The 144179-nt window shown below is 38.5% G+C and overlaps 1 pseudogene; it reads left to right on the forward strand.

Annotated features, from left to right (window-relative positions):
* Positions 1-774: 774 nt before the first annotated feature.
* Positions 775-51001, forward strand: LOC107179814 (annotated as a pseudogene).
* The last annotated feature ends 93178 nt before the right edge of the window (positions 51002-144179 follow it).

Genomic DNA, 144179 nt, shown 5'->3' on the forward strand with positions numbered 1-144179 from the left:
GATGGAGGGGAGAGCTCCACTGGCTGAGTAGACTCAAACCAACTTTTCTCACAAATTATCTAATACTAATATTTTAGATAGAATTTTTTAATCTCAATTATTTGAAATTATTTGAAATTGAGCTTAGCTTCTCCTCAGGCACCAGTAGGAGACCCAGCAATCCGCAAACTACAATGGAGATCTCTCAACATTAAGAATGGGTCTGAAAAGGGTCACCTGGGTGGCTCAGTCGATTGAGCATCCAACTTTGGCTCAGGTCATGATCTCGTGGTTCATGAGTTTGAGCCCCACATTGGTTTCACTGCTGTCAGCCTGTCAGCCTGTCAGTGCAGACCCCGCTTCAGATTCTCTGTCCGCCCCCCCCCCACCGCCTCTCCCCAACTTGTGTGTGCTCTCTCTCTCTCTCTCAAAACAAAACAAAACAAAACAAAAATAAAACATTAAAAGAAAAAATAATGGGTCTGAAAAGACAGAATTTCTTTCCTAGATTGCTAATCAAACCAAGAGACTCCAGGAATAATCTAGAAGCTGGGTCTCTGCTGTGGCTTTAGTCTGTTATTGTTGGCATTCCACCACCTTACCTTAATATGCAACACTGAAGTTCACAGAGCTTTTTGAGATACATTGTCTGAGTTTGAATCTCACCACAAGGCTGTGGAGAAGGCAGAGAAGATACTATTTTCCTCTTTCATATATGAAGCAATTCTGACCTACAGATGTCAAATGCCCCCAATCTCCCAGACAATAATAGCAGAGTTAGAACTCAAACTCAAGATGATCCAAATCAAATTTAATGCTTGTTTCCACTGCCACATTGTGTTACCCAACTTCTCTAAGGTACCTGCAGCCTTGTCAAGGCCTCTAGAAGCCACAGGTAAAGTAACTAACAGCCTCTCCTTCTACCATTAACTTGGCTGATGATTGCTAGCTACCATTGAAACAGTAACATAATGTGGTGGTTATAAGGCTCTAGAGCAAAACTGTAAAGTCGGGATCCTGGATCTTTCGTGCATTAACTATGTGATTTGGGACATGATAATCGTTCTGTGCCTCAGTTTTCTCTTTTGTAGTACTGGAATAAAAATTGTATCAATCTCATGGGTTTTGTAAGAAGTCAAATTAGCACACAAAAACCAATTAGAATATTTCCTGTTACAAAATAAGTGCTTAATACATGTTAGATATCATTTTTCTCCAATTCTTAAATTGAGAGGCAGATGGAGCCAGGTTCGATTAGGAATAGTGGGCTCTGGGTACCTCTATCTGCCCAGAATCCCTTTCCCTACAGAGTGTCTCTCCTAGGACCCTCCTACCCACCTCCCCATAATTAGTCACTTATCCTAACCATATTTTATTTTCTTGCCCCTAAAATTCTCACCGTTGGGTTCAATGGGTCAGAGCCCACAGGAAAGATGGTAAGCTCATAATTGAACTAGTATCTATGGAATAACAGGTGTTTATTATCTTACCTTTGCCAGATACCATATTCGCATTTTGACAACAGTCTTCTGAAGGCACAACTGCACACCTCGTAGCTCACACACCTCCCACAGAAAATGAATCATCTGAGCCTACCCCGAACCTGAAGCAGAATTTCCTTGGGCAGAGTCTGGTTTTTGTTGTTGTTGTTGTTTTTAATAGTGTTTAATAATGTTGAGATCTAATTCACATACCTCTCTATTTACCCTCTTAAAGTACACTATTCCAGTGAATTGTGTAATCATCACAATAATCTAATTTCAGAACATTTCATCACCCCCGGAGGAAACTCCATATCCATCAGTAGTTGTCTCCTCCTCTCACTGATCTACTTTTTGCCTTTATAGATGTATCTAATTCTCAACCTTTCCTGCAAGTGGATACATCTAATATGTGGCTTTTTGTGACTAGCCTCTTTCGCTTACTGTAATGCTCTAAAGATTCAACCATGTTATCTCATGTATCAATAGTTTATTCCTTTTTATTGCTTAACAATATTCCATTATAAGGATGTACACGACCTTTTGTTTATCAATCAGTAGATGAACATTTGGGGTTAGTTGTCTCTCCTTTTTCTAGGTTCTTGAGGTGGAGTGTTAAATTATTGATTTGAGATCTTTATTCTTTTTTAATACAGGCATTTGCAGCTACAAATGTGCTCTAAGTACTGCTATAACTGCATCCAATAAATTTTGCTATGTGTGTTTTCATTTTCATTCATCATAAAGTACTTTTTAATTACCATTATGATTTTTTTTCTTTGACCCATTGACTATTTTGGAATTGTTGTTCAAATTCCATACACTTGTAAATTTTCCAAATTACCTTCTGTTACCGATTTCTAATTTTATTCCATTGTGTTTGGAAAACTTTTTTTTTTTTTTTTTTTTTTTTTTTTTATGATTTCAATGGCTTAAGGTCTGGAGGGAAGTAAACATGATTTTTCCTGGCAATGTAACACCTACAAATGATAAATTTTTTCATGTTTATTTATTCATTTTGAGAGAGAGGGAGAGAGCACAAGAACAAGGAAGGGGCAGAGAGAGAGAGAGGGAGAGAGGATCCCAAGCCAGCTCTCCGCTGTCAGCTCAGAGCCCAATGTGGGGTTAGATCTCATGAATGGTGAGATCATGACCTGAGCCAAAATCAAGAGTCAGATGTTTGACTGAGCCACCAGGCACCCCAACAGATAGTCATTTTTAAATGAACAAAATGTATTGAAATTTTTGGCAAAGGTGAATAAATATGATGGGCTTATTCATGAAGCAAAGAGGGTTGTGGATCTTTTACTGTAAATTGTTACATAGATGATATACAAAGAGACCCAAACTAGAATTTGTGCTTTCTTTCTGTCAAAACTGTAGGTTTTTTTGTACTCAGAGAACAAAGGTTCTTTTTATTATTAAAATATTTTGCTATGCTCTGTGCTTTTGACATATTCTTGCATAATTTTTATAAAATTTCCTACTAATCTTTGTAACTTATTTTTTAAAAGGTATTTCCTAGACCTATTTCTTATCTTCAGATCCTTGTTACTTGTGGTCATCCCTGGTTGCCTCTAAAAATTCTTACTGATTTTGCCACTATCTAATTCAGACCCCAAATTAAAATTAAAGCAAAAAGTAAAGATTTTTTTAATACACAAAATATCTTTCATTTTCCTAAATGGCTGTTATTAACCAAAACGTTTTCATCTTCATTTTATAAAAAGAACACAAAAGGAATAATTAGGTTTGCTTGATCTGTCCAAATTTTGCTTATTTCAAACACTATTGTGAGTCTTCTTTTATTTATGAAATTTAGGATTAAAATTAATCTGGGGGCTCCTGGGGAGCTTGGTTGAGTGTCTGACTCTTGATTTTGGCTCAGGTCATGATCTCGCAGTTAGACTCTGTGTTAGGCTCCACACTGACTGTGCGGAGCCTCCTTGGGATTCTCTCTCTCCCTGTCTCTCTGCCTTTCCTTTGATCGTGCTCTCTCTCAAAAATAAATAAATAAACTTTATTAAAAAATACTAATCTGAAAAATTAAAAGGGTTCAGCCTTCCTAGCTTAGCCATAAATAAAATGTGTTAATAAAATATGTTCCAATGATTGTGTACTTTTCAGATTTAAAAAAAATCATACTCATACTCAAGAATGATGAAATATCTGTCTATAAACAGATTTGTTTTCCAGTATAATACTCTTATCAATCAATCAATCAATCAAGGACAACCAGAATATACCTAACATAAAACAGTTAAAAGTCCAAAAGTTTTATTAATGCTCTTAGTTTTCATAACATCCTCTTATTCTCACAAAAGTCATTAATTGATAACAAATTAATTATATGCTATAACTCAGCAAAGGATCTCACTCTCCTCTGCTCTCATAATTATGATTGTTATAATAAATTAGCCAGTGCTTATCTGGTATTATCCATACAGGCAAACTGCCATCCCAAGAAACCATCTAATTAGTTTCTACATGATTTTTGACCAAAAGATTGGGTATCTTGAAAACAGCATGGGAGAAAGACTGCATATGTTTGTTGGACAAGATCTAGCAAGGGATTGACCCTTGGAATCATGCTTCTCAGGAAAAACATTATCTTTTTCCCAACTCTAAAAACGAGGAAGATGGCACTATTCAAAGCCATAAGCTGAAATTCTCAGAGAATCTCTAGAAGCAGAGGCCACAGAATTTAAGACTTAGTAAACGGCTAGCTCTAAATTTCTAATACCGGGGGAAAACTACTTCTGCCCAAGACCACTGAAATAAGACGCCCCCTGCTGAATGGTGGGAGCCATTTACTATGATGCACTTTGCATTTTTTAAATCTTCTTACCCATTTCTTCCCACTTCGTTGGTTTAAATTCTAACTTCTTAGTAGACAACTCTGCCCTGTAATCATGGTACTGTAATCATGGTACTGCTAATGCCATACATCTGATAATCACAAAATATAGGATTAAGGCATAAGCACTGTGGTTCAATAGGTCAAGATTATGTATGTTACCAGAAATGTTCATCGATACTTCAGTTTAGGCTGATTTATAGTGTTATTCGAGTCTTCTATATCTGATTTTCCATCCACTTGCTCTGTCAGCTACTGATAAACAAGTATTAATATTTCTAATGATATTTGTGCATTTGTCTATTTCTCCCTTCAATTTTTTGCCTCACATATGTTGATGTTTTGTTTTAGGTACAAATGCACTTGCGATTATTCTGTCTTCTTGACAAAGTGTCATTATAAAATGTCCTTTATCCCTGGAAATATTTACATTTACTATTCTAATGTTGACTTTATCTGATATTACTATTGTCACTTGCACTCTCTTATAAAAAGTATTTGTATGGCATACCTTTTTTCATCCTTTTACTTTTAGACTGTTTCTTTATATTTAAAGTGTGTCTTATAAATACCATTTAGTTGGGTTGTGCTTTTTTTTTTATCCAATCTGACAGTTTTCCTTTTTACTTGAGGTATTTAGCCAATTTAAATTTTATGTAATGATCACTTTGTTTGGGTATAAATGTGTCTGGGATAACTAATGTATGTGTCGCCTTGGCTTGACCACGATATCCAGATAACTAGTCTAGTCATCAGTCTAGTATATGTACTGACAACACAAGCACTAGACCTCAGTCTAGGTGTCTCCGTAGAGGTATTTTTTTAATGAGATTAGCATTTAAGTCAGTAAATTTTGAATAAAGCAGATTACTTTCTATAATGAGAATGGGCCTCATCCAATCAATTGAAGGCCTTAGGAGAAAAAAACAAAACAAAACAAAACAAAAACTGAGGTCTCCTGAAGAAGAGGGAACTGTGCCCCAGACTGCCTTTGGATTCAAGCTGCCATAGCAACTCCTCTGAGTCTCTAGACTGCCAGCCAGCTGTGCAGACTTTGGACATCCCAGGCCCTATAGTCATGTGAGCCACTTTCTTAGAACAAACCTCTCTCTTTCTCTCCCACCCCCCTCTTTTTTCTCTCCCTCTTTCTCTCCATATATGTGCATACTCTATTTCATCTCTTCTTTGTGCCTTCTTTACTCTTTTTTTGTATTTTTAAAATTAATTGCATATTTTTTCCTATACCATTTTTTGAATATTTATTTACTTATTTATTTTGAATGAGAGAGAAAGAGAGCGGGCAAGGGACAGAGAGAAGGAGATAGAGAATCCGAAGCAGGCAGTGTGGAGCCCAACGTGGGGCTCCATCGAACTCATGAACCCTGAGATCATGACCTGAGCCAAAACCAAGGGTCAGTTGCTTAACTGACCGAGCCACCCAGGCACCCCTTTCCTACCATTTTATTACAATTTTCAACTTATGTGCTCTCCCTCTTTTTTTTTCTATTTAAATTCTTGGTGTAGGGTTACAATACAAAGACTTAACTTATCATAGACTACCATTAAATAATCTTAAAGTTGGGGTGCCTGGATGGATCAGTCGGTTAAGTGTCTGACTTCAGCTCAGGTCATGATCTCGTAGTCTGTGAGTTCGAGCCCCACGTCAAGCTCTGTGCTGACAGCTCAGAGCCTGGAGACTGCTTCAGATTCTGTGTCTCCCTTTCTCTCTTAACCCTCCCCCACTCACACTCTCTCTCTCAAAAATAAATAAACATTAAGAAATTAAAAAATAATAATAATAATTTTAAACTAATAATGTGTAATGCCTTTACAGTCATATACTTTCATTTCCCTCATCCACTATTATAGCCATATATTTTATTTGTATACATGTATGCTTGTTATGAACTCCACAGTAAAATGTTATTTTTGCACTAATTATTTCTTTAAAAATATTTTAAGCTATTAATTTTTAAATTAATTTTTTAATGTTTAAAAATACATCTTTGCTTCTGGGGTGCTTGGGTGACTCAGTTGGTTGAGTGTTGGACTTTGGATCAGGTTATGATCTCAGTCCGTGGGTTCGAGCCCTGCATCGGGTTCTGCACTGACAGCCCAGAGCCTGCTTGGGATTCTCGCTCTCCTCTTATCTATCCCTGTCCTGCTCTCACCCCCTCTTTCTTTCTCAAAATAAATAAATGAATAAACTTTAAAAGTAGGTATTATTTTATGATGAAGAAACTGAAGTTGAGACTGCTTAAGAGGCCTGACCACAGTAACACAGCCCATGAAACCAGGATTCAAATGCTGGTCTTCTCATTTAGTTAAGAGTCTATGCCTTTTTTCTTTTCTTTTCGTTCTTCTTTTCTCTTCTCTTCTCTTCTCTTTTCTTTTTCTTTTTCTTTTTCTTTTTTTTTTTAACCCTAGTGTTTAAAAGCATGAACTTCTGGAGCCAGACTACATAGGTTCAAATCCTAGCACCAAGCCTTATTGGTTAGCCTTGAGCAAGTTACTCCAGGCCTCTGTGACTCTGTTTTCCTATCTATAAAATGAGAGAACAGATTCTACCTGTAAGATTATCATGCGAACTAAGTGAAAAAATAAATATAAATGTTTAGGACAGTGCCTGGCAAATAACAAGTGCTCTGTGTTTACTATAGTTATTTTTAATATTATTGTTACTACATCAGATTATCTTATCTTTGTGAGATGCTTTACCATACATAATCTAATGTTCTCTTTTCAACAGTCAACTAGAATGGGGAAGACAGACATTTTTATTGCCATTAGTATACAAATGCAAGCCAAAGGGGATACATTTTGCAGAAGGGCTCAGAATTCAAATATAAATCACTGTTGCTGGGTTCTGTCGCTCTCCATTGCATTTGGGGGGTAACAAATTTGCAGAGCATAGCAACATAATGATCTTACTTAATCCTGTTGTCCTGTCATCTTGACTTTTGAATGATAGTTTTGATTAATAAAATTTTTAGATAGGTCTTTTTATTTCTTTTTAACATTTCAAAGGATTAATTTCATTGTCTTCTGATATGTAATTTCCTATGACAATTCTGCAGTTATTTGTATTCTGTAACTTTTCAATTTTCTCTTTCTTCCTCTGGCTGGTTTTAAGATGTTCTCTTTATTATTCATTTTAAACAATGTGATTGCAATGCACTTTTTTGTGATTCTTCTTTGCTTTACCTACTTGAGGTTCATTGGGATTCTTTGAATTTTGTTCTTGTGTTATAGTTTTCATCAAATTTGAAAAATTGAGGCCATTATGTTTTCAAATATATTTTTCCTGCTCTTCAGACTTCTTGATATTTTCCCACAGATCACTGAAGCTGTATTTTTTTTTTAATTTTTACATCTTTTTTTCTCCATCCTTCATTGTTGATACATCATATTGCTTTTGTTACAATACAAAATGTATAATGTTTTGTACATTATATTTCTTTTTATTGTTTTCAAGTATGTAGTCTTTTCTGTTACAACCTCTAAATCTGTGATTAAGCCATCTAAAAATTTTCATTTTAGATAGGGCATTTTTTTATCTCTAGAGCTATATTTGAAATTTTTTATATATCTTTCATATCTCCTTTCATCATATTATTTTCCTTTAAATTCTTAAGTACATAGAACATATTTATAATTGCTGTTTGGAAGTCTTTGCTAATTCCATCATCTTTGTCACTTAAATACCATACCTATTGAAAGATTTTTTTTCATTTTTTACTGATCATATTTTCTTAGTTCTTTGCATATCTAGAAATTTTTGTTAGTATTGTAGACACTGTATTTTTTTTACATTGTTGAATGCTTGATAAAATCATATTTCCTTAAAAAGTGTTGGGCATTGTTCTAGAAGGTGGTTATTTAAATATCGTTTTGGTCTTTTGAAGCTTGCTATTAATCACATTTTAGAATTCAGGTTAGCCCATGACTAAGGTAAGACCATCTGGAGTTTACTGAATTCCTTTTATATTCAATCAGGTTTCTCTATTCTGCAGAATAGAAATTTAATTTCCAATTATGTATAAACTCTGGAAATAGATTAACTCACATTTCCTCAGTAATTATTCTTTTTTTAGAAGCTTTGCTTTACCTGGTTTCATGCCCTATGCATGTGCAAAATGGTATCAATCCAAAGATTCAATGAGATGTCTTCGTACATTTCTGGAGCTATTTCTCTGCATAGTTTGTTCCTTTACAGCACTCATCCCTGAAAATTCTAGCTGCCTCAAAGTCCTTTAATTCCTATACTTGTCTATTTAACTCAGCAAGACTATTGGTTTCCTCTTTGTGCTACTTCCAAGAAGAAATCTGGGAAAATAAAACGATAAGGTTAACCTTTTTTTCCCCTTTTCTGAGAGCACAGTCTTGAACTGGCATTTGTCTCCTGTCTTAAAAGAGTTGTTACTTAGTCAATACTACCCAAAGCAATCTACATCTTCAAAGCAATCCCTATCAAAATAACACAGTATTCTTCACAGAGCTAGAAAACAATCCTAATTTGCATGGAACCCCGGCAATTGCACTACTAGGTATTTATCCAAGGGATATAGGTGTGTTGTTTTGAAGGGGCACATGCACTATGATGTTTATAGCAATGCTATGGACAATAGCCAAAATACAGAAAAAGCTCCAATGTCCATCGACAGATGAATGGATAAAGATGTGGTGTATGTATACAATGGAGTATTACTTGGCAATCAAAAAAAATGAAATCTTGCCATTTGCAACTAAGTGGATAGGACTAGAGGATATTATGCTAAGCAAAATTAGTCAGAGAAAGATAAATATCTTTTTTTTTTTAATTTTTTTTTTAACGTTTATTTTACTTTTGAGACAGAGACAGAGCATGAACGGGGGAGGGTCAGAGAGAGGGAGACACAGAATTGGAAGCAGGCTCCAGGCTCTGAGCCATCAGCCCAGAGCCCGACGCGGGGCTTGAACTCACGGACCGTGAGATCGTGACCTGGGCTGAAGTCGGACGCTTAACTGACTGAGACACCCAGGCGCCCCGAAAGATAAATATCTTAAGACCTTACTCATGTGGAATTTAAGATATGAAATAGATGAGCATAAGGGAAGGGAAGCAAAAATAATATAAAAACAAGGAGGGGAACAAAACATAAGAGACTCTTAAATACAGAGAACAAACTGAGGGTTGCTGGAGGGGTCGTGGTGGGGAGATGGGCTAAATGGGTAAGGGGCATTAAGGAGGAAACTGGTTGGGATGAGCACTGGGTGTTATACATAGGGGATGAATCACTGGAATCTACTCTTAAAATCATTATTGCACTGTATGCTAATTTGGATATAAATAAGTAAGTTATTACTTATAGTGCCCAGTTTTTTAGTCATTTTTGATAAAAGTACAAACCCTTATACTCCATAATAACAAGAAGTAAAATTCCAAATAACTTTTTTTTTAATATTTATTTATTTTTGAGACAGAGACAGCATGAACAGGGGAGGGTCAGAAAGAGAGGGAGACACAGAATCTGAAACAGGCTCCAGGCCCTGAGCTGTCAGCACAGAGCCTGACGCGGGGCTCAAACTCACAGACTGCGAGATCATGACCTGAGCCAAAGTCGGATGCTTAACCGACTGAGCCACCCAGGTGCCCCTCCAAATAACTTTTAAGACAGGATTCACACAGCCATGTATGTATTTCAAAACCTCAGGCTTTTTCCTCATCTCAAGGAAGACAACAATATTTTCTGAGTCAGCACATCAGTGATGACTCAAGATTTACTTCAACATATGATACTTTAGGTCTGAATTTAAACACCATATGTGTTAATTCCATAATGGCATAGGAAAAAAAAAAATCTTTTCACTTCTTGCAACATCCACCACTAAATCCTGGCCTGGCAGTTTTACATGCTAATCTTCACTCCTTTGAAGGATTTTAATACCAAATCAAAAAGAGTGGTAGTGAGTGGCTTTCTCCATGCATATCAATTCTAAACAATGTCAGCTTCTCTAAAATTGCATGGAACCTAGGATCTCTGAAGAAGTCTTTTATATTTCACTGCAGGTGACACCTCTCTGGTTTTATGTAAGTTTTCTTTGCTCAGTAATTTCTTTTTGCAGAATCAAAAATGGGCAACTATCAAATCAATACAGCAAAATATTCAAGAACCAAGATGGATGCAAGGTAATGTAATCTTTTTACATTCAGTACAGCTGCTGAAAAATGCTGAGTGATGTGGCATTTCATGCTCTGTGAATCTAACTCATAGTGCCTTTTATATCCCACCACTCTGCCAGCCTGTGATGAACCTGACTGTCCTCCAGAATTTGACTGCTCTTCACTAGGACGAGAAAGAGGATATCTGGAAATATAGAAATGTCAGGTAAGTCCACTATGCGTACTTTAAGAAGGTAAACAGCCAGGGTGAAGATCTTGTACAGAATTCTCAAGGGAGGATGAAAAATCCAGAAAGAAAAAAAAAAGGAACAGCACTAATAATTAATAGCAATACTAAAGTAAGTAGGAATATCAAAACCGTTATGAAGAACCAAAGGGAAAACATGAAAGGAAGCTCTCTATCTATATATTTACAATATGTTAATAGATGAGAGCTCAATATTAAAAGCTGTCAATTTTTACCATATTAGTTTGCAAATTCCATTCATTCATAATTTAAATACAAACAATGTGTTTATTAACTTGAAACTAGGATTTAAAACTTCATATGGCATAATAATGGTTTAAGAATATCCAAAATAAACCTAAAATAAGTGAACAAAGGCAGAAGATTTGCGCTAACAGATAATATTTATTATAATTATGTAGGAATTAAAGCAATGTGGTATTAATGCAGGAATAAACAAATAGATCAATAGAATAAAAAAAGACAAGGGAAAAGAATGTATATAGAATTGATATGTAAAGTGCTAGTATTACATATCAATGGGCCTTTCCATCTTTTGACTAATTTTTCAACAAATACCTTGGGAACACTACGTGTTCTGTATGGAATAAAATATTAGATCCTTATAACACGTCACACAAAAATAAATGCTAAATGAAGATCTTCTTGTAGGTCAGTTTCCCCAGGAAACAACTCCAAAATTTATATGCCAATGGGTCACTGGGGAGTGTTCATGGGAGTGAGCAAAACAGAATCAGACAAAAGGAGAAGTTAAACTTTATAATTCAGTTGCAACAGGTTTCAGCTGACCGCATAGGGAGCTTTGGACATAGGAAGGCTCTTCAGAGACATCCTGAACTGAAAAGCAGTCTGCCCCCAGGAAGAGGAGGAAACTTCTGAGGCGCAGCACCCTTTGGCCTATGGAAGGATCCAGCTATGAAACCTCATCAGGCAAAACTCCCAGTAGCTTGAGAAATAAGTGTCATGTTTTTTAAGGCGAGATCTGAGAAGTAAAGTGTAGCATTCACTATAGTCTAGTCCTTGCACTGCTCAGTTCTAATTGCTTTGTACACACTCACCCAGTTGGGAAGAACTCCTTTAGGATTCTTGTTGGTCTCTTTTTTGGGGGACACTGCTAAGACAGCCCTCCTAGCTGTAACTAGTGTAATTGCCAAACAGTTATCTCCCTCTTCTGTTGCTGAGTGAGTTGAGAAGACCCTGGACCCTGGTGCCTTTACCCAGCCTATACCAAAGGAGTCATCAAACCATCTTGGTCTTGTCATGAGAAAGAATTTAAGGAAAGACAGGCAACACAGGGGACAAGCAACATAAGCATGAAAGTTTATTAAGGCAAAAATACACTCTTGAGATGCGAGAGCAGGTGAGCTCAAGAGAGAAAAAGAGCTACAACCCTGGGGTTTGGGTTTTTATCTTTTGTCCATAATTTTTAAGTAGGGGATAGAATATTCACTACTTGGGGTGGGGAAACAGGGTTTTGTGCCTTCCTTATTTGGTTAGGGGTTTCCTGCCATGGCACCTGCCATCTTGGGTCTGTCTGCTTTGATCTGGCTTTTTGTGGAATGCTGCCCAGATAGGTCTCTGACTTCCCTAATAGTTGGCCATGACCTCCTCCTTGCTGGCTTCCAGGTATCCTTTTTGAACCTAGCTAATTGCCTACTCTAATTCTAGTACTCATTCTTTATTCCCTTCACTCTCAGCTAGCATCACCTGGTGGAGTAATCTAGACCTTCATTTCCCAGGGTTCTGTGCCAAGGGCAATCATGCCCTCTTCAGACTGTGGCTTTTGCATGCTTACTCTGATAGTTAGGGTCAATCAAACTCTGTCAGAATGATGACTCTTTTCTTTGTCTACTAATCTTGTGGCATAAGGAGCCCAAAATGATTAGGTGATAGCCATAGCCATAGCTTAATGTTTAATGTTCTTTTGCTGTATCCTCTGGTGGAAGTATTATCCTTTTGGAAAATAAGATCTTTAGCATGAAGAGTCTAAAACTTCAGGAACCAAAAATCCAAATTTTCCAAGTGGGCCTAGTGGAAGAAAGGCATTGGGACCATGCGTACTTCCACTCCTTAATTCCTAGACCGCGTATTTTTCCCTATTAAATATATAGTACCAGGGGCACCTGGGTGGCTCCATCAGTTAAGCATCTGACTTCAGGTCAGGTCATGATCTCACAATTCGTGAGTTTGCACCCCGCGTCGGGCTCTGTGCTGGCTGCTGCCTGGAGCCTGCTTCAGCTTCTGTGTCTCCCTCTCTCTCTCTGCCCCTCCCCCACTCACGCTGTCCCTCTCTCTCAAAAATAAATAAACATCAAAAAGATTTTTTTAAGTATATAGCACCATATTCTATTCACTGATTTAGTTAATATACTATGTCCTGGAGGATCATGCCCATTCTTAAATGATAACATCTTTACGCTGGCTTATCTGTTATACTTTCTAAAAGCTATATTATCCCTTCATCTGGCTGTAAGCTTCTGGGTAGTATAGTATGTGATAGGACCACTGGATCTTATGGTTACATGCCTACTGCTGTACCTCCTTTGCTATAAAATTAGTCCCTTAGTTTGAAGCAATTGTAATCCCTGGCAGTGGTTGAAACAGTCTGTAAGTCTTTCAGTAATGGTGCTTGAAGTCCTATAAGCAAGAAAGGCAAAACAACTCAATTCCCTTTAAAAGGAACCACTACGCCTTCAGGATGGAAAAGGTCTAATATAATCAACCTATTACAAAATCTGCTTGGTTTCCTAGAAAGATGGTACCACATTGAGAGCTCATCTTTTGTTGATTTCCACTATTGACAAGTTGGACACTTGAAAGCAATCATAGTTAAATCAACCTGGGTAGGTGAGAGTCCATATTTTTGGGCGTATGGTTATTATCTACCCCTATGATAATGATAACTCCAGTTTTGTATCCATTGTGCTAGCTCTCAGGTATGGCCTAACAACAACAAAAAAAAGGTTAATTTCAACTGACTACATCTTTCCACTTGGTTGTCTAGTGACTATTACATGAGGGACATTCTTTGGTGGTCATAATGATACGATACAAATATTATAACACTCTCATTCGTTATACAATTGTTTCCATCTTTCTTCCAAGGCTTGAGCACCTGACCTGTAATTATTTTAGGATCATATCATCTTCTTTGCTATCAAGGAGCCCAATCTTACCATCAGCCGTGGTCTAGAAAGGACAGTTTCCATTGGGCTTCTCAATATTACTTTGGCCCCTCCTATAAGTTCATTCTTTATTGCTTTAATAAAGGAGTATACACTGGACCCTACTATAGAACATAGTTGCTGATAGGTTTCCAGCTATATGCATTATTTTTCCAACCTTGTATAGTACATTCTCTCTAGCACACTCACTTCTCTTTCTTTTAATCTGGTCTTCCACTCTCCGCAACGGCTCTGGCATTTCTGCTTCACATGATGTGATACCTCACGTTTTCCAAGTTTTTAAGTCATCCTAGTATCTGAAACTGTGTTCCCTTCTTGGTGGGTGCTGAGCCAAAATACACAACCAAGCCAAAGAACAGGAAAAGGAAGGGTTTTACTTGCAACAAATAAAGGGGAACAGCAGGTATCTTTCCCAAAGGAGCATCTCCCCAAACAACAAAATTGGGCAAGTTTTAAGCTAAGGGCTGATGCATATTCATGAAGAAGTTTGTGCATAAGGGAATATAGTAGGGAATTGGGACATAAGTCATGTTACGGTGGCTGAGTCCAGGTCAGAGTCATGAGGGCTGGCAAAAGTCACCATCCTCAATTCTCTGGCTCCAGTTGGTAGGGTATCTGAGTTCTCAAAATGATTTAGATTCTGCAAAGATAATTCATGAATATGCATCAGGTCAATCTTCACTTTTAAATATGATTAGGTTATTTCCTGGACTGATAGTAGCTGTTTGCTCTTATATTCTTTCATAAGATGACTGGGAGCCCAAAATGACTTTCCCTATGTTAAGAAAGCTATGCCTGTCTTCTTTTTTGGGGGGTCCCTAACTCTTTCTGCTTTTAACCTAAACAGCCTGTTAGTACTGACTCCTGAGGCCCTTGTCAGAGTGTTAAAGTTTTATCGTGGATAACTGGTCCCATATCACTAAAGACTCCCTTATCCAACTTTGTATTCCAACTCCTTTAATCTAGAACTCTCAGGATATTATAGTCCAAAACACACTCCCCATCTCCTGTAAGAATATATTTGGTTTGAGGCTGCCTGGGTGGCTCCGTCAGTTAAGTGTGCAAGTCTTGGTTTCACCTCAGGCCATGATCTCACGGTTTGTGGGGTCGAGCCCCATGTTGGGCTCTGTGCTGTCAGCTCTGTGCAGAGCCTGCTTAGGATTATCTCTCCTCTTTCTCTTCCCCTCCCCTGCTCACACTCTCTGTCTCTTTCAAAAGAAAGAAAAAGAAAGAAAGAAAGAAAGAAAGAAAGAAAGAAAGAAAGAAAGAAAGAAAACGAATAAATTGGGTAGATCCTGTAGCTCTTCTGAGGTGTAGCCCTGTTCTCCCCTTAGCAGGCTCAGTACTTCCCTTGACTAGGTTCTCCTACAACTTAACCCTAGTAACTGATAAGATGTTCAAAGGGTGGGGAACCAGAGAGATTTTAAGGAGGGCAACTGTTCTCACACAGTGAAGAGGACTCTGCATAATCTTAATATAAACAAGGAGCACTAGACTCTCAGCAAGGAGTGGGTCACTTATTCAGGCTTAGAACATTTAGGAGAATATGGGAATTCAAGATTTTTGAATGCATTAACTCAAATCTTGGAATCTTACTCTTCAAATGCTACCCTGAACTTGGTGTAGTAGACTTCCCAGCACTGAGAATTCAGTTTCTTTGGAATTCCACTATCATGAAACCAGCAGCATAAGACCAGCATTTTCTGCCCTCCAGCTGCAAAAGCTGAATGTCTTATATGCTGCCAAGGACATCCTTTGGTTATCACAAAGCCTGAACTGATGATTAAAAGTCTTCAGCTTTTCTTTTCTTTTTCTAATTTATCAATAGTCCTCAGCAACAGCCATCTATCGTGATTTTTTTAAAATTAACATTTGATAAGCAGAGCCTGGAGGGTATGTGTGATGTTGAGCAACCCTTCAACAAAAGACTACAAAGAAAAATGAAATAGAGAAGTTTATTATTCACAGGTCCTAGAGGAGGTATTCAGCATAGGGGAGGTCAAGACAGGGGGCAGGCAGAAAGACCCTGGTGGCAGAATCTGGGCACATGGCTTTCTTAGGGCCTGCTAGTGGAGTGCTTTGGGGTTCCTGGGCTAAAGGTAGATTCACTAATTCAAACCAAAAAGAGCAGGAGTTTGGTAAGCTTCATAGGGGTCTTATCTAAGGGCCACAAAGGGGAAAAGCCCTAGGCAGGAGGAAAGAATGCTTATCACAAAGGACAGCTGTGTAGCCAAATCACAAATTTACATTATGTGTGACTCTGGCTATTATCTAGAGCATGAGTTCACAGCAGGTGCTGGTGTCAGTTCAAGTTCAAAGCCCCTGCAGGCTGCTTGGCTAACACAAAACAGATGCCAGAGCAGCAACATTATGGAGCAGTTTAGCTAAACTCAACACCATCCAAGTTCAATATCCTTATAAATCCATACTGCTTCTCCTGAACCTCTCAATCACTTGAGATGTTGTACTCACCAGTGTATTTTCTTCCAGCCTCAGTGAAAGTTTTAAAAGTCACTGAGCTACCCCATGCCAGGGTTTATCATTATTTCATCTATGGCCTAATTTGCCATAGCCAGCCAGGTGGTAGATGATTCAGCTCCAAAACCCATTTTTGAATGTTTTGTAGCACTGTTTCTTGGGCCAATTGTCCCAGGTTGTCTCTAGAAAACAGACTCTGAGAGGGAGATGGGCATGAAGCTGCTTTATTGGTAAGTAATTTGGGTAAAGGAGGAAAGGAAGCAAACTTGGGCAGAGAGAGAAGCTAAATGGTAACGCATTGCAACAGAGACCTTAATCAATCCCATGGAGAGACTGCAAGTTGGACTATCCCTTCAGAGAAGTCCCAAACTGAATCCAGGAGCCCAGCTTTTGTCCTTCCGCAGGAACTTGTAATTGAACACAGGGCTATCTCTGAAGAGGGAGCTGAATCTTGAACAAAACAGGTCTCTTTGTCTAATTTGAGCGACACACTATGTTGCCAGCTTTCAGAAGACAATGCTTGAAATAGACTCTGGGCCACGCACCAGAGCACCCACTACAGCCCTAAACCTGTGAATCTAATAAAATTTTCCCTGCTGCTCATTTTGTGTCCACCTTTTATTCTTTAAAGTGGTGAGACAACAAATCTCGGATATTGAGGTAAAAATTCCAGCAACATTTCTACATAAAAAATAGTTAAAAGACTTTAAAATGGACTGGAAGAACATATTATAAATTCCTGAAAATTATTATCTTTGAGAGTAAAATGATTATAATGGGTCTGGGAAGGAAAACAGGACTTCAGCTTTATCTCTGGGTATTTTTTTATGTAAAAAGTCAAAAGTAACATTGCAAAATTTTTCTTTTAAAATTCTGTGTTACTTCTCTGTATATTTAAGTTAAAATAAAAGGAGCCTAAGTGAGAAAGCTATCCTGAGTCATCATTTACATATGGTGGGCTTTACTACTCCAAATTTCAGAAGCTGCAGGTGGTATATAATGGTTCTCAGTGTAATTTCACCAGGACAGAACTTCCAACTGGCATCGCTGTCAGTTTAACAACCAAGTGTCTAATATTTTGATTAGTTTTATGTAACCCAAGACACAGTATTCTTTACTTCAATCAACTAAAATAAAATGTAAGCTTGACTGTATGTCAGAGGCACCTTTGATAACCTCTGGCTGTGGCTACAGTCTGAGGGTTAGGAATTGGCCACACAAAGCACTGGGCAGGTTTCTCAGAACAATGCCCATGGGAGTGGGGAAGTGCGTGTGTGTGTGTGTGTGTGTGTGTGTGTGTGTGCAGAGGCTGGGCTCAGCTGGGAGAGGCCTGCAGTGGTTGTAGGAGCTCCAGATAAGAGAAGACAAGCTGCCTTAGAGCCATCACACTGGCTCCGAAATGCTTCTCAACATTTCCCACTAAGTTTTGCTCTTCAATCCTTTCAGGGTATGCAGACGTGATGATGCTATACCCTGGTTTGCTTCCTCTTGACAGGCCAAGTTCAAAGTCCAGCCTGAAATACAATCAGCTCTCTGCAGCTAACCCTCAATAAATTGAATCTGCCCAGAACTCTGTGGCCCTTTCGATTGGTCAGATATCAAAAACAATTCATATCATTCAACACTATAGCAAATGTATCTCAAAGATTCAACAACTACTCATGAAGGATGAAGGACTCCTTTAAATAAATTTCTGCATATGGACCCTATTTCTTCATGTGGACCCTGCATATGTGAAATATATGCCCATCAAATACATTTCAAGAAAAAATCATTTTGCAATTTTTGTTGACCAAAGAATAAAATAAAAATACATAAAAGTACATGAAATGAACAAGAGATCACCAATGCTACATTAGCCCAAAGCTCAGAATCCTGGCACATTTTTTAGAACCCTGATATTTTAGTTATATTACGAACCTTAATGAGAATAAATGATTCTCATCAGGATTTTTAAGACTCAGAGCACAGTCCCAGGACGCCATCAAGAATGCTACTGACCTAAAGTTTATTGATCTGGACTTTATTTTCAGATTGAGGCTAAAATTGAATCTGGGGAGGGAAAGTTTAAGCAAACTATCTTTTATTTCATTTATTTCCTTCCAATGTTGAACTCTTAAAGTCATGGAAATCAATTGTTCCCTTACTTCTTAGTGCATTATAGCTTCACACTATGAAGTCATCTTAAAGGGACCTGAGAAAATCACGTACCTTGAATAGTACGTCAAAAGAATCACATAGCTCTGCAGAGGGGATGGAATGGTGAGAAACCATTATCAAGACTTCTATTGATTCAGTGTTCTTGTTCTTCTGGTGCATGTGATTACCCTTAGACAGACAGCCCAGCATTATGATTTCCCTGCACACAGACATACTCTGGGAATAGAAAACAAAACAATAATGAGAGGTCAAACTGTCAAACTACTTTGAACCACATAAAACCAAACTTAATAAATGTTGCTCAGAAGATGCACATGAATAATCATTAGAGCTGTTTCATGTCTGCCCTTCTCTGACAACTCAGGCCTCTGTCAAGATCCTTCTTTATCAAGAATTGTTCCACTGAATGCTTCTAAAACTATTTCACAAATAATCTAAGCATTATACTCTGACTTGATAATCAAGCTACTATCAGCATCAGAGAGTAGATATCATAAACTAGGTGAATAATCCTACCAGAAGTCTTTCTACTCAAAGAAAGACCAATCACATATTTATATATTCAACAAACAACAATCAGACAAGCCTGAAAAATGTTAAGTGTTCTTCTCCCTCATTACACAGGTAGCCGAAGTGTAATTTTTTTTAAATGGCATAGCCTTAGGTAAGTGATCGCCAGCAATATAATTAATATAATTAATCAAAATGAAATATATAAGAATTGACAGTCTTTTTTGCTAGACTCAGAAGTAATAATAAATAATTTGAGTAAGCTGAGGGCTCATGACTACTTTCTTGTGCCCCCAGCTTACAAAAGAAACTAAGCAGATTATTGTTTTATGAAATTTGTAATGCTGTGAAAACCTGAATTTCATAGAAATGACATTGACCAAAATAATACAGTGACCTTCGAACAGTAATATACTCTTTTCAAATCATGTCATAGTCATGGTTGTAAATTTTTATCGATCTTCAGAAGCATTTCCACTCAACTGCACTTCTGAACAGTGTTACATGCTTGCAGGATGGCTCAGTGAGGCAGAGGATGGAGAATATAATAAAGAACAATTTGGTTCATCATGGGATGAGACATTTTACATGCGTCTACATCAGACAAAGTGACTATAAGCCTATGGAGGTCATTGGGAAAATCACAGAAAAACTAACAGAGTTTTCAATCCATCTAAACAAAGTTTTACCCTTTTGTTTTTATAAATTTGCAAGGAATGACAAAGATTAATTTACTTGAATAGAAATTCATTTAATTCAGCTTCTTATATCATCCTATGCAGCAACATCCACCTAGGCATTAGCAGAAAGAGGCATAGCACAGGATCAAGCCTATAGAGAAGCCATGATCTGAAAGAACTGTAGCAATTAATGAGTGGTATAGCCAATATTTTTTGTTGGACTAGAGCAGACATGATCCTACCCCCCAAAGTATTTACCATATTTTTTTCTTGATACAAGCAGACATTAATCAAATAATCACATTATGAATATATGTAAAAAACTGTGATGAGGACTATGTAGGAAATGTACATGGAGCTATGAGAGCTTTAGCAAGATGATCTGGCTTAGTCAGCAATGTCAGAGAGAGACTTCCTTAGGAAATGACCTTTGATCTGAGATCTGAAGAATTTCTCAGAATTGGCTAGGGGCAAAATAAAGAGGTAAAATGTCATGTGCAAAGGCCCAGAGGCAGGTAGGAGTACAGTGTATTTGAGGACGTAGGAAAGATCCCGAGTTCAGTTTTGAATATATGAAATGGAAATGCCTATAAAACAAGAAGGTGGTTAGATATACACATAGGTCATGATCCTGAAACTGTATTTATGTACAACACCTGTGGAATGCCACACTAACATAAATAACACCAACTTGCCCCTAGATGGTTGTGAATACACAGAGACCCAGAAGATAGTGCAAAACATTTTTTAAGCTTTTATATCTGTGGTCCTCTCTCTAGGCATAGAGTGTTCTCTAATGGGTACCCAGGAAGATTTGATCTTTTAGGCGTCCCTCTTTTTCACCTCCATTGGATCCCAGCTCCACTCTGAAGAGACAGTAAGTATTCTACTTTCAAAGCATCCACTTAGGAAGGTGACAGGACCTTACTGAGCAGAGCTAGAACTTCCTAGTAATGGGGCTTTAGGAGGGTGCCTCAGAGTAGGAGATCTGTAAGATAAACAAATGTCTCTATTTCAATATTGACTAATTTTCATAGTAGGACTTCAACATACATTTCTGCTAACAAAATATCTAAGCAAATAGAATTTAACATGAGGACACTGTAAATTTTATTTATACTAAACTGTAGAGGCCACTTTTAGGCAGAAGGCTTGAGCAATGGAAACCAGATTAAGGTAAAAGGGCCTAGAGTGACCACCAGGCCAAATGCAAACAGGCTTATGAAGCCACCAGCCTCAAAATAGCCACAGACCCTAGCTGACCAATGGGCGACTTCCAACTGGGCACAGGGACCAAAAAAGGAAAATTCCATGCATTCCCCTACCTCCTCACTCCCCACCTTAACTATAGCCCCCCACCTACCACCTCCTGGTAGACAGTCTCTCCTCTACTGTCCTGCCCATTGCTCCCTTGTAGTGTATTCAAGCTTCTATCTCCTGTGTTCTTAGGCGAGCCCTTTCACTGCTTGCACCCCTGGTCTCCACCAAGTCAGGTCGCCCCCACATAACCACCCTTGAGGAACTTCTGAAGATTTTGCCTGCAGTCCAGGTAAGGTTAAACTCCTCCGGTGGGCTTTGCTGAGCTGGCGTTAAAGATAGCTCTTCTCAGAACATGAGGACGTGCCAACACCAGGCTTGTACAAGTGCTTACAGAAGGTGCTTTCTCTTCCTTAATTCTAAAAAGACTGTTCTTAGGAGGTAGAATTTTAGACCTGTCCAGTGATTAAGTGGAAATAAAAGGAAAGAGGAAAAATCCCTGATAAAGGGCTAAGGTCAGTGCTCTTATCATTGCTGGTACTCATATGTGATGATACCTCTGAGCTTTACAAAGTCAGTGAAGATCCTAGTGGTGACTGCGTGTCAAACGGGCAAACAACTGTCTCCTCCACTATAAGGTAGCTTCTCTGAGGAAGTAAAGACTGGAGGTGTCTTGGCCTAAAACAGAACAAAGTTGGGCATGCCAACACCTACAAGCTTCTCAGAATAATACAAAATCAGAGCACAACTACCAGCCATCACCAGAAACCAGCAGAAATCTTGGCCACTGGACTCTGGAAGGAGGGTGCCAATTTCACATGATGGGAGAAGGGGGCTCCTGCAGAGCCTGCTAACCTGCCAAAGTTAAAAGGATGTTTTCCATGAATATTCCAGGGGCTCCACAAATGTATTTCAAATCTGAGGGCCTCATATCTCAGCTAATTGTTCCCAAACAGACTTCTCAGAAACCTCTGAGGAATCAAGTCTTTCCCTTTAGTCCAAGAGCAGAGTAACATGGCTTCCCATCCTCCCAGCTGCCCCTGTGTTCCCAGGCTTCCAGCCTCCTGTGCCAGGCGGCCTTGGCTTCTCCTCATTCACCTCTGGTAGAAACCAGGAAGTTTCCTCGTGGAAGTCAGTACATCCATGGGTGAAGGCAGAGTTACCATAGCAATTTGGTCACTGGAGTGACTTCAGACTCCTGTCAGTTCAAATGCTGCTTCCCTACTCTCTATAGGTTTCCCTCCAAACCCATTCAACATGTTGTTTTTATCAGCTAGATTGTGTGCTTCCTGAGGGTTGAAACCAAATTATTTGTTTTCATAGCTTCTGGCAACTTGTAAGAGGTTTAAAAAATAATTTTCTAGTTCAATCTTACTTCAGCATTTTTCTGGAAGGATATATAAAGAGTGGTTAACATGTGCTTTAAAGAGAGGTTCCAGAAGTCAGTATGTGAAAGGACAGCGAAGAGAGAATTTCACTTTTCATTCTACAGTTCCAATACTGTTAGAATTGTTCTTTGCCATTAAGGATATATAAATGTTTTTAGAATAATATGCTCACTTTTAGTTTCTATTTATTTGGTGCATTCTACCTATGTTGTAAGATGCAAGGGAAAAATAATGGGTTTTGAGAGTTTCAGTAAAGTTAGTGACTAGTCTTTGGCATGAGAGAAAAATGCTTTTCCAGAGGATCAAGATGCCTCTCCCTCTTTCAAGGCAGATACTTCTGATTAATCATGACATCCTTTCCTGTTCCCAACCCAGCATACCTGGCAGTTCTTACGAATTGACTGGAGGTAACTTGGGATACGAAACATATACACCCTCTGAATGGATAATTTAATGCACTGACAGTTCTCTTTGAATGGCAACTTAACACTAACGTATCTAAGTTAAAAGCTGGAGAAATAGGACCCAACGAGGACAGAAGGCAAAAAAGGGAGGCACAAAACATAGTGAAATATGATGGCATCAAACTATAAGGCTATAATCAGATAAAAACTATCCATATAAAAAGAAAACGTTTTTCCAAAGATGATGACTTTAGCTTTTCTGGATGGATGCCTCCATGCTTTGGGGCATTCCTGTGGGGGGTTGACCAAACACTTGTCACCACAGCAGATAGCTGCCTACCATGTCAGATCCTCCCACTGCTTTCTGTAAAAAGACTCTGTCCAAAAGGGCAGCATTTCATATTTCCCATTGTCATTTATCAAACTATGTGTGGTAGTCTCAACAGAGACATCACAGGGTGTGAATAAAAAATAATCTTTTCACTGTGTTCTGTTAATCCCATGATGACTGAGGGCAGATAAATGCTTTGGAAGAAAAATGGCTGCTCCTGGGGGCTTCGGCTCTCTTTGGGAGTGGAGCAATTCATCCACTCACTGAAATAAGGCACTCCAAAGTCCGCTGGAAATAGTAGAGGAAAATCACATTGCAATCCAATTCCAGTTCGAAGGAAAATAGAGAATTTGTTTGAGAGGTCATAAATGCACGACCTGCTCCAGCCAACTGATGTAACCAGGACAACCAAGGTAAGGTTCTTATATGCTCTTCAGCCTCTGATCACCTGCTATGTGACCCAAACAGTTCTTGTTATTGAGGGAGAAAAATATCCAATAGATTCAAGCTCATAAATTCAAATATTCATCTATTATGCACCTACTATGTGCCAGACACTGTGCTGAATGTTAGTCATGGCCCTTGCACCCAAAGTGTTTGCACCCTCAGAGCCAAGATATTTACACACTCAGTAAATAGAGAACAGTGAAAAAGAGCAGAGGGCTAAGTGTCAGAGCAAAGGAAAGACTACATAGGAAGCCAGAGTCAGAAGAGATTATTGTGAAACAAGCAGTTAAAGAATCTTCATGGACAAGGTAAATCTTAAAGATACTGTATTAATCAGGGTTCTCTAAGGAAGCAGAACCAGTGGGGTATTTTATATACTTTATATAAAATTTTTATTTATTTATTTATTTATTTATTTATTAACAAATAGAGAGAGAGGTTATGAGCGATTGGCTCACATAATTATGGAGGCTGAGAAGTCCCATGATCTTCTGTCTGCAAGCCAGAGACCCAGGAAAACCAGTGGTATAAGTCAGTCAGAACCCGAAAGCCCTGAGAACCAGAGGAGCTGATGGTTTAAATCCCAGCCTGAGAGTCAGACAAGATGAGATGAGATGTCCCAGCTCAAGCAATGAGATCAGAGAAAAGGGGCTAATACCTCCTTCTTCTGCCATTTATTCTATTCAGGCCTTCAGTGGACTGGATGATGCCCACCCACAATGGGCAGAGCAATCTATTTTGCCAAATTCACTGATTCAATTGGTAATCTCATCCAGAAACACCCTCACAGACCTGCCCAGAAATAACGTCTACTCTGGGCCTCAGTGGCCAGTCACGTTAGTGCATAAAATGAACTATCACACATAATGAGTGAGTAGGTGTAGAAGAGAAGGAATGCATTACAGCTAGAGAAGTAGCTTGAGCAGGGCATGGAAGTAAACACAAACAAGCATTGTGGGTCTAAGGAAGGAATGAGCCTGGTCAGACAAAGCTTCAGAAGGGGAATTTAGGGACTAAGATGGCAGAGGAAGAATGAAGTTGTATTATTTTATTTATTTATTTTAAGGGAGAGAGAGAGAGAGCAGGGGAGGGGCAGAGAGAGAGAGAGAGAGAGGGAGGGAGAAAGAGAATCCCAAGCAGGCTCCACGTTGTCAGTACAGAGCCTGATGTGGGCTCGAACTCAAGAACAGTGAGATCATGACTTAAGCTGAAATCAAGATCTGGATGCTTAACCGACAGCCACCCAGGTGCCCCTGGAGCTGTATTATTAAATCACTTGATAATGAAGCAACATCAGTGAAAATGGTGACATTGGAAACTAACACAACTTAAGATGAGAATGATTTAGCAACTTTTTGCTCCAGCTAGTCTGTGTTGAATATCAGCTGCCGGCCTGGGTCAATCAATCTACCATGCCATGTAATCCTTACAGGAAGTCACTGAAGTTGGTTCCATATTTTCAAATTAAAAACATGTGGCTCAAGGAGATTAAATAATTTTACCAAAGTTACACAATTAATGGGCATGTCTATGTGATATTGAAGCCCATGTCTTTTGCACCCTGAATCTTCTAGGTGCTATAGAGCTAATCTAAAAAAGCTCATGCAGACAGCATTAAGGGATTCATGCTCATCTATTACGCCCACTGTGGAAACCAACATGTTGTCCATAAATACTTGATACCTGGTTTGAGATTGTCTCCTTAACAATACCTACCCTGTTCATTCATTCCACAGATAAGAGGTTCTTGTCATGTGCCAGGCACTACTGTATGCTCTGGGACAGAGCCATGACCAATGCAGTGCTCTCTCACTCTCTTCATACACCTTCTTGTGGGGAATAAATGAATACTGGGGCAAAATCCAGAAAGAATTTCTTGACATGGAATTTAATGAATGGGGTGCAAATACTTACGTTGAAATTTTGTCATGTTACCCATGCTAACAGAAGCATAAATAAATATAGACAACCATAAATAAAATATGGTTATCGATATATGAAGTAATAAATAATAATTTAAATTTCTAAGATATTATTAAAATGTAGCCTTTAGTTAATAGAAATGCCATTGTCCTTTTCTTCTCTGGGCTTCTTGTGCTTTGTATCCTTTAACAATGTACTTTTCAGGGGCACCTGGATGGCTCAGTCGGTTTAACATCTGATTTGGGCTCAGGACATGATCTCGTGGTTCACGAGTTCGAGCCCCATGTCGGGCTCTGTGCTGACAGCTCAGAGCTTGAAGCCTGCTTCAGATTGTGTGTCTCCCTCTCTCTCTTCCTCTCCACTGCTTGTGCTCAGTCTCTCTCTCTCTCTGTCTCTCTCTGTCTCTCCCTCAAAAATAAATGAAAACATTTTAAAATTTTTGAAAAAAAAAACATAAAAAACAATGTACTTTTCAGTGTGTAGAATCAGACCCTTCCTTTGGGTTAGGAGAGAAATCCAAATCTCAAAGACCTTGCAGGCTCAGACTACACCTTCATAAGGTAGAGACTTTACCACAACAACCTTTCACTGAATTCAGCTCTTTGTTCCAGCAACCGCCCAGGTGACTGCAGTGTGAGGTTCAAGGTGAGGCAGCTCCTTCACCCTTCACTGTGTGTCCTCCCAAGTGCCTGGTGGCAGTTTTCTTCTCAAATGCTTTCTCCTCTCTACCTCAGTGTTGTGGGCAACAGGGGAACAGGGCCTTTTACTTTCACTGTGCCTTTTAAGAAGAAAAGAATGTTTTTTGACTGACTGTTCCTCAAATAGCTTTCTCCATTACCTTAGAAAGCTATAATTCTATTTGTTTTCCCCCAAACCCTGTCATCTCTCCCTCCCCACACCCCCGCTCCCACATCATCTATGAAATAGGATTCTGGCTTTTTGGAAATGCTGACACTTCAAATGACTATAGTCAGCAATCTATTTGATTCATCCAACTAAAGTCAAAAGAACTACTGGGATAAGTCATGGTCAATAGTGATTTTTGCCTATTTTTTCCATAAATTAATTTCTTATAATTCTGTAGCTTAAAAATATACACCAGGCACTTTTCAAATAAAAGCTTGGAAATAATTTCAAATGCTTAGAAGGTAAGTTTTTAAAAACGAAAAGTGAACTAAATGATTTTTAACAAGAACTGATCTTAATTCATATTGCAAATCATTTTTTTTTACCATATGGATTAGCAACAAATATTTTGTTTATTCAGCACTGTGCAAACCAGAATGTGAAAATTTCCTCATAAAATATGAAATTCTTACATTCTCACCTTATGTCTATCTTGCCTATGGCTTGTGCTGAGTTAATATTTAAAATATATAGCATTTACTATTAATAAGTAATTTTATAATAATAGTTTATAATTCAATAATAGTTATTATCTGTAATATAATATTCAAAAATATATTTCTGCCCAGGGCAGAAATAGTAGAAAAGTTCTATGGGACACTTAGAAATAGACAAAATTAAAACTCAGAACCCAGGGACACCTGGGTGGCTCAGTCAGTTAAGCATCTGACTCTCCATTTCAGCTCAGGTCATGATGTCACAGTCATAGGATCAAGCCCTGTGTCAGGCTTAGCACAGGGTCTGCTTGAGATTTCTCTCTCTCTCCTTCTTTCTCTGCCCCCTCCTCGTTCATGCTAGCACTCTCTCTCTCATTCTCTTCCAAAACAAATAAATAAACTAAAAAAACAAACAACAAAAACTCAGAACCCAAAGTTGTTTCCTCCCATGGTAACTCTCCCACCATTATGGTCTTTCTAAGAAGGAAGAGATAAGAAATACCCCTGGGATAGAAAAAGTAGCACAGATTTTGGAGTAACAGTTGACACCTGCATGCATGTCAAGATCAGAAGACTTTGTTAGCTTAAGTGCAGGCCTTAATTTCCTCCAGGTATAAAATTGCCTTGTTATGCTTCAAAATTTCAGCCATCAGTAACTACCTTATAAGTTGAGAGGGTTAAGTTGGAAGGATGCATTTGAAAATATTACTTATTAAAGCTCTTTTTTTTTAACTCCTGCAAATTCCATTTCCATTTAAATGGAACCAGAAGCAGACAAATTGCTTTCATGATGCTCTTCCTATTTGTGTTTCTATGGAAATGGATTCTTGATTAGGAAGGGGAAAGCTAAAATCAAAAGTTGTAAGCAGGCAGAGCATAACCAGGGTGTTTTATGGAGCAGTTCACCAGATTTCATCCAGTCCAAGGTAATATCATATTAAAGTAGCCCAAACTTACAGAAATAAACACTCACGTCCTCACCTTACCTCGCCCAGAGCTATTTCACCTCTCATATTTTCCTGACCACATCTTAACAACATCAAACCCCACAGCCTTGATTTACAGGTCCTCAATATCTGGCACAGTGCCCTTTGTTGGGTCTTGCTTTTAAATATATCTCTCTTAACTAGCTCTCAAATATGATGCTTGCCCTAAAGTATATGTCCAAGGGCCATGGACATTTTGGGATATTATTGAGAGAATTCAGTCTAAAAAGAAAAAATTAAGTAAGTAAAAAATGAAGCTAAATTTCAAAGCATAAATAATAATTAAGTATCACTTTCACCTTTCTATCCCAACCATTTCTTAATAACTCACATTTAAATTAAAAATAAGTTAGATTTATACTGTCTCTATTCTGTGAAGAACTGTCATTAAAAAAACAAAACTTGGGGCGCCTGGGTGGCTCAGTCGGTTGGGCATCCGGCTTCGGCTCAGGTCATGATCTCACGGTCCATGAGTTCAAGCCCCGCGTTGGGCTCTGTGCTGACAGCTCAGAGCCTGGAGCCTGTTTCAGATTCTGTGTCTCCCTCTCTCTCTGCCCCTCCCCTGTTCATGCTCTGTCTCTCTCTGTCTCAAAAATAAATAAACGTTAAAAAAAAAAAACTTATTTGTAAAAACTTCCATTACATAAACCATGCCTGTCAGCTGCTATCAATTTCCACACCCTTTTGACTTCTAAATGGCTAAGATTTTGGCAAAAGTGCTAATATAGTCTCTTTTATGACAGGAATTTTGCAACTGTGGCAGCACAGGAACAAATTACACACTTATTTTCTGCAAATGTTCAATGCTAAGAAAAGGTACCTGATACATATTCATGAAACAAAACTAGAAAAGTCTTAGTCTAAAATAAGTTCACATAATTACATAAAATATTAAACAATAATTAAACCAAAACGAAATAATTTATATCAAAATCTATTGTGAAACTTGATTGCAATGTTGGTATTATTCTCTTAACTTTGTTGTTTGACATGAAAGATATGTTACCTCCAAACTTCTGGATCAGCATAAGAATGAGTTTATACGTTAGTGTAGATTACCTAAAATCTCCAAAATCTCTCTGATTTCCTCAGTTCCAAACACATTACTAGTATTCCATGCCAGAAATTAAAAGGCTAACAATTAGGAAGAATTGAGTAATTGGTTACACAGAACTGAGAATTGCTTTTAAGTGTATCATGACTATAAAGTAATAATATTACAATGTTGCTCAGTGTGATAGTCAAGTCCAAAGAAAAAAAAGAGAAACAAAAGAGAAAGAAGGGGAGAGGGAGGGCAGGAGGGAGGGAGAAGAGGAGAAGGAAAGAAAGGATATCAAGGAGAAGAAAGGCATGCAAAACCTGAAGAAAGAAGGAAAGAAAGGAAAGAAAGAAGGTAAGAAATTTGGAGACCATTGAGCCAATAATTATTTTGGAATGGAAAAAAATGAAAGTAACAGAAGTCAACACTGATCAATTCTCTTCTCATGTATTGGCCATAAGAATAATGTTATTTAACATTACCAGAGAGCCAGATGCAAATAAGCCCGAAGGTACAGACAAGAAAAGGTTGAGAGAGAGGGAGAGGAGAAAAACTCCAACAACACATCAGTGTCTCTTCAAGATATACTGGTCACTTGTGTTTCTGCAGATAGGCAAACAAAAGGCCTATACACCAGGTCTGTTGAGATAAAGTCTTCTTGAATAATGGGCATAGAATAAGATGAATGCTATGGACAAAAAAAATAAGAAGAAAAGCCAATATATGCCACAAAAACATAACCACATTAACATTTGGGACTACTCATCCAACTATAAATTTTGAGTTATTTGTTAAAACAAAATTGCAATTGAACCTTGAACAATGAGGGGGTTAGGGACACTGACACCCCCCTCACACACACACAGTCAAGGATCTACATTTAAGTGTATAACTTTTAACTCCCCCAAAACTAATAGCCTACTTCTGACTGAAAGTTTTACTGGTAACATAAACAGTCACATTAACACATATCTCATATGTTATGCATATATACACTGTACTCTTACAAGAAAGTAAGCCAAAGAAAAGCAAATGTCATTAAGAAAATCATAAGGAACACACACAAAAGAAAATCATAAGGAATAGAAAAAACATTTACAGTACTATACTGTATTCATCAAAAAAAAAATCTGTGTATAAGTAGATCCACGCAGTTCAAACCTGTGTTATTCAAGGGTCAACTGTATAACAAATACATGTAATGCCCATTCATTTTGCATCTCAGCCATTGGGGGAAATGAATACTCAGCAGACCAAAAGAGCAATAGTTAACTCGCAAAAACTCTTCTGAAATCCACTATACAACTTTCCTGGAAGGGCAACAATTTCTTAATCTTATGATTTTTTAAGTTTCTCAATATGAGTAAGATGATATGGTCATTATAAGTTGCTGACCAGATATGTCAGATAAACAAATGGCTGGCTGCCAAAAACAAAAAAACAAAAAAAACAAAACAAAAAAAAAAACCAAGGGAACAATGAAAATCTGAACTTTTGGAGAATAATAGACCATTGCAAGCTAGAGAAAAGATGCCATTATACAAAACCAGAGACCATTTCCATTTGGAAACATACAATACAACCAACCCCTTTCAATCCAATCTCAGAGTGGAATGATGGTAAAACTAGCTTCCTATGAAGTGTTCCTATCTGTATCTTCCCTGGACTGTTTCCCACACAATCCCATGTTCCCTTCTTGATTCCTTCCTAAACTGGTCTACCAGGACGCTCTGGTGTCTTGTGGAAAAAAGAAAACTTTTTTATTCAATGTATCCTATTATTTTATTTTCTTTTTCTAAGAGATTTAGAGGATGTGGTGGCAACCACAATGGGCAAAGAGAGAATGATGTGTGAGTGTGTTGTGGTGCAGTTAGGTATAACACAAGCGTGCAGATGACCGGTGGGTTCAGGCAAAGACTGTGGATGATGCTTCTACTATAGATTTTGAAGGGATAGAAGAAACAAAGGGATCCAAATTAGAGTTCTTTGAGGAAAAAGGCAGCTAAAAATGGTAAGGAGTGCCCTGGGAAGTGTTTTCTTTACCTTAACTAAGTATCACTTTGAATATAGAGAAAAGAAAACACACGGCGATTGTTCTCTAGTTGGAAATGTGCCAAAAGGATGATTGCGATCAAATGATTAAGTTCAATGAAATAATTTCTGTCAAGCAAGAACTAAAATTTCTGTTCATTGACCCTAACAAGCTAATTATTTGAAGACCTGTTCTTCATTTTGTATCAAAATGAAGTATTCAGTGATTATATATTCATCAGAAATATGGCAGATAAAAGGGTAGAGCTCACCAGGGGGAGGTGATAATCGCACCCTTTCCTTAATTTAATAGTGGCCTCAGCTCTAATCAACACATGGGAAAATGCATCTCAATTAATCCCTTCACTAGTAAATGGGAAATGACTCAGACTCGGCATTTGTTTTACTCAGCCACACTAATCAGTATAGAAGGAAACTCATGTAGACCAAAGAGAGAAGGGGAAATGCAGGAGATAGAGCTGGGGGAGCAGGGTTGCCCTAGAAAAGGGATGAGAGGAAAAGAGACCTCATCATGCATTGCTATAGACTTAAAAAAGGATGAACTCTACAGATGTCTGTAGATTCAAATGAACTCGATTTTGTGAGTTTGTCTTAAAAGGTTGAAATTGGAATACTGATTTCAGATAATACAGAGGTTTTCAAATTTTCTTGGTTCACAGTGCCCTTAGTATCCCAGTAATTTCTTATACCCTCCCTACCCAGGCCAAAAAATATATATATGAGTTACTTAGATCCAAACAGCTTAATAAGATTTTGCGTCCTAAAGCTTAGCAGCTGTGTAAAATATAATATGTACAATTTGAAAGGGGAAAGTAGTTTTTTTGTTTCAGTCTCAGCCATCATTACCTATTAGGAGATTAGTGAGCCTGATGGGTGCTGTGCAACTTCTCAACACTTGGAATAGCAATAGACACTAACATTCACGTTTTTTGTTCCACCTTAAATTTCACATGGTATTTGCTTTTTATCACAGAAACCACTAAATCATGGCTCCACAAAGACATGGTGTCACTGAAAGGAATGTAGCACAATGTAACGTGGAACTATGGACTACCTTACGCTAGTAGTTCATGTGGCATCTACCGATGCTGCTGTATTTCCGTCAAAAATTTAAAATATCCTTGGGCGCCTGGGTGGCTCAGTCAGTTGAGCGTCCGACTTTGGCTCAGGTCATGATCTCATCATCTGTGGGGTTGAGCTCTGTTTTGGGCTCTGTGCTAACAGGTGGGAACCTGGAGCCTGCTTCGGATTCTGTGTCTCCCTCTCGCTCTACCCCTCCCCCACTCATGCTTGCTCTCTCTCACTCTCTCTCACTCTCTCTCTCTCAAAAGTGAATAAAATTAATTTTTTTTTAATTTAAGTATCCTGCAGTGCTCCCTGTGAATAATCTATGGTGTCTCGAGGTACTTTGGTGCACAGTTTGAGAATCATGGGCAAAAAATTATTCTTAGAAATACGTGACAGAAATCAATTGAAGAAACAGTATTTTATACCTAAGAAGTAGCATACATAGAAATTTAGGTTAAAAATGCATGTGATGTTTGAAGAATAGAAAGTAACTAACAAAAAGAACAAAGATGTATATGATACCTACTATGTGCCAGATGCTGTTTAGCAATGGGGACACTAAGGTGAACAGGGTTGACATTATCACTGTCTTCATGGAATAAAAGAAGATACAAGCAAACAATCAATTGTGGAATAAAGGTAAACCTGGAAGAAAAAAAGCAGAAAAGGATTTATGAATAAGTGATGTTGAAAAGTACACCTTAAAGATTCATAGTAGTAAACCAGGTGAAGGAGGGTCTGAGGAGGATATTTCAGACATATGGAATAAAACAGAGAGAGCTCCAAAGTTCCATTCAATTATTCATTCATTCAATAAATATTTATTGTTTTATTTTATTTTATTTTATTTTATTTTATTTTAGAGAGAAAGAGAGCATAAAGTCAGGGAGAGGGGCAGAGGGAGAGAGAGAGAATCTCTAGCAGGCCCCACACTCAGCACAGAGCCAAATGTGGGACTCCATCCCATAAACCTGGGATCACAACCTGAGCCAAAATCAAGAGTCAGATGCTCAACCAACTGAGCCACCCAGGCACCCCTCGTTCAATAAATATTAACTGGGCATTGTTATTTATCAGATGCTGTTCTATGTTCTGAATATACAGCAGTAAATAAAACAAAGTCACTGATCTCTTGGAGCCGCCTTATAGTTAAGGAAGACAAACTATATATATACACATACATAGACACAATATGTGCAATATATATATATATATATATATATATATATGTATATATGTATATATTCAATATCAGAGGTTGATAAATGTCATAAAGGCAATTTAGACCAAAAAAGAAAGAAAGAAAAGGAAAGAAAATTTAGCCAGAATGAAGGGATAGAGGGTATTAGAGAAGTTCTGTGACAGTAAGCTTTGAAGGGCTCAGTATGCTAAAAGTCACTCTGCATAACTGGAAGCCAGAGTGGAAGTGCAGGGATAGGTGGTTGGGAGTGACGATAGAAGCTGAGGCTGAAGAAGCTCCGTGGCCTTGGGAAATAACTGTGCAGACGGACTTTTCTACTTTAAGAGTTACTGAAAAAGGATCAAAATAACAGTATGAAGAGGTGCACCTGGGTGGCTCAGTCGGTTAAGTGGCCGACTTTGGCTCAGGTCATGATCTCGCAGTCAGTGAGTTCAAGCCCCGCGGCCAGCTCTGTGCTGACAGCTCAGAGCCTGGAGCCTGTTTCGGATTCTGTGTCTCCCTCTCTCTGACCCTCCCCCGTTCATGCTCTGTCTCTGTCTCAAAAATAAATAAACGTTAAAGAAAATAATAATAATTTAAAAAAATAGTATGAAGAAAGAATTTTTTACCAAAAAAAAAAAAAATCATGCCAGAAAATAAAAGACTGCAAGTAAATTAAAGGTATAATTAGATTCTTGTTTTATAAGAGGAAAAAGGATGAATTTTTGGTTAATTATTTTTTGATATTGTTACTCTCTCTCTCTTTTTTTTTTTTTTTTTGGTAACTCTTTTTTTTTTTTTTTAGTTTATTTATTTATTTTTAGAGAGTGAGAGAGAGAGAGAGAGAGAGAGAGAGAATCCCAAGCAGACTCAGCACTGTCAACACGAAGACCAATGCAGGGCTCAAACTCACACACCATGATATCATGACCTGAGCCGAGGTTGGACGCTTAACCAACTGAGCCACCCAGGCACCCCGGGTAACTCTTAAGGTAGAAAAATTAGGTCATGAAACAAGTCTTAACAAACTTAAGAACACTGATATTATACTAACTATATTTTCTGATCACAAGAATGAAACTAGTAGGGTGCCTGGATGGCTCAGTCGGTTGAGCGTCTGACTTTGGTTCAGGTCATGATCTCACATTTTGTTAGTTCGAGACCTGAGTCAGGCTCTGTGCTGACAGCTCAGAGCCTAGAGCCTACTTCAGATCTTGTGTCTCCCTCTCTCTGCCCCTCCCCCACTTGTACTCTGTCTCTCTCTTTCTCTCTCGCGCGCAAAAATAAACATTAAAAAATATTTTTCACAAGAATGAAACTAGAAATCAACAACAGAAAGAAAACTGGTAATTTCATAAATATGTGGAAATTAAAGGACATAAATTTGAATCAACATTGGGTTAAAAGAAATCAAAATAAAAATTAAAAAATATCTCAAGAAAAATAATAGCACAACTTACCAAAACTTATGGAATGTAGCAAAAGCTGTAGAAAGTAAGAAGTTCATAGCAATAAAAATGTACATTCAAAAAAGAAGAAAGATCTCAAGTAAATAACACAACTTCACACTTCAAGGAACTAGAAAAAATAGCAAATTAAAGCCAGACTAAGAAAAAGAAAAGACTAAGAAAAAGAGAAGACACAAGTAAATAAATCAGAAATGAAATAAATATAATTATAATTGATTACACATAAAAAAAAGGATCATAAAAGACTATAAAAACAATTTTACGCTAACAAACTGTAAGAAATAGGTAAATATGTAGAAGTATGTAATATATTAATTTATATCTGAGGAAACAGAAATATAGATCTGAGCAGATCTATAACCAGCGTGGAGATTGACTCAGTACTGAAAATCCTCCCAAGAAAGAAAAGCTTGGGACTAGAACACTTCACTGGCAAATTCTACCAAAGTTTAAAGAAAAATTAATGCTAATCACTCAAACTCTTCCAAAATATTGGAGAGAAGGAATAGTTCCAAACTTATTTGATGTGACCATCATTATCCTATACCAAAGCCATACATAGACATCACAAAAATAAGGGAACTACAGTCCAATATCCCTAATGAACACATATGCTAAAACCCTCAACAAAATATTAGCAAACTGAATTTAACAGTACATTAAAAGGTCAGACACCATGACCAAGTCTGATTCATCCCTGGAATGCAAGGATGATTCAATATACAAAAATCAATTAATATAACACATTACATTAACAGAATGAAGGATAAAATCTATGTGATTATCTCAATAGATTCAGAAAAAGAATTTGGCAAAATTCAACACCCTTTCATGGTAAAAATGCTCAACAAACTAGATATAAAAGGAGTGTACTCAAACATAATTAAGGCCATATATGACAAACCCACAGATAACATCATGTCAATGGAGAAAAATTGAAAGCTTTTCCTCTAAGATCAGGAACAAGACAACGGTGCCCATTCGCAGCTGTACAGGAAGTCCTAGCCAGAGCAAATAGGCAGGCAGGCAGGCAGGGAGGGAGGGAAGGAAGGAAGAATGGAAGGAAGGAAGAAATGCATAAACTGAAAAGGAAGTAAAATTGTCCCTGTCTACAGATGACACGATCTCATATATAGAAAACTCTCAAGTCTCCATTTAAAAAAAAAATGTTAGAATAAATTAATTCAGTAAAGGTGCATGATACAAAATCAACATTAAAAAATCCAGCTGAGTTTCTAAACACTAACACCAAACTAACTAAAAAATAAAAAAATAAAAATTAGGAACACAATCTTATTCACAATAGCAGTAAAAAGGAATAAAATATGTAGGAATAAACTTAAAGAGATGAAAGGCTTGTATACTGAAAACTACAAAACATTAATGAAAGAAATTAAACAAGTCATAAATAAATGAAAAGACATTCCATGTTCAAGGACTGGAAGATGTAATATTGTTAAAATGCCCATACTACTTAAGCAATCCACAGATACAGTACAATCCTTATCAAAATCCCAATGATATGTTTTTACAAAAGAGAAAAAAACAATCCTAAAATTTGTATCGAACCACACACACACAAAAAAAAACATAAATAATTACTATTCAGCATTTAAAAAGAAAGTTCTGGGGCGCCTGGGTGGCTCAGTCAGTTAAGCGGCCGACTTCGGCTCAGGTCATGATTTCACGGTCCGTGAGTTCGAGCCCCGAGTCGGGCTCTGTGCTGACAGCTCAGAGCCTGGAGCCTGTTTCCGATTCTGTGTCTCCCTCTCTCTCTGCCCCTCCCCCGTTCATGCTCTGTCTCTCTCTGTCTCAAAAATAAATAAATGTTAAAAAAAATTTTTAAAAAAAAAGAAAGTTCTATGATATATGATAACATGGATAAATCTTGAGGATATTATGCTAAGTGAAATAAGTCCATCACGGAAAGACAAACACTGCATGATCCATTTACATGAGATATTTAAAATAGTCAAATTCATAAATTCAAAGAGCAGAATGGTAGTTGGCAGGAACTGGGGGGAAGGGGACGTGGAGAGTTACTAATCAGTGGGCATAAAGTTTCAATCTTGCCCTAGAGATCTGCTGTACAACTTTGTACTTACAGTCAACAAAAACCTACTGTGCAATTAAAAATTTGTTAAGAAGGTAAATGTCATGTTAAATATTCTCTCCACAATAACATACAATTTTTAAAGAAGTAAAATAAAATGTTTCATATAAACTGATATATTTATATGAGAAACATGATCTTACTTTTAAAATCCCTATTCTTAATAGTCACCACTCACACCACCAGAAGCTTCTCACCAACTTTCTCCAAAGATAAAAGTTTTGCTGTGTTCCTTGGCTTTCCTATCTTCTCCGATATACACTATTTCCAAATTCCTTCCACTTTGTATGCAGAGAAGTTTAGTTCTTTTCTGTTTCATGGTCTTGTGAATCATTCCCTTGAAGAACAATCTTCCCCAGACACGAGGAAGCCTATCATTACATTAACATAAACAGAAACAGTTTCAGTCCTAAGATAAATTCTGGGGTCAGCTATTGAAATTACATCATTTAACCTACCTTGATGTGTGTGCATGAGTTTGAATAGGTGTGTACATGTATGTGCATGTGTGTGTATCATAGAAAAAGAAAGAGAGGGAGAGAGAGAAAGACATGGGGGAGAGAGAGAGGAGAGACTAATTCTAGTTGAACTACAGAACATAAAAAGCCAAGAGTAGTCTTGAGAAGGGAGCTAGTTTAATTCTAGATACATTTTTTAGTCTAATGTGTCTGTAGACTTTGGAGGTAGAAATGAACAACAGATGGCTGGAAATTTAAGACCTGGAATTTATTAAAAATGCATTGTTAAATTAGTGTTAAATGTCATATATGAGAGAATTTTATTTTATTTTATTAAAGTTTATTTATATATTTTGAGAGAGAGAACAGGGAAGTGGCAGAGAGAGATTCCAAACAGAGATCTGTCAGTGCAGAGCCCAGCATAGGGTTCGTTCTCATGAACTGTGAGATCGTGACCTGAGCCAAAATCCAAATTCCAATGCTTAACCACCTGAGAGACGCAGGCACCCCCATATATGAGAGATTTTTAGCTAGTAGGATTTTTTGTCAGTATGAAAATAGTGATTCGTGTTCTCTAATTTTTATAATTTTACCCTCATCTTCCCAAGGAAAAGAATGTGAAATGTAAATTCTAAAATTCCTTGTCTTACCATTTTGAAGTGTCTGAAATTTGAAAACCATCCAGTAACAGTCATGACCAGCTGAATGATACAATCCTCCACTGCTTACAGAGGCCAGCATCCTGATTGCCCGAGTTTCTCTGGGCAACACATGACCCTAGAGCAACCTGAGAGCCCCTTGCCACTCTTGAGGGTTCTTCCCGGCCACCGTTTACATACCATCAGTTCACCAAAGTGCTATTTCAGTTGGTCAGATACTGAAATTGATCAAAATGCTTCAAAATGTCTCCTGTTTGTAGAGGGAATATTCCTGCCTGGACTCACAAGGAGGAAACTGCCGACCAAACCTCCACGTCCTGGCGAAGGTACTGCAGAGGGGACATCCGCTTATCTCTCCACCCTGTCATTTACTCTGAGATGAGTTATACTATGCAGAGCCGATTTAGAAAAATAGACTACTACCGGTAAAATATTAAAGTATGACTTTTTCAGGACTCATTTATTTTTCTTTATGAACCATAGCTATTCCTTATTCTCAATTTTGGCATTTCCGGCTGGAATACACATCTTAGGAAAGAAAAAAGGCCATTTTCTTGTGCACACTATCTGTTCATCCCTACACTGTGACAGGTTGTTGCATGAATGATGAGAATGCATGAGCTCAGCCTGCTCACTATCAACAGCCTAATGGCTCACGTGGTGCCAAGATGCATCAGTTAGTACCAGGGTGAACAGCCCAGCTGTCATCGGTCACAGAACGTTTGGAAGGCTGTTCCTTGTATGATTCCTAGGCTGTGGGACAATTAGCCCAGTTCTAACACTAACCCATTTCATTTTCTCAGTTCAAAAAATTTTCATATTTTCCTCTATCCTTTCAAATGTTTCATATTTTAGGAGAGTAAAAGCAGATAAATGCTCTGTCCAACCAAATCCTGCCTATTCCCCTGGGCCTCTTCCTTTCAGTGCTATTTCCCCAGATACTGCTCTGCTTTTCAGTCTATTTATTGCTTCTCCACTCTGAGCGGCGTCTACTAGCTACATGACCCCACTGGCAGTTGAGCACAGCAATAACAATGACTTCTTCCGTGACCAGTTTAATTGAGGAATCTCACCACATTGGGGTATATGTTTAAGATGTTATTTTTCAAACAACTGACAGCAACTGTGCTCTGCCTACCCCTCGACTTCTGCCAAATACCAAACTCTATTTATGAGATCCCAGCCGGCCTCTATAACTTTTCTTTAATGTTTATTTATTCTTTGAGAGAGAGGAAGACAGAGCATGAGTGGGGGAGGGGCAGAGAGAGACGGAGACACAGAATCTGAAGCAGGCTCCAGGCTCTGAGCTGTCAGCACAGAACCTAATGGGGGGGAGGAAGGGTCCTTCCCTCAGGAAGGAACTGAACCGTGAGATCATGACCTAAACTGAAGTTGGACACTTAACCAACTGAGCCACACAGGCGCCCCTGCTTCTACAACTTTTCACTTTCTGTTTAGTACTGGCTATTGCATTTTAGTTCCTAAGACTCAGTACTGATCATTTTTAAGCTTTAATCCCATATCTAAGTCAATCTGACTGCAAATCCCCTCCTCCTTCACCTCACCTATGGAGGATCGAATTTGGAGTAGAGTGAGAAGGAGTATAAAATGATCTACTTTTTCATACTCCTTTCTTTCTCACGTGTATTACTCTGGTTTTGGGGAGGGGAGTGGGAAAAGCCTTTTCCTTTCATGGTCATTTGATTCTTGGATTGACTATGCTTCTCTTTATGGGTCATAAACAACTTTATGTCAGTGGTTGTTAGGGGTTCTCATTCTGTTGATAATCACCACTGACCTGGCTTATTATCTCCAGACTTATGTGGATCAGTGGAAGCCCAACAAAACCTTGCTGACATGGTATGCAATCCCATAGAATCAATGGGTCCTTGCAAGAATCAGCTACATTTTCAAGCCATCCCTACCAGCACCCCCATGCCACATTCCTCTAGCATTTGAACTACATTGCCTCACATGTGTTGGTTCCAGTGAACCTACAGTTTGGTCTCATTCATTCCTTATTACCCCAAATCTGGAGCTGCTGGAGCAGGTAGGCTCTGTAATCTGCATTGTTTGAGAACTAGGAATTTGAAAGGGTAATCTCTGCCTGACCATGCTGCCCTTTCTGCAATTCTGGGACCACATGAACAAGTAGACAAGACTGGTAGCTAAGAGAACATCCACTTCATAGTATAATTTTGTTGTAGAGAGAATAATGCATCCCCAAAGGATGTTCACATCTTTACCTTCAGAATCTGTGAATATGTCAGTCTTCACGGCAAAAGGGACTTAGTAGATGTGATTAAGTTAAAGATTTTAAGATGAGAAGTTTATCCTGAATTATCGGAGTAGATACAGTGAATCACAAGGACTCCTATAAGATGGAGGCAAGAGGGTCAAAGCTGTGAGATGAAGTATGACAATGAAAGCAGGGGCTGGAGTTACACACTCTGAGGATGAAAGAAAGAGCAGAACTCAAGGCAGGTAGACAGTTTCTACATTCTGGAGAGGTAAGGAATGGTAAGGAGAAAGGTAAGGAAATGAATTCTCCTCTAAATTCTCAAGAAGGAATATAGTTCTGTTGAACTCTTGATTTTAGTCTCAAAGATCCATTTGGACTTCTGACCTCCAAAACCGTAAGATGATAAATTTGTATTGCTTTAAGACACAGAGTTTGTGTCTTAATTTGTAACAGCAGCAATAGGAAATTAGTACAGACAGCAACAGCACCTTCTTTCTACACGCACAAAATTTGCAAGTCCACCAAAGGTGTCTATTGACCAAGTATCTTCTTGCCCCAGAGAGTGGTAAGAGGGACAGATAGCTTTTCTTTAAGAGCTCTTCTCTTCTCACAAAAGGTGCTCTCCCCTAATTCCCAGGCACCCTCCTGGGTCAGAGCCTCTTTAACACCTCATGCAGAGCTGGCATCTCAGTCAAAATCTGGTTCTTTTCCAAGCTGATTTTGAAAGTTTATAATTTTATTCTCAACAGGGCCTTAATTTAGCTGTTTTCCGCATACCCTATACTGTATACCGAGGTACCTCACAGCATCCTGTTACACTATTTCCAATTATCCCACAACTAAGGCATTTTTTAAGGAGGTTAAGACACAATATGGTACTTAATTGTCACTAAACTAGTGGTGGGCTGGCCATTGTCTAACAACTAGAGAGGAAAGGGGGCCGATTTGTAACATTTGTATCTTTGTATAAATAGCCCACCCTGGCTAATTTCAAGCTGTGATATCAGTGAACATGGAGCTGGGAAGAGATGTACAGAAGCACATAATTATATAGGATTTTCATTGCATTAATATGGTAATAAATGTAAATATAATAAATAGTAAAATATAATAGATATAATAAAATAACCAGAAAGTGATGAGTTTTGAATATTTATTACCTTTTATAATTTTATATACATTTTATAATCATATCATTTATTTGATTTAAGTTTATATACACACATATCATATATATTACTTTTAATTATGTCTATGTTGAGTAACTAGGTAAAAAATTCTTGAAAACTTTTGAGCCAGCTCCAATGCACCACTGAAAAAATAAAACCAAAAATAGCTTTATTCTTTTACTAAATCCCAGCAATAATGTTTTTCAAATTCAGAAAGCTAGAAAGCAGAAAAGCCAGTATTTCAATAGAGGTCTTCTAAATCCAAATTCTATGTTATCTTCTCTGCATTTTGCTTCTGTAGCCTGAGTTGTGACATTTATCAACGTACATTTTCCACCAAGATGTTCTCTGACCAAAGGTTTCTAAGATACAAAAGTCTGGGATACAACATTCCCTCTCTCCTTCTTGGAAATTCATGATTAACATTAGCATGTTATATGTTATGAAAATCCTTGATGTAAGCATCTAGTTAATTTTAACTTAATCAGTGCAGTGTTTCCAAAAATATCTGACCAGGAGCCTCTTCCTTATCTTTTTATGGTACAGGTATACCTTGTTTGCTTGTGCTTCATTTTACTGCATTTCACAGAAACCGGGTTTTGTGTGTTTGTTTGTTTTGTTAGTTTTGTTTTTACTAATTGAAGGTTTGTGGCAACCCTCTGTCAAGCAAGACTATCAGAGCCATTTTTCCAACAGCATTTGCTCACTTCGCGTCTCTGTGTCACATTTTGGTAATTCTCACAATATTTCAAACTTTTTCATCATTATTATCTGTGTTATGGTGATCTGTGATCAGTGATCTTTGATGTTACTGTTGTAATTGTTTTGGGAATGCCAGGGACCACACCCATATAAAACAGTGAACTTAACTGATAAATGTTGTATGTGTTCCGACTGCTCTGCCAACTGCCTGTTCCCCCATCTCTCTCTCTCTCTCTCTCTCTCTCTCTCTCTCTCTCTCTCTCTCTCTCTCTTCGAACCACCCTATTCCCCAAGAGACAACAATATTGAAGTTAGGCCAATTAGTAACTCTTTAAAGCCTTCTCAGTGTTCAAGTAAAAGAAGGAGTTGTATACCTCTCACTTTAAAGCAAAAGCTAAAAATAATTAAGCTTGGCAAGGAAAACATGTCAAAAGCCAAGATAGGTGGAAAGCTTTTGTACCAGTTAGTCAGGTTTTCAGTGCAAAGGAAAAGTTCTTGAAAGAAATTAAAGGGGCTGTGCCAGTGGGCACATGAATGCTAAGAAAGCAAATCAGCCTTATCGCTGATATGGAGAAAGTTTGAGTGGTTTGAATAGAAGATCAAACCAGCCACAACATTCCCTTAAACAAAAGCCTAATCCAGAGCATGGCCCTAATTCTCTCCATTTCTATGAAGGCTGAGACAAGAAGCTGCAGAAGAAAAGTGTGAAGCTAGGAAAGGTTGGTTCATGAGGTTTAAGGAAAGAAGCCGTCTCCATCACATCAAAGTTCAAGATGAAGCAGCAAGTGCTGATGGAGAAGCTACAGCAAGTTCTCCAGAAGGTCCAGCTGAGATAATTCATGAAGGTGGCTACACCAACCAACAGATTTCCAGTGTAGATGAAACAGCCTTCTACTGGAAGGAAAGGTCATCTAGGAGTGTCGTAGCTACAGAGGAGAAGTCAATGCCTGACTTCAAAGATTCAAAGGACAGGTTGACTCTCTTGTTAGGGGCAAATAAGAGCTGGTGACTTTAAGCTGAAGCCTCTGCTTATTGGCCGTTCTAGGAATCCTAGGGGCTTGAGAATTATGCTAAAATCTATTCTGCCTGTGCTCTATAAATGGAACAACAAAGTCCAGATGGCAGTCCATCTGTTTACAACATGGTTTATTGTATATTCTAAGCTGTTGAGACTTACTACTCAGAAAAAAAGATTCCTTTCAAAATATTCCTGCTCATTGACAATGCACCTGGTCACCCAAGAGCTCTGGTGGAAATGGATGAGATTCATGTTGTTTTCATACCTGCTAACACAACCTCCATTCTGCAGCACATGGATCAAGATTTTGCAGTGCCTGGGTGGCTCAGTCAGTTAAGCATCTGACTCCTGGTTTCAGCTCAGGTCATGATCTCACGGTCTGTGAGTTCAAGCCCCGCATTGGGCTCTGTGCTGATTGCAGGAAGCCTGCCTGGGATTCTGTCTCCCTCTCTCTCTGCCCCTCCCCCACTCATTCTCTATCTCTCTCTCTCTCAAAAAAAAAATAAATAAATAAAAAATAAAAGAAGTAATTTCAACTTTCAGGTCTTATTATTTAAGAAATTCATTCCATAAGTCTATAGCTGCCAAAGACAGTGACTCTTTTGATGGATCTAGGCAAAATAAATTGAAAACCTTCAGGAAAGAATTCATCATTCTATATCACATTAAGAACATTTATGATTCATGGGAAGAGGTCAAAATATCAATATTAACAGGTGTTTGGAAAAAGTTTATTCCAACCTTCATGGATAACGTTGAGGGGTTGAAGACTTCAGTGGAGGAAATAACTGCCAATGTGGTGAAAATAGCAAGAAAATTAAAACCAGGAGTGGAACCTGGAGATGTGATTGAATTGCTACAATTTCAGGATAAAATTTTAACAGATGAGGAGTTGCTTCTTACAGATGAGCAAAGAAAGTGATTTCTTGAAATGGAATCTATTCCTGGTGAAGATACTGCTAATATTATTGAAATGACAACAAAGGATATAGAATATTATATAAGCTTGGTTGATAAAGCAGCAGCAGGGTGTGAGAGGATTGAATCCAATTTTGAAAGTTCTCCTGTGGGTGAAATGCTATCAAACAGTGTCACATGCTACAGAGAAATTGTTCATGAAAAGATGAGTCAATTGATATGGAAAACTTTATCATTGTCTTATTTTAAGAAATTGCCACCCCAGATTTCAGCCACCACCACCCTAATCAGTCAGCAGCCATCAACATCAACGTTAGATCATTCACCAGCAAAAAGATTAGGGCTCCTTGAAAGCTCAGATGATGGTTGGCATTTTTTAGCAATAAATTATTTTTTTAAATTAAGGTAAGTACATTATTACCTTTTAGATATAATGCTATTGTACACTTAATACACTATGGTATAGCGTAAACAACTTTTATATGCCCTGGAAAACCAAAAAGTTCATTTTACTTGCTTTATTGTGATATTCAATTTATTGCAGTTGCCTGGAACCAAACCCACAATACCTCTGAGGTACGCCTGTACCAGCTAAATTCCAATAGTACACTTGTTCCAGGAGACCCATTGTATGGCATATATGTTCATTTCTCATGTGTGCACTTGTCTCCCACAAATTGTTGGAAACTTATTGGCCACAGGAATTATACCTCAACTATTCTTATACCCTCCTTAGTATGTGAGGGCTTAGTAGAGTAGAGACTCTGTACACATTTTTTAACTGAATGAAATTCAAATAAATGCCAGTCAGGAGCAATGAAAATACAATGACATTTCCTTGAGGTGATAGTCTCTCTCTTGCAAGATACAAACACACATTACTGATATATTTTAATTTAAGCTCATAATTTTTCTTTGCTTTCATTATTATCTCCACTTTACGGATATCGAGCCTAGAAAGAAATTAAATCTTGCCTAATAAAGGGTTGTTTTTGTATTGTATATTCCTCACATATCACTTAAATCAGTCAAGCAATAGAGAAAATATTAGAACTCTCAAATGGAGAGTACATGAATTTAGCTTTATTATCACAGCACTTAGGGGCCACTTTCCTATTAAGATAAGATTTTGAGCTTTGTCATGTGCTTTAACATTCCCAGTTAGATGCCAATCTGACCTCCAGTGTTTCTCAGTGTTAAATCAGATGGCTTCCTCCTCAGCCATAAAAAAGAATGAGATCTTGTCATTTGCAACAGCATAGATGAACCTAGAGGGCATCATGATAAGTGAAATAAGTCAGACAGAGAAAGACAAATGCCATATGATTCCACTTATATGTGGAATCTAATAGAAACAAAACAGATGAACAAACAAAACACAACAGAAACAGACTCAGAGACACAGGAAGCAAACTGGGGGCTGCCAGAGGGTAGAGGGGCTGGGGACATAAGTGAATGGGGCTAAGAGCGATAAACCTCTACTTATAAAACATAGTGGACCTTTGAACAATGTGGGAGTAAGGAGCTCTGACCCCTCCATGCAATCAGAAATCTGCTTGTAACTTTTGAGTCCCCCAAAACTTAACTACTCACAGCCTACTGCTAACCAGAAGGCTTACTGATAACATAAACAGTTGATTAACACATATTTTGTAGGGGTGCCTGGGTGGCTCCGTCGGTTAAGTGTCCGAGCCCGGAGCCTGCTTCGGATTCTGTGTCTCTGTCTCTCTCTGTCCCTCCCCCACTCGCTCTCTCTCTCTCTCTCTCTCAAAAGTAAGCATTAAAAAACACATATTTTTGTATGTGTTACATGTATTATATACTCTATCATTTGTTTTAATGTTTATTTATTTATTTTGAGAGAGAGAGCGAGCAAGGGAGAGACAGAAGGAGACAGAATCCTAAGCAAACTCTGTTCCATCAGCACAGAGCCCAAAGCAGGGCTCAGCCTCATGAACCACAAGATCATGACCTGAGCCGAAATCAAGAGTCAGCCGTTTAATCAACTGAGCCACCTAAGTGCCCCTATATATTCTATTCTTACAATAAAGTAAGCTAAAGAAAAGAAAACCTTATTAAGAAAATCATAAGGAACAGAAAATACATTTAGAGTTCCATGCTGTGTTTATTTATTTATTTATTTTTAATTTTTTTTTTTAACATTTATTCATTTTTGAGACAGAGAGAGACAGAGCATGAACGGGGGAAGGTCAGAGAGAGGGAGACACAGAATCCGAAACAGGCTCCAGGCTCTGAGCTGTCCGCACAGAGCCCGACGCGGGGCTCGAACTCACAGACCGCGAGATCATGACCTGAGCCGAAGTCGGATGTTCAACGACTGAGCCACCCAGGCGCCCCCTGTGTTTATTTTTAAATCCATGTAAACATGGACTTCTGTAGTTCATACCTGTGTTTTTCAAGGGTCAACTGTAAATAAATCTTAGGTATGTAATGTACAGCATAGGGAATATAGTAAAAAATATTAAAATAATTTCATATAGCAATAGATCATGACGACTAAATATGGGGATCATTTTGTAATGTATAAAAATATTGACTCACTGTGATGTACACCTGAATCTAATCAGATTTTTATGTCTATTTATACTTCAATAAAATAAATAAATAAGTGAGTAGGTTCAGATCCCCTCAGATATTTTCAGCTATTAACTCCTTTTAGTTATCCACTTAAAAGTCCTTAATAAGTAGTTACAATTGTAAAAAAAAAAAAAATCCTACGGTATCCAAATAAAGAGCAATAGACATGAGCTGCTATCCAAGTATTTATCAGAAGCTTAGTTGAAAGAAACATTTACAGAGGGTTTCCTGAAGATATTTAATAGAGTCCAACCCACTCCTTACTGATACCACCTTTTTCATTGTAGTAAGATCTTAGGAAGTTTAGAGAAATAGATGAAAAAGAATATATTTTATCATATTGTATAATATGCTATTACATGATACTTTATGGCATAAATAAAAAAGTTTTATTTTGTTTTGCTTGTCTAATAATAGAAGAGCTGCTACCGATGTTAACAGATGAATTCTAGAGGGTTTTCTGCAAGTAAACCACAAAAGCTACTCTTGCAATGGAACTGAATTATCAAACTTTCATAGAACCAAATAAGAGACGCTTGGTGGGAATAAAAAGTCGAATCTGCCCGTCAGCAACACCCACCATAAGCAGTCACTTGCAGAAGTATCACTATGGACTAAGTAAATCTACAAGAAGAGGCTCTTTGAGCCTTTTTCACTTGTAAATAGGGAATTTCTCTTTCATTCCTTGATGCATTGTATAAAATTATTTCCAGATATCTCATCATTCCTGTTGCCTGTCTCATGTTATTTGCTGCAAAGTTAAGTATGATTGCAAAAAAAATGTATGCACAAAGAGAATTGATACTTTAAAAAAAATTTTTTTTAATGTTTATTGATTTTTGAAGGAGAGACAGAGCTTGAGCAGGGAGGGGCAGAGAGAGAGGGAGACACAGAAATGGAAGCAGGGTCCAGGCTCTGAGCTCTCAGCACACAGCCCGATGTGGGGCTCAAACTCACAGACCATGAGATCATGACATGAGCCAAAGTCGGACACTTAACTGACTGAGCCACCCAGGCATCCCAAGAATTGATACTTTTTAAATACTTAACTAGGAAACATTTTTATGTTGATAAAAACAATTAATGGGGCTCCTGGGTGGCTCAGTCAGTTAAGCGTCTGACTTCGGCTCAGGTCATGATCTCACAGCTCATGAGTTCGAGCCCCACGTCAGGCTCTGTGCTGACAGCTCAGAGCCTGGAGCCTGCTTCAGATTCTGTCTCCCTCTCTCTCTGACCCTCTCCTGCCTATGCTCTGCCTGCCTCTCTCTTTCAAAAATAAATAAACATCAAAAAAAATTTTTTTTAATTAAAAAAGAGTTTCTATAACAATGTTTGAAATAATGTATTTGCAGAGTTGACTGGAGGAGGATTTTAAGAGAAATGTCCATTGGTTCAAGAGAACTGTCCATTGGTTCATTGATTCCACGCCTATGCAATGACACATATAATGTGTCAAATACCAGGACCCCAATTCCTACAGAAGAGTTTTGCTTTTTGCAGATTTTGTTGCCTTCTATTATACATCTTTGTCTTTTGTTTTTGTTTTATAACTCTTTATCTTGTTTAAAGACTCATTTTTAATCTAATGGCTTGCTTACTTTTTTGTTATTTTTAACTTTTTATTGAAGGATAATGTACATATGGAAACATGTACAATTCAGAAGGGTACATATTTATGAATTTTCAAAAAGTGAATACATCCATGATCCCAGCACCCAAATCAAGCAATAAAATCTCACAAACACCTCCAGGGCCCACCTCATGCCCCTTTCATTCACCACCCTTTCTCTCTCCTGGCCGCTACAAGCGTAGATTAGTTTGGCCAATTTTTGTAGTTTATTTATAAATGGATCACACCATATATACTGTTTTGCTTCATTTGCTCAACACTCTATTTGAGAAATTCATCCAGCAGTGTGCTGGAGAAGTTATAACAACTGACTGATTTCAAGCTCCCAGCATGCAGTCACTGATCACAGAGTCGGGAAGGGAGCTGGTACAAGCCAACTGCAGCACAACACTGAATTAATTTATCCACATTGTTGTGGGTTCATTCTCCTGATTATAGTGCCCCAAAGTTATGTGCTAATGTATATTATCCTTAAAAAGACTTAGATCTAAGAAATCCACACAGGATGTGATTAGTTAGTTGTCTTTTTTACACCATGATATTGTTGTATTTTTCTAGCTGTCTTATATATAAATGAAAGCAGATTCAAGAACATTTGGGAGGTTTATTTTCCAGGGATTTATCAGCCAAATCCAACTGTTTAATGATCATAGATCCTACTTCTCAGTGAGTCTTTTAAATGCACTCTCATGTAAAACAATTAATTAAAAATTCAGTTTTTAAGGGAGCCTGGGTGGCTCAGTCAGTTAAGCATCTAACTTCAGCTCAGGTCATGATCTCACAGTTCACGAGTTCAAACCCCATGTTGGGCTCTCTGCTGTCAGCACAAAGCCCACTTCGGATCTTCTGTCCCCCTCTGTCTCTGCCCCTCCCCTGGCCCCTCCTTTCCCTCTGTCTCTCTCAAAATAAAGAAAAAAATAAACTTTAAAAAATCCATTTTTTAAAAAGTGCTCATCGAAGACGAATCTGAATTGTGAGCTCCGACTCTCATTAATTTCTTCATACTGGTGAGTTCTTTATACTTGAACCCATCTTTGCTGGGTCTAGAATTAAGCCTATTCCATTTTTGAAGGAAAACATTCTATTTCTTACAACTGATATGATTATTAGACACTATAAGTCTAAATAGGAGCAAATTTATTTCTACTGAAAACATTGTTTTTGAAACATCTGTTCATGATATTGCACAATGTTCTTTTTAAGGACTATTGAAGTAGTCTCTTTCTGGATCATACTAATTGTGTCTCCTTCTTTGTGCACTGACTGCCAAAATCTTTAGGACAAATCAGTGGATCACCACTAGCAACGTATCAGGGTATATGCTGTACCAGACCAACCTGGTTCAATGTGAGACAGAAGCACGGAAGGGTATGAATATCAGGAGGTGAGATGAGTGGGGGCTGTCTTAGAAGCTGGCTACTACAACCTCCAAATATTCTCTGAAACAATGTAAATATATGGTAATATTCCCATGGGAATATATGTTGTATGGGGGATGGGGAAAGAAGAGTTTTGAATAGCTTTATTGCAAGTGGAATTTATGTCCATTATGATTTATCTTATGGAATAAAGATCCTTAAGACAACACAGACACCATGCTACAGTGGAGTGGGAAGAGGGGGTAATGAGAAGAAGAAAGAACAAGGATTTGTGGCTTTAACTGGTCTAAGCAAGCTGACGAAGTTTTTAGAAACAAAAATTATACCAGTGAAGTAGTTTTATTATTTTATACCAGAAGAATTTTACTCTAAGTATGTGTTAACTCGGATGCTTTTGCTTTCAAGTGACAGAAACCTCAACCCAAATTGTCTTCGGGAAAAAACTGTGATGACCTATGTATACCGACCCATACAACTGAATGGTTTTGGAGAGGGATGGGGGTAAGACTGGCTTCAAGTACAACTGGACATGGGCTTCTCCCCCACCCCACCTCTCCCTCTCAGATTCCCACCTTAGTTCAAGGAAGGCTGGGAAAGTGGGTTTCTGGTATTTTCATCTGCAGTAGTGAAGACAGAACTTACCTCCCCTAATTTGAGGAATTCCCCAACAACAAGTTGGCAAAGCTCCTGTACAGGGACCACCCTAAATAACAACTTTGGAATGCCTCTTTCTTGTGTGATTTGCAGCACTGGTGGTTAGGTGATCAAACAGCCATTTCCAGCCCTTTTCTCTTGTGCTCCTCTCTGCCATCAAGGCCGGAAAACCTCATCTCTTTCCTACTCTCCTGTGCCGGTAGGAGTGGCCAAAGATGTGGCCAGTGAAGTATAGCTTCAGATTTCTAGGCAAGAGAAGAGGGTGCTGAGGGCTTTCAGCTCTTCCTCCACCCCACGCACATATATCACTGGTACCATGTGTGGAGCTGTAGATCCCATTTGGCATCATGAGACCAAAAATATGAGAATGAAAGGTAGCAGAAGTAAGAAGGGCAGAGCTAGGACCCCGGTGATGCTGATGAGCAGCTGAACCAATGCTACCGGGCAACAACCTCAGACTTCTTGTCATGGGAGACAGATGAACCTCTGTCTGACTACGCCATCTTCAAGACAGAGTTAATGTAACTTACACCTAATATATATTTGGACTAAAACAGGTGGAGTCCCAGGATAGAAACTAAAAAGCCATCAAACTGACCCAAGGCAGCAGCATGGAGGCCAGGCATCTGGGAGGTAGTTTCTCTAAGACGTGAACTGTTCCACTACCTCTATCTCAGGGTTCGCCAGAAGCTGCTTTGCCAAAAGTTTGGCTATCCAGATAACATGGAGCAAAGCGAGCATGCCTTAGCAAAGCAGTACAATTATAACAATTCCAAAACTAAAATCTGCACGGGACAAGTGGCTACCAAAGTGTCACTTAAGACCCTGATATGACTTTGCATCAAACAGAGCCTTCACGAGCACTGAGTAGTAGTAGGGCCTGATTTTAAAGAAAGATATGAAGATTTGGGGAAAGACACAAGAAAAATAATAAAGATGACAAGCTTTGGAAAATAATTAATTTTTGAAAGAATAAAACAATTGTTCTTATTGTGGCCAGAAAATAGAAGGAGGCCATTTTATGATTTTAATAATCATCACCAAGCTTATGATGTGCTGTGACAACTAAATCAGAATGCTATTAAATAAATAAATAAATAAATAAATAAATAGATAGATAGATAGATAAATCGGAATGCTATTCAGTTCCGCTCATTTTCCTTGGGAGTCAAAATATAAAAGCCCTATTTGGGGGAGGTATCTGTTGTCATTTTGCTTCTCCGGGAAAATTATTCTCTCCTTCCTTGAGAAGGAGTGACTCACCAACACTTAATGAAAGCTGTTCTTCTCACCTACTGGAGAGTTTCTAAGAAATTAGTCCTGTGTTTCTAAGAAGCAGTCCTGCTCTACTGTAGACAGAGGGTCGCCATGTCTTGTGTGCTTTGCATGATTGAGGATAAAAGTCCAGAGGGGAATGGTGTGAAAACACCAAGGGGGCTGGAGGGAAAGAGTAGGAGGTGGGAGCATGTCCTGACACCCTCCCTGACTGATCTCATAGCAGATGCCAGGGCTGGAACACATGACCCTGAAAGGGAAACCCGCCAAGATCCAAAAGTCCTATGGAGCTCACTCTAGTACTGTGGTGGCCTGGTGACACCTCAACAGAGGCCCACTGGCCTCAAACTGCCTACCCGCCCAAATGTCAGGACCCCTCCTGGCCAGCTGCCAAGCATCTGGTGAGCAGAACTCCTGGTCCTCAGGTATGAGTCCACACACACACACACACACACACACACACACACACACACCAATCACTGAACCTTCTCTTGAAGGCTTGTGCCTACCACACCCAGGGCCTAGGCCCCCAGGGACCTACCAGATGGGGTGGGTGCATCTCCCATGCACGACTTTGAGGTTGGAAGGGACAACTAAGAGCTGAAGCAAGAAGGAGCAAACACCCCTAAGGTGAGTAAAAGAGAAACTCTTATTAAAATGTAACCTATGGTGGCGCCTGGGTATCTCAGTCTATTGAGCATCTGACTCTTGATTGCAGTTCAGGTCATGATCCCAAGGTTTGTGGGTTCAAGCCCTACATCAGGTTCTGTGCTGACAGGCTGGAGCCTGCTTGGGATTCTCTCTCTCACTCTCTCTGCCCCTCCCCCACTTGCACTCCCTCTCTCTCTCTCTCTCTCTCTCTCTCTCTCTCTCTCTCAATAAATAAATTTTAAAAACTTAAAAAAATGTAACCTATGAATTTAGGTTAAACATAAAGGAATTCCTGACATTGAGCCATGGCAAATATGAAAATGGATCACAAAGATCACAAGTTACTTCTCTCAGAAAGTCTTTAAAAACAGACTGTAGGGGTTAGTTTAATCCTACCTCATAACAGGTAAATATCCTAGATGGCTTCTCTGAGGGGTTTTCACCCCTCATAATTTCTTATGTAAGCCAAAGAAAAAACTATTATTATATTTTATTTCCTTCAAAAAAAGATTCGAGATGACTTATAGGCATGTATATAATACTACAAAAATAAGAATACGTAGCAATTATAGTGAAAGAAATGTTCAAGCAAGTGCATGGAAAAAAAATTTTTTTTTAAAGTAAGGAAATAGGTTGGCTTGGCTTTGCTAGGAGGGCAGATCATGCCAGCAGATGGAGCTGATCAATTTGCGGTGCTGAGTTCATTGCAGTGGAGTGTCCCTGAGACATTAGTAAATGAGGGCAAACTATCAGCAGCTCTCTGGAGAGTGCTGTCTCACACCCCACCTATCGCTGATTAAATCCTCAGAACTACAGTGCCCCGAAAGAACATGACTTATCAAAGCCCTGAGACATAATTCTCCTGTTTGGTCTAAGAACTAATGAGTAAACTGAGAGGCTCGCATCGCCCAACGTGACCCCAGGTCCCCAGCTCAGTCAGCCCTGGGCATAGCAGCCACCCCATCGCTCACAAGGGCACATCTTTTGTCTCACCTTTTTTCCTCTTTGTCTGTGTTACCTGCTTTCAGAGAAAGGGCCTGATCAACAGCCTGCCTTAGCAGGCGGGTGCATTGAACCAGACAGCATTCTAGAATTTCTCTATTTTTCGTTAATAAAGGAAACGAAGTAACAACGAACCAGTAAGAAGGAACTGAATTATACTTGTTAATTACTGAACTAATCCATCATAAAGGGCATGGTTAGACCAGGGAGCTGGCTCCCCTGGGCTGGCGCTCATTTCAGTGTTGCCTCAGATCCTACTCATCCCTCATTCTCTTTCTCCACATCACATCTCCATCAGCATCATGACCATCGATGCTTCCCGAAGCCTGCTCCGGGAACCCTGGTCACAACACTCCTCCTATATGCTTCTCTCCTCCTTTCTAATCCTCTCACCCCTGCCACCTTCTTCAAGACATATCCTTTCCACAATCTCTCCTTCTTGCCCAAACCCACTGTGCTTCATTGTTTTTACTGAATTCCAGCAGCATTTGTCACTTCCTCACAATTTAATACTTACTCAGCTATTGCCTGGAACTTTTCTTGAGTCATTTCACTTATTTAAGTCTTCTTTTCTTGAAAGCATTGCACACTCATCAGGATTAGACCCCCATAGCCAGATGCTGCCTGAGTGTTTGGATGGGGCTCATTTGACCACTGGATAAGAATATGAACAAGAATCTCTTTAGAGGAAATGCGGTTTGGAAATACACAGCGAAATGTGAAGTCATCTTCCTTGTTCCTGCCCACCCCTCCCCTTCTCTTTACCGTTAATATTGCATCCGTCATCTTTTTTAATCTACTGCAAAGTGGCTCAAATGGCAGCAGATACATCAGTACTGAAATGCGGTTTTACTCCATGGTCCTGAACGTGCCGAGAATGATGACAGTGACTGAGGCTTTCATGCCGTTAATTTGCAAGTACATCGCCAGTCTTGCCTGTGCGCCTTCGGCCTCTGGGCCCTACATCACTGAGAAAAATGCTTTCCTACGAATGACTCATCCCCTTTTGGTCAGTGCCCCAGTCCTTTTGCTGTGGCTTCTAACAATTTCAGAGGAGCGGATCTTTTGTATCTCAATCTTAGGCGTGGGTTCTACAGTAGAAGAAGTGCAGTAGTTAGCTGCCTAGAAAATATCAGTAGTATTCTTAGTATTATAATTATATTATATTATATAATATATTATATATATATTATATATATAAGTATTATATATATATATAAGTATTATAAGTATTATACTTAGTATTCTAAGTATTCTTAGAATGCGTGGCTTTAGAAAAAAAATTAATAAAGGGTTGTGAAAGGTTAAGTTTTCCTTCAATGAGTGTTAGGTACTATTTAAAACAAAACCTGCTGGTTATTACTATTGGGTGTATCATTTTGTCTCCTTCAGAAAATGTACATTGTTGATCCTGAAAGTTTAGTTTCAAAGTGTTATGTCCTACAAGGCTTTTCAACCTTTGATTTTTTTTTTCCCTTTGATTCACTTATACTAGTCCTCCTCACCTCCCCCAGGAAATATAGACAGCTAAGGGATAATTTAGGGGAAAAAAAGGACAATTGGGGAGCCTGAGTGGCTCAGTCAGTTAAGCATCAATTTCAGTTCAGGTCATGATCTCCCAGTCTGTGAGCTCGAACCCCACGTCGGGCTCTGTGCTAACAGCTCAGAGCCTGGAGCCTGCTTCAGATTCTGTGTCTCTCTCTCTCTCTGTCCCTCCCCTGCTCACTCTCTTGTCTGTCTCTCTCTTTCTCAAAATAAATAAAAATATTTTAAAAATAAAAAGAAAGAAAAAACGGACAATTGATAAAATTTCTGCTCATAAAGTCATACAAATATGAACTCTGCTTGTTTCATAGCTGCAGAAACCAGTGACACTGATTATTCTTAGGCACCAAAAAGACATTTGACTCCTCCTGAGTCTTAAGATGGGAACCCCTTCAACTTTCTATAATTGTGGCTACAAATTTATCTGCATCTATAGCCAAGCTTCTTTCTTCCCTTCTGCTTAAAATAAAACAATAATAATAATAAAATAAATAATTTTTTTAAAGCGCCCTTTGGCCAATCAAGGGGCCAACACTTCTTCTTCGACCTCTCCCTCACTACTGCTTCCCATCACTATGCTAACATGATAAACTTACACTATTTAAAGGAAAAAACTTTTTTTTTTTTCTACTTAGCCTGGGTGGCTCAGTTGGCTAAGTGTCCAACTCTGGCTCAGGTCATGATCTCACGGTTCATGGGTTTGAGCCCTGCATCAGGCTCTGTGCTGACAGCTCAGATTCTGGGTCTCCCTCTCTCTCTACCCCTCCCCTGCTCGTGCTCTGTCTCTGTCTCTCTGTCTCTCTCTCTGTCTCTCTCTCTCTCTCAAAAATAAATAAACATTAAAAAAATTTAATAAATAAAATAAAACCAGCAATAAAAGGAACTACTTTCTCCCTTCACTTTCTTCTATTCTTCTCTCTGGACAATCTTGTCTACCGAGTTTCAAACCCTACAACTGCAACATTACATCTCCAGCACAGCCTCTCTTCCTGCACCAGCTCTCCTATTGTTACCTCTATCTGCACATCCCAAGAGACATCTCACACTTGTCCAAAACCATATGGTGACCTTTGTCCCACTACAATTCCTCCCACAGTCGCCATCTCAGGAAATGATGCCACATTCAAGCTAGGGGCCTGAAAAGCTTGTTTGTTTCGTGGGGTTTTTTGTTTGTTTTTGTTTGTTTGTTTGTTTGTTTGTTTGCCACAGCCCTCTCTTTAAGACTTCCACACTCAAATTCTCACCTTGTCCTGTGAACTTAGTTCAAACCAGTGCAGTCTCTCCATCTCTACTGCAAAAAAAGGAGCCCCAGCTAACAATACTTCTTGATCAATATTTCTTCAATAGCCTCTGGAACAGATGTTGTGTGGAGGGGTTTCATCATTGCCTTATCACTACAAACGGGGGCCCAAAGATGAAACCTTGAGGGTGTAAAGTACTCCTATGATAGAAGGAGCCACAAATAATTGAGGGCCAGACAGCCCCTCCAGTTATTTAGTGACATCTGAACTGATTCTGCCACACCCAAACATTATCCTTATCCTTGTAAGCAAAAGACTAGGGAAGAGGAAGAGAAGAGAGCCCTTCATAGAGAGCAACCTTTGGGGAAGTAGTGTGGCTTTTTCCTCCTCCTTACCAGAGGAGAAAAAAGGATTCTTCTTGCCCTACTCCAAAATAAGGTGACGCGTCCAAGAAAATAAAATCACTCAAAGACATGAGGGATGTCAGCAAGAAGAGAAGTATATAAGTCTGAGTTCAACCACAACAGAAGAGTAGGAAACAATCTAATCAGTTTAATGAAGGAAAATGGTTGCAGGGAATTAACAGTTTGTGGAATCACTTCTAGGACTGGTGGGAGGACTGCAGGGTATGTCCATGAGACCTCACTGCTTCTGGGAGCCACACCACCAAGACAGTTGCTGCTCCTACAACAGCCAAGAAGCTGTATGAATTGGAAGCTATGCTACAACTGCCAATTCCACTAACACACTGCTTCTTCTACGACCCCCTAAGCAAGAATGACGTTTGGAAGTCTACCTCTCTTTTCCACTTGACCCCATCCCCATAGTAGTTGAATAATAAACATAGCATAAGCATGTTTATGTTTTTGTAAGAATACATGTGCATATGTAAATTTAAGGACAAAGTTCTATAAAAGGTTATAGCTAATGACTATATACTTTGAGAATGATGTCAACAAGATGGCTGAATAGGAAGTCCCTCGCTCATATTCCCCCATGGCCTCCATGGATAAAAGTGAATTTATGGGAGCCTTGGTTTCCAGACAGGAGGTTACAAAACTCCACAGGAGCACACAACCAAGGAGGACAATTTTGAGAAGGCAGATCCATGTCTAGGTGGCAGGCTCACCAACTGCGATCCCAATTTCAGACTCAGAAACAGTCCCAACCCCCTGTAGACTGGGCAATAGACCTGTTTGGGCTTCATCCCGTCAGTAGTACCATCTGTCTGTTTCAGACCCTGAAACAGTCCTTTGATTCAGTTCTAGTTCCTCACAGCTGCAGTCTGAGGTTAGTCCGACCTGCCCAGGGACCCTCCCAGTGGCCCGGCAGGAACTCTCCCAGGGATCTGGCAGGAGTCCCATTATCCACACACCTGGTAGCAGACCTGCTATGTGCAGATCCAACTGTGAGCCCTCAATGGGGCCCTTGTCCCAGCACCAGCCCTACTGACAAGGGTCCTGGAGGCAGTGTTGTCAGCCCAGGGATCAGATAGAATCTACACACACCTGAGTACCTGGTAACAGGCTCGCCATGGACGGGTGAATGGACACTGAAGCTGTGGTAAACACACACACACACACACACACACGCACGCACACATGCACACACAATAGTATAGCAATTAGCCATAGAAAAAGGAAATCTTGACATTTGTGACAATGTAGGTAAATCTGGAGGATATTTTGCTAAGTGCAATAAACCTTATACAGACAGACAAACACTAGGTGATCTCACTTATATATGGAATCTAAAAAAGTTGAACCTATAGAAGTAGACAGTAAAATGGTAGTTGCCAGGGGCTAGGTGCTTAGGAATTTGGAGAGATGTTGTTCAAAGTGTTCAAACATTTTAATTTTTTTAATGTTTATTTTTGAGAGAGAGAGAGAGCACGAGTGGAGGAGCGGCAGAGAGAGAGAGAGAGGAAGACACAGAATCCGAAACAGGCTCCAGGCTCCGAGCTGGCAGGCCCAGAGCCTGACGCGGGGCTCCAACTTGCAAACTGTGACATCATGACCTGAGCCGAAGTCAGATTCTCAACTGACTGAGTCACCCAGGGTCCCCAAAGTGTTTGAACATGTTAGTTATAAGATGAATAAGTTCTAGGGATCTAATGTACAGCATGATGACTATAGTTAATGACACCAAATTATAGACTTGAAATTTCCTAAGAGAGTAAATCTTAACTGTTCTCACCACACACAAAGAATAATTATGTGATAGACGTGTTAATTTTATTGTGGTATTTATTTCACTGTGTATGCATATATCAAGTCATCTCGTTATATACCTTAATACAATACTTTATATACACCTTATATATACCACAATACAATATATACCTTAATACAAATACAATTTTTATTTGTCAATTATACCTCAATAAAGCTGGAAAAAAATAAATAAATCTACAATCCACCTTAAAAATGATTGTGGATTTCAAAATTCTTCTGAAAACAATAAATGTCAGAGGATATACAAATATAAATGTAGTTATATTTGCAAGCAGCCATAAGTAATTTTTTCATTTTTGTTTGTTTTAAACATTTTCAGAAATCTTTTTATTACTAGTTTTTAAAATTAAACATGAAATATAAGATGTTCTTAATAAAAATCCAAGAACGTTGCCAAAGGAAAGTACTTCTTCATTCCTTAGGGAAACTTTCAACTACTTAAAATCTTTTTTTTTTTTAATTTTATTTAATTTGAGAGAGAGAGAGAGAGCATGAGTGGGTAAGGGGCAGAGAGAGAGGGAGAGAATCCCAAGCAGTCCCCATGCTTTCAGTGCAGAGCCTAACATAGGGCTCGATCCCATGAACTGTGAGATCATGACCTGAGTGGAAATCAAGAGTCAGGTGCTTATCTGACTGAGCCACCCAGGTGCCCCTTAAAATCTTAATAAGCATATGAGGTGGACTTAAGCCCTCACACTCTTTCAGTACAGTTTCTCTGGAACTTACTAGTCATGGTATTTTAATGTGGTGCTGTGTTTCCTACTGTTGGGAGGTGCAGTTTTCTGCTCCTCGCTAGACTACATGAGAATAGTCCTTGGGCCTGGAATGTTTCCTTGCCAAGAGATAAAGAGCTCTCACAGCTTCTTCTGCATGTATCACCTTGTGAGAAAATATCTTTCCCTGTTTCTCTTTGTTCTGGAAAAAGGAATTTAGCCACAATAGGTTCCTGGCCTAGGAAGCCTCTTTGTATTCATGAAGCTAAATATCCTCTCCTCCACCCAGTGACACTGAGTGCCCAGTCTAAAGAAACTCCTTTCACCCCCTCAGGCAGCACTCACAGGGACCTGTAGGAGTCACTGCATCACCAGACAAAGACAAGAACAATGCCACTGTGAAAATTAAACTGTCATTGGAATGACAGTCCACAATAGTAGTCCAGAACTTGAGTGAAGACCTAAATAGGGTTGACTGACAAAAAATAAAGGACTGAAATAGAAACCAGGTCTCCTGACATAATGAACAAAGTGTCCAGGATGCAACTGGAAATCACCCATTATACCAAGAACCAGGAAAAACAGAACTTAAATGAGAAGATACAATCACTTAACGTCAGCACCAACATGAATCAGATGTTGGAATTATCTGACAAGGACTGTAAAGGAGCAGTCATAAAAACACTTCAACAAGCAATTCTCTTGAGAAAATTGAAAAAGCTGGAATATCTCAAAAAAAAATAGAAGTTATTTTTAAAGAATTTTTAAAAATGTAGATACAAAAGATAAATAATAGAAATAAAAGCTTGCTTGGGGCACCTGGGTGGCTCAGTCGGTTAAGCATCCTACTTCGGCTCAGGTCATAATGTGGTTCGAGCCCCACATTGGACTTTGTGCTGAGAGTGCAGAGTCTGCTTGGGATTCTCTCTCTCTCTCTCTCTCTCTCTCTCTCTCTGCCCCTCTCCCACTCATGTTCATGCTCTCTCTTTCTCTCAAAAATAAATAAATTACCTTTAAAAAATTTAAAAAGTAGAATGGAGATGACAGAAGATGGAATTAGTGAACTTGAGGACAGATCAGTAGACCACTCAATCTCAACAACAAAGGGCAAACACGCTGAGAAAAAGAAACTGAGCGTCAGGTATCTGTGTAACAATAACAAGAATTCCTAACATTTGCATCATTGCAATCCCAGTAAAAGAGAAGAAGACTGAAAGAGTATTCTAAGAAATAGTGGCTGAAAACTTACCAAATTTGGTGAAAGACAGAAACCTACTGATTCAAGAAGTTGAACAATCTATTAACAGGGTAAATCCAAAGACATCCATGCCAGGAAAGACATAATTAAATTTCTAGAAACTAGAAACAAAACAAAGCATTAAAAGCATCCAGAGAGAAACTATACATTGCTTATAAAAATAAAAAATTGGGGAAAAAAAATGATAGCAGATTTCTCATTTGAAACCATGGAGGCCAGAGTGGTATATTATCTTTCCAAATACTGAAGGAAAAGATCTGGTAACTGCCAATTCTATACAGGGAAAGCATCCTTTAAAAATGAAGAGAAAATTGGGGCACCTGGGTGGCTCAGTCAGTTGAGCGTCCAACTTCGGCTAAGGTCATGATCTCGCGGTTTATGGGTTCAAGCCCTGCGGCAGGCTCTGTGCTGACAGCTTGGGGCCTGGAGCTTGCTTCAGATTCTGTCTGTCTTTCTCTCTCTCTCTCTCTCTCTCTCTCTCTCTCTCTGCTCCTCCCCTGCTCACACTCTGTCTCTCTCTCAAAAATAAAGTTTAAAAATGAAGAGAAAATAAAGACATTCTCAAATGAGAAAATCTAAAATAATCTGTCACTAGCAGACAAACCCTTAAAGATTAAGTGAAGGAACTTCTTCAAATAGAGAAAAGATTAAAGACAAAGTCTCAGAGTATCAGGAAGGAAGAGAGGGCCAGCATTGGTAAGTACCACAGAGGCACCAACAACCAGTTACCTACAGCACTGATTACATTAGAGACATTTACACTTCCCTCACTAGTCTCCCCTCTTCATCTTTGACTCTGGAGGACCAACAAAGGGAATAAAGAGAGGGACAGGGGGAGAAAGAGACAGATGAGAGAACTTGAGAAGTCCCCTCTCCAAATAGAAGTCCTCATACCACAGGTTAGAAATGAGCTTAGGGATGGGGGAAGAAGTTCGAATTTACTTTTTTTTTTTCACCAAAATTATACTGTTCATAGAGCTTATGGATCCTGAAAAGCTACCAAATATTTCCAAAAAACTGTATTTTTCCTATTCCCAGAAAACCTCTCAAATTCAGATTTTCTCTGTCTAAAACTCAAATCCAGACAAGATTCTCACTCAGAACAGCTTATTTTTGTCCAGATTTTGTGTAGGCATAATGGTATCCTTGTCCTTTCATATTTTTGGCATTCAAGATTATACTAGTGTTGATCTAGAAATAGCTCTTATACAATGTACTTATAACCCACACTGGGCCCTTGGAGTATGTAAGGAAAATAAGGAAGAATCTCTGCCGTCAATAAGTTTGAATTAAAAAAGAAAATAAAATAGATAATGATAAAACAGAAATATTATAAATAAGAAAGGACTTTGAAGAAAGGGGTCAGTTAAAAGGTTGAGTTGATAAGTTAAATGATGCAGTTCTCGGGGAACTTTAAACTTTAAAATTTTAAATTTGGGGTTTAAAAAATACATAAGTATTTTTAACAAAAAAAAATACATTCACATGTTTAGAAACTCCAATGGTACAGAAAGGCTTTTACCAAAAGAAGCAGTCCCCAATCATATTCTTTGTACCCCTTCTCATTCCTCCAGGAAAACAATTTTTAGCTCATTTAATCTTTCTGTCCTTAGTTCTGCTAGTGATTACTTCCAAATGTCTAATATTATACATACGTATTTTTCTCAATTTTTTTTTCTGGTTTTCTGTGTAAAGTACTCTCATAGCCCTCTGTTAGATTGATTCCTACATATTGGATATTTGTGATACACTTGTTACATATATAAAAAAAACATATATATATAACAAGTGTTAGGGTTGATGGGAGGTGGGAGGGAGGGGAGGGTGGGTGATGGGTATTGAGGAGGGCACCTTTTGGGATGAGCACTGGGTGTTGTATGGAAACCAATTTGACAATAAACTTCATATATTGAAAATAAATAAATAAATAAAAATAAAAAATAAAAAAAAACAAGTGTTGTAAACACATAAAAAATGCTAAATTTTTAATTTTTAACGTCAACAAAATTTATTATATAATTTGTTACTATTTATTCTTATATAATTTTATATAGTCAATGTTAATTTCAATTTATCTACACATTTATACTTTCACAGCTTTTCATTTTTCCCCATATCTCTAAATTATCTACCCATTTCACAAGAAACACTCTTTAGATTTTTCTTTGATAATGATCCATTGATGACATAGTTTCTGTTTTGTTCTTGTTTAAATGTCTTCACTTCACCTTAAAGTAGGTAATGCTAGATTGGCGGTTACTTTATTTCTGCACTACAAAAATGTTACTGCATTTCCTTATGGCATTCATTGTTTCTGATTTTGAGAAGTAAGCTATCAGTTACATTGTCACTTTTGTGGAAGAAATATGAATCCCCTCCTCAGCTCCCCAGTCCCTGGCTGCTTTTGATATTTTCCTTTCCTCTGCTGCCAGCTCTTCTATTTTCATGTGCTAAATGTAGAATTGCTTTAATTACCTGGTTGGTGTTTTGGAGGGCCTCATGATCTGCAATTTCAGGCATTCATCCTTTTTAGAAGATTCCCAGCTCTTATCTCTTCAAATATCGCTTCCACCTCGTTTTGTGCTGCCTTCCCCTTTTTGGATATTTTCACTATATCCTCTACATTTTTTACTCTTTATGCATTTTCCATCTTTTTGTCTATTAGTGTTTCATTCTGATTCTTTTCTTCTGATGTATTTTCTGGTTCATTATGTCTCATCCCTGCTGAGAATACAATCCAGTGGGTTTATAGCTTTAGTTACTATGTTTTGAAATTCTAGACATTTTATTGGTTTTGTTTTCATATTTTTGTGGTTCTTTATACTTTCTAGTATCTGCCAAATTTCTCAAGATTGTCTTTATTTCCTCATAATAAACATGCTAATTTTAGAACTTGTGTCTTAATTTCCATATCTGGAGTCCCTATGAATCTGTTTCTATTGTCTGTTATTTCCCTGTTGTTCTCCTTCATATTATTCTCACATTATCTGAAATTTTTATAGTTTGCTAGACACTTAATTTGAAAAAAACAGCTACCACAAATGTATTGCTGAAAACCATATTAACAGCATAGAATAAAGAATTACGATAATCCTAATGAATTATAAAAATGCAGTTAAAGAAAATGTGCATATTAAGATCAGGCAAAATGATCAAACATAAGCAAACATGAGAGCCTTGAAGAAAAGAATCCCCAAAAGAGAAAAACAAGTTAAACAAATAACACAGAAAATCAAGGAAGATCTGAATCTACAGATCAAAAGAGTAAACTATGTTTAATGAAACTATGATACAGAACAACCAACTCTCCAGAAAAAAAAAGTCCTAGTGATTAAACTTTTAGAATGAAGAATACTGCAGAGAGAGAAAACAAACTATCTGTAAGGGGAGTAAATGCCAGAGAGTCTCAGGCTTCTCCATTGCAAAATGCGATGGTATTTATATTTATATTTGAAGGAAAGTGAAAATCATAATTATAAACAAAAATGAGAGTTTTAAATTGAAAGGAATCAAAGAATATAGAACCAATAGCCCTCTTTAAAAATAAAAAACAAAAACAAAAACAAAAACTACTCAATTATAAGCCCAACCAACTAAGATATTAATCATTACAAATATCCCAGGAATGCTATTTATTTAACAAATCTGCTGTGCTAGAACAATCCTTGGGAGTTGAAAATTTAGTGGTAAACAATATATACACTATGGAACTTTGGTCATAAGTGATGAAGAAACTATGGAAAAGGGGAACTAATTGTAAACAACCGTAGATATTGTGTTGCACATTAGAAGTGTAAATACTCTTAGGGTGCCTGGGTGGCTCGGTTGTTTAAGCCTCTGACTTCGGTTCAGGTCATGATCTCACAGTTTGTGGGTTCCAGCCCCAAGTCAGGCTCTGCGCTGACAGCTCAGAGCCTGGAGCCTCCTTCAGATTCTGTGTCTCCCTCTCTCTCTGCCCTTCCTCTGCTTATGCTCTCTCTCTCTCAAATATAAATAAACATAAAAAAATTTTTAATAAACATAAAAAATTTTTAAAAATAAAATAAATGTAAATATTCTAAACTAACAATGTAAAACTGTAAGTAAAAATTATCAGCGGGTTGTGGCAAGGAAGTGGGAGAAATTTTTTAACTATTAATCCTTCATATTCCATATCAAGAAGTCATCAGTTCTTACTCTGTAAAACTGGAATATGATGACTCCAGGTTCTTAATGATTTTCATATTAAATTTTCTGAATTTTTGAGTCCAATATACCTCTGAAGTTCAACAATTTCTTTATTATATTTAAATATGTTTTTCTTCTGTTAATTCAAGCAAAATTAAATGTAATAATTTTAATATTAAAAACATGATGTATAGCAGAATCCCAGTCTCTTAAAAATGTCTATTTATCTGCATAACTCTTTTATCAGTTTATATAAACAGAGACATATTTGGCTTATTTTTAGGAAATATTAATACTAGTTATTTCTAAATATGAGATTTTTTTCTTTATATGTTGCTTTCAAATTTTCTACATTTCTTGATTTTTTTTACAATGAGCATGTGCCATTTCTATAAAATGTGTAGAATTCATAGTTTAAAATTTTTAACATTTAAAAAAATTTACATCTGGAAATCCATTTAACTTTATTCCTCTCCTGTTTGTTCAACATCTCTGATATATACCCCCCATCATTACCTGCATATGCTAATAAGCAGTAAAATGGTATAGTAAGATACCTGAGGTTAGAGTGGAAATAGAGCATGATTAACTTATAAAATGAATACACTTTTCTTTTTTGAGTAATTAATAGTTCAGATTACTTGCACCTAGTACAATAAATTCTATGATTCTCAAAAGTACCATGCTCTTTCCCACATAGGGTGAACAAAAAACCTGGTTATTAGTAACAAGTACCATAAACACCTAAACAGCTAATTTTTTTAAAGATTATAATCCCAGTCTTATAGTAAAACGATGATACTGGGGACACTTAGCATCTCTGGTCAAAGATTATTTCTGAGGATTCATTTTACCTGGGAGAAGAGAAAGGATTATTTCTTCCTAGAGCAATGACTTGGTTCCCAAATTTGTTAATACAGTACCATCACCTGGGTAGTTTAAAGACTACTGAAGACGAAGCACCAGTTTTACAGAGTCCTCTATAACTGGTCTTGCACTTTAGGATTTGTATCAGCTCCTGGGTGATTCTAATGTACAGCCGAGATAGAGAACCACTGTCCTAGAGGAAGCAGATGTTTAATGGCCTGCCTCAGGACCAACTACATCTGAAAAGCAATTTAAAGCTTGATCACTTTCCTGGATCAATGTAGGCTTCATGCAGAAGGATTTTGCTTTTAAGAGTCAATCCATCTTCAAGGCAACAACTTGTGTTAGCCAAATAACTATCTGATGGAGAATAGCCATAAAACTGATGGAACTTGGTGGCATTCCAGTTCTACTGGAAATTACTGATGATGATAATATGGATAAGTATAGTTACACTTTCTTTTTAAAAATTCATTTAAATATGCCAAAGTAATGAATAAGAACAACTTTAAGTTCCAGACTATCTTGGCAGTGCAAGGTAAGCTATCACAAATCCTTGATCAAGTATCATTTTTAAATATCTGAGAGATTGGGTGTCATCCCCAGAATTTCATTTCTTTAGTTAAGTACCTACCAAAACTGTCAATAAACATCCCCTGATCCATGCTCTATAAATAGATTTTTCATCCAATAATGTGATTATGGTCACGAAAAGTTATCATTGGGATATTTTTGAAAGACAGAAGACCATATGTGTGATGTAAGGGGAAGCTTAGAAACACAGGAAATCTGAAACAATCCAGTCATGAACTCAGGACTTTGTTGAATAAAGTTGTTTGTATCATGGCCATTCCATATCATTTTACAATTTTGAAAACATCAGTGCCATCCATTGTTTTTTGTTTGTTTGTTTATTTATTTATTTATTTATTTATTTGAGAGAGAGAGAACAGGGCAGAGGGAGAGGGAGACAGAGAATCCCAAGCAGGCTTTGCACTGTCAGTGCAGAGCCCAACATGGGGTTTGAACTCACGAACGATGAGATCAGGACCTGATCTGAAACCAAGAGTCGGACGCTTAATCAACCGAGTCCCCCAGGTGCCCCCAGTGCCATCCATTGTGATGAATGGCGGATTTTAATTTTAACTTTAATGTGCTGATAATTTAATCAATCATGCTGACCCTTCAAAGTGAGGAAGGTATTTCCTCGACAGGGCTGACACTGAACTAGGACACACTGCTCTTACTGCACCAGTAATTCATGGTGGCATTTGCTCTGAAGCCCTAGGTCACACCAGGTAACCATTTTTATTGAACACAGGACCGGTGGTATGCAGGTAAAGCAGCAGTTCAGTGGGAGAAGAGACTGTTTTGCACCTGTAGTGGCTACATGGTGGGCCCCCAAAGTCCATGTCCTAATCCCCAGAACCTGTATTATTACCTTATGTTGCAAAACAATGAATGTTACTATATGTGGCAAACGAAGTAATTAAGAATCTTAATGGGGCACTGACTTGGTGGGTCAGTGGGTTGCGCATCTGACTGTTGATTTAGGTTTAGGTCATGATTCCATGGTCTCAGGTCATGATCAAGCCCTGTGCCGGGCTCTGAGCTAGGTGTAGAGCCTCCTAAAGATTCTCTTTCTCCCTCTCTCTCTGCTTCTCCCCTGCTTGAGCACACATGCATGTGATATCTCTCTCTCTTTCTCTCCCTCTCTCTCTCTCTCTCTCTCTCTCATTCTCTCTCTCTCAAAAAAAAAGAGAATCTTAAGAGGAGGAGCTTGTCCTGGATATACCTTGGGTTAGCTGGGTTGTCCCTAAACATAGTCCCATGTGCCCTTATAAGAGAGAGGCAGTGGGAGGTAATGGGACCACAGAGGCAGAGAGTAGAATGCTGTGGCCACAGGTCAAGGAACACCTGGAGCCACCAGAAGCTGGAAGAGGCAAGCAACAGATTCTCCCCTAGAGCCTTCAGAGGGAGCACGACCCTACCAACACCTTGACTACAGAACCCTGTCACAGCAGCCACAAGAAATAAATACAGCAGCATTTGGTGACTTCTCTGGTGTAAATAATCTCACCATGGCTGATTCTCAGCTACCAATCTACAGTCACTGACCAGTGTTAGAAAGAGATGCACGCAGCTGATAGCTCTGAGCCACTACGAGCTCAGTTCCAGCCCACTGACCCTAAACATAGGTTCATCCTTTCGATTCCCTTCTAATTTCTTACTGGGCTCTCATTTCATTTCTTTCTGCCAGAGACAATGAAATAAGTTATCCTGCGCATGCTTTCAAGTGGAAGCCGCCCCGAAAAACACAACAAAAATGGCTAAAAATTCACTCAAGTTAGTAAACTAGAAGATAAACTGAAACCAATGCATTCTATTGATAAATTTAAATGTTTAAATGTCATTATAACACAAAAGGTATAAGCTACAAACCCATATGCTCTACAGTTCTGCCTCCATTGAGTAACTGGTGGCCATCAGCTAACCACTGAGTTCATTTTCTCACCTGCGTGCAAGATATTTCTATACTGGTACAAGTGCTCGAAAAAAAGTCAGAATTGTTTCACTATCATCTTCATCACTGGTAAGGGTAAAGAGGGGAGTAATAGCAAAGATTAGTGATAATGGTAATAATAGCAATAGCAGTTGTGTTAAAGTGTGGAAAGATCATTTTATTCATTTGCTGGGATAAAGAAGAACAGTCAAGTCAAGAGCAGAGACCAGTTACTAATGAGCTATGCAAAAGTAATTGCCATGTGCAGGGGATCTGAATTTTGGAAGGAAGAGCAAGAAGAGGTGAGAGAAAGGGCAGTATGGCAATGAAGGTCCACAGAGGAAAAGAAGAGAGCTTTCAGCAGTTACCCTGGGGGACTGTGTGGAGGGAGATGTGTAAAGAGAACTGGTGGAGGCTGAGCCATGTGGTTTGCTGTGCTGCTCCCACAGTGGAGGGGAAGGTACAGAGACGGGTTCCCCCGTCACTAAACTAACCAAACTAATGTTTGGGAGATGAGCTGACAGATGGAAACAGATTTCAAGATAGTCAAGAATTATTTGGGTTATATACCGCCCCTTTTATTATTAGCTAGGCTGATAGAAGACTTGAGCAATTATTTGGGGATCTTATCAATGAAAACAACTCATTAGTCTTTTTCACTCCATAAAAGAGCCATTAACTAACTTCCCCAAACATCTCAGCTTAGACACCTTTTTCAACATGTAGTAAAAGGGAGGATGAAGGTAAATTTTCCCTAAATCTCTTCAATTTTCATAACCCCAAACTTTCAATGTGCTCTGTTTGCCTGCCCAATGACAACAAAGAAAATAAAGCGGCCTGTTCACATTGAGTCTGGTTTGGCTGTTTGAACCCTCTACCTTCCCCCTTGGCCAGAAGGCAAGCAGGTAGAAACAACATTCTCAGAGCAGTAACTATTGCTGGTGGATAACGGAGGGCCTCAACTGAAATAGAGCATGTTCCAAAAAAGCATACCTCTCACTGCTCACTCAGATTTGTAATTTCTTCTGCAAAGTGCATCAAGCCAATAAAATAATGTAAATTTGAGACCAAAATTGCAGAAAATTAAATAGGTAATGCTATATCTAACATTTGTCCTCACTTCCCACCTTTCAGTCCCCCGTACAAGGGACTTCCCTCAGATATGGCTGTACAGGCTAATTGAACAAAGTCAAATTGAACAAAGATCATGATCAGACTTTTCTCTGCAAAAGAATAGTAATAGGAAACATCTTTGGCATCTTTTTTGTGCATAATTCTCATGTAGTACTTATCTCCATTCTAATTTCCATTCCCAAAATCTGTTGTTAATACCACCAGACAAGGAGGTGCCTGGGTGGGCTCAGTCAGTTAAGCATCCGATGGTGGCTCAGGTCATGATATCACTCGTGGTTCACAAGTTCGAGCCCCACATCAGGCTCTGTGCTGACAGCTCAGAGCCTGGAGTGTGCTTTGGATTCTGTGTCTCCCTCTCTCTCTGCACCTCCCTTACTCACACTCTGTCTCTTTCTCCTTCAAAAATAAATAAACATTAAAATAAATCAATAGAACGGAGCCAAGATGGCAGAACAGCATAGAAGTCTTTTGAGTGTCTCCCGTCCATGAAATACAGCCAGACCAACACTAAACCATTCTACACACCTAGAAAACTGATAGGAGGATTAACACAACAATCTGCACAACTGAACCACAGAATTCAGCAGGTACATGGCGCAGAGAGGAGAACTTGGAGAGTGGGAAGGGAGGTGCTTTTGTGAGCAGAGAGAGAATGGAGACTGGGGAGGGGGGAGAATACGGGAAAAGCACCCCTCCCCAAAAGCAGCTGGAGAGAAAGTGGAAAATTGGAAACAGCTGCAGGGACTAAACTAAAAAGGGAGAAAGGAGAAAGGACAGGGTTTAAATTCTATTAAGACTGTAAACAAGGGGAGTGCAGTCTGCAACTCCATAGCTCGATACCTGGCAGTGCTCTGGTGGGAAGGGCGAATCCCCAGGAACAGAGTGGGGTCCGGGGGGTCCTCAGGCCACACGAGGAAAAGCAGTTCCACTGCTGGAAGGACATTTGGTAGAGACTGTTGAAGCCACCTGGTTCCAGCAGACCCCAGAAGGCAGCCACATTCGCTGGTGCTGGGGCAAGGTTGTTGAAGGTGAAGCCTGGTGCCAGATGTGTGTTGCGATTTTCCATAATCCCTGAAACGCTGCTGCTACACTATCTCGCAAACTTTTTCTGGGGCGGCTGGCACCTGGCCACAGTCTCGGGGCAGCAGCAGGGTCCAGCAAGTGTTCCTGGGTATGGCCGACATTCAGCCATTGCTCAGTGAGACCCTCCTACAGAGGGGCTGAATGGGTCAAAGTTGCAGTCCTTCAGAAGTAAGGGGCCGGAGAAAACAGCCGCATCTGAGACAAAACTCGGGAGAGAAGTACTGCCTGGGGCCTGGTCACGGGCAGTGAAAAACCGGGTAGTGGATGAAAGCTGAAGATGGAGGATGGGTGTGCATTTGCTGATCGGGGAGAACAGTGTTCTGATACTAGAGACTGGGTAGCTGGCTGGCGCCATTTTCACTGCTCCCGCGCATGCCCATACGCACCTATGAGTGCTTCAACACTCCACCCCAGGAGGCTAGCAGCGCCATCTAGTGGATAATGGAGCCATTACACTAAGACCCTCCCAACTGGGCCAACCTCGCTCTTCAAGAACACAACTCTCACCACCTGCTTAGTTTATGGACTATAAAGTGCTTCATACTCAGACTTCTAGGGGAAAACGAAGTAATTTCAGTCCTATTTCAATCTGTTAGCAGGTCCATCTATTCAATTTTCATTTTTTTTCTCTTTTACACTACTTCTCTTTTTCTTGAATACAGGAAGAGAAAAAATTCACTTTTATTTTCAATTTTTATTAAAAATATTCTTTAATTTTTTTACTATATTTTTTCTTTTTGTGAAAATTTTTTCAAATTCTATCTTACTTCCATCATTTTATTTTAGTCTACTACAGTGTATTCACCTTTTCAAATTTTCAAATGATTTCTTTTTTCTTTTTTGTTTTTATTTTTTCTCTTTTTTGTTTCTTTTCCTTTTCTTGAACGCAGAAAGAGAAAAACTTCATTTTTACTTTAAATTTCTATTAAAAATATTTTTCTTTAATTTTTTTACTACATTTTTTGCTTTTACGTAAATTTTTTCAAATTCTATTTTACTTTCATCATTTTATCTTAGTCTACTACAGTGTATTCACTTTTTCAAATTTTCAAATGATTTCTTTTTTTCTCTTTTTTCTCTTTTTTGTTTTTTTTTCTTGAATACAGAAAGAGAAAAATTCATTTTTATTTTTCATTTTTATTAAAAATATTTTTCTTCAATTTTTTCTACTATATCCTTTACTTTTCTGTAAATTTTTTCAAATTCTATTTTACTCCCATCATCTCATTTTAGTCTACCTCAGTGTATTTATTTTTTCGAATTCTCAAAAGATTTCCTTCCCCCCGCTTTTTTTTCTCTAATCTGTCAAACCACTTTCAACACCCAGACCAAAACACACCTAGGATCTAGAATCATTTATAAGATTTGTGTGTGTGTGTGTGTGTGTGTGTGTCTGTGTTTAATTTTTTAATTTAATATTTTTTATTTTAATTTTTTTAATTTTAATTCTTCTACCTCATTAATTCCTTTTCTCCCTTCAAAATGACAAAACAAAGGAATTCATCCCAAAAGAAAGAGCACAGAGAAACGACAGCCAGGGATTTAACCAACACAAATACAAGCAAGATGTCTGAACAAGAATTTAGAATCAGGATAAGAATACTAGCTGGAGTTGAAAATAGATTAGAATGCCTTTCTGCAGAGATAACAGAAGTAAAAACTAGTCAGAATGAAATTTAAAATGCTATAATTGAGCTGCAATCATGGATGGATGCAGCAGCGGCAAGGACGGATGAGGCAGAACAGAGAATCAGCGATATAGAGGATAAACTTATAGAGAATAATGAACCAGAAAAAAAAGAGGGAGATTAAGGCAAAAGAGCAAAATTTAAGAATTAGAGAAATCAGTGACTCATTAAAAAGGAACAGCATCAGAATCTTAGGGGTCCCAGAAGAGGAAGAGAGAGAAATAGGGTAGCAGGGTTATGTGAGAAAATCATAGGAAACTTCCCTAACCTGAGGAAAGATACAGACATCAAAATCCAGGAAGTACAAAGGACTCCCATTAGATTCAACAAAAACCGACCATCAACAAGGCATATCATGGTCAAATTCACAAAATTCTCAGGCAAGGAGAGAATCACAAAAGCAGCAAGGGAAAAAAAGTCCCTAACCTACAGGGAAGACAGATCAAGTTTGCACCAGACCTATCCACTTAGCAGGCCAGAAAGGAGTGACAGGATATATTCAATGTGCTGAATCAGAAAAATATGCAGCCAAGAATTCTTTATCCAGAAAGGCTGTCATTAAACATAGAAGGAGAGATAAAAAAAAAGTTACCCAAACAAAAATTAAAGGAGTTTGTGACCACTAACCCTACCCTGCAAGAAATTTTAAGGGGGACTCTCTGAGGGGAGAAAAGATGAAGATATAGATATAGATATAGATATAGATATAGATATAGATATAGATATACCAAAAGCAACAAAGATTAGAAAGGACCAGAGAACACCACCAGAAACTCCAACTCTAAAGGCATCATAATGGCAATAAATTCATATTTTTCAGTACTCACTCTAAATGTCAATGGACTCAATGCTCCAATCAAAAGACATAGGGTAACAGAATGGATAAGAAAACAAGATCCATCTATATGCTGTTTACAAGAGACCCACTTTACAGCTAAAGACACCTTCAAATTGAAAATAAGGGGTTGAAGAACCCTCTATCATGCTAATTGTCAACAAAAGAGATCTGGAGTAGCCATACTTATATCAGCCAATCTAGACGTTACAATAAAGACTGTATCAAGAGATGCAGAAGGGCATTATATCATAATCAAGGGGTCTCTCCACCAAGAAGACCTAACAATTATAAACATTTATGTGCCAAATGTGAAAGCACACAAATATATAAATCAATTAATCACAAACATAAAGAAACTCATTGATAGTAATACCATAATAGTAGGAGACTTCAACACCCCACTCACAGAAATGGACAGATCATCTAATCAAAAAATCAATAAGGAAACAATGGCTTTGAATGACACACTGGACCAGATGGACTTAACAGATATATTCAGAACATTTCACTCTAAAGTCGCAGAATATACATTCTTCTCCAGTGCACATGGAACGTTCTCCAAAATAGACCATATACTGGGACACAAATCAGCCCTAAGTAAGTACAAAAAGATCGAGATCATACTGTGCATATTTTCAGACCACAACTCTATGAAACTCGAAATCAACCACAAGAAAAAAATTGGAAAGGTAACAAATACTTGGAGACTGAAGAACATCCTACTAAAGAATGAGTGGGCTAACCAAGAAGTTAAAGAGGAAATTAAAAAGTATATGGAAGCCAATGAAAATGATCACACCACAACCCAAAACCTCTGGGATACAACAAAGGAGGTCATAAGAGAAAAGTATATAGCAATCCAGGCCTTCCTAAAGAAGAAAGAAAGATCTCAGATACAAAACCTAACCTTATGCCTTAAAGAGCTGGAAAAAGAACAGCGAATAAAACCCAAAACGAGCAGAAGACAGGAAATAATAAAGATTAGAGCAGAAATTAATGCTATTGAAACCAAAAAACTACAGAACAGATCAATGAAACCAAAAGATGGTTCTTTGAAAGAATTAACAAAATTGATAAATCACTAGCCAATTTGATCAAAAAGAAAAAGGAAAGGACCCAAATACATAAAATCAAGAATGAAAGAGGAGAGATCACAACCAACACAGCAGAAGTAAAAACAATAATAAGAGAATATTATGAGCAATTATATGCCAATAAAATGGGCAATCTGGAAGAAATGGACAAATTCCTAGAAACATAAACTATCAAAACTGAACAGGAAGAAATAGAAAATTTGAACAGGCCCATAAACAGTAAAGAAATCGAATTAGTAATAAAAAGTTTCCCAAAAAACAAGAGTCCAGAGCCAGATGGCTTTCCAGGGGAATTCTACCAAACATTTAAGGAAGAGTTAACACCTATTCTCTTCACTTGATCTTAGCCAAAAGGCCGAGAAGCGATTAACACCTATTCTCTTGAAGCTGTTCCAAAAAATAGAAATGGAAGGAAATCTTCCAAAGCCTTTCTATGAATCCAGCATTACCTTGATTACAAAACCAGACAGAGACCCCACTAAAAAGCAGAACTATAGACCAATTTCCCTGATAAACATGGATGCAAAAATCCTCAACAAGATATTAGCCAACCAGATCCAAAAATACATTTAAAAAATTTATTCACCACAACCAAGCGGGATTTATACCTGGGATGCAGGGCTGGTTCAATATCCGCAAAAACAATTAACGTGATTCATCACATCCATAAAAGAAAGGACAAGAACCATATGATCCTCTCAATAGATGCAGAGAAAGCATTTGACAAAATACAGCATCCTTTCTTGATAAAAACCCTCAAGAAAGTAGGGATAGAAGGAACATACCTCAAGATCACAAATGCCATATATGAACGACCCAATGCTAATATCACCCTTAATGGGGAAAAACTGACAGCTTTCCCCCTAAGGTCAGGAATAAGACAGGGATATCCACTCTCATCACTGTTATTCAACATAGTATTGGAAGTTTTAGCCTCTGCAATAAGAGAACACAAAGAAATAAAAGGCATCCGAATCGGCCAGGGGGAGGTCAAACTTTCACTCTTCGCAGTTGACATGATATTCTATATGGAAAACCCAAAAGATTCCACAAAAAAAAAACTGCTAGAATTGATTCATGAATTCAGCAAAGTTGCGGGATATAAAATCAACACACAGAAATCTGTTGCATTCCTATACACGAACAATGAAGCAACAGAAAGAGAAATCAAGGAATTGACCCCATTTACAGTTGCACAAAAAACCATAAAATACCTAGGAATAAATCTAACCAAAGAGGTGAAAAATCTATACACTGAAAACTGTAGAAAGCTTATGAAATAAATTGAAGAAGACACAAAAAAAAGGAAAAAGATTCCATGCTCCTGGATAGGAAGAATAAATATTGTTAAAATGTCGATACTACCCAAGGCAATCTACATAGTCAATGCAATCCCTATTAAAGTAACACCAGCATTCTTCACAGAGCTAGAGCAAATAATCCTAAAATTTGTATGGAACCAGAAAAGATCCTGAATAGCCAAATCAATCTTGAAAAAGAAAACCAAAGCAGGAGACATCACAATCCCAGACTTCAAGCTGTACTACGAAGCTGTAATCATCAAGACAGTATGGTACTGGCACAATGGAACAGAATAGAGAACCCAGAAACGGACCACAAACGTATAGCCAACTAACCTTTGACAAAGCAGGAAAGAATATCCAATGGAATAAAGACAGTCTCTTCAGCAAGTGGTGCTGGAAAAACCGGACAGCAACATGCAGAAGAATGAACCTGGACCACTTTCTTACACCATACACAAAAATAAACTCAAAATGGATGAAAGATCTCAGTGTAAGACAGGAAGCCATCAAAATCCTCGAGGAGAAAGCAGGCAAAAACCTCTTTGATCTTAGCTGCAGCAACTTCTTACTCAACACGTCTCCAGAGGCAAGGGAAACAAAAACAAAAATAAACTACTGGGACCTCATCAAAATAAAAAGGTTCTGCACAGTGGAGAAAACCATCTGCAAAACTAAAAGGCAACCAAAAGAATGGGAGAAGATATTTGCAAATGATATATCAGATAAAGGGATAGTGTCCAAAATCTATAAAGAACTTCTCAAACTCAACACCCAAAAAACAAACAATCCAGTGAAGAAATGGGCAAAAAACATGAATAGACACTTCTCCAAAGAAGACATCCAGATGGCCAACGGACACATGAAAAAATGCTCAACATCATTCATCATCAGGGAAATATAAATCAAAACCACAATGAGATACCACCTTACACCTGTCAGAATGGCTAATATTAACAACTCAGGCAACAACAGATGTTGGTGAGGATGCGGAGAAAGAGGATCTCTTTTGCATTTTGGTGGGAAAGCAAGCTGGTGCAGCCACTCTGGAAAACAGTATGGAGGTTCCTCAAAAAACTAAAAATAGAACTACCCTACGACCCAGCAATTGCACTACTAGGTATTTATCCACGGGATACAGGTGTGTTTCAAAGGGACACACGCACCCCATGTTTATAGCAGCACTATCAACAATAGCCAAAGTATGGAGAGAGCCCAAATGCCCATTGATGGATGAATGGATAAAGAAGATGTGGTATATATATACAATGGAACATTACTTGGCAATCAAAAGGAATGAAATCTTGCCATTTGTAACTATGTGGATGGGACTGAAGGTATTATGCTAAGTGAAATTAGTCAGAAAGACAAAAATCATATGACTTCACTCATATGAGAACTTTAAGAGACAAAACAGATGAACATAAGGGAAGGGAAACAAAAATAATATAAAAACAGGGAGGGGGACAAAACAGAAGAGACCCATAAATATGGAGAACAAACTGAGGGTTGCGGGAGGCATTGTGGGAGGGGGGATGGGCTAAATGGGTAAGGAGCACTAAGGAATCTACTCCTGAAATCATTGTTGCACTATATGCTAACTAATTTGGATGTAAATTTTAAAAAAATAATAAAAAACAAAACAAGTTAAATAAACAAACAAACAAATAAATAAATAAAACCACCAGACAAGGATTTTTAAACAGGATTCGCGATCAACATTTTAGAAATAGAGATTCCTATGTTTATCCCCGATCTAATAACCCAATCTCAGGGAACAGTTTATAAAGTTTCCCAGGTGATTCTGATCCTTACACAGACTTGGGAACCACTGCAGTGGCATGTTAACTCTGGTGCCTTGGAAATTCATATGGCAAGCTTCCCTCCTGGAGTACTTTCTAAGGGCCCACACCATAATGGAGGACTGTAGAGAAATTCCAGATCTTATGTAAAGAGAACTTAAGTTCTCCAGATTACTCTTCTTCATTCTTCTTCAACCTGTCTGTACCTTTTTGTTTAGGGCTGTCTGAGCCTTTTCTATAATGATCTTACAACTACCTTAAACAGATTGCAAGAAGGAGGAGGAGGAAAGAAAGAAAACGTACACCCATGAGAAGTATCAAAAAAAAAAAAAAAACCAAACCCAAAAAGTAGAAACTTTTTTATTATGTGGATCAGACACTTAGAAAATTTATTCTATGTAATCCTCACAACAATAAAGAGGAGGTCTATTATCATCAACCTGATGTTAGCTCTGGGATGAGAAATATTCAGTACGTCACAGGGCGATATAGCTATTTGAGTTGTAAAAGTAGGAAATGGACCCAGGCAGCCTGAATTCAATAACCACTTTGGTGAATGCTTAACCACCAAGCCATGGGACCATGGATTAGGGCAGAGTGGCCAAACAAAGCCCTGTCACTGTTTGGTGTAATCCTGAGGAACAAAAGAAACCACACCATATTTTTCCCCTGAAGTGGACAGAAAGACTGAGGTCAGAGCATCTTCAAGAATCATGGAAAGGACACGTGAGAGGAAATATTAGGCCCCCTAATCAGCCACTTCTTCCAAATCTCAGGTCTGGAAAACAGGGTACAGCTTTGCTCCCATTTGTCAAAGGACCTTTATTTAAAAAAAAAAAAAAACTAGTATTATGGAACCACTTCAGGTACCCTTCGAAGACTAATGTATAACACGACACATCAGGTGGCTCTGTTTCCAGGGAATCACTGCAGGGGGGTAAAGCTAAGTAGCAATGAGTACCAGTCAACAATCACAGATGTTATTTCAGAGTCTTCTCTGTGGAGACACTGTGTGCCCATGTGGAGTGCTCAGTACTTCTCCTCTCTGGAGCCCTCTCACAGCAGAATGGACAGTAAATAACATAATGATTCATTAAAACCAGACACACGAAGAAGATACTCAAAATAATTCTTAGGTGCAGTAGGAGGGAATGGACTTATCTAGGAGGGTAATGGATTACATTTGAAAATGTATGTGAGACCAGTCCTAATTCTAGGAATAGGTAAAAATTTCAACTGAGCAAAAGGCTTGTTAAAATATGACTTTGAAAGTGTGAGGTTATTAACTTGAAATGTGCTACACAGGTGACCCTTAAACAACATGGGTTGGAACTGCACGAGTCCACTAATATGCAGATTTTTTTTTAGAAATACTGTAGAGTACTGTAAATGTATATTCTCTTCCTGATGATTTTCTTCATAACATTTTCTTTTCTCTAGATTATTTTATTGTAGTACAGTATATAATACATATAACATACAAAATGTGTGTTACTCATCTGTTTATGTTATTAGTAAGGCTATCAAGAGTAGGCTATTAGTAGTTAAGTTTTGGGGGAGACAAAAGTTATACATGGATTTTCAACTACATAGGAGTCAGCATACCTAACCCCCACACTGTTCAAGGACTGACTGCCTTTGTACCTGCATTTTGTGTGCTGCAAAGCATTTCTTTTCATGTTTAAACACTATTATTAAAACATATCTTAATTTCCGTAGCCATCGTGCCAGAAATAGTCATGACACAAAAGACATGAATTTTTCATGAACATCACAATTCTTTTTATTACCATTTCTGTTTCCAACTGCAGAAAAATTCCCCCATTAGATATCCCAGGACACAGATACCCATTCCTTAGAATGCAAAATACAATGTGGTAGAGGTGGGAAGGGAAGGGAAGGGAAGGGAAGGGAAGAGAAGGGAAGGGAAGGGAAGGGAAGGGAAGGGAAGGGAAGGGAAGGGAAGGGAAGGGAAGGGAAGGGAAGGGAAGGGAAGGGAAGGGAAGGGAAGGGAAGAATATTCTTTAACGTTTCCCTAACGAACTGCAACATCTGAACATGGTGGACGGGTACAATGCATTATCAGATGAAAACAGTAGCTAACCATGAACATGAGGGGTGCAAAATACTATTTTTTACTGTTTTTACAGGGTCACATTCCAGTCCACAAGGAACCATGTTCCAAAGTCTCAGTCAGCGAAGAAAAAAGCTCCTTTTACTGATACTGTCATCCATAATCACCTCAATACATAATTATACTTAGTGTCCCCTTTCGATCAACCATGAGGAAGAGAAGACACAAAAAGGTGAAAGGGGATAAATTACTTCATCTTTCCACACAACCCAGAAAAGCAGAAGTAACACCAAGTCCCTCAACTTTCCATAGCCCCTTCGTGCCCTTCAATTAGTAATACCAATTTCCCTTGATGAGGAATTTTCTTTAAATCTCTATGCTCTCCACTCAAGTCCCTCTCCACCAAAAAGTTTGTTGCACTGCCCTCTGCTGGAAGATCAACTCACCACTTAGCTTGGCAGGGCTAGGGTCTAGCCATTAAGAATCTCTCCCTCCGCCTTTTCAGCGTCTACTTCCCTTGTATGTTTACATTTTGCCACATACACACAGCTTGACACAATGATGTTCCACGTGCTCCTATGTCTTGTACATAACTGTACCCCCATAATATCTTACATATACTAAAATCTGAAAATTTTTTAGTCAAATTAGATTCACCACCTATATATATAAAAAGGAAAACAGTAAGTTCCCTACTCTCAAAAAGTGAAGCTGAAATTTAAATAGTCTAAGAATAAAATGTTAAACTTAAATCAAGAAAATTACTATTTGAACAGTCTTGCTTAGATGATAAATCTCATATTCCTCTAATTATTAAAAACATACTTTTGTACTATTTCTGTTAAAGGCTCATTTCTTTCCCATTTTGCTATCACACTATAATCCTGACTTTCTCTATGTCAATAAATTCTGTCTGCCTCCATGTAAAGCGTAATTTACGTATCTTGATTTTTACAAACATCTCTTCATATAAATATGCCTCATAAACAAAAATTACAAAAATCATTGAGTTGCACATTAATACTAATATTTTGCCAAAGTTAGAATATACGTTCAGTGAAAAAAAAATGTGTGTTCTTTTATTTATCATTCTTTTCCCAAACTACATTATCTGTCAGTGTTAAATTCCCTAATATCAGTAGTTTTACCTAATGAATATAGCCAATGAATACACAGCAAATAATCCATACTGTGAAAAAAGAGAAGTGTGTTGTCCTAATTGATTTAGCACAGCCTTGTCTAACACAATGATGATCTACGTTTCTGCCAATCCAGTTTTATATCTTTTAGAGAAGCTACAACAAGAGTTTCAAAATCTTTTGCACATTGCACTCTAGCAAAAACCAGTTCACACTGAATGTCGTCTCACAGTCTGGAGCTTCCACATGTGGTCTGTGCCACTCCTGCTACCAACTTCTCCACTGCCATTAGCCTTTAGTTACTTTGCATTCTTTCTTTCTGGTTTGCGTTACATATGTCATTATATATTAAATACTGAACAATTTTGATCTGCAATGCCCCCCAGGTTCAGTGTTCCCCAGCCATCATCACCCTGGTACAAAGCTTCCTCATTTATAATATATATTCTGAAAGTAGTATCTTAACAACTCTTCTTACCTCCAGTTTTTATACAGCAAACCTTGCTTCCCACAGCTATGTTATTAGTTTAAATATGCCTGAAGAATATATAATACCTAACTTCATATATCATCAAAGTCTATTAGTCAAGCCAGTAAGGGGACATAGGACAGTGACATCCAGAAAAGATCTTAGAATTGAAGGACTTCAGGAAAGATCTTAGAATTGAAGGACTTCTGCCCAGATGGACATTTAGGTCTCCATTTGGATATCAACACGAAAACCATTCTTCTCTTTACAGAAAAGATGTCAAAACAGGTTCTAGACTTTTCCCTGCACAGATATTTGAGGCTTCAGGAAAAGAAAAAGAAAAGGGCTACAATTCTTTAAGTAGAAGGATGGATTTCTAGGTGTCTCAATTTAGATTCCTCTGGAAGCCAAGCCTGAGGCAAAGACTTGGATGCAGGTATTTACTTGAGGAGGAGTCTGAGGAAGCAGCGCTGAGGGGGTGCAAAGAGCGGCACAGTTAAGGAGGAAGAGCCAGTACAAGGCTGCGTTATCAAGGTGCTGCCGTGGGCAATGGGGTCTGTTTCTACAAAACCTCAGAGAAGCATAAGAATGTTTTCAACATTGTTCACCTAGGGCAGGAGTCTGGACCTTGGTGCCTTGGCTACCACTCCGATTGGTCAAAGGCCCTGAGGAATTCAACTCCCCTGCACTTCCTGCCCCGTTTGCAGATGAGAAATGATCCATTTCTCTTAGCTTGGAGAAAGCTCTGAGGCAGAGAACCAGAGTATCTTATCTAACGTGATCATATCGGACGTGTTATACCCATATCCCACATGAAATGTAATTATGTGCCTTAAAATGTGAAAAGATGTTTATAATTTTGTTTTCTCAATTACTATCAATTTTGATACTGCAGTTCTTGTTTCCTATTTTTAAAATGATTTTCTTAGTGTCTTAAATATTTTTCAAGGTTTGAAATCTTTTAGCCAAATGGACAAAAAAAACTCTTACACTCTTCAAAAACTGTTCCATAGGAACAAGTGGTTGCAATGACTCTAAACCCTACCCTTTAAACAGTTGCAGATAGGTACTGAGAATTCAAATTCTCTGAAATTGGTACGACAAGCTCTAACACCAGGCAGCAAACATTCCCAGTGCTAACAGGCATGGAACCAGAGCACCACAGGCAAAGAAGAAAATTATCAGAAAAGCAGAAGAGCCAAAGCAGACTAGAACAGAGAGAGACCAGGAAAGAGAGATTCTATCAATTTCACCTGGTAAAGACTCAACCATTCTCTACCAAAATGAAATTGGTAATGAATGTCAGAAACATAGAACATTGATGCAACCATCATAATGCATTTAGCTGTTTCATTAACTGTTCCAAATTCTGATTCTAAAATGTAGGTTCCTATTTTCTAGTTAACCTTTGGGTTTTCTTTATAAAAATCCAAGTCAGAAGCCTTTCCAAGCATCGATAAAGAAAACTGACAATTGTGAAGGTGTTTTTTCCAAAGTGAATGAAGAAGGCAAGCTACCTTCTACAAAACACTGTCTTAGCAAGGTTTTTCTTATCTCCTTCTATTTCTTAATACACTCAGACTGAGGACCTTGTACTAACTATCTTTCCTCCATCCTCCGGTTCACAGACGTCTCTGACAGTGGCTCAGACTCTCCACCATCACCAGCAGAGCCTGAGAGAATCATTCACCACCTTAAGCAAGTCAATCAGTCCCCAGTGGTGCACAAGTAGGACCCAATGATCCAGAGTGGCCCATGTGAAAGGAACTCGGTTGTACAAACATGTCTGGGACTCAGAAACCTGCCAGCCTTGTGATTCTCATTAAAGTTCCTATTTGAAACCTCTTTTTATTTCATCTGTCTTGGACCCTTAACCATTACAGAGATAGCCTTTTATGTAACATAAAAGTCTGTTAAAGCAGAAAATGATTTTTAAACATGACTATATATACAAACCCTAAAGATACAAATGTATACTCATTCACTGCTCTTTTGACATTAGGTCAAGTTTCTTCTTGTTTTCACACCAATAACATCTAGTCTACCATGTCAAGCTTCATTTTTCTTCAAATACTAGTGAGAACTTAAAAGATGGAGATGAAACAATCTGAGAATCCTTTTTTATTATTATTCTGCTCCCAAATATGTTGTAGCTTGCTCACAGATACCTTTTTGACAGCAAGAGACATCAGAGTCCGAAAATTTTGGCGAGGCCCTGTTCTCTTTTATTTCTGCCAATTCATTACAATCTACTTTCTCCACATCCAGTTTAAAACTCACTTCCTCAAGTGTTTTCATAGACCTCTCCCAGACTATTTCTTGCCCCCTTTTGCTCCAAATTTCACCAGCCTGTTGCTTTCTGTATGTTTTTACCTTATACAGGTATGTTTTGTTGTCTAACCATCAGGTTCCGCAGGATAGCAAGGGATGCCTACCACCAGGGCAGCATTTTTCAAGCTGCAGGTCATGATGCCCATTGTAAGGGATGATACCAATTTAAACAAGACTGTTTAAAGGAAATTAAATAAAATAGGAAGTATCAGAGTGCAAAATCGGTAGTAAGTATATGAGTTATTTCATGGAAATTTTTATTTTTTATGTTTTGTATTGAGATATAATTGACATAGAACATTGCATTAGTTTCAAGCGTATAACATAATGATTCCATGTCTGTAGATATTGCAAAGTTATTGCTACAATAAGTCTAGTTAACATCCATCACTATACAGAGTACATTTTGATTTTGATTTCTCCTGATAAGAACGTTTTAGAACAGCTTTCTCAATAACTTCTAAATATACGATACAGTACTATTAACTATAGCCTTAAATAGAACTTAAAAAATTTTTATTTGTGTGTCCATGATTGTGTGAACTTGCATGTGCATGATTATACAACATACAAAGTAATTCTTCCTGTGAGTTACAGTTAGAAGAGTTTAAAAGCTACTGATGTAAGCCAGTGCTGCTCAAATAGTTATTAGCCAACAAATACCCCCCTGCTGGTAGCCTTAAAGAAAAATCATTACTCAATATAAAAATTTAATCCCTTCATTAGCACTGTCTATAAAACATTAACATATACAAAAATATTTATCAATACTTAGTTGTGTTAAACCATAGCAGATATAATAGAGAAAAAAAGTTTCTTTCTTAAAGGTGCTTAAAGAGTAGTGGAGAAAACAGACACGTAGAGCAGAAATTTTAATTCAATATAATAGGACATAAAATCAGAACGCATGAAGGCACTAAGAAAGTGTTCCTAATTGTCTCCCAGGAATTGGTTTTTAATTGCCCTAAATCTTTAGAAAAGCCTGATCTCCAAAGGATCAAATGTTTAGCCAAGAACCTCCCTAGCTATTAAACCAACGATTAGCATCATGTTAGGTTACACAATGGAAACTCATTTGGACCAACTAGACTTTTAATCAGGCTTTTAATTCTATTTTTTCTTTTTTTGTAAAAAAAAACTGTATATTTAAAGTGTAAACTTGATGTTTTGGTCTATTTATACATTATAAAATAATCATCACAATTAAGCGAATTAACATATTTATCACCTCTCAAAATTACCATTTTCTTTCTTTTTGTGTGTGTGGTGAGAACACTAAGGATCTACTCTCTTAGCAAATTTCAAATATACAATATAGTATTGTTAACTACAGTCATGTTGCTATACATTAAATCTCCAGAACTTACCACCTTGTACAACCAAAACTTGGTACACTTTGACTAGCTTCTCTCCATTTTCCCCTCCCTCCAGCCCCTGAAAATCACCATTCTACTCTCTGCTTCTATGAGTTTGATTATTTTAGATGTCACATATAAGTGACATCATGCAGTATTTGCCTTTCTGTGTCTGACTTATTTTACTTAGCATAATATCCTCCAGATTCATCCAAGTTGTCACAAGTGGCAGGATTCCCTTGTTTTTAAGGCTGAATAATATTCCAGTGTGTGTGTGTGTGTGTGTGTGTGTGTGTGTGTGTGTGTGTGTGTTGTGTGTGTGTATCCCACATTTTCTTTATCCACTCATCCATTGACAGACAGGTTGTTTCCATGTCTTGGATACTGTGAATAATGCTACAATGAACATGGGAGTGCAGCTATCTCTCCAAGATCCTGATTTCATTTCCTTTGGATATATACTCAGAAGTAGAATTGCTGGATCCTTTGGTTTTTAATTTTTTGAAGGATCTCCTTACTTTTTTTCTATAATAGGTGGACCAATTTACATTCCCACCAATGATGCACCATTGTTCCTTTTTCTCCATAGCCTTGCCAATACTTGTAATCTCTTGATTTTAGGATAAAAGCCATGCTAACAGTATGAGGTGATATCTTGTTATGGTTTTAATTTACACTTCCCTGATGGTAAGTGATGCTGAGCACCTTTTCCTGTACTTGTTGGTCATTTGTATGTATTCTTCGGAAAAATGTCCATTCAGGTCCTTTGCTCATTTTTCAATTAGTTTATTTGTTTTATGTTTTTGCTTTGTGTTTTTGTTTTTGTTTTTGCTACTGAGCTATAGGAGGTCCTTATTTAACTTGGATATTAACCTCTTATCATATATATGGTTTGCAAATATTTTCTCTTATCACATCAGTTGCTTTTTCACTCTGTTGATTGTTGATTGCTTTCTTTGCTGTGCAGAAGCTTATTAGTTTGATGCAATCCCATTTGCTTATTTTTAATTTATGGCCTGTTTATTTGTTGTCATATCCAAAAAATCATGGCCCAGATCAATGCCAAGAAACTTATTTTCTCCAGGGGAGATAAACAAGAAGCAATGAATATAATAAACCAGAAAACTGTACCACATATAGAAGATAAAAATGGAAAGTAAAAGGAAAGCTAAATGAGAGTGACCAGGAAGGCAGAAGCAGAGTACATGTAACTTTAAATAGCATGGCCAGAGTAATCCTCATTGAAGATAGAGACATTTGAGGAAAGACTTGAAAAAGGCAAGAGAACTTTTTCATTTTCCAAAAAAAAAAAAAAAAAAAAAATGCAATCATCTCAAAAAAACAAAAGAGATAGTATCAGATACATAATTTAGAAAAAGTTATAAACTACCCTTTTGAGTAGGGTTCATTGACATTTGAGTCCACCATAAGGGAAATATATTTAAGAAGAAAATAAATAATATACACTGATACTGATTATTCAAGATAATTTCAATTGCAAAAAAAAATTTCTATGGGTTTCTTTTTATCTTTAAATATTTGAACAGATAGATAAAGGATCAAATTCCAGAGTCCCAGCTGGTGAGAACCCTGAAATATACAAAATATAGAAAGGGGTTTTAAGGTTGTGTGGTTGAAATAGGAACTTTACGTTTTTAAAATGTAAATTAAAATGTTATTGATCCTGATGGCTCAACTCAAGCCCCAGTGTCCTAGAAGATATGTTGTTTAAAAAATTTGTTTAATGTTTTATTTTATTTTTGAGAGAGAGAGAGAGAGAGTGAGTGGAGGAGGAACAGAGAAAGAGGGAGACCCAGAATCCAAAGCAGACTCCATGCTCTGAGCTGTCAGCACAAAGCCCAATGTGGGGCTCTAACCCATGAACCGTGATATCATGACCTAAGCCCAAGTCAGATACTTAACCAACTGAGCCACCCAAATGCCACAAAGATATGTTCTTTATAATATCATTTTAATTTGTTGAGTCTGTATAGATGCTGCTATGTTTGGGATGCTCTGGGATTAGTAAATTTTTCATAGCATAAACCATAACTTTTAATGCTTGGTATTACATTCCCTATAGTTCTTTGACATAATAGGCCCTCAAAAAATATTTGTTGATGGATATTTACACAGAGAGAGAGAAGCAAACGTGCACACCTTGTTTGCTTGTTTGTTTCATTTGGGAAGTTGATGCAGTTGGGTAGGTCTATTTAGATAAAGTTAATCATTACAATAGTCTTTATATTGAACCAAAATCTCCCTGTAAATTCAATCTGTTGACCTAATTCTGCCTTTTATTGTGAACAAAAGCAATAAATGAAACTATTTCATCTTTTATGAGCGGTTGTCTATGTTCTAAAAGAAGGCTTTACATACATTATTTCATTTAAACACATCTCCTAATGATTCCCCTTTACAAAGGGGGAAGTTGAGCATTGAAAAGGAAGTGTGCCAGCATCACACTGCCACTTGGTGTTGGCTATGAACTCCAGTAAATCAGATGCAAACGTTGGTGCCTGTGCTCCTCACTCTATGGTGGGCCTCCTCTTCTTCATTAAAGCCCAACCAATGGTTCCAACTGTGACCCTCCTCGCCTCATTGTCCTCTAATCTTTTTCCCTTCACGGCTACCCTGCCCTCTCTTTCTCACACACACAGGGATCATCTCTTCTCTCCAGTGTAGTCATTCTCGCTTCAATACCTGATGCTCCGTCAACGTCTGCTGGCTCCAATGCCCACTGTCAGGGCTTGTGGATTGTGTACAATTAACATACTAAATAAAGTCAAATAGTGAACCTGTTTATTGGTTAGGCCCCCAACTTGCAAGTGGTTAGTCTTCAGAATTCTTTTTACTGGGTAGTGACATAAAAGTTTTGTGGAAGGCCCCAGTCGCCACCGTTTACTTTTCATCTCCAGCTTTCTCCCTGATGACAGAATCATCTGACAAAGCTGAACAAGAGCCCAGATCATCTCCTGTGCATCTGACAGATCCACTCAAACTCTTCTGTGCCTCATACTTTAGGTAAACCTATGGGATATTATATATATATTTTTTTTTTTAATACACATATACATTTAAAATACAATAGGGGCGCCTGGGTGGCTCAGTTGGTTAAACTTCCCACTTCAGCTCAAGTCATGATCTCGTGGTTCACGAGTTTACGCCCGCAGGGAGCTCTGTGCTGACAGCTTAGAGCCTGGAGCCTGTTTCAGATTCTGTGTCTTTCTCTCTCTCTGCCCCTCCCTCGCTCATGCTCTGCCTCTCTGTCTCTCTCAAAAATAAACAAAAAATTAAGAAATAATAATAAAATAAAATGCAATGTATGCAATATATTTAAAATACAATTTTAATTTATAAATTCTAAACATAACATTAGAATCCAGTCTTTGAAATCCCTTTCCTTCCCTTCTTTTACTAGCTAATGCAACAGGAACAGCATCTTTTGTGCATCCTTTGATGACTGAAGAACCACTTGCCCCCTTCCTGAGTGGAGTTTGGGAATATGGCTACAAGCGCATGGTCTCCTCCAGACACCGTGTGCCAGTTAGTCATTACCTGCTTGAAAGCACATTAGCACCATGGGGACAAGGCATTCTTTCTGCCTTTCTCATCTTTATTCAATGTGTCAAGTGTACCAAATCCAAAAAGTAATTTCAAATGAAGCTAATATAAGAGGGAGTGGGGAGCACGCAATGACAAAAGTCCTTTTCAAATAAGTTACAACTTCCTCTTAAGTAATTGTTACTAACTTGACTCTGGTACACCCAATCCTTATAATTTGGTCTTAAAATTAAAACAAAGTTTTCTTCATAAAAAGTCCCAGACAGAACATTTTGCAGTATATAAAAATATCAAATCATTACCTTATACAACTGAAAATTAATATGTTATGTCAATATAAAAAAAGAAAGTCCCAGACAGAACACTGTAATTATTTAAATACTGCAGTGTCTCATTTCGTCCTACTAGCCTTTACATTTGAATAGTTCTTTATGATTATAATATAAAGTACTTTAGGTACACCTTGGAGACTCCGAGAGCTGGAAAGGCATCTTAAAAATTACTTAAACCAATCTCATAACCTCCTTTGATTCTTACAACAATCCTATGTAGTTTTCATATAAGTATGATTTCCATATTGTAGTTGAGAAGGGGAGCACGGAGATGTTTACGCACTTTGTAGATAGAGTTGAAAAGTGAGAGACTTAGAACCAATACCAGGTTTCTGAAATCTGGTCTGGTCCCATGCTTGTTCTAAACTCACCATGCTGCCACTCCACTCATTGGTACCTCCTAGCAAATTTGATATTTCCTTTAGAATTTTCTTAAAAATCAGAATTTTCTAGAAAATTTTATTCCTCTAAACTGTGAATATCATTATTCTTTCTTAAAACATTACACTTTTGTATGCCCACAGAAAACAAATTTGTGTTCTCTTTTAAAGGAAGTTCTTTGTTCTTCTATCTTGCTCCAAAATCCAATAGCAAATGATTATAGGAATGCGGCAAGAAAGTGTGGCGAAAAATGTTCAGACCGAAAAGGAAAAGTTTTATTTTGGCATTAAACACATTTAGATTAAGGACTCTTGTTTAGGTGAAACGAGTCAAAGGGTACACATTTCCAGTTATAAAGTAAATGTCGTGGGGATGGAACATACAGCATGGTGACTAGAATTAATAATACCGTAGTGCACATTTGAAGGTTGCTAAGAGAGTAGATTTTAAAAGACCTCATCACAAGGAAGACTACTGTATAACCCTGTGTGGTGATAAATGTTGACTAGACTTACTGTGGTGATCATTCTGTGATGTAGATAGACATCGAATGATTACGTTGTGCATCAGGAACTGGTATGTTAGGTGTCAGTTATACCTCAATAAAATTTTTTTGAAATAATAATAACATAAGTACTAAAAAAAGACTCTCTTTTGGAATTATGACATTAAAAAAGTGACACTGCAAGTCTATACTGTGTTGAAAACCCCACTATGTGTTTCACTGAATGTTACCCTGCAGGAAAGCACTGTAGGAGGAAGGTAACTTGTGCAAGACAAGGCAGCTGACCAAGATGGAATGCTTGGTCTTCAGGAGCCTAGAGATCCAGGTGTGAATCCCAGTTAAGACCAGTGAGCCTATCATGTGATCTTTACCTCTCTGTGCCTCAGTTTCCTAATCTGTAAATTGGCAATAATACCCACTTCACACAGTGTCTGACATAATCTCCTTTTGTCCCAATTCATTCTCTGTACTTCTGCACATTCTCTCCTGACTTGTGAGAACTGTATCACCCAGGCTTGTAAGCCTATATTCTGTCTGGTCCCAGACAATGGGAGGTAGTCAGGAGACAGGAAGAAAGAAGTGAAATTTTGGAGAAGTTATTTCTCCTATTCTCTCCCCTTGCAGGGACCTTCCCTGACTACAGCTCACGTTCAATACCCTCTCATAACATCTCCAGATCTGAATTTGCCAGGAATCTGCCATTATCAGAGGGCTGATAATGAGTTTCTATTGTGCTGGTTCTGGGATCCTCCCGTATTTATTTCTTGATGGCTGCATTTACTCTGCCCACATTGCTGTAAATAGTTCTTAAATAAGAAAATGCCTTCAAAAATCCTAGCTAAATGTGCTGTTTCTTGCCAGGACTCATGTTGATGAAACTGCTCAGTAAATATTGGGTACCATTACCATGAGTCTTAAACTATCAGCCCTTTTATACCCAAACATCGTCATTAATAAAAGGCAGAGAAGTCATGGAAGGTTCTTATAGAAAACAAGCACTGGCAATATAAAGGCTATCTAGTTGCGACTGCTGTCGCCCAATTCATTGTCAGGGTTGAGGTGGCTAATCGAGGTGGCTAGGCTGGTATCCTCTTCTTCATTGTTACTGAAGCTGCATCCTTGGTGGAAGAAGACAACCATCCTGATAGAGGAGGAACCTCTTTGATCAAGGGTATACGAATAGCTGTGCCACTTGTAGAACTTCCATACAGACTCAACAAAACAGGCATTGAGCTGGACCCTGAAGTAGAAACATGACTAGATGGAGGGCAGGCATGCACACGAGTGCAGAAATGGTCGTGCCCACTGATTATACTTTTTTTTTAAGATGGCATATGTGTGCTTGTGTATTTTCTTTAAATCAGAGGAAGCAACATGGAAACCACCAAACTAGTAAAGAAGATAGTCAAAGATGGCTCCTTTTGTATGTACTTCCTCTTCTCCATCCACTCCACCTACCATCCACAATTCCCCACCTGAGAATGCAACTAGGCATTCCGATGAAGGGCATTCCAAGGAAGGGAAGCAATAGAGTAGAGAAATGTAATTGAACATGACATTTGCAGGGTAGTAACAGAGTAGAGGATTTCATACAGTTAGAGAATCCTGTCCCTCTTACTAGACATCCTGTCTATTTCAGTGTCGGGGGGCAGCACTCCTGTCTCTCACTGTCATGGTGTCTGTCTCTCATTGATTCTCCTCCCCATTCCTTGACCTCCTTTCTCCTTGTTGCTGAATCTTGTCTGCTGTGAGTTATATAGGTAGGTGCACCCAGTTCTACCTGGAGCAAACAACATTTTGGTCAGGCAAATGACTTTCCCAGAGTCATAGGATATAAAGCTATTACATAAAATCACATAAATCTACTTTGTTTTTCTACATAATAAGCTTTTTCATACTTAAAAAAGGGGTCCTAAGGGGCCGCTATGCATCAGGCACTGTGCTAGGATACAAAGGATACAAAGACCATAAGGACCAAGGGACTGTTCTCAAAGTCCTCAGAGTTTAGTGAGAGAATGAGCTAGTCAGACCACAAAGGTGACCCAGATGCCAAACTTGGCAAAACTGACACAAGGATGAGGTTTAGGATAGCTTTCACTTTGGAACCACTTGGTCAATAAACATGCAGTGCAAAAGCCAGGAGCTATCAAGGACACGCGTGAAAGACTGTAGCTCCCAGAAGACTCCCATGTTTCTCAGGGAGATGCTCCTGACATTTGGTTGTCATGGAGAAACCTCTAGATGAGAGGACAAAGCACTCACTGGTTAGCTGACTGCACTGGTTTTTACCTGTGTTTGGTCCTCAGCCGCAACCCCCTCCCCCTCCTGCTCTATAACGTGGGGTTTGGGTTTGCCACCCACATTTCTTAGACTCCCTTGGAAGTTGGTTTTATTGGGAAGGATTAGGAAGAAACTTGCTTCCTTTGTTCTGGTTCCTGGTAGCTTCACTTCAGCAATAAAATCCAGACCCTAGCATGTTTTCACATCCTCAGCATCTGGCATCGGGCACCTGAGGGCCCTCCTTGGAAGTCTGAGTACCTTCTGTGCATCTCTGTCGCCTTATAGTTTTGTTACAGCAAATATTCGGTACCCAGGAAGAGACAAGTGACACACACTCGGGGAATCAGCAAAGACTGTTTATTTCACATCGGTGCCAGCCCAGCGGAGTCCCCTCCAAGGCCTGAGCCCTGAGCCCTGGTGTGGGCCTTCTTTTACCTGGTTAGCTTAGGTACTTGGAAACATTCTATTGGCTGCACGGGGGAGGGGGGCACTATCAGTTATGTTACACAGGCAGTTGGCTGATGCAAGAGGCAAACAAGATTACAGAAGCCAAAAACATGCAAGGGGAGTATCTGGCCTCGGACATCTGGCTGGCCATTTTTTATCTGCTCCTGCCTGCTTTCCTTCTCAGTTTCTGTTAACTTTTGTGTCTCCCCCCCCACCCCCCCACCCCAGATACAAGGATTGTAGCCACTTTTTTTTTTTTTTTTTTGCCATTCTAATTTCTAGGTTACCTCAATCCTAGGACTGGTAGCTGCTTCCTAGGGTCTTTTTTTTTTTTTCTCTTTCAGCCTTTCAACATCTGTATAATCCATTCTCTGCTGGAACCCCCTGTATTTGGGATACCCAGAATGTTTTGTATTTTTTCTGACTGGACTCTGAGAAGCACAGTGGCCTTTATGCCATTATACTGGAGGGGATACTAGTCATCATTCAAGGGTGTACCCACTTCTGTGGGAGGTTACTCTTGCTATGTCAGTCAGACGACTCTGCATTTCATTTCTCACTTTGTCTTTGGGCACAAAATCAAGTCTCATCATGGCTCATTATACAGAAATTGACATATAAGAGATAATTACAAGGTTGTAAATGTAATGGGGAATGTGTTCCTAAAGCAAAAAGTGTGAAAAAAAAAAAGAGGTGATCTATGAGGCTTAAATGGTTTTTTCAAATGTGAAGGAGCCACATATATCAGAATCACTGGAGGATCTTGATAAAATTACAGACTCTTAGGTCCTGATCTAGCCCCATCACATTAGGATCTGGGGGATTGGTAATGAGAGTCTGTATTTTAACAAGCTCCAAGTAGTGTTTATTATGCACATAAAATCTTGAGAACCATTGGACCAGACAGGGTGGAGATGTAAGATAATGGAAACCTTTTATGAAACATGACAGAGTTTGAGTTTTATAATGTAAGTGAGGGAAAATCACCATTTTATGTATCAGTCTGGCAGAGGAGAGATGGGGGAGGCAAAACCAATGAGATAATTTCCTCATTGGGCCAGGGAAAAAATGATAAGGGCACCAACAAAGACATATTCAAAGAAGACATATCCAAAATAATGTAGGAGGTAAAATCAGCAAGCCTTGATGAAAAGTTGAGGGAGACAAACAGGTCAGAGATTCTGCCAGTATTTATCCCTTGAAAGAATAATGAGGACTTGTTTTCAGTTTAGAATATATTTACTATGAGAAGCCTGTGGGATTTCCAGGTGTAAGTGACCAGCAGGTAGTTGAGTTTCAAATTGGAGCATCATGAAGGTATCCTCCAGAATTTGGTCATTGGTCCATGCTATGAACTTGAATTGCATCCCCCCAAAATTCACATGTTGAAGCCCTATGTGACTTTATTTGGAGACAGGACCTATAAGGAGTTAGTTAAATGAGGCCATCATGGCAGGGACCTGATATGATTAGATTAGTGTCCTTATAAGAAAAGACCTGGGGGCACCCAAATGGCTCAGTCAGTTGAGCATCAGACTCTTGATTTCAGCTCAGGTCATGATCTCACATTTCATGAGTTTGAACCCTGCATTGGGGTCTGTGCTGACAGTGCAGATCCTGCTTTGAATTTTCTTTCTCCCTTTCTCTCTGCCCCTACCCCATTTGCTCTCACTCTCTCTGTGTCTCAAAAATAAATAAACATTAAACAAAAAATTAAAAATAAAAAAGAAGAGACACCAAAAGTTTTGCTCTCTCTCTTTGCAATGCAAGGACACCAAGAAGTTGGCCATCTGCAACCAGGAAGAGAGCTTTCACCAGGAACTGAATTGGCCAGTGCTTTGACTTTGGACTACCCAGCCTCCAAACTGTGAGAAGATAAATTTCTGCTTCTTAAGCCATCAAGTCTATGGTATTTTATTATGGCAGCCCAAGCTGACTAACACAGCCCACCTCTCACTCCAGCTTTGTACCATGGGACATCTCATCTATAGGCTATATGCCACCTATTCCTAAAGTAATAGGTAGCTAAGGAAAAGGGTACCTAAAGGTGTAGGTAGCATACAAAATAGCTATTCCAGGGAGGATAGGTGGAATGAGAAGAGAAATGGGCCAGGGATAAAATCCCTAAGAGCACCAACAATGAGGGATGGATGGAAGGAGACAGTTGAACAACAAAGCCATGGAAATAGTAAGTGGATAGTAAGAGCCAGGCTACAAAGACTGTTCTACCTTGGCAATTGAGTAGACCATTTAGCGAGGTCCAGTTGTAGAAATTGTCCTCCGCAGAACTCAAAGTGTTGTAAATCACCTCCAAATTATGTAGAACTAAACCTATACATGATGATGTATGATCCCAAGGCAGTCAATCATGACATTAAGAAAATAGTTTCAGCTGAGAGGCAGGAGCAGTAGTCAAGGAGCTTTGAGTTGAAAAGTAAGTGAAAATTTTGAGTATAGAATAAACTTTTAAGAACTGTGAAACAGAAAGAAAGGATACTGGGTGGTAGGTAGGTAGAAAAAGAGAGCCAGGAGGGCTCATTAAAAATGGGAGAACTCAAGATCACAAAAGTCAGACAACATATCAGAGAGAACTTTAAGAAGAAACACTATTGATAATATGCTCAACGTAGGCTTAAATATCATGCTAAGAATAATTCTTAAAAACTAGTCCACCCAGGGGCACCTGGGTGACTCAGTCGATTAAGTGTCTGACTCTTGGTTTCAGCCCAGGCCATGATCTCATGGTTCATGAGTTCTAGCCCTGCATTGGGCTTCATGGTGACAGTGTGGAGCCTGTTTGGGATGTTCTCTCTTGCTCTTTCTCTGCCCCTCCCCTGCTTCCTCTCTCTGTCTCCCTCTCAAAGTAAATAAATTTAAAAAAAATTAAACAAACAAACAAACAAACAAACAAAAATGTAGTCCACCCAGTAGGAATAGCCATCTCTTCAAGACTGATTTACCATCAGAGAAACGGACCTTACTTCAGTGAGTTCTATCATATGCTGCGTTAGTGACAAAAGACATAAGTACTGTGCTTTTGCTCTGTTATACAACATTTGCACAGTGGTTATTTTATACATGTAACTTTCATAAAATTGCAGCCAATGAGTCTTCCCCTATTCCATCTTTCTCAGAACAACAACAAAAAAAGATATATGACAATGAGACAGGCTCCTATGAGATTTAGTTATAACACTAACTAGCAGTTCTGACCAATGTTAATCTACATAGTCAGGAATCCAGAAACTTTGATCTCTGTAATGCTATATAAATTAAAATTCAGACTGTCAATGCTGAGAATTCCAAGATCATCAGAGGTATTTATTCTAAGAAAATAATTGGGATTGCATTTAAAGAGTTATCCACAAGGATGTTTATCAGAAGATTACTGATAATACCAAAAATATCAGGAGCCAACTAGGTATCTAGCAAGAATATTACTTAAATAAATAACTGTTTACCCACACAGTGGGATATCATACAGTCACCAAAAATGGTGTTATAGAAGTAGATAAAAAATATTCACAATACAGGACATGTTGAGTGTGAATAGGATAGTCTATAAAGCAGTATGCAAAAAATTATTTTTATAGATAGAAGTATGTGTATGTACAGTAAAAAAAAAACAGTTAATCTCAACTAGTTTACAAATCCAGTAAGATTTGATTTTGCCTTTAGTACTTATCTGTAGTAAAAGTTTTCTTTAATAACCAGGAATTTTTAGAAATATAAATATATATTAATTTAAAAGATGTAGAAATAACAAATAATAAGTTCTTTTTAAGATATATTAAATAACATTTTATCCAAAGGATTTTTTGTTTACAGAGAGCATAATTGTATCCGTTTCTATTATTATAGTTATAAGTCGGACTGAGGCCATCTATGTAAGAAATGAAAGGATAAACAGAGAACCCTTAGAGGAGGAGAAGGTTTATTACCTACAGGACCACTACCATCTGGATACTGACTTTGTCCAGTAAAGACCTGAAGAGTAAACCCACAGCACTCTTCTGCTATGGAAAAAATATCCGATAGTTCCCTCAGGACTTCAACTAGTAAATAATAAAATAAAATATGATGATATGATGTAATAAAAAATATAGTAAAATATGATGATAAAAATGAAGCTAGTTGCTTCCAGACCCTGCCCTGATCTTGTGAAAATATAAAAAATGTCAGAGTCAAAACAGTGACATAGTAAGAATTCTGGCATCTCCCAGTCGCTTGTAAGAAATCCCAAAGCATGGAAAGAAAACAACCTGCAAAATCAAAAGTCCAATATTATTTTAAATAGCCAATAAGTCTGAAATGGACCCCTCCAGATAATCACCCTAGGGTTTCTAAATTATCTGGGCATATTACCACACAAATCTCTAGCTACATCTGCAAAGGGCAATGCTGTCTTCTGGGAAGACTTTCATCCCCTGGTCCAGAAACCCTGGATTTATACCAGAGGGACAAAGTTCATTAAGTAATTAAACCAAAGGTCATTAAGGCTTGTTGAATTAAGTGTGGAAAACATGTCCTTACTGAAAGAAGAGTCCGTCTCCACTATCTCTGCAGGATTCATTTGTAAATAATGTAGAGGTGAACACTAAGAAACAAGCCATTGACCTCTTTGATGTACAGCAGCATTCAGATTAGTGATGGTGATGAGGTCACTAATGTGGGATCTGGGTTGTATCTCTATATAAAGAGAAGAGAAAATATACCAGAAAATAAACCCAAAATAAGCACTTAAAATACATTTCCCCAAGATACTTGATCTGGTAACAAAAGAACAGACCTTTAAAAACTATCCTACAGATGGCTTGGAGAATCTCAGCAGAGTTTCGGCAAATTCCATGTGTGAAACTACACAGGGGGCTATAAAAAGTATTCATGCCTGGGTCCCATCCTCAGAGATTGTGATTTAATTGGAATGAGTTACAGTCTGGCCATTAGGATTTTTAAAAAGCTTCTTGGACAATTCTAATGTGCAACAAGGTTTAAACGTCATTGGCAATCACTATATTGGATCATTCAGGTTTTCTTTTTTCTGTTCAATGAACATAGCATTTATTGACCTATTCTATAATTTTATTTTCATTTAGAGCAAAAATTAAAAATTACTTAATGAAATATAGTGGAGTAGGAAGGTAGACGTAGATGTGGTCCCAGCTCTAATGGTAGATTTATATAGGCTCTTCCGGGCTCAGGCTTCCTCAGGTGTAATACAAAAGGAAAAAAAAATCAGATTTACTGACCAACAGGTATTTCCTCCCCACACCGTGAAGTCTCCTTTAATCCACACTCAATATAGTGACTATTTACCCCATGGATATGTATGAGAAGACTGGAACTCAGAATATTGAAACTATCCAAGGGCACATAACTACTAAGTATGAAAATGAGGGCTTGAAGCTAGTTTAACTGTCCCTCAAAGCTAAGCTTATTCCAAGAACATATTAATGCTTTCCAGAGTCCCTGGAGCCTTAAATTCTGTAGGAACATCAGCTACAAATGTGATCAAACTACCATTTGTTCAAGGAGTGTTTCATACTGGAGTAAAGGATGGAAATCAGTTGGCACATTTATCCTTTTTTGAAAAGGGTCAAGTGAGGAGGTGTTTGGGTGGCCCAGCTGGTTGAGTGTCCAACTTTGGATTTTGGCTCAGGTCGTGATCCCAGGGTTGTGGGATTGAGCCCTGCATTGGGCTCCACACTTAGTATGGATCCTGCTTAAGATTCTCTCTCTCTCTCTCTCTCTCTCTCTCTCTCTCTCTCTCTTCCCAGTCTCTCTCTCTCTCTCTCTGAAAAAAAAAAAAAAGAAAGAAAAAGGAAGGGTCAATGATAGTCACTACCAAAAAAAAAAAATCCTTCTATTTAATAAAATATAGTATCTCCTTATACTCAGTGGCTTAACAAATGCATGAGGCCCAACTGCAGAATGTGACTCAAGCAGGAAAGATACCAAACAAATAACAAAATCACAGCAAAGGAAATAAGACTTAGCAGCCCTAGGAAGATGCTCAAGATAAACATCTAGCGATATACACTAATGTGCAGCATGTATCTTCAATGAGAATTTTGTAGTTCTGTTTTTTTTCTGAAATATTAACATAACACTAGTTAATATGAAAGAAAACCCATTATATTAGAAGAATGACTAGAAAAAGGAGACCATGGGAATTATGCAAACATCATAATAAACAGGTATAATATGTCCATTAGATATATTTGATAGATCATTCCTCTCAAAGGAAATAAAAACTGAAACATTTGGTCTAAGCCTTGAGTATAAATGATTTTTAACAAAGCAAAGTAAAAATTTGATTTTTTTTTATACTGAACCTCATTTCAGTATCTCTCATCATTGGACATTTCTGCTTAATAATAAATCATCAATCCCCTCGTAAATGTTCTAGGAAACGTGTGAAATTTTAAGAGAAAAGAGAAAAATAAAAGTACACAAGGGAAATAATTGTCACATAAATGCATGATTTCCTTTATGTCTAATCTGTCTCACAGAAACTACTCAAACCTCTCCATGGCAATTCATTATCCATTCATTCAGCTGACAAAAAATTTATGGAGTGCTTAAAAAGCGATTCTTCTAAGCACTGTTTAAGGGCAAACAAAAATAGTGTTTGACTCTATACTCATGCAGCTCTCAGTCTGTCGGGAAAAAGGAACGTTAATCACCAGAGGAGGTGAGCACATAATTACACACTGAGTTGCACTGAAAGACAGTAAATGTCCTGGAGAGCATGTAACAAAGGGTTCTCATGTAATCAGCTGGGTCAGGAAAAGGTACCTAAGAAATGATAATAGATCTCTTCCAAGAGAAAAACAGGTTTACCATACAATCAAAGTAACCAGGAAATGCAAAGGCCCTGAGGCATGGCCTCCCAAGAGGGAGTATGGCATGTTCTAGGAACTGAGAGAGGCCCAGTGACTAAGTGCAGAGAGCTAGGGTGAAGGTAGGAGAGGAGACCTAAAAGGTAGGCAGGGGCCAGATCAGATGTGGGCTTTGGGATCAGGCACTGAGACTTTTAAAAATTCTCTGGGTGATTCTCAAGTACATCAGGTTTCTAGAACCAGTAGAAGCACTGTTATACCATACTTTTTTTTTTCCTTTCAACCAAGTTAGAATTTACCAACTTAAACTATAACTTTATTTTTACAAACAGCAAAAATACAAATCACATATCCAGAAAATTTAATGGAATGATTGCTCATTGGAACTTGAACCCTAAAGCCTGGGCCCGCAGGTGCAAAGGGGGTGGTGGTAGGAGCAGAACAGACCTGCATTTTGCAAAAATCACTGGCTTCAGTGTGGATAATGACTGAAGGTGCAGAGAACCTGGTTAGGAATAGACAGGAGTAATCTAGGAAGGAGATGGTGGAAATCATGGTTTCCTTGCACCTTGGCTTTCTTATCTGTAAAACACAGGGGTCTGGACTGGATAACTCCTTTGAGTTTAACACAATCAAAGAGAGATATTTTGGTTGAAGAAAGAGGTATTACAGCCAGTGTACATGCCCAAAACAGTGAGATAAAACCTTAGGGTGCTAAAGAGGTAGATTTTCTCTCTATTATTCTCAATAGTGTCAAATATGCTATCAGAGCTGACCCATTGTTTTAAGTGCCTTGACCCTATATCTTCCTCTAGTTACTGACACTTTTTCTCTGCTCCCCATTATAGCAAAAGTGTTTGAAATAGAACCCTTACCAGCATTACAGGCTAACAGGACCAGATGAACTCTGGAGTTTATGAAAATCGTATGCTTGCCTAGAAAAGAAAATCCCCTTATTTTTTTCTAGTTTAAAGACTTAGTAAGGGCAAAATGAAAGTTTTAAGACTGTTTGGGATTCTGAACTTTTGCTGCTATCCAAAATTATACACATAGACATTTTTACTCAAAATTAATTCCTTATTTTTTCCTTCTTCAGGTAAAATTCTTAACAGGGGTTTTTAGATAAGTGTAAAAAAGAGATGTGTTACATGAGTGAATGAACAGAGGATCCTTTATAGACTTTTTTCCCTTGGAGTGCCTTTTCCTGATGAAAACAGCATTGATTTTTTTTAAAGGATTTTCTTACTCCATGGCCTGATCAGCAGCTGATCAATGTATAATTACTGCCATGAGAGATGATTCAGAACGTAGCTCTAATACCCCTTCAGTTTAGAGCACCTATCGTGCAGACACAATTCTAGACTCTGAGGACACAGAAGTGAAGACAGATTCAGTCTGACTTCATGGAGTTTACATCTTAGTGAGGCAGACAGACGAAAATAAATAAATACAGAATTATATTAAATAACGTCGGGAAGAAATAAGACCTATGGAAAAAAGTAAAACCCTATGTGGTTTTGGGGTTAACATTACTCACTTCTGTATAATATTCATTTTATTTTTTAGAGAGAGAGAGACTGGAGGAGGGGCAGAGAGAGAGAGGGAGACAAGGAGAGAGGGAGAATCCCAAGCAGGCTCTGCGTTGTCAACGCTAACTAAGCCTGATGCAGGGCTGGAGCTCCTGAACTGCGAGATCACGATCTGAGCGGAAACCAAGTCAGAACTAACTTAAATGACTGAACCACCCAGGTGACCCTATGTAACATTCACTTTGACATTCACTTTGAAAGGCACTTCAGATCTGTCAGTTCCATGAGAGCCAGAGAGTTCCCTAAGGAAAGGCATGCAAGGATGGGAAGGTTGGAATCAAGACGAGGAAGGTAAAAAGCCATCATCATGGAATACTACTTTAGATGGGGTGGTCCCTGGGGTGATACACAGGGAAAGCCATGTGGGTATCTGGGAAGAGAATTCAAGGCCCCAGCAATAGCAGATACAAAAGTTCTGAGACAGTGAGTGTTTGCACTTTCAAGGAGTAGCAAGAAAGCCTACAGGGATGGAGAACTTGAGAAAACTGAGGGGCAAGTGGGGATCAGGTTATATAAGGACATACCCAGAGCAAAAGCTTTTAATTTTATCTCAGAATATTGAAAAGAAGATAAACAGATGCAGCACTGCATTTTCTTTAGATTACAGTGGCTACTATTTGCAAAATAGCCTTTAGAGAGAAACAAGAGGGGGAGAAAGGAGACCATTAAAGGCTATTACAGTCTCCAGGCAAGAGATGATGGTGACACACTTTTCTCATAGCAATGTATATATCACTTCATGCAGGACATATTATGGAAGTAGAGCCAATGTCTTCTTGGGATGTTGAGTGTGACAGAGATAGAGGATTCAAGAATAATTCCGATATTTATGGAGGGGAAGTCATATCATGCACAGGGGTGGGGATTCTGAAGTAGGTATAGGTATATAGGTGCAATGTTTGGTTAATTTTATGTGTCAACTTGGCTGGGCCATGGTACCCAGCTACTTGATCACACACTTGCCCAAATGTCCCAGAGAAGGTATTTTTTAGATGAAGTTTGACATTTAAAGCAATAGACTTTCAGTAAAGCAGATAACTAAGATAGATAGATGATAGGTAGGTAGATAGATAGATGATAGATAGATGATTGATAGATAGATAGATAGATAGATAGATAGATAAATAAATAGATAATAGATATGTAAAGCACAAGTTAAAAAAAAGTGACTTGGGGCAGCTGGGTGGCTCAGTCAGTTAAGCATCCAACTTCGGCTCAGGTCATGATCACACAGTCCATGGGTTCAGACCCCATGTGGGGCTCTGTGCTGACAGCTCAGATCCCGGAGCCTGCTTTGGATACTGTGTCTCCCTCTCTCTCTGCTCCTCCCTTGCTCATGCTCTATCTCTCTCTGTCGCTCAAAAATAAATAAATGTTAAAAAAAATTAAAAATAAATAAATAAAGTGAAAATACTGAAAATACTTGGAGAGTGTGGCAGAAGAAAAACAAGAACAGTATGCTCCACATAAAGAGTTTCTAGAATGAAGAATACCAACACCATAAAGAGCTCAAGGGAGATGAAGACTATAGATTAATCATTGGGTCTGCCAATGTGAAGATCATTTATCTTAACTAGAGCAATTTCACTGGGGTGAGGAGGAAAATAAGTTTTCTTTCCAAGTATCACCCTCACCTTTGCTCTGGTTACAATTCCAAACTCTGTAGAGAAGTCTAATATTTAGTATGATATATTCTAAACTACATATTGTAATGTTTATTTGGGAGACAAACAAAATTTAAATTCTACAGGACAAGCTTTGATCGCAGGCAGTAACCAGTTTCAAACTGTCAGAGTTCTGTAGTAATTCTTCTCTTGATGCTAAAGTTTCAGACAGCATAGCCAAACTTAATTTTTCTATTGAGCCCTAATTTATTTTCAAAAAACATTATTTCAACCGTAAGAATGAAAAATCAATACTTAAACTGCATAATAATTTTTTCCACAAGACTTGTCAGAATGACAAATTTTAAAAGTATGTGAAGCAATTCAGTTAAGATTTTTACCTATTTTAAGAAAACATTAGAAAACAAGTTATATAATTTAAAATATGACAAATATCTTTCCATTTATGATTACTTGTATCTTATAAGGGAACTCTCTGTGATTATCACAAAGCTAGAACACTACAAGGGCAATTTGTATGCTTTTAACATAATTGAGTTCTATGTCATAAATTTATAGTATAGTCTTGAATAACGCATAATGATCTCAACACCCCTTCACAATTTTTCTGTTTTTATTAGAATGATGTATGAAATAAAATGTTCATGCTGTCAGTAATCACAGGAATACTTTTTTTGAGGACACAATAGTAAAAATCAATAATCTTTTTCTTAAGGATAAATAGGATATTATTAGAAAATCTTTATTTTTTGTTTTTTTAATTCATAGTTGAAAATACACAAAAAATAGAATAATAAAGCATGGTATGAATATATAATCTGTCATTTAAAGTGCAATAATGAATACCAAAGGCAAAATCCATGAAAGAATAATAGTTAATAATTTTAACTTCATTACAATTAAACACTTTTGCTCTGCAGGAGAAAATATCAAGAAAATTAGAAGGCTGGGCAAAAATATTTGCAAAAGACACATCTGGAAAAGGACTATTATCCAAAATATACAAAAAACTCTTAAGACTCAACAGTAGGCCAAACATAAGAACAGACACATAGACCAATGGAATAGATAGAGAACCCAGAATTGGACTCACAAATGTATGGCCAACTAATCTTGGACAAAACAGGAAAGAGTAGTCAATGGAAAAAAGAGAGTCTTTTTAGCAAACGGTACTGGGAGAACTGGACAGCAATATGTAGAAGAATGAGTCTGAACCACTTTCTTACACCATACACAAAAATAAACTCAAAATGGAGAAAGACCTAAATGTGAGACAGGAAACCATTAAAATCCTAGAGGAGAAAACAGGCAACAACCTCTTTGACCTCGGCCGCAGCAATTTCTTGCTCAACACATCTCAGAAGACAAGGGAACAAAAGCAAAAATGAACTGTTGGGATCTCATCAAGATAAAAATCTTCTGCACTGCGAAGGAAACAATCAACATAACTAAAAGGCAACCAACAGAATGGGAGAAGATATTTGCAAATGACATCAGATAAAGGGATAGTATCCAAAATCTATAAAGAACTTACCAAGCTCAATACCCAAAAAACAAATAACCCAGTGAAGAAATGGGCAGTAGATATGAATAGACACTTTTCCAAAGAAGACATCCAGATGGCCAACAGGCACATGAAAAGATGCTCAATGTCGCTCCTCATCAGGGAAACGCAAATCAAAACCACATTGAGATATCACCTCACACAGGTCAGAGTGGCTAAAATTAACAACTCAGGAAACAACACATGTTGTCAAGGATGTGGAGAAACGGGAACCTTCCCGCACTGTTGGTGGGAATGCAAACTGGTGCAGCTGCTCTGGAAAACAGTGTGGAGGTTGCTCAAAAAATTAAACATAGTTACCCTATGATCCAGCAATAGAACTACTAGGAATTTATCCAAAGGACACAGAAGTGCTGATTCATAGGAGCACATGTACCCCCAATGTTTATAGCAGCATTTTCAATAACAGCCAAATTATGGGAAAAGCCCAAATGCCCATCAATTGCTGAATGGATAAAGAAGATGTGGTTTATATATACAATGGAACACTACTGTGCAATGAGAAAGAATGAAATCCTGCCATTTACAACATGGATGGAACTGGAGGCTTTTATGCTAAGTGAAATAAGTCAATTAGAGAAAGACAGATATCATATGTTTTCACTCATGTGTGGAACCTGAGAAACTTAACAAGACCATAGAGAAAGTGTAGGGAAAAAAAATTTTCAAACAGAGAGGGGGGTAAACCATAAGAGACTCTTAAATACAGAGAACAAACTGAGGGTTAATGGGGGGGCAGGAAGAGGGGAAATGGGTGATGGGCATTGAGGAAGGCACTTGTTGGGATGAGTACTGGGTGTTGTAAGTGATGAATCACAGGAATCCACCCCCAAACCAAGAGCACACTGTATACACTGTATGTTAGTTAACTTGACATAAAAAAAATTAAAAGATAAAAAATAGGCCAGAGACCTTAGCATACACCTCACCAAAGAAGATACACAGATAGCAAGTAAGCATTTGAAAATATACTCCACATCATAAGTCATCAGGGAAAATGCAAATAAAATTGTTGTTTATACCCCCTGATACATACGGATTTATTTTTTTTACAGTCATGTTTTTAAATCATGAAAATTATAACTGTGCAGTCACACTGAGGCAGCTTTATTTTTTTTTAATTGAGATATAATTGACATATAACATTGTATTGGCTTTAGGTATACAAAAAATGATTTGATGTATGCATATATTGTGAAATGGTTGCCACAACAAGTTTAGCTAACATCCATTACCACACAGTTTCACATTTTTTTCTTGTGATGAGAACTTTTAAGATATACCGTCTTAGCAACTTTCAAATATACAATACAGTATTATTAACTATGGCCACAATGCTGTGCACTACATCCCAGGACATATTTATCTTATAACCGAAAATCTGTACCTTTTGACCACTTCCATCCATTTCACCCAGTCCCCTAACCACCACTCTGGCAGGCACCAGTCTGTTCTGTTTAAGTTTATATTGTTTTGTTTTTAAAGTTTACCTAAGTGTAATCATACAGTATTTGTCTTTCTCTGACTTGTTTCACTCGACACAATGCCTCCAAGCTCCATCCATGTTGCACAAACAGCAGGATTTTCTCCTTTTGTACGCTGTATAATATTCCATTGTGTGTGCATACATGTATATAATACATATTATGTTTTTCACCCACTCATATATCAATGGACACTTTAGGTTGTTTCCATGTCTTGGCTTTTTTAATAACGCTGCAATGAACATGGGGGTGCATATATCTCTTTGAGATAGGGATTTCATTTGGAACGTATACCTAGTGGTGGAATTGCTAGATCATATAGTAGAACCAGCTTTCATTTTTTGAGGAATCTCCACACTGTTTCCTATAGTGACTGCACCAATTTACAATCCCACCAATAGAAGACAAGAGCCCCCCTTTCTCCACATCCCCACCAATAGTGGTTACCTCATGCCTTTTTCATGATAGCCATTCTAACAGCTATGAGGTGATATCTTATTATGGTTTTAGTTTGAAATTCCTTGATCATTACTGATATTAAGCACTTTCCACATACCTGTTGGTCATCTGTATGTATGTTTTCTTTTTTTTTTTTTTTAATTTTTTTTTTCAAAAAAAAAATTGAAAGAGAGCATGAGACAGAGCATGAACGGGGGAGGGTCAGAGAGAGAGGGAGACACAGAATCGGAAACAGGCTCCAGGCTCCGAGCCATCAGCCCAGAGCCCGACGCGGGGCTCGAACTCACGGACCGCGAGATCGCGACCTGGCTGAAGTCGGACGCTTAACCGACTGTGCCACCCAGGCGCCCCAGTATGTATGTTTTCTTTAGAAAAATGTCTATACAGATCTTCTGCCCATTTTTTTTAATCAGCTTATTTAGATTTTTTTTCTATTGAGTTGTATGAGTTCTTTTTTTTTCTTTTTTTAATGTATTTTTTTTTCTTTTCAATATATGAAATTTATTGTCAAATTGGTTTCCATACAACACCCACTGCTCATCCCAAAAGGTGCCCTCTTCAATACCCATCACCCACCCTCCCCTCCCTCCCACCCCCCCATCAACCCTCAGTTTGTTCTCAGTTTTTAACAGTCTCTTAATGCTTTGGCTCTCTCCCACTCTAACCTCTTTTTTTTTTTCCCTTCCCTTCCTCCATGGGTTTCTGTTAAGTTTCTCAGGATCCAATATGAGTGAAAACATATGGTATCTGTCTTTCTCTGTATGGCTTATTTCACTTAGCATAACACTCTCCAGTTCCATCCACGCTGCTACAAAAGGCCATATTTCATTCTTTCTTATTGCCATGTAGTACTCCATTGTGTATATAAACCATAATTTCTTTATCCATTCATCAGTTGATGGGCATTTAGGCTCTTTCCATAATTTGGCTATGTTGAGAGTGCTGCTATAAACATTGGGGTACAAGTGCCCCTATGCATCAGTACTCCTTTATCCCTTGGGTAAATTCCTAGCAGTGCTATTGCTGGGTCATAGGGTAGGTCTATTTTTAATTTTTTGAGGAACCTCCACACTGCTTTCCAGAGCGGCTGCACCAATTTGCATTCCCACCAACAGTGCAAGAGGGTTCCCGTTTCTCCACATCCTCTCCAGAATCTATAGGCTCCTGATTTGTTCATTTTAGCCACTCTGACTGGCGTGAGGTGATATCTGAGTGTGGTTTTGATTTGTATTTCCCTGATAAGGAGCAACATTGAGCATCTTTTCATGTGCCTGTTGGCCATCTGGATGTCTTCTTTAGAGAAGTGTCTATTCATGTTTTCTACCCATTTCTTCACTGGGTTATTTGTTTTTCGGGTGTGGAGTTTGGTGAGCTCTTTATAGATTTTGGATACTAGCCTCTTGTCCGATACGTCATTTGCAAATATCTTTTCTCATCCGTTGGTTGCCTTTTAGTTTTGTTGGTTGTTTCCTTTGCTGTGCAGAAGCTTTTTATCTTCATAAGGTCCCAGTAGTTCATTTTTGCTTTTAATTCCCTTGCCTTTGGGGATGTGTCGAGTAAGAGATTGCTACGGCTGAGGTCAGAGAGGTCTTTTCCTGCTTTCTCCTCTAAGGTTTTGATGGTTTCCTGTCTCACATACAGGTCCTTTATCCATTTTGAGTTTATTTTTGTGAATGGTGTGAGAAAGTGGTCTAGTTTCAACCTTCTGCATGTTGCTGTCCAGTTCTCCCAGCACCATTTGTTAAAGAGACTGTCTTTTTTCCATTGGATATTCTTTCCTGCTTTGTCAAGATTAGTTGGCCATACGTTTGTGAGTCTAGTTCTGGGGTTTCTATTCTATTCCATTGGTCTATGTGTCTGTTTTTGTGCCAATACCATGCTGTCTTGATGATTACAGCTTTGTAGTAGAGGCTAAAGTCTGGGATTGTGATGCCTCCTGCTTTGGTCTTCTTCACAATTACTTTGGCTATTCGGGGCCTTTTGTGGTTCCATAAGAATTTTAGGATTGCTTGTTCTAGTTTCGAGAAGAATGCTGCTGCAATTTTGATTGGGATTGCATTGAATGTGTAGATAGCTTTGGGTAGTATTGACATTTTGACAATATTTATTCTTCCAATCCATGAGCACGGAATGTCTTTCCATTTCTTTACATCTTCTTCAATTTCCTTCAAAGCTTTCTATAGTTTTCAGCATACAGATCTTTTACATCTTTGGTTAGATTTATTCCGAGGTATTTTATGCTTCTTGGTGCAATTGTGAATGGGATCAGTTTCTTTATTTGTCTTTCTGTTGCTTCATTGTTAGTGTATAAGAATGCAACTGATTTCTGTACATTGATTTTGTATCCTGCAACTTTGCTGAATTCATGTATCAGTTCTAGCAGACTTTTGGTGGAGTCTATCAGATTTTCCATGTATAATATCATGTCATCTGCAAAAAGCGAAAGCTTGACTTCATCTTTGCCAATTTGGATGCCTTTGATTTCCTTTTGTTGTCTGATTGCTGATGCTAGAACTTCCAACACTACATTAAACAACAGCGGTGAGAGTGGGCATCCTTGTCGTGTTCCTGATCTCAGGGAAAAAGCTCTCAGTTTTTCCCCATTGAGGATGATGTTAGCTGTGGGCTTTTCATAAATGGCTTTTATGATCTTTAAGTATGTTCCTTCTATCCCGACTTTCTCAAGGGTTTTTATTAAGAAAGGGTGCTGGATTTTGTCAAAGGCCTTTTCTGCATCGATTGACCGAATCATATGGTTCTTATCTTTCCTTTTATTAATGTGATGTATCACGTTGATTGATTTGCAAATGTTGAACCAGCCCTGCATCCCAGGAATGAATCCCACTTGATCATGGTGAATAATTCGTTTTATATGCTGTTGAATTCGATTTGCTAGTATCTTATTGAGAATTTTTGCATCCATATTCATCAGGGATATTGGCCTGTAGTTCTCTTTTTTTACTGGGTCTCTGTCTGGTTTAGGAATCAAAGTAATACTGGCTTCATAGAATGAGTCTGGAAGTTTTCCTTCCCTTTCTATTTCTTGGAATAGCTTGAGAAGGATAGGTATTATCTCTGCTTTAAACGTCTGGTAGAACTCCCCTGGGAAGCCATCTGGTCCTGGACTCTTATTTGTTGGGAGATTTTTGATAACCGATTCAATTTCTTTGCTGGTGATGGGTCTGTTCAAGCTTTCTATTTCCTCCTGATTGAGTTTTGGAAGAGTGTGGGTGTTTAGGAATTTGTCCATTTCTTCCAGGTTGTCCACTTTGTTGGCATATAATTTTTCATAGTATTCCCTGATAATTGTTTGTATCTCTGAGGGATTGGTTGTAATAATTCCATTTTCATTCATGATTTTATCTATTTGGGTCATCTCCCTTTTCTTTTTGAGAAGCCTGGCTAGAGGTTTGTCAATTTTGTTTATTTTTTCAAAAAACCAACTCTTGGTTTCGTTGATCTGCTCTACATTTTTTTAGATTCTATATTGTTTATTTCTGCTCTGATCTTTATTATTTCTCTTCTTCTGCTGGGTTTAGGCTGCCTTTGCTGTTCTGCTTCTATTTCCTTTAGGTGTGCTGTTAGATTTTGTATTTGGGATTTTTCTTGTTTCTTGAGATAGGCCTGGATTGCAATGTATTTTCCTCTCAGGACTGCCTTCGCTGCGTCCCAAAGCGTTTGGATTGTTGTATTTTCATTTTCGTTTGTTTCCATATATTTTTTAATTTCTTCTCTAATTGCCTGGTTGACCCACTCATTCTTTAGTAGGGTGTTCTTTAACCTCCATGCTTTTGGAGGTTTTCCAGGCTTTTTCCTGTGGTTGATGTCAAGCTTCATAGCATTGTGGTCTGAAAGTATGCATGGTATAATTTCAATTCTTGTATACTTATGAAGGGCTGTTTTGTGACCCAGTATATGATCTATCTTGGAGAATGTTCCATGTGCACTCGAGAAGAAAGTATATTCTGTTGCTTTGGGATGCAGAGTTCTAAATATATCTGTCAAGTCCATCTGATCCAATGTGTCATTCAGGGCCCTTGTTTCTTTATTGACCATGTGTCTAGATGATCTATCCATTTCTGTAAGTGGAGTGTTAAAGTCCCCTGCAATTACCACATTCTTATCAATAAGGTTGCTTATGTTTATGAGTAATTGTTTTATATATTTGGAGGCTCTGGTATTTGGTGCATAGACATTTATAATTGTTAGCTCTTCCTGGTGGATAGACCCTGTAATTATTATATAATGCCCTTCTTCATCTCTTGTTACAGCCTTTAATTTAAAGTCTAGTTTGTCTGATATAAGTATGGCTACTCCAGCTTTCTTTTGGCTTCCAGTAGCATGATAAATAGTTCTCCATCCCCTCACTCTCAATCTAAAGGTGTCCTCAGGTCTAAAATGAGTCTCTTGTAGACAGCAAATAGATGGGTCTTGTTTTTTTATCCATTCTGATACCCTATGTCTTTTGGTTGGCGCATTTAATCCATTTACATTCAGTGTTATTATAGAAAGATACGGGTTTAGAGTCATTGTGATGTCTGTATGTTTTATGCTTGTAGTGATGTCTCTGGTACTTTGTCTCACAGGATCCCCCGTAGGATCTCTTGTAGGGCTGGTTTAGTGGTGACAAATTCCTTCAGTTTTTGTTTGTTTGGGAAGACCTTTATCTCTCCTTCTATTCTAAATGACAGACTTGCTGGATAAAGGATTCTCAGCTGCATATTTTTTCTGTTCAGCACATTGTAGATCTCATGCCAATCCTTTCTGGCCTGCCAAGTTTCAAAAGAGAGATCAGTCACGAGTCTTATAGGTCTCCCTTTATATGCGAGGGCACGTTTATCCCTTGCTGCTTTCAGAATTTTCTCTTTATCCTTGTATTTTGCCAGTTTCATTATGATATGTCGTGCAGAAGATCGATTCAAGTTACGTCTGAAGGGAGTTCTCTGTGCCTCTTGGATTTCAATGCCTTTTTCCTTCCCCAGTTCAGGGAAGTTCTCAGCTATAATTTCTTCAAGTACCCCTTCAGCACCTTTCCCTCTCTCTTCCTCCTCTGGGATACCAATTATGCGTATATTATTTCTTTTTAGTGTATCACTTAGTTCTCTAATTTTCCCCTCATACTCCTGGATTTTTTTATCTCTCTTTTTCTCAGCTTCCTCTTTTTCCATAACTTTATCTTCTAGTTCACCTATTCTCTCCTCTGCCTCTTCAATCCGAGCCGTCGTCGTTTCCATTTTGTTTTGCATTTCGTTTAAAGTGTTTTTCAGCTCTTCCTGACTGTTCCTTAGTCCCTTGATCTCTGTAGCAAGAGATTCTCTGCTGTCCTCTATACTGTTTTCAAGCCCAGCGATTAATTTTATGACTATTATTCTAAATTCACTTTCTGTTATATTATTTAAATCCTTTTTGATCAGTTCATTGGCTGTTGTTATTTCCTGGAGATTCTTCTGAGGGGAATTCTTCCGTTTGGTCATTTTGGATAGTCCCTGGAGTGGTGCGGGCCTGCAGGGCACTTCCCCTGTGCTGTGGTGTATAACTGGAGTTGGTGGGCGGAGCTGCAGTCAGCCCTGATGTCTGCCCCCAGCCCACAGCTGGGGCTACAGTCAGACTGGTGTGTGCCTTCTCTTCCCCTCTCCTAGGGGCGGGATTCACTGTGGGGTGGCGTGGCCCGTCTGGGCTACTTGCACACTGCCAGGCTTGTGGTGCTGGGGATCTGGCGTATTAGCTGGGGTGGGTAGGCAAGGTGCACGGGGGCAGGAAGGGCAGGCTTAGCTCGCTTCTCCTTAGGTGATCCACTTCAGGAGGGGCCCTGTGGCAGCGGGAGGGAGTCAGACCCACTGCCGGAGGGGTGGCTCCACAGAAGCACGGCGTTGGGTATTTGCGCGGAGCAAGCAAGTTCCCTGGCAGGAACTGGTTCCCTTTGGGATTTTGGCTGGGGGAATGGGCGAGGGAGATGGCGCTGGCTTCCCCACCAAACTGAGCCCTGTTGCCCCGGGGGCTCAGCAGCTCTCCCTCCCTTTGTCCTCCAGCCTTCCCGCTTTCCGAGCAGAGCTATTAACTTATGACCTCCCAGATGCTAAGTCGCGCTTGCTGTCGGAACACACTCCGTCTGGCCCCTCCGCTTTTGCGAGCCAGACTCGGGGTCTCTGCTTGGCCGGCGGGTCGCCCCTCCGCCCTGGCTCCCTCCCGCCAGTCCGTGGAGCGCGCACCGCCTCTCCGCCCTTCCTACCCTCTTCCGTGGGCCTCTCGTCTGCACTTGGCTCTGGAGAATCCGTCGTGCTAGTCTTCTGGCGGTTTTCTGGGTTATTTAGGCAGGTGTAGGTTGAATCTAAGTGATCAGCAGGATGCGCGGTGAGCCCAGCGTCCTCTTATGCTGCCATCTTCCTCCCCTCCAATACATATTCTTTGAGAAGATCCACATACAAGGGAGCCCCCGTGAGACTCTGAGAGGATTTCCCAGCAAACCCATGAAGGTCAGGACAGAGGATACACTCAAAGTGAATTCTGGAGGCTGGAAGTTCAAGATCACAGTGCTGGCAGGGTTGTTGTCTGGTGGGATCTCTCTTCCCGGCCTGCAGATGGCCACCTCACCATGTCCTCATATGCCTCTCCTCTGTGCTCCGATTTCCTATTTCTCAAGAGTCCGTGGTCAGCCGAGCAGTTCTGGACTGGGCCAGATCAGGTGAGACTGGATGGCTTAGGATGTCGTATGAGTTCTTTAAAATTTTTGAATATTGGGGCACCTGGGTGGCTCAGTTGGTTCAGCGTCCAGCTTTGGCCTAGGTCATGACCTCACCAGTCGTGAGTTTGAGCCCCGTGTCAGGCTCTGTGCTGACAGCTCAGAGCCTAGAGCCTGTTTCAGATTCTGTGTCCCCCTCTCCCTCTGTTTCTCTCTCTCTCAAATAAATAAACATTTAAAAAATTTGCATATTAATCCTTTATCAGATATATGACTTGCAAGTATTTTTTCCCATTCAATAAGCTGCCTTTTCATTTTGTTGATTTCCTTCCGTATGGAAGCTTTTTTGTTTGATGTAGTCTCACTTGTTTATTTGTGCTTTATTGTCTGTACTTTTGGTGTCATATTCAAAAATCATTGTCAAGACCAAAGCCTAGGAGCTTATGCTCTGTTTTCGTCTCAGAGTTTTAAAGTTTCAGATCTTACATTCCAGTCTTTCATTCATTCTGAGTTGATTTTGTGTATTATGTAAGATGATAGTCCATAGGTTTCATTCTTATGCACATGGCTGTCCAGTTTTCCCAACCCATCTATTGCAGACACTGCCCTTTACCCAACGTGTAGTCTTGGCTCCTACATCATACATTAATTGACCATATAATTGTGGGTTTATTTCTGGGCTCTCTACCCTTTTCCATTGATCTGTATGTCTGTTTTTATGCCAAAGCCATACTGTTTTGATTACTATAATTTTGTAATATAATTTGAAATCAGGAAGGATGATGCCTCCAGTTTTGTTCTTTTTTCCTCAAGATTGCTTTAGCTACTTGGGGTTTTTGTGGTTCCATAAAAATTTTAGAATTTTTTTCCTATTTCTGTGAAATATGCCATTGGAAGTTTGATAAAGATTGCATTGATTGAATCTGCATATTGCTTTGTAGAGTATGGACATTTTAACAATATTAATTCTTCTAATCCGTGAAAGATTATCTTTGCATTTATTTTTGTCTTTTTTTATTTCTTTCATCAATGTCTTACAAGTTTCAGTGTGTTGCTTTCACCCTTTTAGTTAAATTTATTCCCAGGTACTTTATTATTTTTTATGTAGTTGTAAATGGGATTGTTTTCTTAATCACTCTTTCTGATAGTTTATTATGAGTGTATAGAAATGCAACTTATTTTGTATATTGATTTTGTGTCCTGCAGCTTTACTGAATTCATTTTTTAGTTCTAATGGTTTTTGAGTGGAGTCTTCAGGGTTGTCTATATATAGTATCATGAAAATCTACAAATAAAGACAATTTTACTTCTTCCAATTTTGTTGCCTTTTATTTTATTATTGTTTTTTTAACATACTGCTGTGGCAAGAGTGGGAATAAAAGTAGCAAGAATGGGAATTGTTGTCTTGCTCCCAAGAAGACATTTAAGTTTGGGATTCTAGGGTGAATATTATGTTCGCTTTGGGCTTATCATATATGGCCTTTAATATACTTTGAGGTACATTTGCTCAATACCCACTTTGTTGAGAGGTTTTACTCTAAGTGGATGTTGAATTTTGTCAAATGCTTTTTCTGCATCTGCGAAGATGATCATATACCTTTTATCCTTCATTTTGTTAACGTGGTGTATCACATTGCTTGATTTGTGGATGTTGAACCATCCTTGCATTTCTGGAATAAATACCACTTGATCATGCTTTTTGACCCTATTAATGTATTGTTGAATTCGGTTTGCTAATATTTTGTTGAAGATTTTGACATGCAATACAGAGATGGAGCTGGGTAAGAGGAGTATGGAAGGGTAACTATTAACTTTTTCCACATATACCTCTGTATGATTTAGTATTTTTTATGGATTCCATTCTACTTTTATCATTTTTAAAGGGTCAGAGTTTCACTTATGGTTTTGGAAAATCCATGAATTCGTTAATCCATTAATTCATCAAAATCCATTAATTCTGAACCCAATAAGACTAAACATTTAACATTTAGTTCTACTTTTTGTGGTTTTAATCGAACATTTTACATGATTCCAATTATCTCCTTTATTATCATATCAATTATGATATGATATGATATTAAAAGCTTCTTTTTAAGCTTTTTTAAATGGTTACCTTAGCGTTTTCAATATACCTTATAACTAATCCAAGTCCCACTTCAAATAATACTTTATCACTCTACAGTTACTGCAAGCACCATATAAGAACAAAATATTACCAATTCCTTTCTCCTATCCCTGTATCATCATTTGTCAGTCATTTCATTTATAAATAAGTATACGTGTGTGTGTGCAGCATAAGCAAAATAAATATACAAATAAAATATATAATACATAGCAGACATCATTGAATATATGCATAAATATATACATAACCATACACAATCAAATACATTGTCACTATCATTACTTTGAACAAACTGTTATCTGTTAGATCAATTAAGGATAGGAAAAATGAAAATTTTTCTTACTTTCCTTTATTCCTTAGCCAGTACTCTTCTTTTCTTTATGTATATCCAAATATGTGACATATCATTTTCCATCTTTCTGAAGAATTTCTTTTAACATTTCCTGCCAGACAAATCTACTGGCAACAAATTCTCTCAATTTTTGTTTGAGAAAGTCTTTATTTCTCTATCACATTTAAAGGATAATTTCACAGGAAACAGAAATCTAGTTGGTGGATCTTTTTTCTCCTAGCACTTTATTTCACTCCATTCTATTCTTACTTGCCTAGTTTCTGAGAAGTCAAATGTAGTTCTTATCTTTGTTCCTCTTACGGGTAAGATGTGTTTTCCTCTGGCTTCTTTCAAGGCCTTTTAACTTTGAGTTTCTGAACTTTGAATATGATATGCCTTGTATCTTTTTGTTGTTTTTATTTTTCATCTGTATATTGCATTTATGCTGCCTGATATTCTCTGAGGCCACTGGATCTGTGGTTTTGAGTCTGGCATTAATTTGGGGAAATTCTCCATCATTACTTCAAATGCTGCGTCCATTCCTTTCTCACTTTCCTCTTCTCATGGCATTTTCATTATGTGTATGTTACACCTTTTGTAGTTGTTCCACAGTTCTCAGATTATCTGCGTTAAGTTGGGCTTTTCAGTATTTTTTCTTTTTGTCAGTTTTGGAAGTTTCTGGTGTCATTTCCTCGAGCTCAGACACTCCTTCCTCAGCTGTGTCTGGTCTACTAAGGACTTCATCAAAGGCTTTCTTCACTCCTGTTATGGTGTTTCTTATCTCTAGCATTTCTTTTTGATTTTTACTTAGAATTTCCATCTCTCTTCTTATATTACCTATCTCTTCTTCTATTACCTATATTACCTTCTTATAGTATATTACCTAAGAATAGGTAATATACTTTCTCCACTAAAGTCTCTAGCATATTATGTTTTTTTTTTTTTCTTAATTCCTGGTCTGATTATTGATCCAGCATTCTTGCTGAATGAAACTCTGGTTCTCATGTTTATTCAGCCTCTCCAAATTGTGCTTTCTGCCTTTTAGTATGTCTTATAATTTTCTGTTGAAATGTGGACATTATGTAGTGAGTAAAAGGAACTGCAGAAAATAGGCCTTTGGTAATATAGTGGTAAGGTATGGTGAGATGGGAAACATCCTATAGTCCTATGATTATGTCTCTGTCTTTTGGTGAGTATGTGTCCCTGAACTGTAGATCTCACCAGTGCTTCTCTGTTTTTTCACCTCTTATATGGAATTAGATAGCTAGAGGGGGCTGGAATTAATATTTCCCTTCCCCCAGGTAGGTTAGTCTCTGCTAAAACCCCAGCAGATTGGGTTCTATAAAGGTGGACCTTGTTAAGAAAACAGAATGCTTTGGTATATTTCTAAATTGTTCCTTTTTCCACTCTTCCATCCAGAAGCCCCAGGAGATTTTTCTCCAGTATTCACCATGAGAACCAGACTGGGCTCTGGGTGACAAAAATCACAAAAGTGTGGGGACCTGGTGAGTTTTTAGCTTATACTTGTCCACACTGAGCCTGTAGAAATTTTTCAAGTATAGTTCAAGTTTTCCTCCCCAGAACTAGTTCCTGTAGAGATTTCTGCTTAAGGGTTTCTGCTTTAGTGACTTGTGATTTTTCTGTCTGACTCTCCAGTTTTAGCGGCAGCAATGTGCCCTGTGACCCCACTTTTTTATGGATCTAAGAAGAATTATTAATTTTTCAGTGTGTTCAGTTGAAGCCCAGGTGAACAGTTAAGACAGAGGGGTGACTTCTGAGCTCTTTACATACTGGACTTGAAACAAGATTCCTGGGATAACTTGTAAAACATAACAAGTTGCACTTCAGTTGTAAATGTCAATAGTAATGACATTATAAAATAGCTTTGAAAGGTACCAAGTGCCATGTAAATATAATTATTGTTTAAAGTAATGGCCTATTGAGATATCATGATTTCAATAGATTGTATATGCAGAAACCTTAGGCAACATTGTTTCATTAAAATACTAGTTCATGCCTAATATATTAGATTTTCCTTCATTTTGAAAAATAAATTGTCCACATCCAGTTTAACTGACCAGTAAAACAATTCTCCCTGAATATTTCAACATATTAGGTATTTAGGGGATCAATGAATCATCCATTTAGCTTAAAATGCATTGAAGCTTCCTCAAATTTATAACTTTCATCTTCTTGTGCAATTCAAAAGTAACCATACAAAGCCAAAGAATCACCACCCACAAAAGAAAACTGAAGTTCAGTGTTATAAACTTAAATTTAATAACCCAAAGATAGTCTCCCTAAACAGACTACCAATGAATTCCTAGCTGAATCCTGATAGAAATCTCAATAGAAGGATTTTTTTGAGAGAAAAACAATTTATATTTTAAAAATCCAGTAAGTGAAATGGAAAAAAAAATCTTGTGAACAATATTTTGTGAGACTTGTGAACTAGAGCAGATGTTTTTCCCCCAAATTATTACAATTCTCCTGATTTCCTGAAAGCCATTTTCTTAACTGCTTTTGTAATGTTAGCTACTTCAAACTTGCATGCACCATTTATGAAGGGAGATAAAAAGGTAGTTAACTTGTCTTCTGTCTGCTTTATCCAAACATCAAAGTTTCCATTCCCCTATTCTGAATCTTTGCTTTATAAGATAGGGACTTATATCCTTTGCTTTCAAAAGGAATTCCTTCAACAAAAAAGAAATGACTCAATCAATATTCCAAGTGCTTGCCGAGTACCATAGAGGGCATATTGTCTCCTAGGGTTTATGGAGTACAAGAATTCTGCTCCTTGATTCAACCTTCCTGTAAGTACTCAGAGAGTATCACAGACAACACAATGTTTACTAAGATCCACAGGATACAGGGATGGTTTCTACATCCAAGATGTTTATAATATGCTATGCTTAGCAACTGTATTTATGGCACCGGAAGACTTTGAAGGTATTGGTAAAGAACTTCAGAGGGGGTTAAGAGATCTAAAACATAAAAACTAAATATAACAGCTCTCAAACAAAACTTTACTTGGCAAAATTCTTAACAATCCTGCCATCTGACTACTAGAACGGAAAAGAAGCCTAACCTAATGACAAATTCCTAAATCTAGAAATCAAGCTACACTTAATGTCCACCGGCAAATGCACTCAAAACAGTGACCTCCTGGAAGCATTTTTCAGTTTATGATCATAATTATGACTTTTTTGTCCCACTTTGGTGCTAGCGATAAAAAGGAAGAGAAAGCAGACTAGGCTAGACTAAAAGACAATGGAATAATATTTTAGAAATCATCAACATCATTTAGTAGAACAACAGCCCATACTGTTGACCTGATGAACAAAAGTTACCCTCGCAGTGACTGAAAAGCCAGGCAGGCCTCCAGATTCCTGGTCTACGGTGTCCTTTAAACCAGAACAAAAGCTAAAGAGTGAATTTAGAGGAGGAACTGGTAAGTCACATCAGAATCGGAAACACCTCTTGCAACACCGCACACTGAAGCATAGCTGCTGATAGCGAGGAGCCGCGGCAAAGAGACCGCTAATAACAGCAATGGATGTGCAATTAGGGATAAAAGGTATGCTGTTCCCAAATCAAAGAGAGTGAGCACTAAAAGGTTATCTCTGCGTATGGAGAAATTATACTGAACAAACACAGAGTTAAGGGGAAAGGCTAACACTAATGCATGGGCCATTTGGGCCATTTCTTGCGCCTTTAGACCTGAGGTGATGTTGTAACAGGTCATCTTTCCTAAAACAACACAAAAATTCCACTTTCAAACAGAATTTAGCACGCTGTCAACTTTGATCACGCTGTCAAGGAAACAGTATTGATTTCAGCGTTTGCTTCGAGAATTATCTGTATAGAATGATGAGGGTGTGTTGGTTAATTATAGATTCCCGGGCCTACTGAATCAGAATCCCTCAATCAGCTGATTCTTACAACAGCATGAAGTTCGAGAACCAGGAAAAGGAACCTCTCACCTCTTACCTACCTTTAAATCCTGCCTTAACAGTTGTGATTTTTATTTTCTTGAGTCAGTAAACAAAAGTTTGAAATGCTTCAAAAATCACTTATATCCTCCTACGTCTTATACTGAACAGTTTTTAAAGCTTGGTTTCTAGTTCTCAGAGCCTAGGATGATATTGTTCCAAGTGTTTCCAATTTCTGCCTGAACTGGGATGAGAATAATGGAAAATAAATATATTCAAGAGAGATCTAGGATGAGGGGAATAATAGCTGAAACTTACAATGTACGAGGTATTATTATTATATGTGCTAACCCAAAACAAATGCTTCAAGATTTATTATCACTGTTAACATTATTCCCATTTTGTAGTAGTGGAAAGCAAGATGAAAAAAAAAAAAAAGAGTGAAATAACCTTCTCAGCATGAAGAGCTAGTGAGTGGGAGCAATCGGACTCAAAACAAGACAGTTGAGGATAATAACCAATATTCTTAACCACCCTCCTCTTGACTCTCTGTAGAAATCAGCAGGATTTAGTGACTAGTTATGGATTAACTGCAACATCATAGTGACTCTTGGTTTCTGGATTAAGATGTAAACATGAGTCATGTTTACTGAAACAGAAATAGCTACTAAGAAGTGTAACGACACATACAGAATGGTTTTATTGTAACAATTAACTTTTTAAAAGAAATTGCAGATTTTGGTAAGATGGATCTTTCCTACTGATTACAACCACAAACTCTGTAAAAAAAATTTGAAAAGCAACTATCTGAAAGTGAGACAACTGAAGGACAATTGGGAAAGAACTCAAAACCTAGAAAATGACCAGTAGCAGTGAGTTTACTGGGTTTTTTTTCTTCTCATTTATGTCTAGATTTTCACCCAAAAATGGACCAAGTCCCAAAATTGTGCAACAGGCATGGACAGTGAAAACACCAGGAAAAAAAAAAAAAAAGAAGCTCACTCTCTAATCATAAACCCAGGAAAGAGGATCTCTGCATTCTGGCAAGTGTCCAGCGATTCCTCCTTCTTTCTCCTTCTTTTCTTTCCTCTTTTGACCTTCCCTGAAGCCAGTCCCAATCTCAAAATGGCACTGTTATGGCAGCATATAGTCCTAGACGCCACGTAGTGGGCACCTGAAATTTTAAGGGAAAACATTTCCCTCTGGCAAGAATCAGAAATGGAGCTCTTATGTGTCCTACAGTGTAGGGGAGGATTTCTTTCTTTTTTTTCTTTTTCTCTTTTCTCTCATTACTGTATTCTGAGGGCAGCCACCAAGGCTCAAACTGTGCAATTTCATGGGAAGTGAAAACCCTGAGAGTTTTCGCTAGGGTTTCCTGGGCGCCAAGGAACATGGGAGGAATCCGAGAGAGAAGAGAAATGGAGAAAGAGATTTCCAACTTCTGTATTTTAACCAACACAAATCCCAGGCTAATCCTCTAGCTACAAATGCACAGAAGAGACCCAAAAATTCATAGCAAATTTGTTGAGAAAGCCTATGCAATCTCTTCCAGAAAAGAGAAGAGAACATTTCCCAGTTTAAGGAGGCCAACATTACTCGATACCAAAGTCAAAGGTGTTACAAGAAAATAAAACTATAGACCAATGTCCATTATGAACATAGATACAAAAATCCTCACTAAAATATTAGCAACTTGAATATAAAGCAATATAAAGAAGGATAATACATCTCAACCAAACTGGGGTTGATACCAGGAATGCAAAGCTGATTCAATATTTGAAAATCAATCAATGTACTTGACTGTATTAATGGACTAAAGGAAAAATATCATATGATCATCTCAATAGATACAAAAAGAGATTTTAGGGGTGCCTGGGTGGTTCAGTCAGTTGAGCCTCCGACTTCAGCTCAGGTCATGATCTCACAGTTCATGAGTTCCAACCCCACGTCAGGCTCTGTGCTGACAGCTCAGAGCCTGGAGCCTGCTTCGGATTCTGTGTCCCCCTCTCTCTCCACCCCACCCCTGCTTGTGCTCTGTCTCTCTCTGTCTTTCAAAAATGAATAAACATAAAAAAATTTTTTTAATAAAAAACAAAAAAGATTTTAACATGTATTCATAATTTTTAAAAATTTCTCAGCAAACTAGGGGAAAAAAAGAAGCATTCTTATCTTGATAAAGGGCATCTATAAGAAAAAACCCTACAACTAACATCAAAATTAGCGTGAAAGATTGAATGCCTTCCTCCTAAGATTAAGAACAAGGTAATGGTTCCTGCTGTCACCATTCCTTTTAACCTTGAATTGGAAGTACCAGCCAATTCTATAAGATAAGAAAAAGAAGTAAAAGCATTCAGAATATAAGTAAATAAATAAAACTGTCTATATTTGCAGATAATTCTATTCTCATCATAATAAATACCAAGGTATCCACAAAAAAGCTTCTGAAACAGTGAGTTTAGCAGGTTCACTGGATACAAGGATAATATATAAAAATCAACTGTATTATTTATATCCTCGCATTAAAAAATTGAAAATCAAAATTAAGAGAAAACTACTATTTATAATAGTATCAAAAAATTTATGTGAAATACATAGGCATAAATCTAACAAAATATCTTCAGGTTTTATATGCTGCAAACTACAAAGCAATGAGGAAAGAAGTTAAAGAAGATCTAAATAGTTGGAGAAATATGCCATGTTCATAGATTGAAAGGCTCAATGCTATTGTCAGTTCTTCCCAAAATGATCTATAAACTTAACACAACTACAATCAAAATCCAGAAAGACTTTTTACAGATATCAACAAGCTGATTCTAAAATGTATATGAAAAAAATAAAGGAACTGGAATAGCTAAACCAATTTTGAAAAAAATAAAAAAAGATTACTCAGACTACGTGACTCCAAGACTTACTATAAAACTACAATAATGAAGATAGTGTGGCATTGGTGAAAGACACATAGATCAATAGAACAGAACAGAAAGTTCTGAAGTAAGCCTATAGTTGATTTTTGATAAACGCAATGGAGAAGAGATAATTCTTTGCATCCACAAATTGTGATGGAAACACTTGGATATCTGTATGCAAAGAATAGATCGTTGGCGTATTTCTCACATCTATACAAAAATTAGCTCAAAATGGATCATAGACCTAAGTATAAAAAATAAACCTATAAACTTCAAGAAGAAAACATTGCATAAAGTTCTTTGGACCTTGAAACAGGCAAAGAGTTCTTAGATGCAATTGGTAAAAAAAAAATGGTCCATAAAACAAATTTATAAATTAGACTTACTTTAAAACTTTCGCTCTATGAAAAAAAACTGCTAGTGAAATGAAATTATTAATCACAGGAAAAATATTTTCATATCACACATCTGATTAACATTTCTATGCAAAATATGTTTTTAAAATTCTAAAAACAATATGAAAACAAAAAATCCAACTAAAAATGGGCAAAAGATTTGAGCAGACATTTCATAAGAGAAGATAAGCAGATGGTAAATAAGCATGTTAGAAGATGCTCACCATCATGATTCATCAGAAAATGCAAATTAAAACCACGAGATATCACTACTTACCTACCACAATGGGTATGGAGAGGGTGTGGGGAGACAAATCCTGGACAGGATGCAAAACAACTAGAACTCTCATATACTCTTTGTAAGAATGCAAAATCACAGTCACTTGGGAAAACAATTTGGTGTTTCTTATAAAATGAAGCATACACCTACCATTTGACCCAGCAATCCCACTCCTCAGTGTTTACCTAAGAGAAATAAAGACTTATCTCCACACAAAATCTTGCATATGAATGTTTATAGCAGTATTAGTCATAATTGCCAAAAACTGGGAACAATCCAAATGTCCTTCAATGTGTGAATAGATAAGCAAATTGCAGTACAAATTATAATACTATTACTCAGCCACAAAAAAAAAAAGGAATGTGCATTGATACAAGCATCAATATATTTGAATCTCAAAGGCCTTTTGTGAGTCAGGGATGCCAGGCTCAAAAACTACTCCAAATTTGATTCCACTCAGATTTTTCCACCTGGAAAAGGCATAACTATAGGGACAGAGAACAAGTAAGTGGTTGCCGGGGGCTAGGTGTAGGGGGAAGATTTGACTATAAAGGGAGAGCAAGGACTTTTGGGGCATGATGAAACCATTCTGTATATAGGTGGTGGTTACACAATTTTTTGATTTGTCAAAACTCATATAACTATAGACTTAAAAGTGATTTTTGCTGCATACATTTTAAAAATAAATTTCAAAATAAAAATACACTTAAAATGCTAAGGTGCTCGTGGCTTATGGGAAAGGGGAAGGAGGAGAGGGAAAAGTACCCAATGAGAAGAAATGTTTTTCCAATGTATTGTTCACAGTTTGCAGTGTAGTTAGAATTTTCACCATGATATATACAAAAACAAGGATAGGAAGAAGCATCTTATACATCTAGAGCACATCCATAGACTCTTAATATTGATCTGCATTTATTAACAATATTGTATTGTTTATGCCTGACTTTTATTTGTACATTATGCATTTGGTTCAGCAAAAGAATGATCACAGATCTTTTGCCAAAAATAGTGTTACACAATAAATATGTATTATTATCTTGCAATTACCTGAGACATATCATTAAGTTCTGCTCTTCTTCCTTGCCAACAATCCCAGTTTTTGAGGGAGATGGAATTGAACTTCAGGCAAAATACTGGTTGCTTTACTATGTAAATCCCACTTCCCCAGTGGGATTCAACTCCCTGCTCTAATTTTAAAGGGGATGATATTCCAGCAAAAGATCCATGGCAATAATTCTCATTTCTACATTCTTCCAACATTTATAGAAAAAATGATTAAATGGGAGAATACAGCAGTCTACTGGGTGAGCACAAAATTCTCTAGAATTTAGAAATTAGAATTGGTTCCTCCCTCTTCCGTTGATGGAAAAAAAGCAGAAGAGCACCTTGAACTACATCCTCAATCTCTCACAGTAGTAGTCCCTGAGAGAACCACTTATACATTTTGAAGTTGTTAACAGTGATTGTAATGGATTTTTAAATATAATGGACTTGTAAATACTCCAGCATGGGCTGTGCAATAATATATATGTAGCAGTTAGTTAAGGCTTAAAGTTTAAGCTCCAGAGGCAGTTGTCTTAATCCAGAATGCACAGCTCAGGGTAGTCAACTAATATTATATCAAAAAGGTCCAAATTCTATAAGTTGCTATTAGAAGTACTTCTTTTACCCTATGTTAATCAACTATTGACACTTTGATAATTATAATACTTAATATCAGACATGGGTCTTTTCATAACTAAAAACCATGGCCTGATAACTAGCACATAAATCTCAGAAATTGGTTCTTACTGGTGAAACAATCAAACATATTCATGACATGTGAGTTGAGTAAAATATTTGAGATATGCTCATCATTCTTTGATGAAAAAAGTTTAAGAATCTAGCAAAACCTCCATCTTTCACCATTAGAGTAGAACCTGAGGCTTGATTCCCTAATCTGTCCTTTGGTCTAGTCATTGATACAGAAAGATGTCTGAATGTTTGATTCTAACTACAAGAATAAAAGAATCCTCTGGAATGCTGTTGTGTCTGCTTTAAGTGCACCTTTCATTCAAGGTATGATCAGAGTATCCAAACAAAAAGGAGAGCTGGGACTTCATTGAGCCTCTAGAGTAGGTTGTAGGAAATACTGAAGATATTGTATTCTAACAAACTGTAGTTTAATTCATCTTTGTATATGAACATAAACTTTCTTTCATTATTGTAATATAGAGAAATTGTAGTCAACCCTCACCACTTTAAATGTGTTATATACCATGAAGAACCTATCATGGTGCAAATTATTTTAGGTCAATTCTTTCAACTATAGGGAGGTCCTTCTTCTCCCTGGAGGTACTAAATAGTTTGTGATTCACATAAATGTCTAGAACTGTGATAATTTAAGGATTATGGTATGGCATATTTATATACAGAAAGTATGTAGATATCCCACAGCTTGGGGGAGGGAAGCACAAAGTGAATCCAGAAAGTTCCCACAATCCTTAGCAGGTTTCTCCTGAAGAGCTTTACCACTTTGAGAGGATCATGCACACAGAGAAGTGGAAGTGAGACCCACTGGTGTAAATGATGAAAGATAAGACTTTGATGAGTCACCCTGCCTTAGCCAGACCATGGGGGATAGTACTTGGGAGCAGTAACACCCACATCAAGACCACCCTGCTTACAGAAACCCCTGCTAGACACATCTATTCAACCATGCCCATTATAGTAATAAAAATGCCCTTGGAACATAGCACAGTGTTTCCAAACCAACCCTTTACTAAATACTAATTAAACAATAATGCCTTTTCCCAAGGACTTAAAACAATTGAAACTGAAAGACATGAAAATCCTCAAAATATTCTTCTAGTCTACCATCTTCTCCTGGCTTTACTTCCCTCTCACTAGGCTGAGACTATGAGTTTAGTCTTTAACCACTGTTCCCCATAATGTCACAGAACCTTTCATGTTCATTCCCCTCAACCATGCCAAATTCAACCAGAGGCCATTCTCAACATCAGTTTTCTCTAGTTCCACTCCTAAGGCTGCCAATTTTTTTTTACTGGATCCACTTAAATGCAACTTAATCTTATCTGGGTCTTTACTGATATTCAACTCTCAAAAAATCTTAGGGTTCAAAGGACTTTAGATGATACCCAGTTCAATGCCCCCATTTAAAACAAATCCCCTCTACAGTTTCCCTGAGAGATAACCATCCAGTTTGTGAATGAATTCATTAAGCAATAGGTCAACAATTTACCCTGAAAGAATTCCCCTCAAGTTTTACAAAATGTATATATTGCCTGATGAAAAATCAACATCCCTAAGTTTTCTGACAAGCCGTCTTGGTTTTATCTCTGTCAAAAGCAAAATAAATCTGCTCTCCATGCCATATGGCATCCCTTCAGTTACTTGAAGCCCATTTCCTTGTCTCTCCTGTCTTGTCATCATAAATTAAGGTTACAGTTTCCTTTTATGACATGTTTCTCAGATCCTTCTCTCAAATTATAGTCAGTATGCCCAAGATTTGATTGTGTTACGGTGGGGTGAATAGTGAAGAGACGAAGGTACTCTGATGCCCATGGAGAGCATTATTGGGTTTGGGACGGAGAGATGGAGGGGAAGCAGAAGGTAAGGAAAACAGGTCACTATCACAGTAATGTCCACTTGATAATGTTTTCCAAAGTTTCAACCAAATTAAAAGGTGTCTAGTTCCAGAGACAATCCAGATCAGTCTTGGTCTGCGAGATTTTATACACAGTACACCCACTCCAGTGCTTGCCAGCATGCCTAATAAATATTTATTAAATGTTTGAACAACCAAAATAGAGAAGTTCCTGGGGTTTAAGAATTTTTGTCATTTTGTAATTTTTGAAATGTGTCATTCATAACTTGCTCAGAAAAATCGTATTTTAGAGAAAAGGTGAAAACCCCAGGGGGAAAAAAGGATATAATTATTAAATTTTTTTGGTTGTTAATGAGTAGTTCTTGTTTAGTTTTTGTATTACTATTATAGGGGAAAAACAAAACCAAAATTCTTTGGCCATCTGGAAGAATTTTATTCAGGGCTTTTCAAAAATTCACCTTTTTCCAACTAAATCCTTCCCTCCCTCTGTTCCCAAGAAATTGATAATCCTCATCTTAATGCTACCCTGCTCTCAGCTCAGGCTGAGCACCCCTAAAGATACCCATTAAAGCTTATTTCTTCTGATCTTCAGGTCCTCCTTAAGACACATCAGCAACTTAAACATCTCTTTCACATTCCTCCAAAATGCTTTTAACTTTTGCCCCAAGGCTTATTGACCTACCTTTGACTTGAATTTTCAAGAATAATCTGTTACTGCAGAAATCTAGACAGGTCTCTTTAATTAAAAAAATCACTAACTCCTGGGGCACCTGGGTGGCTCAGTTGGTTAAGCATCCAACTTTGGCTCAGGTTATGATCTCATGGTTCGTGAGTTCAAGCCCTATGGCGAGCTTACTGCTGTTGGCACAGATCCTCTGCCCCTCTCTCTCTCTGCCCCTCCCTGGCTTGTGCTTTCTCAAAAATAAATGAAAAGAGTTAAAAAAAATTTAATGTTTATTTTTTTAGAAAGAGAGACAGAGTATACGAAGGAAAGGGGAGAGAGAAGGAGACACAGAACTGGAAGCAGGCTCCAGGCTCTGAGCTGCCAGCACAGAGTCTGATTAAGGGCTTGAACTCACGAACAATGAGATCATGACCTGAGCAGAAGTCGGATGTTTAACCGACTAAGTCACCCAGGCGCCTCAATAAAAACATTAAAAAAAAAAATCGCTAACTCCTAAGAATTATCCATTCTGTACAGATGGACAAAAACAGCAAAATTACACCAGGAGGAAATCACCAACAGGCTGCAGTCGACTAAGCTTTAGTATAGGTAACTCAACTTCTTTCCTTTCAAGCTTGGATTTAGCCATGAAAAGACAAGAGAGGAGAAAGCTGCTAGGAAACAACCGTAAAATGAAAGGTGAAATGGAGGAATTGAGTCAATTTTTTATAGATAAGAATTATATTAACAATAATAATGTTTGGGTTTTGCAGTACAGTGCTCAACCCTAGACTATGGGGCTTTCTCTAAATGACTTTGGAAATGTGGAGTATTTTGAGTTTCCCTGAATTTTGTTCAGAGTTCATGCTGACATTTTTGGAGCAGCCAATATATTCCTCATTGATCTATTATACTGTTTTGTTAATTCAATTAAATGCTGCTTTTCAATTGGGAATTTTTAAAATTCTGATGGATAGTAAGCTGTCTGATCCTGCCTGGCTGGAGGCCAGCAATGCCAGGAAAACATTTCACAAGGGAAAGTGCTTAAATATAAATGTCCCCAGAATAGCTCTCAAAATTATGGTTCTAAATGCACCTATCAGCTTTGAACCATACTAGACAATGCCAAATTCTCAGAAAACAAAATCATGAAGAGAGAATGGATATTGAGAGAGTTAATCTAAAAATATATGTATTACAAAGAAAGAAGGTAGAAGACCCACATCACATTTCCAGGAAAACCTTCCACTCACATACACAATCAGAAAGATCAGAACCTGTGTACCTTACCCAGAAAAATGCAGGGGCCAAGATCTAAGAAAGGGTGTGACCTTGAACCAGGCACGTAAACTCCCTGGGCCTCCGTTTCCTCCTTGTTCAATAAAATGGGAGTGAGTCTCTTTCCACTCTAAACTACTGTGTTTCTACTTTTGATCTGAAAGTTTCCAAGAGAAATTGCCCATTTTCTCTTCCTTTTTTTTTTTTTTTCATTCCTTCCACAATGGTGATTTTGGAAATCCTTAAACACACCTTGGTTTGTACTCAATAATTATCCACCACCTATACAAAAGATTTAAATCTTAAGTTCTTGGCATATTTAGGAGGGAAGTGGAAGAAATGTCTTTTATATCAATAAAAATAATAAGAATTAAAACATATGAAACACGTGTTCAAAAAAGGAATGTAGTAATAGCAGGGTTTTTTTATTTTTTTTAACGTTTATTTCTTTTTGAGACAGAGAGAGACAGAGCATGAACGGGGGGAGGGTCAGAGAGAGGAAGACACGGAATCTGAAACAGGCTCCAGGCTCCGAGCTGTCAGCACAGACCCCGACACGGGGCTCGAACTCACGGACCGCGAGATCATGACCTGAGCTGAAGTCAGCCGCTTAACGGACTGAGCCACCCAGGCGCCCCAGTAATAGAAGTTTTTAAAACTTCAAGGCTTAAATTATGGAAAGAGCCTAAATGTCCATCAACTGATGAATGGATAAAGAAATTGTGGTTTATATACACAATGGAGTACTACGTGGCAATGAGAAAGAACGAAATATGGCCCTTTGTAGCAACATGGATGGAACTGGAGAGTGTGATGCTAAGTGAAATAAGCCATACAGAGAAAGACAGATACCATATGGTTTCACTCTTATGTGGATCCTGAGAAACTTAACAGAAACCCATGGGGGAGGGGAAGAAAAAAAAAAAAAAGAGTTTAGAGTGGGAGAGAACCAAAGCATAAGAGACTGTTAAAAACTGAGAACAAACTGAGGGTTGATGTGGGGTGGGAGGGAGGGGAGGGTGGGTGATGGGTATTGAGGAGGGCACCTTTTGGGATGAGCACTGGCTGTTGTATGGAAACCAATTTGGCAATAAATTTCATATATTAAAATAAATAAATAAATAAATAAATAAATAATAAAAAAATAAAACTTGAAGGCTTTTCTTTTTCTGAAAAAAAAGTCCAGAAGGAAGTTAACAAAATATTAGAAGTGTCTCACTATGTGTGGTAGGATTGTGAGTAATTCATATTATTTCTTTATTGTGTTTCCTAAATTACCTTCAATGTCCATGTATAGCTTCTATTATCAGTAAAAGAAATGAGTCTGTTTAGAAAGAAAGGGAAAGGGAAAATAAACTAGTTTATGTATCAGTTATGAGGTATTTTTTTCATATAGAATATGTTAATTGAAATAGTATCTGCATAAGTATTCTGGTTCTTTTGCATTATGTTGTTATTTTTCTATTTATTTAAATAATTTCCTCAGTTTAAAAAAAAAAAACTGAGGTAAACCATGCTTAAATTTAGACTGAAAGTAAGACACTAAGGACATGTCCAGCCTCAACATAATTAGATACCTTAAGAGTCACAAACAGCCTAGTCAGGACAATCCTTCCGTGACATAGCCTTCTTGAAGAAACAGGATTTGACCAGAGTAAAGGGGTCTCTGAATCCATATAGGGCGAGCCAAAGGGTGAAGGGCTTGGCAGGGGTGTAAAGAATACACATGGCAATCACAGCAAGGACAACCTTGCTGTGAAATCTTAGGTAGGTCCCAAAGTCAATGTAATGAGCTTTCGACCACCCACACTAAGACAAAGGTGGAGATGTGGCAGCAGGAGACATAAGGGGAGGGGGGTGGGCAAAGAAGAAGCATGGAGATCTCTATGGCCCTCAGAATGCCTTGAATAGAGTCAAACTAACCACTACTTATTAATAAACATTAATATTTATGAGCAATTACCATGTGCCAGAGACTACTCTAAATGTATTAACTCATTGAATCCTCACAATGGCACTATGGAGCAAATGTTTTTACAGATCAGGAAACCAAAGCATCCAGCAATTCAATGAATTGCTCTAAACCTCAGAGCCAGTAGTGTTGGGAGCAGCATTCAACCCAGACAGACCCCAAAATTTGGTATTCTTAATAACTTCACTCTACACATGGAATAAAGGAAGGAAGGAGGTAAAATATCTCATAGTGAAGAGAAGGATTGTTGTAAGCATATAGGACAGTCAAGAAAATCAGCAAAATGTAACCCTAGTAATCCACAAGGCAGTAGAAGGCTATCACTTCAAGATGTGGATTCCTATTGTCTTAGATGGAAGTTACTTCATCAGTCTCCTGGATCCCGAGCTGGAGGATGCTTGAAAGCCAAGACAATAAGGAAATTATTCAAGTAGGTTAGAAATATACATCCACTATGCTAGAAGAAGGTTGAACCTCTAGCCAGCAATGCCAAAATAAGCCCTTTCCAAAATATATATTTTTACTCTCAATTATTCTCCAATCTAATTGAAATCTACCTCTGTGGGATAGATTAAGATATTTAAAATCACTGACAGCAGATAAACCAATAACAATGTTTGGGCTGAATTCTCAGACGTAAATACTCTTCAACTTAGACAAAAGCAAAAGTAACAAAACAGCAGTCATTATATATCTGAAATTCACATACAAGAATGTCTCCTTGGGAATATATACTATTTTTGTGTGTGCATGTATTTTTTTTAATTTCTTCAATATATTATTTGTACATACTACAATGCCTGGCTAGCAAATTAGATGGGGATTTGGGGGAAAGAGATTAAGGGAGTGCTCCCAGGATGAGCCTGTCAGGAAGTGAGGGGGCAGGCTCAGGCAGGTGGGGAAGGCTCAGCCACGATGTGGCCTCCACTGGAGACCACATGGATGATCACTCCCTAATGCAAGAGAGCTAGCGTTTTGTACCCCCGATGTGTGGGTTCTGCAGTATGGAGGATGGTGAAAAAAACAGGGGCATAACCACCTGAATGGGATGACTCCCATTTGGCCAAGGGTAGCTAGCTATCTGGGGAAGGACTCCACTGTGGGCTGTTAGCAGCCAACACTCACAGCAGCTGGGAGCAGGTGCTATGGATTGGTGGTGGGTGAAGCACCAAAAGCAACAACACAACGCACTGTTTTTTTTTTTTAAAACAGTTTTTTTTTTTTTTTAATTTATTTATTTTTGGGACAGAGAGAGACAGAGCATGAACGGGGGAAGGGCAGAGAGAGAGGGAGACACAGAATCGGAAACAGGCTCCAGGCTCCGAGCCATCAGCCCAGAGCCCGACGCGGGGCTCGAACTCACAGACCGCGAGATCGTGACCTGGCTGAAGTCGGACGCTTAACCGACTGCGCCACCCAGGCGCCCCCACAACGCACTGTTTTAAAAATAAATATTGAACCCCATCAAAAAATAAATCAAGAAAAATGTGTACCTACAGATTTCAATTAGGTAAAAGTGTATTTAGGGCTATGCATGAAACATGTCTTTCAGGTAGGGTTCCCTGTCTCTTTGTTAGGTTATCTACTCCTGCTTCACATGTAGTGGGCAAGCAATAAATGTGAAAATAAATAGTTGTTAATTGGGCTAATTACTATTCCCAGAACAAGAACCCATTGCTACATCAACCAAGTAGTTATCCATGGATTTGTCACAGATCCTGTTAATGCTCCTGAAAATAAGTAGGCAATGTCACTATGTGCTTAATAAAGATGAGACGTTCTTCCGAAATTCAGCTCTGCTGTATGGAAAGTGCTTAATATGGAGTCTGTTGCTCATTCCCAATTAAACCTTCTTTCTCTAACGTATTTTCAGAGCTTACTAAAAAACAATAATACATGATTACAACTGGATTTATGTTAAAGGAATCCAAACACCTAATCGCATATGCCTTTCTTAAATGTCAGAACGTTAATATGAAAATATTCACAGAATGCAAATGGTAATAATGACGTTGTTGCTGTAATCCATTTGTTTAAAATGTAGCGGTTGCAGCATTCCATATGATCTACAACCAAAGCTATACCCTCAATAAGTAGGCTAGGCACATATCCCAGGGTGCCCAGCCCCATCCAGGTTTGTTCCTAAGTCACCATATAAACAAATGCCAGCCTTAAAGGGAGTTAGAAAGACCCCAGAAGGTACCCAAAGTTTTGGAGATCCAACTGAACTTCGACCTCCTTGGGCAACTTTAAGCAAAATCCTCACAACGTTAAGCTATATTTTGTCCTACCCCTACTCTGCCATATAGTCTATCGACATCTTGGGTTTCCTTAGAAGGCGGGTGACAGAAAATAGTGGTCTTAAGTCTATCAAAGGACTATGGCTCTGAGGTCTCTGCCCCTGCAGCCTTGTTTTAGTCCCCGGGTACCTAACCTCACAAGGAATCTGGCCTCTTAAGTCCACATCTTTCATATCTACCCTATACCCCACCATTTTTAAATTTACTTCCCTTTTCTGACTTAAATGAACCTAATGCCGGTTGTTTTTTCAGATATTTTACAGTTACTACCAATATTCTTTATTCTAGCCAAATGGAATACACATAGTTTTCTAAATACCAATACCATTTCAATGAACTAATCTTTCAAAATATAAGACCAAAAAGAAAATATTTAATTTTAATAATCACTCGTAATCCCAATGCTTCAAAGACAACAATCACTGCAAATCTTTCGTTATATTTTCTTCCCACACTTTTTTTTTAATGAATTAATATATGTGCTACTAGACACAAACATACTATAATGTTACCTGCAGCCTGTTTCAAATATTGTGCTTTTCCTGCACAATCTTCAACAACATGATTTCCGGTGATTTACTGGAACCCATTGTAGGGATGTATCATCATGTGTTTACTCAAGCCCTGTTAGGTTTTCACTCTCTCACCCACACTCCTCCCTTTTCCCCAGTGAGTGCGGTAGCTTGTGAGCAAAGGAGAAGAGGAGAGGAGGTGTTGGGAGTGGCTCCAGGCTGGCTTGGGTGATAAGCTGGGAACCCCCCTAGGGTCGTTTATGACACATGCTACCCCTGCAGTGTCTTCAGCACAAGTTTGAATGGCAAAGAAATCTGAGGACTCTTTCAAACCTAAGTGTAGTAAAGGCTGGTTTGGCTTTTCTTCTCCCTTATTTCCTGCTACAAGGTCTAAATTTAAATTTGGTTAGTAAAGAACTTTAATTTCAACTTCCATTTCTTTTTTTTAAGTTTATTTATTTATTTTGAGAGAGAGAGAGAGAGAGCAAACTCACATCCATGAGCGAGTGAGGGGGGTACAAAAAGAGAGAGAGAAAATCCCAAGCAGACTCTGCCCTGAAGCCCGGTGCCCAATGCAGGGCTCGATCTTAGGAACCATTAGATCATGACCTGAGCCAAAATCAAGAGTCCGAAGTTTAACCAACTGAGCCACCCAGGTGTCCCTCAACTTCCACTTCTATTTAAACTTATGTTTTCCTATGGAAAATAAACTTTATGATGCCAGTAATACAGAAAAAATACAATTGGCTTCTATTTTCTATGTCAAATCTGAAAATAAATTGGAAAAGCTGCACTTCACAATTCTGACATTTTTCTTTCCTGACTTTTTGTTCTAAGAACTAGCTTTATTATACCTATGGACCAAGTTCAATTACCGCTGGTACAGAGTAAACCCAAACTCAGAGTGTTAGGTTCACAAAGGAATGCCCACTTTCTTAAATATGAAACATTGGGAATGGGCTTACAGTCAATATGAAAACACAGACAAACGTGTGTCCTCTCTAATTTGAACTAGGAGTAGGCAATTGATGGCGTTCCTGCCTAAAGTAACATGTAAGACAACCTAGACCATGACTGATGAAAACATTTAAGGCCAAAATTGTTCATTTTAATGATAATTTATTTCTTGACAACTCTAATTTGGAATTGGAAATAGCACTACCCCTAATCTACCTTGGGCTAGACTTACATTATTTTTGTTTGGTGTCCATAGAAATTCAAAAGTATGGATACTATAATTTTTCCCTTCTATATGGGACTCAAATATTTTTACCAACCCCACCAAAATCCTACCTTCAGCTAGTCAAATAAAATTAGCTTGAATCACATCCCTTGAGGAGAGTTAGCTCATCATTCCTCCAAGCACTTAGAAGAATGGCATCTTATGAATTCAGATTAACCTCTGTCTCTGAGCTCCTATTTTAGCTTATGGATCATTTAATCTTACTCAGCAACATGTCAACCCAGAAGTAAAACTCAGAACCATTCCCTGGTTTTTTTGCCACCAAAAATCCACTTGCATAAAGCCTTTGGATTTAGAACATTGTACTGAAAGCTTTGGTGAGATAAGGTTTCCAATTTAAAACTGCAAAGCAGTATTTTAAAGCTATTCTCCCCCCCCCACCCAAACAGTTATATTTTGGTTGCTCTTTTGTGTTAACGTATTACCAAAAGCAAGTCCCTTTCTAAGCCTTTGAACTATCCACTTTGCAAGAGTGAGGTTTTGTTTCCCTACAGCCTCTTCAACTATATGCAGCACAAATTTCTATGCCTCCTCCTTTCTTCTTCTGGCAGTCTTACCAATAGAACATGTGTCCAAACTAGCACTCTTATATATAAAAAGAAGTTCCCGATATCTGTTGTACATGGAGACACATACCTATTATTGTATCCATTGAGGTGTTCATAGTGGCAATTAAGAATAAATGTCAGGGCGCCAGGGTGGCTCAGTTGCTTAAGAGTCCGACTTTGGCTCAGGTCATGACCTCATGGTTCAGGAGTTGAAGCCCTGCATTGGGCTCTGTGCTGAGAGCTCAGAGCCTGGAGCCTGCTTCGGATTATCTGTATCCCTCTCTCCCTTCCCCACCCCACTTGTGAACTCTCTCTCTCTATCTCTCTCTCTCTCTCTCTCTCATAAATAAATTTAAAAACAAAGAAATGTCAAGTGGGGTGCCTGGGTGGCTCAGTCAGTTAAGAGCTCAACTCTTCATTTTGGCTCAGGTGATGATCTCACAGTTTGTGAGTTCGAACCCCACATCAGGATCTGTGTTGGCAGTGCAGAGCCTGCTTAGGGACTTTCTCTCTCTCCTTCTCTCTCTGCCCCTCCCCCACTCACATTCTCATCTCAGTCTCTCTCTCTCTACCCCCCTCAAAATAAATAAATAAACTCAAAAAAAAAAAAGAAAAAGAAAAAGAATAATATCAAGCTACATTCAACAACAAAGGAATTTGCCATGTTATTGGAAAGACTAGAGGCCATGTGAGCTTTAGAGCTGGTTTATACGGTGCTATCATAAGGATATAGTGCCTCTCACAGTCAGCTCCATGCTCAAGTTGGCTCAACATAGCTGTAGGAAAGCTACTAATGTCACCTCATTTCACCAGTAAGAGATAGAACTTGATTTCTACAACCACTGAGCAAAATTCCTCAGATTTTCAGTGACCAGACCACACCAAACTAGCCCCTGTGGCTAGAGGCATGCCATTCACTGCCTGACTTGGTCATAAATTACCAGAACTGGGAGAAGAATGGGATTACCCTGCTTGGTTTATATCCCGCTAGGCTGGAGATGGGGTCCATCCCACCCAAACCACATGAATATTACACAATAGGGGAGTGGCGTGAAGGGATGTTGAAGAGAGCCTCAAATGTCCACTGCGAGAGGGAGTCCTCATCTGAGGAGCCGGCAGCCCAACACCACACTTTGTGGGAATTGTCTACTAGAGAGATTTCTAAGTTCCAGCAGTCTTAAAAAGTCAAGAAAAATAAGAGGAAGGGTGGTCCAAAGACTTGAAGACAGACGGGGAAAACAGATGCCTAAGCTATGGAGATGGAAAATGCCCAGGAAGAAAGCAGGACGCATCCCTGAAAACAAACCCTCTGGGAAGACAGGAGTGCAGACCCTGCCCGGGAGTCCCATTCTGTCAAGTCACTACATCTCCCCTCAGCAGGGGGGCACACATGACATAAAAAGGTAACTCCTCATAAGCTGTTGGTGCTCTCATTTCCACTTTGTCTCACCATTTCGACTTTATCATGTAGCCCCATTCCCTCACTTCAATCTCGGTGATTCTAAGAGTAACCGTGCTTATTCAAACCAGCCACAATTGCCTGCTTCTGCTTTAAAAGAACGCCACAGTCCAGTGGTCCTCCAGCTCTGCTTTCCTTCACATCCCTCCAGGCCCCTCCACCCCTGAGGAGGACTCCCCCCTGGGCTCTGCCAGTGGGATGCCAGACATTTACAGACATGCAGGAAGCACACGTCTATTTAATAAATCTAATTACAGGTAAACCTTTCTCTTCGCCTAGAGTGTTCTCATTTCCTTCTTCGTTTTCTCAAATTGGTTTTGCTGTTGGTTTAGCATTATGTTCTGTGTACTGTACTAGACATAAATCCAATCCCAGTAAATCTTCACAACAGCACTGTTTTACAGCTAGTTTACAGAACGGGAAACCATGACTCAGGCGAAATAATGTGCTTGGATCGTTTATTGCAGCGGGAGGACAGAACTGTCCGATTCTCTCCACTGCATCCTAGCGGGAACAGCCTGGTCCACCCTTGCCTTCTCCCCGAGAAAGTTCTACTACTTACATATAAAGAAGGCAAAGAGATAAAATAAAATAGTTTATTATTTAGCTGAAGCTTTGGACTCAAAATCCATTACAGAAATCTAAGATATTTGGCTGGACCACAGAAAAAACAATTTTTTTTTTTTTTTTGGCCTAGGTTACAGACTTGGGAAGCCTCCTTCCTTCCAAGCCCAGACTCAAATCTTGAATCTTAAATATCAATTGTAAAAAAAAAAAAAAAGATCCATATCCCATAGGACCATGGATATTAGACATGGAGACAAAGGGAAAGAGGGAGCAGATTACTCAATACCTATATTAGGGTTAATCCAAGCCACCGCCCTGGATTGCCAGGCTAATATAAGAGCAAAAGACTTGATTGCATGTGGAAAAAAATGAGAATGAGAGCTGGCCAGGGCTGCTTGAGCCCCAGATTCTTAAGTCCAGACACATGGAAGAGACACAGCATCCGAGTGATTCAGTGAAAGAACACCAGCTCTAGGAAGGAAAAAAAAAAAAAGTGCCTCCATAATATTCTACCATCTACACAACACTTCTCCTTTTAAGGACTGGAAGTTCTTGTTCTAACTCCTCTCTAGAGAACAAAAGAGAGATATCAGGGTAGAGAAACTTTGAATTCCCTCTTCACATACACATCGCAAATGCTAATTATAACAAAAAGAAAGTGCCTTGCTGATGACTTTCAATATTTATTCCTTGCAACAGAGAATAAAGTTGCAAGAAATTTTCCTAGAACCATTAGTCGGTGTGGATTCAATATGATTAAAGGTGGGGGGGGGGGAATTAAAGTGTGTCATTGTAATACTAATTTCAATTAGAAGAACCCTTCTTGAGATAGCCATGTTCTACCTCCACAAACTGAATAATTCACATGCTTGTATCCTAGCATAGGAGTGAGGGATACTCCACTCACTGCTCCTCTGCCAAAAGCCACCCCGTCCCTCTGACAAGGATGTTTGTAGCCAAAGCTGTCCCAGTCACAGAGAAAGAAAAAGAACAGTTTGGAAGGAAGGAAGGAAGGAAGGAAGGAAGGAAGGAAGGAAGGAAGGAAGGAACGGAGGGAAGGAGGAAGGAAGGAAGGAAGGAAGGAAGGAAGGAAGGAAGGCCTGACTAGAGTGTAAAGCAGTTTTCTTTAAGACAGCCCTATCTGCCGGTTCAACTTACCAAGCTATTTCCCCCATGAAAGCATAATAGTCTCTTATGAATTCAAGAGACTGAAGAGCCTGAAAAGCTATGAGTCACTGCAAAGATGAGTTAGTCACCCTATTTTCTTCCTGCTGCATGTGATTAGTAGTAATGAAGCCTGCATTTAAAAATTGAGTCTGCTTTGGGGTTGTATGGGTGGCTCAGTCGGTTGAGCATCTGACTCCTGATTTTGGCTCAGGTCATGATCCCAGGGTCATGGGATGGAACCCCACATTGGGCTCCACCCTGGGAGTGGAGCCTGCTTGAGAGTCTCTCTCCTTCTGCCCCTCCCCCATACACTCTCTCTCTCCCTCCCTCCCTCTCTCTCTCTCAAATAAAAACAACAAAATCAAATCCGTGGTCCTTATTCCTACAACTGTGTTTTCAGGCCCCAAGATCTCTTGATATTTTTCAAGAACTTCTTTACTACTCTCGACACCTTCTCCTTCCCTCCCACCTGGATGAAGAAGAGGAAGAAAATGGACCTAAAAATATTCATAGACCCCAGATGAAATTCTGGCTTTTGTTTTATTTTACTTTAGTTAAAATCATGTTTTGTATTAAAATTATGAAAGCCCTGCTCATAATGTACTCGAAACCTCCAGCTACCACGAATCATGAGATCATGACCCGAGACAAAGTAGGACACTTAACCGACTGAGCCACCCAGGTGCCCCTGTGTTGGACCTTTTTAAACCAACAGATCAGAAATATTTGTAATTATCAGGATTCATTTAAAATGTTTCATTTTGGGCAAGTTGAACAAGTTCCCCAGAAATAAGACTATATATAAAATTGTCTCTCCTGGGGTTCTCCTGTGCATTCCGATCACAGAGATAAACTTTTAATTTTGCATGATAGCAACTTCTTTGTGTCCCAACTTCCTAATCCAGAGTGAAGAAAAAGTTTAAACCTGCCCAAGCTGTTCCTCAGGAAATGTATGAGTTAAAAGAGATATTTATGAAAGCCTCACCAAAGGAGGAAGGAATGTGGCATAAATCCAAGAGAGTGCTGGCAACAAAAAAAAATTTAATCCTGTGTTATTCTAATATACACCTTACTTCATACATTATAACAATGTGGGCATTCTTCAGGAATAATGTAATCATCAAGAAGATTTAAATAGAGATATGAGTCCAATGCAATGTCTCCTGACTGAATGCCAACATGGAATAAATCTCTAGTGGCTTAAAATGTTTAAAGGATAAACACTACAAAGATAAGCAGCTTTACTAGGATATAATTCAATCTCCACATTTACTTCCAATTCTCCATTAAACTACACACTTATTGTCTGCTCTGCATATGGTGTTGGTATGCATCTACATTATTTTTATAACAATAACAGAAAGAGAAAAAAAAAAACCAGTGCCCTTAACTTGCATAGAGCAGTAGTTTCCTTCTCGTATCTTCTGTGGTGTCTGCAAGTCAGACAAACCAAAATACAGACCCTACAAAAATTTTGGATAACGAACACCATCACATACGTGCAATTTACACAAAAATGGAGACTTGCATTTGTGGAAAGAGCTGAAATGCTTTTGCCAGATTGTTACTCCTCCATCAGAAACACAAACTGAAATAGAAAAAATGTTCTGTATTTTTCCCTCTTTTTAATGATTTAAGTGCATGTTGATACTAAAGGTGATAAATCAAATGTTTTCCTTCTCATTGGAAGGGAAGTGATGGGCTTCTTTGGACACATAATTATAAGTGAGTGGCCACTCTCTACTATACAATCTTTCCTATGTCATGGTCCACCTGTCAGTTCCAATAAATGGCATATGGATATTTATAGGAGAAAAGACACTTTTAAATAAAAAAGGGCCTGGTCCAGGGAGATCACATGGTTTGCTCACATTCTACTTCCAGTAGACCATTGTGCATCATTTCAAAAAATAGCTTTGAATCCACTGAATGACTGTCTCCTTCACTTTCCCTCCAACCCCCCCCGAGATACAAGGACACAAAATGTTCTTACATGAGTCATCAATGGATTTGTTCTTCCCAAGTCCAACAAAGATCTTTACCCGGCCCTGCGACATTTGCCCCAAATTATCACGCTGTGTGCATATCCCAGTGTGAGTTCCCTGGAAAACACACTCCGATAAAGCTTCTCAGGAAGGGCCCTTGGGATAAACCACTGTGGAGGAGGAAGGAATCAGGATGGGAGGGAGTAGTGAAATGCAATATTTTCTCACAAAGGCCTCAAATGATCCCACTGGGACTCTGGGGCTAGGATGGCCCTTCAGGGTAGCCTTGAAATGAAGTGAGAAGTCAAGCCCTTATATTTTCCTTGGATGAGTCGTTAGAGTCAGGCTCACTGGGGTGTGGGGTGTGGGGGTGACTTTGGGCTGCTGTCCTCATCTGAGGGCAATTTTTGGAGTTGAAAGGATCCAGCCAGCAGCCTCTCGGAGTATTTCAGTCCTCAAAGCAGGAGATGTGCGCTGCATACTACAGCATCCACTGCCAGGCAATAGAAACTGCATGCTTGGGGCACCTGGGGGCTCAGTCGGTTAAGTGTCTGACTTCTGCTCAGGTCTTGATCTCATGGTTCATGAGGTCGAGCCCCACAAGGGGCTCCGTGCTGACAGTGCAGAGCCTGCTTGGGATTCTTCTCTCTCTCTCTGCCCCTACCCCCCCCCACCCCATATTCTCTCTCTCTCTCTCTTTCAAAAATAAATAAATAAACAAACAAATAAATAAACTTTTTAAAAAGAGACAAATGTTTAAAAAAAAAAAAGAAACTGCGCACTTCACCTTCATGGCTCCCCACAAAACAGCCAGCTGTGATATGCAGGGTGTTTATACTCCGTGGATGCCAAGATTACTACTTTTCCTCTCTTTTACCACCTCTTCAAACTTTCTGACAAATGCAAGGGTTCAATTTTTTTAACTGCTTATCAAAGTGATGTTACAAATATTGTCTATTCAGTGTGGTGTTCTTGCTATGGCTGTTGTACCTGAGACATAACTAATATGTACCACTAAATTATTTTTAGAATATTTGTGTTTTGAAAACAGTTTAAATTAAAATATTAATCCAGGGTTGCTTAAAAGCAGCACTTTTGACAGTTTGGATCAATACTTCTTTGTTGTCAGGGGCTCTCCTGTACATTGTGGGAGGTTTAGTGGAATCTTTGGTCTCTGCCCACTAGATGCCAGTAGCACTTTCCCTCACAATTGTGACAAACAAAATATGTCCCCTGCAGGCAAAGTTGCCTATGGGTAAGAACCACTGAGGTAGCCTATCATCCTTACACACTTAGGTCCAGTAGATGGGATTGAAATTATCCAACTTGAACATCCTCTTGCATTCCACAACCAAAACACAGACTCCTCTTTCTGGAGAACTGTGCTCAAGATTGGTGAATTTGTTCCTTCCACAGAGAGTCACTGAGGCATGAGATTTAAAATAAGCCCTTCCGTGGGTCACCTGGGTGGCTCACTCAGTGAAGCATCTGACTCTTGATTTCGACTCAGGTCATGATCTCACGGTCATGAGATCGAGCCCTGGGTCAGGCTCTGCACTGACAGCATGGCGCTTGCTCAAGATTCTCTCTCTGCCTCTCCCTCTGTCCCTTCCCCACTCACTCTCTCATGCACTCTCTTTCTCTCTCTCTCTCTCTCTCTCAAAAAGAAAATAAAATGAGATAAAATAAAATAAAATAAAATAAGCCCTTCCCTAAGTATTTGCTCCACAGTTTGGCTATTTGGTCCCTTTTTATATTGCCCTCCTACAATATTTACTTCTCATTGTCTTCAAGGCTCCTTCCCAGCAGGAGTGGATGTGAGAACCTGAATGCCCACTCCCGTGCTTCTCAAAACAGCAGCATAGAAAGGGAGGCTCCTGCAATATACCATCCTCTCCAGAAAGGAAAGTGCCATCTAGGAGGAAAGGTTAAGTTAACAAGGCTTAGAAAGACACTAGGAATCAAAATGAGGCAGAAATATATTTAGTTTGGCTAGTTTATTAAATATTTATGGAAAACTTATATCTGGCATGAACTAGTCTGGACACAGGATGAAAAGGTAGGTAAGATTTAGTCCCTTTCTTCAAGGAGCTCCCAGTTTCGTGGGAAATCCATGAGAGGGCTCACCCTAATGTGACCCCAGGAGAGACTCATTAGACTGCACTCCTTCGGTGATGTCACCCTATGCCACGTTTTGTCCTCAACTCTGCAGATGCAGCCATTCATTTTGTCGGTAGGGAACCCATCCCTCCAGCTTGCACTTACACAATTCAAGCTCATTAAAAGTCCCACAGACAAGCCAAAATTGCCATAGAGTTAGCCGTGCTAAGCAATATGATTGCCAACGAGAGCAGACACTTCTACAGGCCGGCAAATTTAAGGAAACATCACTGGAAATCAAATTATAATCCAAAGGCTAATAGAGGTGCAGTTTTCTCACATCACAAACTTGGTGTGCAAAATATAACCTTACTTTCCTATAACTCAGTGTACCTCTGTTTGGTACTGCATTTTTCCCAGCATGGAGTCCTAAAATAAGTAAGTTTCTTTGAATTGCCACTCTTAAGAACAAGTCTGTGAAATCCAGTTATCTTCCCTCTTTGCCCTCCCTTTCACTGGGTGACTCAGCTCCAGGGAGAATGAATAGTACCTGACATCTGCTGAGAGATATGGTCCCATTCTGTCCCTAGGTAGTATCATCTCTCTTCCTTCGCACATTCTAGGCTTCTGATGTCTCCATGGGTTTCTGTCACAGATGCCATGTATCTTCCTTGTTCTGATCCGGAAAATCCCTGGGAAAATCCGGCCCTCTTTCCCACACAGTCAGGCCCCTCTTAGGCATGCAAGTCTCTGTCAGAGATCCATACTTTCCTTATCTTTGCAGGTCTTTGGACCCTCCCCCGCCATGCAGGAAGGCACTTGTGTGGTTAGGTTTCTCTCCGGGGATGTCTCAGCCTACCCTGTTACTCTAGGCACTCCATATGGCTGTCTCTACTTGCTTTTCAGAGTCCTGCTGGCACAGGAGCTCTGGGTGGAGGTGACCATCTCTCAGATCTCCAGGCAAAGCAGAGCTAAAATTATTCTACTCCTAGATCTCTTAGAATCAACCTAGAGAATTTTATCAAACACCATCCCTGATTCATGTTCCTCCTCCAATTCTGCTTCCTCATTAGAGAAAGTCTTGGCTTCTTCTAGTCTTGGCTGGAGGGAGGATCATGGTCAGTTAGTAAATATTTTTTCTTATATATATTTGTCCTTTACCTAGGCTGAAACTTTTAACACCTAAAAGCTAACAACATGATATCTTTGTTTCCCATTATCAACTCTGACAACCTGAGATAAATGTAGGCTCTCTTGTCAGAACAAAATGAAGGAAGGTAACAGACTTAGAAAGGTAAAGTATACGTTAATAACTGTTTAAGCACATCTGTCTGTGAGAAATTGATGCATCATCTCCACAACAAAGAAGGATCAATATGTCTCAGAGACAAGACAGTTTGAGGGCTGATTTAGGGAAGGGAAAAAATTACAAATGTGTCATAACTAGAAATAACCCATCAGACAAGTCCCCAGACAGAAGGCCAGCCGATCATAGTGAACTGGTCAGTCCTCACTTAGGGCACTCCCTTTCCTGGAAAGGAGACCTAAGCACCATCCACTATAACCTGTGGATGGTTTTTAAAAATAGGTCTACAAGAATTGACAGAAATTTGACAACCTAATGATTGACACAAAGAAGATATTTGAAATTCAATAAAAATAAAACGATGTTCTAAAACAACCAAGTCTGAAAGCCATTTACTAAGAAGAGACAAGTAAAAAAGGTAACTATCTAAATGAAAGCAAATGTAAGCCATTTTATAACAAAACTCTCCATTTTTCCTAGTGTGTTTTTGATCTTTCCTAAGAAAGAAATCAAACATGTGGTCCATGGGGAAATTTGTCCTCCACTAACATGGGTTCATAGATTGTGATGTCCCACTCTCTGAGTTTGGAGTAGAACTGGAACAGTGAAGAGGTATTTGGAACCAACTCTGGTTGACATCCTTTGTTCTGTAATGGTGAAGTGTTTTGTTCCCATGCCATTAAGAACTACATCAGCTGGCAGGCACTGTGGCCACACGGGCTAATGGAGCTCTCTTTTTAAAGAATATTGAAAAATAAGAGAAATTGAATGTTGAAAGGCCATTGGCTTTTAAGACCGGTTATAATTTAGAAATTACACTGGGTGAATTTTCCTGTTTTTAGACAAACGTCTTTAAAATAACATCTATCACGTAGTAGATACCGGAATAAACATTTAAAAATTTCCTCTGTATGTTTTTTAATTTTAAAAACAAATTTATTATTTTCAGTCTCCCAATATTTTTTTCCACATAATTTAGAAACTCTATCTAAGATACAGTTTTCAAAACCTGGTAAAAAAAACATGTCTTTGTAACATCTTCACTTGTGTGGTACCCCACGGTGGGTACCACAGGAACTTGGGCACATGCTCAAGTGCACAGTCCTGGGCAAACTGCAGTAACAGGAAAGTCACTCAATGAACAAAATTTGACTTGAAAGCTAATTTTAAAGGGAATAGGTGCTATCGATTATCTTCTTCCAAAAAAAGGTAGTGTGTGTTTGTTTTTAAGGTTGGTGCCTCCCAAACAAGACTTATGGCACACCTTGCAGGAAGTGCAGAGTGCAGTTAGTTAACAGACAGCCTTCCGCAGCACTGCCTTCAGGACGGCCCTCAGTTAGAGAGCCTCAGACCACAATGCAGATATGAGGAAATCCAGGTAATTCATCAGGGAACTTGAGAGCAAAGAAGAAGAGACTCCTGCCAATCAGAAGCCACGCCCACTACCCCCACTAAATGTTGTTATTGGTGATAGCTCCTTGGGCATAGTTTGGCTTTGGCTGGTTGCATCTCAAAACTCGCTTTCCAGACACCAAGCTGACATACCCACCTACTCGCCATTTGTCACCTCTAGCTAGTGGCCCAAGTGACTGCCTCTCTCTGGGTAGGGGCTCCTGCCTATTGGTCCAAGATGAGGGCCAATAAGCATTTGCTATGTATATTTCAGATATCCATCAACTAGGAGCATTTTCCCGTCCTAGAAGTCTGGACCCCAAAGATGCCTCTTTGGGGTCTTTATACTCTTTTTCTTTCTCCAGAGTAACACTTTTAATAAAAGCATCAACAATAACAGTACTTGCCTGCATATAGGACATGGGAAC

The sequence above is a fragment of the Panthera tigris genome, chromosome B1 (genome assembly GCF_018350195.1).
Source record: "Panthera tigris isolate Pti1 chromosome B1, P.tigris_Pti1_mat1.1, whole genome shotgun sequence".
NCBI lineage: Eukaryota > Metazoa > Chordata > Mammalia > Carnivora > Felidae > Panthera > Panthera tigris.